The sequence below is a fragment of the Sporobolomyces koalae genome, assembly GCF_050403365.1.
Source record: "Sporobolomyces koalae JCM15063 DNA, S_koalae_JCM15063T_v1_ctg4, whole genome shotgun sequence".
Classification (NCBI taxonomy): Eukaryota; Fungi; Basidiomycota; class Microbotryomycetes; order Sporidiobolales; family Sporidiobolaceae; genus Sporobolomyces; species Sporobolomyces koalae.
This window is the reverse complement of record NW_027481767.1, coordinates 1-128,726: the sequence shown is the minus strand read 5'-3', so window position 1 is coordinate 128,726 and position 128,726 is coordinate 1. Positions and strand designations below refer to the sequence as shown.

Below are 128,726 nucleotides of genomic sequence, written 5' to 3'. Positions count from 1 at the left end.
CGGATCCATTCGACCTGGTCTCGCGAGAGTCCGTGCACCGTCTTGATCCGTTTCTCAGCCCCGTCTTGCCTGCTCTTGACGACCACTTCAATCTCGGCGTCGAGGTCGCCTCGCAAGAGTGCGTCGAGTCCCGAAGTCGACACCGAGTCTCCAGCGTTCACGAGCGAGTAGTCGTGGTCGTTTGCAAACGTGAGCGGGAGCACTCCTTGCTTGGTCAGGTTCGTGCGGTGAATACGCGCAAACGAACGTCTGCAGTTGGGTGACAGCTCGTCAGACTCGAGAGGCAGAAGCAAGCTAGTCTGAGGGAGAACTCACGCGAGGATGACTTTGCAGTTGAGGAATCGAGGTTGGAGCGAGGCGTGCTCACGCGCCGAACCTTCTCCGTAGTTGTGCTGTTCAACCCCCAGTTTTCAGCGCTCTGTACCAGTTCAAGAGTCTCGAAAAGCAAAAACTCACGTCGGTAACAATCATCCAGGGTTGACCACGGGCTTTGTACGCTTTCGCGACTTCCGGGATCGTACCTTCGTCTCCCGTCTTGAAATCGATCGCAGAGTTGACTCGTTCCGTTTCGTCGTTGGTGGCACCGATCAGAGTGTTCTCGCTGCGACAACACTAAGTCAGGATCTTGATCGGCCGAGACTCGGTATGAGAGTTCGACATCCGACTCACGCAAGGTTCGACAAGTGTCCCTTGTACTTTAACCATTTACCCGCCGCCGAAATCTCGTCAGTCGTGCATTTGCCTCGGATGCGCAACAAGCAGGTCAAGTCTTCAAACTCGAGCTTCGAGTTTGGGTCTTCGAACGCTGCGGGGGAGAAGTGAGGGTCGAATGGAGCCAACAGTTCGAGTCGAGTCGAAGTGGGCGAGATCGCAAGTTCGGTCGCGGGTTCCGGGTTCGGCAACGCTCGAGGCAGGTACGTCGTGTTGCCCGGAGTGAACCCTTGTTCAGGCAGTTTGTCTCCCTGGGGCGGATCAAACTTGAACGGGTTGCCCTCGGAGTCCAACAGCGAGTCTTTGGTCGGGTCGAACGAGAGTTTGCCCGAGAACGCCATCGCGGTGACAATGTCGGGACTCGCGAGAAAGTTCATCGTCAAGCGGTTGCCATCGTTGCGAGCCTTGAAGTTTCGGTTGAACGAAGTGAGGATAGCTGGCATGACAGCCGACTTCATGAATCAGGAGAGGCTCGAAACACCTTTTGAGGGATTACTCGACTCACCGTTCTCTTCTCCCTTCTTCTCGGATCGGTCCCATTGTCCGATGCATGGACCGCAGGCATTTGCCAACACGGTTCCGCCAACCGCCTCCAAATCTCCTTTGAGGCCGTCACGCTCGATCGTCGCATTGATCAGCTCGGATCTACAAAAAGACATGTACCGACCGGGATAGTCAAGTCAGGACAAGTCCTGCGCAAAACAAAGACAAGGTGTGGCTGCTTACCCAGGAGTGACCATGAAACTGCTCTTGACCTTCAACCCTTTCGACTTGGCCTGCCTCGCGATCGATGCGACTCGGCTCATGTCTTCGTAACTCGAATTCGTGCAACTACCGATCAATGCGGCGCTCAACTCGTCCTTCCATCCCTTCTCGTGGACCAACCCGGCAAACTTGGACAACGGGGTCGACAAGTCGGGAGTGAACGGACCGTTCAACTTGGGTTCGAGCGTCGAGAGATCGATCGTGATGTGTTGGTCGTACTCGGCGCCGGCATCGGCCGAGAGGAACCCTTGAGCGGCAGCTTTGTCGGCCTCTCGAGCGACCGGAGCTCGGTTCGTCGCTTCAAGGTACGCCTGCATGTTCTTCGTGTACGGGAACGTGGTCGTCGTCGCACCCATCTCGGCACCCATGTTGGCGATCGTTGCGAGTCCCGTAGCACCCATGCGTTCGACTCCTTCTCCGTAGTACTCCAAAATGGAACCTGTACCTCCTCGGACAGACAATCGACCGACGACTTCGAGTACGACGTCTTTCGCCGAACACCATCCCGACAGTTGACCTTTGAGTTCTACTCCGATCAACTTGGGAGCCTTAAGCTCCCACGGAGTGGCGGTCATGGCATCGACCGCGTCTGCTCCTCCGACTCCGATCGCGATCGCTCCGAGACCACCAGCGTTCGGAGTGTGCGAGTCACAACCGAGCATGAGTAATCCAGGAGCCGAGTAGTCTGTTTCATGTTACCCGTCTGTCAGTAGGAAGCGCTAGCAGGATCCGCGAGGTAGACTAGAAGGGAGAATAGCAACTCACTCTCGAGAACAATCTGGTGAATGATACCCGAACCAGGTCCCCAGAATTCAATGCCGTACTTCTTGGCGGCACTCTGCAAAAAGTCAAACACTTCTTGGTTCGAGACGATCGATCTCTGTGGAAAGGAGAACAGGAACGAAGCGATAGATTAGAACCAGAGGGAGGGGGAGACAATGTTTCACGACTCGCCTTCAAGTCGGCCTCGGCACCTTCGTACGCACTAATCAAATGGTCGCAGTGGATCGAAGTCGGAACTGCGGTCGAAGGTCGTCCGCAAGTCGAGAACTGCAAGATGGCCATCTGGGCCGAAGCATCTATGCAGCGGTGTTCTCAAAAGTGTCAGCCTTCCCGGATTACGGGTATAGGTTTCCAGGACGCACCTTGGAGAGCGACTCGGTCAGGTCGAAGCTTCAAGTGCTTCTCGCCACGAACGGGATCGCCTCCACCGAGTCCTTCCTCGACGTTGACCAAGTGACTGTAAACGATCTTCTCGGCGAGCGACAGAGGGCGTCTCAGGATCTTCTTGACGAGTTCGAGTTGCGACAAGAGGTGAGAGTACGGAGGCGTGATCGACTCGTAGTGCTTCGCGGGCGGAGCTGGGAAGTGTCCATCGAGCGGGGTCGCGAGGGAGCGAGACAGCCGCGGGGCTCGAGGCAGCGATCGACGCAAAGGGGACAACATGACTCGTCGAACAAGGAGCGCGGTGAGAGCAGAGCAAGGAACGATTTCGGGTTCGCGATATAAATCTTTCGCGCCGCCGGCAATTGGTTCTTCGGCACCGATAGCGCCCTCTCCCGAAGACCTGCTGGTGATACACGCAACTCGCAAGATGTACAGCTCTCACCGAGAACCGGCAGCTACTCCTCTCGGAAAGAAATCGGCGCAACATGGGAGAAATGAGTCAACTCTTTGCAAGTGATTGACCTTCTCAACTTTTTGTTCAGACTTCGACAGTCTTGCCCCCAGCTCGCAGCCTCGCTTCAAACTTGGCAAACGCGTCTTCTGCCACGGCTTCTTCCGGACCGAGAACCTGCGATGCGAGCGAGGGATGATCAGTCTGAGGTTCTAGAGTGTTCGAATGGCGAGAGGCAAATCGCTCACTTGTTCAACCTCTTTCACCTCTGGAGGGCAGCAAAGCAAGAGTCTACCATCGTCAGTGGTTGAACAAGGGTGGAACGACGACAGAGGCACAGCGCAGAGAAGAGGGTCGTACCAGGAATGTAGTGCATGAGCATACGTTCGATTCCGCTCTTGAGCGTCACGGACGAACTCTCGCAGCCCCTGCAACTTCCCTTGAGACTCAGCTGCACGACCCCCGTTTCCTCGTTGAACCCTCGGTACTCGATATCTCCACCGTCTTCCATGATCGCCGGCCGAACTCGCGTCTCGAGCAACTCTTTGATCATCGCGACGACTTCACTGTCACTGTCGAGGATACGAGTGTCCTCGTTGCCCGATTCTTGTCCTTCGTTGAACAGAGGTCGTCCCGCCGAGAAGTGTTCCATGATGATCGAGTAAATCTCGGGTTTGAGTTCGATCCAACTCGACCCTTCCGTCTTGTTGACCGAGATGAAATCGGGACCAAAGAAGACGGATCTCACGTCGGGGAGGTGAAACAATCGATCCGCGAGTGGCGAACTCGCAGCGGCTCCGGCATCGAGGAATTCGTGAGTGCCAGTCGGCGACACGGCTTGCCCCGGAATGAACTTGAGTGAATCGGCGTTGGGAGTCGTTTCGGTCTGAATGAACATAGTCCGCCTCTGTGAGCGGAGGACGGGAGCTACTCGGGCGGATAGCAAGATGAGGTCAGCATTCGAGGACAACACACGAGTCGGACAACCAGCGAGAGCCTCACCCATCATTTGAGAAAATGCATGCTGTCGTAGTCGGGTCGTCCTCGTAGGCAGAGCGCTCGGGAAGGGGACAGAGCGAGAAGCAGATGAAGAAATGGCGCGGGTGGCACTAGGTGTGCGAGCAGCGCTCTTGACCTGTCGCAGCAGGGCACGAGTCACTGTTGTTGCGTTCATGTTGCTATAGTCGAATCCGAGTTGGGAGAAGGTGACCTAATCGGAGTTGGCGAGGGTTTCCTTCAACTTGCTCGTTCCGGCACCCGCTCGCGCTTCTCACCCGCTCGAATCTTGCTTTCGAGGTCTACAGGGCAACATGGGATCTCGGATCAGTATCAAACGCCTCTCGAAGGTGAGCATACCCGCCAGCCTCTCTCGCTCGCACATGAGCCATATTGCATGCGTTCATTGCGGCTCAACCTAGCATCCTCGCCTATGGTGCAGGAACTCAACGACCTACGCACGAATGGACCACCTGCCGGTATGTTTCGACTGAGCCAGTTCCTCGCTTACTTTGCTCCCTCGCGGTCGTGGCCCCGACACCGCCCCCACCTCGTGTGCGCGGCCAGCACTGAACCCGGAAACCTTCACTGATCGCCCGTTTGCGCCGTACAGGTTGTCGGATTATTCAAGCTGACGACTTGGATACCTGGGTGTTTGGGCTCCGGGTCTTGGGCGACGAATCAGAAACCGTATATTCTGGAGGTGCGCCCGCTTCTTACCTCGATTTCTGACCTCCTTTCGGACTTTTGCTGATTCGGCACATGGTGACTTCGCCAGAGGAGTTTGCACTTGTGCGTTTTCGCTCCTAAAGGTCATGTTCAAAAGATGATCACAGAATTGAATGCATTCGTCTCCTTAGAGATTCCGTTTCTCTGCCCAGTACCCGATAGAGGTCGGCCATGTTTGCCCAGCTCGCAGTTTGGAACCATGCTGACCCGGGGGAACGCTATCTGCGCGATCACTACCAGTCTCCCGAAGTAACTTTCGTCGTAGCCGATCCATTCAAATCTCCGATTCACCCTCACTGTTACACGAACGGACACATCTGCGCATCGGTGCTCGGAACGGGTAAGCCTTCGCTGTATCCCGACCTTGATTTGTAGTGACGAGACACTCTGACTGATTCCGACGTCTCGAACAGGTTGGTCTCCAGTATTGAATGTCAATAGTCTGCTGCTGACGATGCAGAGCATGCTCGCGAGTTGCAAGAAGAAGGAACTCCCTCCAGACAATGATCGGTCAGCCTCCTCCGTCTTTTCCCCCTCACCGCTTCTTGTGCAGACCATGACTGACTTGCTCAAGGCATACAGATACGCAAGTCCTTGGCTTTTCTCGTGTGCGACGACTACCGTAGAATATTAATGTCTTTCCGCGCGATGTGAACAGATCCGGAACGCGCCCAAGAGCCCGAAAGATACACGGTGGTAAGACAGAGAAGACGTCCTTGGCCTGTACTCGAGCTGACTCCCGCTATTTGTGCTACCCGTCGCCAGGGCATACCATGACGGTTAGTCTCATTTTCAACCCGAGTAATAGAGCGGAACATTTCCGGAGCTACATGGGGGACTAACATTTCACGCAGATACGGTATGAGTGCAAGATTAAACCGTTTCCTCCACGTTTCCCGTTGTAGTTGCTCTACGAGGAGCCTCATCTCTGTGATTGCCCCCGTTGGGCTGAACCCCTGATACCGCTTGTTTATAGTCTTTTTGTAATTCTGACCTCGATATCACCAGCGATTGCTCGCATGTAGAATTCCCAGTACGCTCCCAAACGTCTCGCGATACAAGCAGTAGAAATCGCTCGCGTCGGACGGGGAAACAGCCTGACAAGAGGCGAAATCCGACGAAATAGTTTTGAAGTGGTCACGGGTCCGTGCATCGCAAAGGTCGGTACCGCGTGTGAGAGACCGCATAATCGAGAAAGCGACACCTCGACGTTTCCGATGACAGCCGAATAACCCAAACAGGACGCACCGGCACCAGCTCGAATGAGAAGGCATGCGAACCCGAAGTCCCCGCTCCCGATCTACACCGAATTTGCGGTTTTGAACCTCTTTCCTGGGCACGAGCTTGCGGTCTCGGCTACCTGTCATGCGCCTATATACGAGCTGTCATGTCGGCTTCGTAGCTCTTGAATGCTACTGCAATTTCATGCTCACTCTCGAAGGAGTGGCGTCCCGTCAAGCGCGAAAGACTTGGTCCTCGCTGCCTTGGTGCTTCTACCTCCTCTCTCGCGCTTGTATTGGTGTACATATAAACTGGATTCACCCAAGAACGTCATCCCAAGCCAGAGCTCAAAGAAAACATCCGACTCTGTCCGATGCGGGCCTAATAGCACCTGCCTATTGCTCTTGTAGCGGACGCAGAATTTGCGCGAGGGAGGAATCGCCCGAAAGCACCCATAGTCCAGGCTTTTGTCCGTTCTCGGCATGGCGTAGGCCTTACAGAAACGCACGCGCGTGCAAATCATTTTGAAGGTGCACGGTCGCCTCTGTCTCCGCAATTTTCGGAGCCTATCGCCCCACTTTCGATTCGCTGCTTTCCTCTTTCCCCTTCCCTACTCAATTTTCTTCTCGTGCACATCCACACTCTCTCTCACTACACATCACATACCTTGTGAGCTCCCGGTCTCTGATCCTTCGAGCTTCACGCAATCAGCTGACTTGTATTTGGTGTTATTTCGGCGCCATAGGAATTTCCAGAACTAGCTCCGCGCCTCCCTCGACTTTCCCACACCACCACCTCGAACCCCCATCATGTCTGAACTTCACGAGTACCGTCAAGTTCCGACTCACCCGATCGCCAAGCGTACGGATGGCTCTTCGACCGAACACCACACGCCTCATGCCAACACGGAAGAGTACCAGAAGCTGTACAAGGAGTCGATCGAGAACCCGGGCGAGTTCTGGGACCGCGTGAGTTTCTCAGCCTCTCCTACTGTCTCCATTGCGCCAAGCGATTGCGCGTTCCGTGGTTTGGAGAGGGTCATGGATCGAAAAGGTGGGGACGCGAAAAGTACAGGATCCGCAATTGCCAGCTCGTGGGAGCTCCTTGCGCGTTGCGAATGCCTCACAGGTGGTCTTGAGGACATTACGAACCCTGGCAAGCGCGCGAGCGGTGTTCGGAAGCATGTTGAACGTCGAGAACGCGGTCGTTGGGGGATTTCGCGGGAACGACAATTGTTTCCTACGCGCCGACAACACATCAAAACTTGCAGCCTGTTGTGGCAGGGCATTCCAAGTCAAGCTGAGCTCTCGGACGGGAGCTTTGCGCGACACCTGAAGCGATGGGACGACGCGACAGCATGCGCGATGAAAGGCTTGAAGTTCGAGCGGTATTGACGATCGCGATCCCCTTTGTTTTCGACAGATGGCCAAGGAGAACATTTACTGGTGAGCTGAACAGCACTCCTGTCAAGCGATTCACGTCTGATCTGACTGGAATCCGTCGTTAGGCACCGACCTTACTCGACCGTTCAAGCCGGATCCTTTGCTGCTGGTGATGTTCAATGGTTCCCTGAAGGAGGATTGAACGTCTCGTACAACTGCGTCGACCGATGGGCTTACAAGCACCCCAACAAGGTAAGCAAGCGGTCGCGACGCAATTCGGCAGCCCCACCTCGCTTACTGACCGGTCTGTTCTCGCTAGACTGCCATTATTTGGGAAGCCGATGAGCCTGGAGAGCACGTCGAGCTCACCTACGCACAGCTCCTGCAAGAAGTTTGCAAGACTGCCAACATCCTCAAGTCCTACGGCGTTAAGAAGGGAGACGTGAGCCCTCTTGTTCTCAAGCGCAATTCCAGTAGTTCGATTCTGATCTTTCATTCTACAGACTGTTGCGATCTACCTCCCCATGGTGCCCGAAGCCGCTATCGCTTTCCTCGCCTGTGCCCGTCTCGGAGCTGTCCACTCGGTCGTGTTCGCCGGTTTCTCTGCCGAGTCGCTCCGGGATCGTATCGTCGACGCCAAGTCGAAGGTTGTCATCACCACCGATGAGGGCAAGCGAGGAGGAAAGACGATTGCTACCAAGTCGATTGTCGATGCCGCTCTTGAAGAGTGTCCCCTTGTCGAGAACGTGCTCGTTTTGAAGCGTACTGGCGGAAATGTCAAGTGGAACGACAAGCGCGACCACTGGTGGCACGAGGCCAAGGAGAACGTCCAGCCTTACTGCCCTCCTGAGATCGTCTCGTCGGAAGACCCGCTCTTCATCCTCTACACCTCGGGATCGACCGGAAAGGTACGTACAGAGTGGCTCACCATCACGGCACGAAGTGGCATGCTTATTCTGGCTTGTCATTGCAGCCCAAGGGTGTCGTCCACACTACTGCTGGTTACCTTCTTGGCGCCATTCTCACCCTCCGCTACGTCTTTGATGTCCACCACGACGATCGCTACGCCTGCATGGCTGATGTTGGATGGATCACTGGCCACACCTACATCGTGTATGGTCCTCTCGCTAGTGAGCCGATTTTCCCCGCGCAATTTCTTGGTCAGGTCGGCAAACTGACGGTCTTCTTCGTGTAGACGGTGTTACTACCACCATTTTCGAGTCGACCCCCGTCTACCCTACTCCTTCCCGATTCTGGGAAACTGTCGCCAAGCACAAGCTCACTCAGGTAAGATCTGCTCTCAATCCAGATTCAGCACGGAGCCAAATGCTGACTTATGTTTCGTCTCAGTTCTACACTGCCCCCACCGCTATCCGACTTCTGCGCCGCCTCGGTCACGAGCACACTCAAGGTCACGATCTCTCGACTCTCCGCACCATCGGATCTGTCGGCGAGCCGATCAACCCCGAGGCCTGGGAATGGTACTGGGAGCACGTCGGCAAGAAGGAATGTGCCGTGGTTGACACGTACTGGCAAACCGAGACGGGTTCGATCATCATCACGTACGTAGCTCTCGCGCTTGGCCCAGAGGTTATGCTGACTCCTTCTCTCCATTATCACAGTCCTCTTCCCGGAGCGACCAAGACGAAGCCCGGAGCTGCTACCCTTCCTTTCTTCGGTATCGACCTCGTACTCCTTGACCCGACGAGCGGCAAGGAGATCGAAGGTAACGAAGTCGAGGGTGTTCTCGCGATCCGCAAGCCCTGGCCCTCGATCGCTCGTACCGTTTACGGCGACCACAAGCGCTTCCTCGACACTTACATGAACGTCTACCCTGGCTACTACTTCACCGGCGACGGAGCTGGACGGGATCACGATGGCTACTGCAAGTCACATTCGACTCTCATCAAAATTTCTGAAGACCTGAAATACTGACGTTGGTCTCGTCGAGTACAGACTGGATCCGAGGACGTGTCGACGATGTCATCAACGTCTCTGGTCACCGTCTCTCGACTGCCGAAATCGAGTCGGCTCTCATCATGCACAACGGTGTTGCCGAAACTGCTGTTGCCGGTGTAAGCTTTGTCGCTCCAGTTCGAGACTCTGCAGCGTGTATACTGAACCCCTGTTTGCTGCATCTAGATTGCCGATGAGCTGACCGGACAATCCGTCATCGCCTACGTTACCATGAAGCCCGATTTCTCGTTGGACGGTACTGACGAGGCCGCGCTCATCAAGGAGCTCATCCTCCAAGTGCGCAAGACGATCGGACCTTTCGCGGCTCCTAAGCGGGTGAGTCATTGCGACATGCTTCCTTGGTTGTCAACTCCGAGCCATTGAGGGGTCTCGCAAGATCTGTGCGCTGATTTTGATCTCGCTTCGGTTCTTTGTCCGCTAGGTGGTCATCACTTCCGATCTCCCCAAGACCCGAAGTGGCAAGATCCTTCGTCGTCTTCTCCGGAAAATTGCCAGTGGAGAGGGTGATCAGCTCGGAGACCTGTCGACCTGCGCTGACCCGTCGGTTATCGAGGAGATTGTAAGTTTTCCCCAATCCCCAATCGAGAAAGCGAACGAGTTGATCGATGCTGACTCTTTTGATGTGTTCCTCCGTTCTGTAGAAGAAGCAATTTGTCAAGGCTTAAGTCGCATTCATTCGCATCATCCACTCTAGTTTTTCGTCTTGGCTTCTTGCTCTCTCTCCCATCGTCGTTCTTTTCCTCGCAGGTACCGCTCCTTGTCAAGCGGGCCTACCCTCTCTCGGTTTCTGGTCTCTCTTCTCCTTGATTCGTCCAAATCCAAGTCCTTGTGTAGTCATCTCGGTTGTAAAATCTCGCTCACTGGTTCTTCGGTCATGTTTCCCCCTTGCTCGACTTGGTCCAAATGCGATAGAGAGAGAAGCTCGTAATGTCGATAGACGGCAAGATTACAAACAAAAAAAGGGCTAGAGCATACAAGGGTCTAAGATGTGCGAGCAAATGTAGTCGGGACCGATACCCTCCGGACCAAGAGAGAGAGAGAAATGACACGCTAGATGGTTGTACAGACAAGGCAATACCCTCGAAGACCAACTCGTGTCCGATTCTCCATGAGAGAAAACTTGTTTCAAAACCTCGAGCGTTGTCGAGATGCGTAGGTGCGCAAGTTGGCATAGACTTTGCCGGGAGGAGAACCCAAGATCAATGCCGAAATGGCATCCCTCGCAACTTTGATGTTGGAGAAAGTGCCGAGAATATGAATTTTGCTAGAATCAGGAAATAGTCCCGAGGTCAGGGAAATCTCTTTTTTTTTAATCTTCGGGAGGTGATTGGATACGGAAATGAAGGTGCTGCTTACGAGTCGGCGAGGACGATTCGAGTTCGGGAAGCGTTCTCGATCACGAATCGAGTCTTGCCTTCGTGACCTGCGATACGACCGATCGCTCGCGACAGATGGTCTCCATGCAGTGTCTTGACATCCTTGACCTCGAAACTCTCCTGTCGAGCGAGATTCGCGAACCTTGGTGAGAAGCGGTTCTCGGCGTTTGCAAGGTAAAAGAGATGGCAGAGAGAACAAACGGACAATGTAGAGTTCTTCGAGTCGCAGCATGGCGATCGCATCGTCGACTGCAAATCCAAGGGCGTACGCCGACAGGAAATCGACTGCACGGGTGAGAGCGGACGGTCCCGGCGTGTGCTTCGAAGTCTGTTTCGTTCGAGCGACACAAACCGTCAGTTGAAACATCTTTGCCGAATGTTGAAAAAGCTTTCCTTCATCTCGATCTGTCGCTTGCCGGCGTTCATCCTGACTTGCAACCCGCACTCTTCAACCAATGGCGTGTAGATCTTGATCCAGTCACGCTTCAACGGGGTCATGCGATGCGGCGGGATTCCAACTTTTCTCCGTTGAGTCAACCCTGCGCCCGATTGGTGCGAGACGGGAGCGAAAGAGAGCGAGTTCGGGTCGGAGGAGGCGGTGTTGGCCGCTTCGAGTTGCGAGATCGGAGTGCGCGTAACAGGGGTTGGCAACGAGGATGGATCGATCATGACTGCATCATCCTCGTCGTCGTCGTCGTTTCCGTCGTGGGTCGAATCGGCATCCATGGCAACCTCTTGCGCAACCTGGACTTTTTTCCTCTCGACTCCCGCGTCGAGTGCGACTCGCTCGCTGAACTCGGACATGACATCGTCTCCATCGATCTGTTCCTGGTTCGGTTGGGTCGACAACAGGTGTGAAGGTTGCTGCTTGCCTTTGCCTTTTCCTTTCGAAGATTTCTTTGATGAAGTCGGTGCGGCCGGAGTGGCTGCACCTGCCTTGAGGGCTGCCTTGCGGGCTTTCGCAGAGGTGGCGGACGCAGGGAGGAAGCCGTCAGACATGGTTGTGGTTGCTAGGAGTCGAGATGAAGATTGTGGAAAAAGGTCACAAATTGGAATTCATTGTCAAATTGTAAGGGTCATTATGTCTTGATCATGCGGAATACATTTGCTCGGACATGCTGCCGGCGGGGCGTCATCCTCTCGGACCCTATCCCCGTTCACGTACCGTCAAGCTTCAGCCAAGATCTCGATCCAGGGTCAAGCTACTTGATCGCATCCGCGCACGTCGAATCCGAGCATCTGCAGCCCGTCGAGCGCACCCCACTTGGGCGTTGATCAAACCAAACCCGCGTTCGAATCGCAACCTCTCACCATGGCGTCTCGTAGAAAGGTCCTGCTCAAGGTCTGTCCCTCAGACGCTGGTCGCTCTCGCTGTATCGCTTGCTGATGTGGATCGCGAGGGCAGGTCATCATTCTTGGCGACTCTGGGTCGGTGCCCCGTTCCGCCTGTCCCTCTCATGCCGCCGCACTCGGATCCCTCGCTGACTGTCGTGTCGATGAGCGTCTACAGTGTCGGCAAGACTTCGCTCATGAACCAGTATGTCAACAAACGCTTCTCGAACCAGTACAAGGCCACCATCGGAGCCGACTTCCTCACGAAAGAAGTCGTCGTCGATGATCGGCTGGTCACCATGCAGGTGAACTGCTTCCCCCTTTTTTCCAGCATTCGCGCATTCCGACAGAGGCTCACTCAAAATTCCTTGATCGCGTCAGCTGTGGGACACGGCCGGTCAGGAGCGCTTCCAGTCGCTCGGAGTCGCTTTCTACCGCGGCGCAGACGTGTGCGTGCTCGTCTACGATGTCAACTCGTCCAAATCGTTCGAAACTCTAGACAGCTGGCGAGACGAGTTCCTCATTCAGGTCAGCACAGCCTTCCTCGAGTATAGATCGTACAACTCACCAGTCTCCGTGCGCAGGCTTCCCCTCGAGACCCGGAAAACTTCCCGTTCGTCGTGATCGGCAACAAGATCGACGTCGAGGACTCGAAACGGATGGTGTCGCAGAAACGCGCCATGACCTGGTGTCAATCCAAGGGCAACATCCCGTACTTTGAGACTTCGGCCAAAGAGGCGACGAACGTCGAGCAAGGGTTCCAAGCAGCGTGTGCGAACGCTCTGCAACAAGAGGCAGAGGCTGACCTGTATGCTCGATCTCTCTCTCTCTCTCTTCTTCGCGGTGGGGCAGCATCGTTTCTGACTGTGCTTGAACTCGTCGACTCTTTAGATTGTCCGACTATCCTGATCCGATTCGAATCAACGCACACGAATCCGAATCATCCTACGGATGCTCGTGCTAGAACTTTATTTCGTTCCCCTTTCGAGTTCTCGCAAATCGGTCCCGCCGTTTGGACGTGACCGAATTTTCATTCTTCTGCCTTCCATGACCTGCCTTTTTTGAATTTGCCCACCATTTGTTTTCTTCTCGACTTGATTTTTTCCGCCATGTTCTACCAGTGCCTTGTGTTTCGCCTAATCTTTTTAAGTGTTCCCTTTGCTTCCCTTTTCAATCGTACCACCCGCCTCCATGTAAACAGCGTTGTTTTCCTTTCCTCGTGACTCCAATGGTCTGCGAGCAGAGACCTGTAGGAAACCTGACAAAAAGACAACCCGATCGCGCTGGGTTCCGTCAAGTTTGAATCTTTATTTACAGGTATCGCTCAAACATCTTACAACAGGCCAAATAGAAAATGTCCCCATCTATCTTACGAGAAAATATTTAACCCCGTTAATCGGATCCACCACCTTTGGTCTCCTCGACCTGACCCGGCTCGAGAGACGTTGCACCGTCCCGAGGTGCGAGGTTTGCGGCTGCTTCCGTTTCCGCGAGGCGTTGAGCCACCGTCTTGAACCCGGGAAGGGCAAACATGTCAAAGATGCGTTCAGCCGGCGTCGCGAACCCATAAGATGCTCTCTCGCCGTACTTGAAGGTTGATCCTGGTCGACACGTAGATCATTCAGTGTCCATAAAGCAAGGATAGGTTGATTTGACCTTTCAAGCAAGGTAAAAGAGAATGGGATCGAGAACAGTGATGAGAGCTTACCACGAATGACGCCAATGACACTGCCCGTCTCTTTCTCGACGACAGGTCCACCCGAACTGCCATGTGTCGGAATCGCGCTCATCCAGAACGTGCTCAGGTCGTCGTACGACCCCGTCTCGGCAGTTCTGCCGATCGAATCTTTGTACTCGACGATGCTGCCCTCGGCCCAAGCCTGTTCGGGCAACTTGCGCAACTTGCGCGAGAGTCGAGTGAGAGGGTTCAGGTACGAGTGGGTCGAGACGATCGTTGAGGTTGGCGATGGGTACGGGTTGACTGGGAGCGAACGCAAAGGTGGACAAGGAGAAGACGGCGAAGATTCCGCTGGTTTCGGCGAGAGGCGTAGGAGGAGTAGATCCGAGCTCGGTAATGCCGATAGGAGAGAGTCGACAGTAAAGACATGGCCTGTCGACGTGAGCACGAGCGTTGCCGAAGGAGGCGGAGTGACCCCTGTCGCCTTTTTGATCTTTTCGAGGTGTCCAGCAGCCTGTTGCGAGTCGATATGAGCGGCATGCACTCTGCTTGGTACGTACGAACATAGGCAACTTACGCTATACACCGTGTGACTGCAGGTCAGCAGCATCTGCCCCTCGCCCGGTTTCGTTTGACCAATGGCGAAACCACTCGAGATGCTTGTCTTGGGCTCGGCACCACCGACGACGTGTGCGACCACGACGATGCCGTCCTGCTCTGTGGCTGTGCTGCAACCTTTGCCATCGGTTCGGATACGGCGCGGTGGCCTCGGCGCGGAATCGTAGGGAAGGGTGGCGTCATCGAGAACAGTGCCGGCCTTGTCTTGGATATCCTGGACTAACTGCGGGATATTGAGGCCGCCGCGAGAGGTGGAATCGAGCTGCGAGAAGAGCCTCAGGAAGAAGTGTTCGAGTTGAATGTCGTCATTCGGACGTGCGGGAGTCTCTGGGGCCGATGGAGCCGGTGCGATCTCAAACAACGGCTCGTTTGTGACGGTGCGGGAGAGAGGGAGAGGGATCGGCTGGCGGCGATTCGGCTCGTCGACGGGTTGAGGTGGAGCCGGAGCCAAGGTCCGCGCGAGCTCTGGACTGACGGACGTGAGGGGAGTCGTGTTGGATCCTGGCACGAGACGAGCGAGCCGCGATCTAGTAGGCGTGAATAATCTTCGAGGGAGCATTGGATTGTAGAGCGAGGATGGGAATCGGGAAAGAGAGAGAGGAGGGGTTTCGGCGGATAGCGCGATCGCGTCGGGTTCGTTTTTCGGTGCAGTGAGGAAATGTATGCAGGTTCATACAGCTGCGTGATCTTAACTGATTGGGGATGGGCGTTGCCGAAGATAACCGCGAATGCCGAGTGAGCTAGCCTTGCTCGCAACCGTCCTCGCTGGCAGAAGTCGGATCACTTCCCAGCGCCTCTTTCACCTTGGAAAGCCCCAATAGAGTTTCTTCATCGCTCGCGAGATTACTATTCAATGAGCCTGGCCAATTTTAAGCCACGCCACTCCTCAACGTGTATTCAGATTGTGCTCTAAGCATATTATTTGTCGTTCTTTCCGTGAAGAACCTCAGCCAGCTGCAAGAACAATGCAGGATTACGCTGCAGATTGTCGGCCCCACCAATTCGTATGTTCCAAGATCCGATCCCGGAGAAAGACGCTCGCAATGCGCTAGTACCGCGTTGGAACTTGCTCGTGTTTCAAGGCGCAACCATGTAGGCCAGCTAGGGCGCAAGATCAGGGCAAGATCAGAGGATAGCATAGCTTGACATACCTGAACGAGCGAGAACCAGACCACTTGAGCCTTTTGAATGTTGCAAGACCTCGTCGGGCATGACAATGTCATCAACAGATCCGGATACGTGCCCGTCGCGTTCCAAGTGACACCCAGAAACGTGCTCGTTTCCAGCACAACACGACTCTACTGCAACGTCTCAGCTCCCTGCGCTCGAGTCGGTCCTAAAGCAGCTCACTACCTTGCGACAGCGGAGTGCTCCGCTTGTAGGAGGTTCAATGCGGTCTTTGATGCCGCCCTGCGCGAATTCGGAATGTCTCTGATATGCCTGCAACTGACATGACAAGTTTGCAGATGTTGCCCATAAACTGATGCAGCGACTTCTCCGGTAACGTGAGGCGATCGGATTCAGCCTGCACCGTCGCTGATATGATCGTCATTTGCAGGATATATCTGTATCAAGATCGTATGATGCCCATCTCGACGCGTGTGTTGAATCGGTCAGGCATAGAAGGGTGAGAGATGAAGCGAGCGCTGCGAACCTGATCTGGAGGTCCCTCCTCTCTCGCAACGTCATATCGCGTCCTTGTAGCTGTGCAACAATATGTCGGACTCTGCTGGATGGTCATTGACGGAATCTGGTGAGTCATCTGTAGCGTCTTCGTTATCCCGGATCCCACAGCGACCGCTGAATGACGTCTCGTTCAACATTCACCTCGTCATGTGGAACCACAGATCCAGGAATATTCACGGGATTGCTACACGACCTCGGCGTGAGGGGGCTCGAAGTCGAGGAGCTTTGGGGACTTGATGCAGACTTGTTGGCTCAACTCGCACCCGTTCATGCTCTCATCTTCTTGTTCAAATGGATCGGAGGAGGCAACGACAAGATGGACGGAGCATTCGACGAACCAGAAGGCCAACATTACTTTGCGTAAGTCGAAACCGCTCGCTGGCCCTTCGAGATTCCCTCAAACTGTGTGTTGAACGCGCGCCAACGAGCAGGCATCAGGTGATCAACAATGCTTGTGCGAGTATCGCCCTACTAAACGCGACCCTCAATATTCAGGATAATAACGTCGAGTTGGGCGAGGAATTGACAAACTTGCAAGCTTTCTCGGAAGGTAGGGCTCTGTTTCGCTTCTTTACTCGCCCACATTTGCTGACTGAATCTGGATCTTGGCGTCTTGTGATCAGGACTGGACCCTCAGACGCGAGGCGAAATTATCACCAACTCTCAGAAGATTCGTGAAGGTATCTTGATCTGACTGTTTAAATTGGTTGACAAAACGTTGGGCTGAAATGACTGACGTTCTCTCCGATTCGCAGTTCACAACTCTTTCGCGAGGAGTGACCCGTTCCATCTCGAGGATAACCAGCCGCAAGCAGAATCGGAAGACGCCTACCACTTTATCACTTTCCTGCCCATTAAAGGCCAGCTGTAGGTATCGCTGTCTCGATGTCTCTGTGAACACCGTCCACAAGGTACTGAAACGTTTTTTGAACGGCAGTTTCGAACTTGACGGACTCAAGCAACGGCCAGTATCGCACGGCAAGATCCCCGAAGGCTCAAACTGGACAGATCTCGCTCGAGAGTGAGTCGATCCTGTCGGATCTAGTCCGTTTGTCGCTGCGCGCGTACTGACTGAGCTTCCTATTATCTCCAGAGTGCTGGAGAGAAGGATTGCATCCCATCCCCCAGGGGAGGTCATGTTCAACCTGCTCGCAATCACCTCTCGGCTAGCATCTCTGCGCTCGACCATCTCTCGCCTCGAAACGAAACCTGCAGAGGAGAGGACAGCACCAGAGAACTTTGAGCTGAACGATGCCAAGGTGCAGGTGATGGAGATTGACGCACGTATGAAAGACTGGGAGGTAGAGAACACGCTTAGACGTCACAACTACATCGGCCTCGTGAGTTCCTATCACGCTCAAGATCCAGGTGTATCAATGTACATCGCCTGACACGTTCAAATTGCAGGTGCACGCGATGCTGGCAGAATTCGCAAAAACGGGGCAACTGCAGGCTAGGGTCACAGATGCCAAGGCGACGATGAAGAGGAAGATCGAAGAGCGGAGAGCTAAAGGGATCGCGATGGACGAAGACTGAGGAAAGCTTATCGAGTTGCTCGCTATTCAAGCTCGATCCCTGATATACAGAGTACCTGAGCTCGATCTGAATCCGAACATGCAACATTGTGCATTGGTCGCGCGCAGTGTGGCGCAGCGTGCTTCGTTGGGCTCGACTATGAGATTGACTCGAGCGCGTCTAAGCCAATCGCGAGCGTGCGAGATGATGAGCACGAACCTCCCCTGAGTGAACCTTCGCTGGCGAGACGTTGTGGACGTCATTTTCTCCCTCATCAATTACTTCGCACTCGCATCACTTCTTCGAGCACAGTGTTCACTGTGATTCTCGTCGACAACCTTGCGACATCCTCATTGCCGTACTGTGCCCCCCAGACTGCTTGCAGGCGACATCGACATCCCTGATTTCCCCGCAAGATCAACACCTTGCGCAATGGCGCCGCCTCACGACCTCCTGCATGATGCTCTCAACCGTGCAACCTCGAGATCTCGAACGGCAGGATCACCTCCGGCGCTCGAACATCTCAAACTCGAGGACGAATTGATCGATGTCGCGACTCCCGCACCTTCGTCCCCGGCGAGCTCTGTCGCGAGTACACCAGCTGGTTCTCGATCATCGAGTCCGAGTCGCAACAAGCGAGGAGGAGCAGGCAAACCTCGACGAGACAAGACGAAAGAGCGTCAAAAAGCTGAAGCGAACAAGAACCCGCTCGATCCGATCAACCGGTTCCCGGGAGAAGTCAACGGGAGGATCTTTGGAGAGTTGCAGACGACCGATTTGTTGGCCTGTGGACTCGTCTGCAAGCGGTGGCGAAGGAGTCAGACCCTGAGTGAGTCCGGTCTCGCGGCCCCCCCACACTTTGCCGATACCCTTCTTTTGACTCACCCTTGCCCTCGCTCGAGCGCCCAGACTACACCTGGTACTTGCTCCTACAGTCTCTCACGTGGACTTCTCCCGAAGAGCGCAAGGCAACTTATGCCGAATCGAACGGCCTGCCAAAGTGGCGCGCGAGCGACGCGAAAGAAGACTGGGCCGAACATTTCGCCAACATCATGCGACGGGACGACCTCGAGTCGAAGGAAGCAGATGTCGACGAAGATGGCTTGACGATGAAGGAAGAGCGCGAGCTGAAGTGGGCTCAGGAGAACGAAGAGAACGAATTCGCAGGTATGGACAAGGTCGCGATGAGGGCATACTACAAGGTATGTCGCTTCAGTCATGCTACAAGCCAGAGTGTGTGGCTTACCGATTTTCTCCAATTTGTAGTCGCTTGGAAACAAGAAAGTCAAGGGCAAGAGCTTCAAGGGTTCGATACGAACCCACGAAGGAGATGGGCTGGGAGACATAGCGCACGACGACATCTAGGCTCTGCGGGAACAGCAACTGCCTGTAACCTTACTGCAAATATAATTTTGTATAGCATTCGAAATCCCTTGCATCTTCTCGTACTCGAAACAGACTGGTACAGCTGCAAGATCCTGGTATTTACATCAGCGTGAAAAGAGCCCCAGCTACAACACAAGCGCCCGCTACAATCCCTCGACGTCAACCTGTCCATTCCAGGTGGTGCTAGCAGCGTCGTAGTACTGTTGGATGTCGTAGCATGAATCAGCATTCTTGGAGAAAAATCGTCCAAGCTGAATGAGAGGACGTACAGGCTTCTCGCCGACAACGACAGCTCGGTCTCCTTCGCGAGGACCCGTGAAGTCCCACGTTGCGAGGTGATTCACGGCCGAGTTAGACCACAGAGCGAGATCGTGAGGAGACCACTTGTACTTGATGTGAGCATCTGTTGTCGATACCTAGTCAGTAAGTCCATAGCCATACCCAGCACGTCGCAGAAGAAAGGAACCTGGCCTCACCGTGAGACTCGGCTTGAAGCTTGAAGAGGTAGTCAAGCATACTCCTCGATTCGTCTTCAGAAAGCTCGTTGATCCTGGTCGTGAATGTCGGGTTGGCGTAGATCGCCTTCTGGCCCGTGACCTGGTTCGTGCGAACGATAGGGTGATCTGCTCGGAACTCGTCTCCACTGTTGAGCGGGTGACCGCGCGGCTCGGTGCGGAGCTTGAATCCGTTCTCGCGAGCTTGGTGACGGAATCGGTAAGCGTCGTTGTGGCCAGTGAGACCGTCGAGGAGCTGTTGATAGCGAGGGGAGAGAGCAGAGTACGTGTGGTAGTTGGACTGCCAGAGAGTACTGTTAATCGCCAGGGAGTAAGTCAGCCGCTGCGGGCACGCGCTCAAAACAAACTGCTCGATTCTGTACTTACTCTCCGCCACTCTTGGGCAGAGTGTGCTGTCAATTCACGCGAGAGGTCAACATTGCGTTTGAAGTGAGGATGAGAGACGCCAAAGCTCACCATCTTGAGGATCGTGAAGAGCGAAGGGTACGGCTCGAAGGAGACGTCCGAGTGCCATCCTTTCGAGGTGAATCCACGATCGGCGAACGAGATTTGACGGCCATCCTTGTCAGGGTTGGACGAGATCTTGCCCAGGGGAAGACCGGTTTCAGAAAGCTCTTGCGTAGGGTGACTGTCGAGGTGAATGTGCCGCTCAGCTACGAATGCTTACACTTTCGGGTCCGAGGCAAGACTTACATGTGGAGCGAAGCGTCCTCGGGTTTGCCGGCGAGCTCTCCCAATCTCAAAGCGAGGTGGCCCAAGTCTTCGGGAACAAGATCGTTCTGGTCCTTGAAGAAGACGACACCTCGCCACGAGACTGCGCATCGACACGTGAGAGAGACAATTAGATCGATCGTCCTCAAGCACAACCCGACGTTGTTCTGGAGAGCATGCTTACCGAGAATCGCCAAATCCCTGAGCACCTTGTCGCCCTCGTCTTTCGGCAGAGCGAGGATCTCCCTGAGTCGGACAGAGGTGTCGAACTCTTCGCCGAGCGCCGTCGTGAGCGGGGCATGAGGGTAAGCCTTGAGCGCTCCCGAGGGCTTGAGGGGTGCGACAGTGAAGCCTGAAGAAGCGGTCGCGGCGCCGTTGGTCTGCTTGAGGTTCGCGACCGCAGAGGTCGAGTCGGAAAAGGTCGAAGTGGCAATTGACGGCATGCTGAAGCGTGTGGGGAAAGATACGTTGGGAGAAAGAGGGAGAGAAGAAGTCCCGCCTGAGCGCATTTGAAGCGATGCTCTGGCATCCTTGGACAGCACAGAATGACAAACCTCACGCTGAAATAGCGTGATCACCGCATGCCGAGCCGATGTGCCGCCGTAGCGACTCTACCCGCGTGAAGCGCAGGCGGAGGCAAATGGCGCGATTTCGTTGCGTGAGCACTGAGAAGGCCGGATCCGCTGTTCCGCCAAATCCGCAGCACTCTCTCGCTTCGCGGCGTGTGCACCAGTGCACTACCAAGCTTGGGTTGCCAACAACTGTAAAATCGGGATCTCGCTTACTCTCGAAACATTGGAAAGCCAACGGGAACTCGAGATGATATACTTCAGGTAATTTGGAATGGCAATTGCAGGAAGGACTGATTCGTGCTGACACGTTGATGAGAAAGAATCTCCCGGGGTTAGAGTGAGTCCAATGTAGTGGATGATCGATACATCGGCTTAAAGTCCCCGGTGCAAGTCTGGTTAGACCACCGTAGAAGGCTGTATGGCGAGAGCCACGGATAGGGAAGGTGAATGTGAAGCTTGAAAGCGGGAAGGGGAGGGAGGAAGGTAGGGAGGGGCAGGAAGGGGTAGGGGGATAAGCGACAGTCAGACGCAGAAGCGGTCCGAGCGAGTCATACCCGAGCACCTGAGCATTGTGAGTCCAGAAGAGAAACGAGACAGGAGGGAAGGGACGGGAAGATGGGGGAGAAGAGAGAGGAAAAGGGAAAGGAAGGAGGAAGGGGATCGAACTCGCACCAGAAGCTTCGAGCATCACCTTTGCTGCCTGTCCACGAGACCTCAATGCGTGAAAAAAACCGCAACCTTTTATTCTTTCATTCTTCGCTCATGAACGCCTGCCTGCACCACTGTCCGTCCATCCAAAAATCCTCCAATTCTGAAACCGCTGATTCTCTCCGTTTCCGGTTTTCTCCTGATCTTGCTTTGACTTCGAGATAGTCGAACCGGGAATGTACAGCCGAGAGAGGTCGGGGGAATGTGAGAGATCGATGAAACTGGAGGTCGAACTGAGCCGAATAGGCGGGAAGAACACGAGGCGAGACTGAAAAGAAGGGGAGGAAACCGATCTTGCCGCAAGAAAGAGACAAACACTTCTGGTTGGAAGCGTTTATCGGTTCTACAAAGATGCAACACGATCGCTCAGCGCGTTCGAACATGAAAGTGGAGTTGAGAGGACCTACCTTGGTGAAACCGATGGCGTCGGAACGCTCACGGAAGCATTGACGGCAGATGTTGATACCTGTGTAGATACGGACGATCAGGGCTACGTTCTTGGCTGCGAGGCGAGAGAGCAAGGGAACGGGCAACGTACCGTACTTGCGGATCAAACCAGCTTGGTGCTGGCAGATACGGCTACACGCGAGCGGGAGCAAAGCATCGTGGATCAGTCAGCTGGCCCGTTCCAACAGTTCACGACACCTGGTAACGCGCGCGCTGTCCCGCGCCGCCGAAAACAGCAAAAATCACTCGATCCTCCCCTGCGCCTCACGCGTCTATCCGCCGTGCCCGCATCGGCCTGACCGACTAGCAACGGGAACTGTTGTGTCTGACTTACCAGCCGCGGGAGCCCTTTCCGTACTTGCGGGGGTGGGAGAACCAGATAGCCTCGTGAGTCATGACTGATACGGTAGGTTTAAAGGGGCGGAGAAAGTCGAAGGGAAGATATGGCTGTCGAATACAATGGGCAAGCGGGCGAAAGCGGCAATGCGAGAGGTGAGTAGGCGTATAGTCGGAGCGAGAGGCGAGTTTTGGGACGCGGCAGAGTGGGCGAGCGACGAATTCGGGCGCAGAGTTGACGGGATCGACACGGTCAGCTGGATACGAGCAGCATGCTAGCGGGCGCAAGCTACTCACACACTTCGCAAACGACTAGGGCTGAGACTCGAAGGGAAAAAAGGGCAGGCCGCGTTGTCGCCTATTTTTTTCGCGGGCGCAAACGAATATTTCCCACCACTGCTCGCTCTGCATCTCCTCTCCCTCTCGACCTGACATTTGAGAACATGACAGAAATAGCTCAGTGGATTCGCCTTCCTCGCCTCGCACAGTCTAGGTCGCGATATGAGATTGCGCCGTCGCCTGCCTGTATCGCCTATGTTGCGCGAATCATTCTGCTGCGTGCATCTTGTGGGCACAGATTGCAAACACGGACCAGATCTACAAAACAGGAAACTGCTGAAAGAGAGACACGCGACACTGCAATTGAGAAATCGCTCTTTCTTTGGTTCTATACTGATGGCAAGCAGTACTAGGGCAACATGACCCGGGTGATCGGAATGAATCGAGAATGCTCCGATGAACGGGCAAGAGTCTGTTATGTGCGTCAGTCAAGCAGCTATGATAGCACCCTTTTGAAAAGCTCGAGCTGGTACCCACTCGAAGGAGCCTCATGACCTCGCTCCACTCGCCCGCTCCCTTAACGCATCTTGTCCGACGCTAATATCGTGGTGATCGTCTTTGGTCGTGGTCTTGATCCAGCGGGTCCACTTGAGCTCTTCCGTCGAAATGCGAACCGCTAAATTCTTGTCAAACAGGTTCATGACCAGCAGGCTCGCCTCGGCGCTGAGCCGAGCGACTTGATGCATGGTCTGACTGTATCTGACAATGGTGGCATCGGTAAAGTCGAAAGATGAATTGTGCGAAGACCTGGCGATTTCGCGAAGGCGAATGACAAGCGCAAGGTCGAAAAGGCGCACAAGGCCTTGCTTGGCCTGCACTTCTGCACGCGCCCGAACCTCCGCGTTGCCTCTCCTTTGTGGGCGTGTATGCCAAGGTCTTCAATAGCATGAAAAGGCAAGGTAAAAGTTTCGAGCGATTCGACTTATCCGATGAGGTCGTAGCAAATGTCGATCAAGAGCAGAGGTACCCCGAAGGTCGGTAGCAAGAAAGCCGACGCACGACTGAACATTGTTCCGCTATGCGTGTTGATCGTTTTGGACTCATCTGCAGCGTTTCCTTGAGCGCAGGAGCATGTGAAGTTGAGCAGACTGGCGGCAGTGTTCGAGACGCTGATCGGATCTCTGCTGACGATGAGCGCACGACGAGCAGTGATGCTCGTCGTCCAGAGCAGATCGTGTCGTGAACGCAACGTTGTCATGCGAACCAAGGGCAGGACGCTCAAAGCTCAATGCGAGAAGTAGGGAGAGAAGCACAACGTCGCGGTGAGGCTAGATTGATTGGCTCAGGTGACTTCGCTGCGCTCGGCATGGCGAGACGCCAGAGGTGATGACGATCTTACTGCTGTCCGTTGAAGCGAAGTCACGAGAGAGCCTTCGTCTTGAAACGAATCCCGCGGACAAGCCAAGCGTTTGGGCTCGAGCAACCGGCATTGACGTCTTTCGGCACTGCTTTCATGATGACGGTCGCGGACAGCGCATTTGTCGGACGTGCGGCAACGCGACACTGCAGTGCTTGATGTGGGAGCCTCGAACCGTGTGAGCAGCATGCGACGGGGTTGCGCGACGAGCACTCCTTACAAAGCAGCACGCCAGTGGGACGAAAAGCGATCAATACTTGAGGCTGGTGGTCTTAAAGCGGTGCAGCGAATTGCTCGGAAGAAGTTGTTGTCGGCGTTGGCGACCCCCGCGCGTCGCGAGCGACGGAGCGACAACTGCGATCTCGACTCTCCCCACATCTGCTGCCAGGGATCGCAACCTCAGCAGTCGATATGAGCACTCCATCGGCTCAGCTGGATTTCCCTCGTGAGTGTCTACAGTGCGACCAGGGTTCCCAGCGCTGCCTGACCACGATCACGACAGTGTTGAAACTCGTCTCGGGTGCGCGGTCCACGTTTGGTCTACGACACCAGGATTATGCCCGATACAAGTGAGCGCTTCCTTCGACCTATTCGCCAGTACCAGTGCCGCAATTGCTGAGCCGATTCTGGTCGTGCGCCTAGATCTCACTGCGCCGCCAAAGTGCAGCATCTACGCAAGTCGACGGGCATGACGCAGACTGCTGGTCGCTCCAAGAAGTATCAGAAGAGAGACCTCACGCCGGAGAAGGTCTCTTCGGACAAGTGCGCTCGACAAGTTCTATCTGCCCCGGCGTGCAATGTCCTAAGTTTCCCTTGGTTCTCACAGGCACTTGCAGATCCTACTCTTCGACTCGGAGCGGTGCTGGGCCCAGGCGCAGCTCCTCAAAGCTGAACTTGGTGGTCCAGCTGCCTCGGCCGACGTCAGGCATCACTTTGCTAAACGGCTCTCGAAAGCCTCTTCGCACGCTCAGCATCTCGTCGAGCTCGTCGAACACCCATCGCTCTCGGCTCGACTTTCCGCGTTTCAATTGGGCCAAGTCCATGCTTACCACCACGTCCACGCTGGCGCCCTCGCATTCGAGCGCGGCAAACATCGCCACGGTCTTGAAACGCTTAGCATCGCCTACGAGATCCTCGACAAACTCGCTGCGACGGCGCCGACTGCAACTGACGAGGCGCTCGTCAGCGAGATGATGGACGACGTCGAGCCAATGCTGCGATTCTGCGCGTACAAACTCGGCAAGGACACTTCGCAAGGCATCGAAGTCATCGCGAAAGACGTGGCAAAAGACTTGGTCCCCTCTGCCATCAACGGCTGGAACGATCTACAGGCGCGTCTCGAACAGGAAGGAGCTCCTGAACAGCGCGAAGTGATCGAAGTGAGGTGGAGGGGCGAGATCGTGCCGGTTCGCAATGTCGAACTCGTTGATGTGGCCGGCAACGTACAAAAAGTATTGGCCAGTCTTGAGCGCGACGGGTCGTCTTCGCGAAAGGGTGGACAAGGTTCCGTAGGCAAGAGAAAGGCAAACGGCGACAGGGAGGTTTTCGGCGCCAAGCGGATGGGCACCTATGACAAGGCCCTCCTCGTGTTGAGCGAGGCGGAGCAGGTGGCGACCCAGCTCGTCGAGGATAACCGGGTACGTCTAGAATTGCACCTCTGTGCTCTCCTTGAAACTGATCTTCCTGTCGACCCGCAGATCGCCTTGTCGAAAGGACACTCAGCCCGGCTCGAAGCATCGGCTCGACCTCTCGCCTTGTTCCAATCTTACGTCCAGTACAATCTCCTCGCCGTTCGGGCCAAGCGCGACCTCCTCGTAATCGCGTCAGCCGTCGCCAAATTGGAAGCTCGCGAAGCTAAAGCCCTCAAAACGGAGGAGTCCTACATCGCTCGCACCGAGACGCGGGACTCTCGCGTCAGGCAAGAGAAGATACAGAGACTGCGCACAAAAGCCTTTCCGGGCAACGTCAAGGTATACGATACAGTACTGCTCAGCCTCGAAGGGATGCGCGATATCGAGGACGTGGCGCAAGATGACGAGTTGGCGACATTGGTCGAGGCTCGTATTGACTTTGTACAGGCTCAACGGTTCGCTTCTTCACCCGATTCGTCTCGTGACAACGACATCAGTTCTAACGTGCCAACTACTCTTTCTGTAGCTGTTCGTACGTGGCAAGAGCGTATGCTCTGGCGCGACAATTCCCTTCCGCACTCGCCCTCAATTCCCGCGCCAAGCTCTACTCGCGCCAGTCCCGGTCGACCGCGTCCTCACTCTCCCCAGATCTCGACTTCGCCCCTGAGGAAGAGGGACAAGGCGATCAGGATCATGTCTTCGATAGCCTACCTCTAGACGAATCGTCTTTCGATGCGCTCGATCGTCAACTCGAGGCAGAGCACGATCAGATCGGACGGGACTGGTTCGATGCGACTGGGGGCAAGGTCGAAGCAGGACAACAAGACGCAATCCCGCTTGCCGAACTCTCCCTGTCTGACAAGAAATCGTCCCAGACCAGTCAACAACCCAAGTTCTACGATATCGCATATAGCTACGTTGTCGCGTTCGACATGGACGCGATCGCGCAGAAAGCCGGACTGCGATCGGAACATGTCGAGCAGACGGACGCGACAGACGTTGTGGCATCCGTGTCCGACGCTGCCATCGAGGAGACGGAGCCGCAGGAACAACAGTCGACTCCGAGTAAGCGTGGATGGGGTTTCGGTTTGTTTGGCAGGCGGTAGCCGTGCTTTGTTGATGATCCTGAAAATTGAATGGCGCTGTCCGCCTTTGAGACGTGGCAACGAGCTGCCAGGGATCCTTGCGAACGATACAGTAGACCGTGTCATACGTTGTCAATGTGCTGAAAAGCGCAGGTTGGGCACATAGGAGCATTACATTTCGATAAAGGCTACAAGACAAAGCTTTGAAGTTTGGCACAAATGGGTGACAGATCAAGACAAACACGGTCGTAGAGCACATGGAGTGATTTGGGACAATCAGGCAAGCTTGCCCCAGACGTAAGCGCCTAGCACGAGAGCAATCATGACGAGAACCTGTTGTTGAGTAAAGTAGAGATCTTGCGTGATGATCAAGCACGCGTTTGAGGGCACCGAGCCTGGAGATGCTTTCACGGCCGAAGTGTTCGATGGCTCCATCTCGCGAGTCTGCCGGCAAAGATATCAGCAAAATGCAGACCTTGACAAGCGCAGGATATTGAGCTTACCACTTTTGATGCTCCAGAATCGCTGGCGGTGCCAGTTGGCGGCGTGTCCTTTGACTTGGTAGCTGCGAGACCAGCGGCAGCAGCTCCAGCAGCCACGCCTCCACCGATTGCACCAATTGCGGCGGCCTCACGCTTCTGGTCGGAGCTGACTGGGTCGTCTGTAGGCTTGCGCTGAACGGGCTTCTTCCTCATCGCTCCGGGTTCTCCCTTGACGGTCTTGTCCAGGAACTCGCCTCCGACGTAGACGTCCTCCGAGCCATCTCCATCTGCCCGCGAAAGGATCAGGCGTGCTCCCTGGTCTCCGGTCTGCTTGATCTTCTCGGTCCAACAAATCTCGACCATCGTGCCATCAACCGTTTCGACCTTGGCGATATCTCCGGCATCTGCTGGCTCGAGTACGAGGTTGATGCCTCGAGGGTACATCTTTTCGCTCCAGCTCAACCAGCACTTTTGCTTGCCGTCTTTCATAGTGCCTTTGCCTTCGCCACCGATGACGAAAGTCACCTTGCCCTTGGCGAAGTCGTCCCCAGGTGCGGTGTCTCGGATGAGCTCAGCAGGGCCGTTACCCCATCGGAGGAAATGAGGAGCGAATCCGTTCGCATCGATGAAGCGAGCGACGTTGAGTGGAGCGCGGGCAAGTTCCGTGCTCAGGATCTTTTGCGTGGCGAATCCGAGCTTTTGCCCACCGACATCTCGTTGAGCGATATGGGTGATTCGCACGCCGCGAGAGGAAGGCGTGAGCAAGAAGCCAGTGAAGTCGGTCTTGGCAGACGACGAGCCCTTCGGACCTCGCTCAGAGTTGCGCGTCGAGCGAGAGACAAGTAAAATCGGGCCGTTCGAGTCAGCTGGGTCATCGCGATCGATACCTTGCGCGACTGTGTAGTGGAAAGGCCTGGCGAGAGAAGAATCAGCATGAAGAACGAGGAACCGTAGGGACCCTGCGCTCACTTGATGGACGGGAAAATTCCTTTCTGAGATTCGACGTATAGACCTTGGTCATAACCGTTGTGAAGCTCGACACGATCGATGCCGGCGAGACGCGGATCCCCTGCAGCCAAAACGAAAGGTTGGAACTCTGTCAGCTGCGACGTCTCGGGACCAAGATAGACGGGACAGCGCACATAGGATTCTCGCCATCGAGCTTGTGATAGTGGCCAAGGCTTGTTCAGTTGTAACACCGCCTCCTACGTCGGCTTCTCCTTTGACAATAGGTACCTCGCCTTCGCCGCGCATCTTCATGACTATCTTCGTTCCGGTAGGGTCATTGGCGACGGTCCACCCTTGTCCTCCGGCAGAGTCGAGAGTGGCGCGGAAGAGCTTGATCGCTGTCTGAATCTCCTCAAAGGAGGCAGCATCCCGCACGAGCTCGACATGCGAGGGGAGCCCGACAGCTCCTGATCCGCTCGAGACGGTTGTCGCAGCGGTCGAGGCACCACTGCGGGTCGAACGCTTTGAAGACACCGAATCGCGGCGTCGGAGGGAGCTGCCGGACGACGTCGCCGACGGCACAAGGACAGATGGCGTCGGTTCAGGGTCGACGGGCATCATGGGAGGTGCCCCGTGAGAGTGAAGATAGCTTGCGATACGGGAGATGCAGGTCGGGCGCCGGGCGAGGTACTTGGTCGCGGCAAACGAGGGCATGAACGTCTTGACGTTGACATGCAGACTGTCGTCGAGCGCGTCTGTGAGCCTCGGGCCCGCGCTTTCGCTTCAAGGTGGGTCTACTCACTAATAGGAGATCCTGGTGCCACCCGAAGTAGGCTCGAGAACCCAACCGTTCAAGGCGATACTGGCGCGAACTCGACCAGCGACTCGGGGGACCTTAGGTGTGACGACGGACGTGGTGGCAAAGCAGATGACGCCAGTTGGCGATCCCTGCACTTTCTCAACAAGGGAGAGATCGCGTGTGGACGATCCGGCAATGCCTTTCATGCACCTGCAAAACGGTCAAAGACGTTCAGCTACCGAAAGTGGAGACGAGACGACGAAATGGCCACACACATGTAAGTGAGCGACGAATCTTCCGAGAGGTTCTCGACGAGTGAGCCTTCTTTGTACCTGCAGTGGTGGACCGCACGGGTCAGCTTTCCGGTGTTTGCGGACCAGAGGAATCACAAGAAGCGTAAAGTACCATTCGTCCCAAAGCTTCCTCGTGCCGACGACACCAAAGACGGCCGATGGAGCAAAGCCGTCCACGTCGAGGACACTCTTGAAGACAGGGGCATAAAATCCTTTGTTGCCCTTGCCTGCGCTGACGTACGACTTGTCCTTGCTGACGTATACCTGAGTGCCACTCTTCTTGTGCGTGAGCGCTTTCTTCCAGGAGCTGTCAGGCGCCGAATGCAAATCTTGGAGTTTTGACATGGCGCGGGCTGCCGAGGTCAAGTACGACTCGACACTGAAGGCCGATGAATCGCTCATAGCGGAAGGCCGGCGTCCAAGGTCATCAAACCCGTCGGAATCGTTCGCCTGGCGCGCGGTCATTCGGAAATAAGAATACAGCTCATGCGCTCGGGGGTTTGCGCTGAACTTACCGGGGACGAGACGGACGCGTCATCGTCGTAGTCGTCGTTGCCGAATTGCGAGTCGTAGTCGTATTCGGACTTGGTAGACTTGCTAGACTTGATCGAGAGGGCGCGAGAAGCGCGACGAAGCTTGGACGCCATGGTCGGAAGGATGATCACACAGCGAGAGGCTTTAGGTGTGGTCCAGCAAGATAAGCAAAGAGTATCAGGGTCTGCGGCCTATACAGGCAGATGGCAATGACAGAGGGAAGACGCCGGGAAAGTGGGGGTACAAGGTGAGGAGCTTCGAGTGGGTCAACGAGGCTGCAAGACCAGAAGCGCTGGAGCGTCAGCGTTTGCTGTCCCCAGCTTTTAAGCGTGCTAGCGACTGACCGTGGAGAATGGACGAAGTGTGAGAGAAAGAGGAGACAGTCGTAATGACCAATTCGGAATTGGAGGGGCACGGCGAGATTCGAATTTTGTCGCCGGTCTGACATCTCTTCGCACAATTCCGGCCCCACATCGGCGCGACTTGCATCGCGATAGAACTCGCAGAGCCGTGCTTTGAATCGAACGCAGGGGCTGAGAGCTGTGCGCTGTCGATGATGGACTGCAACATGGTAGCCGAGTCGCGACAGGCAACAACCGATATCGAATGTCCTCTGTACCCTGCCACACTTGCGCCCGACGCGTACTACCAAGGCAAGCCAGTCATCAACACTATGAGCGTCTGGTCCGCGGTGCCTCGGCTGATGTATCAGCTTGAAGCAGGGTTGACGGAGCGGATCAAAGAGAACCTGCTGCCCGTGTTCGCGCCGCTGTTATCCCTGCCGACAACTCGATCAGTCCTCGAGATCGCATCTGGAGAAGGGTCTCACTCGCTCGTGTACTCGCGAGCGTTCCCCGATGTAACATTTCAGCCGACAGAATGCGACAAGTTCAACATTAAGCGCATCGACCGCACTTGTCAGGAAGTCGCGCACGCACGGCGAAGCGCGCAACGAGGCGGAGTGCGACAAGCGCTGGAGCTTGATGTAGCGCGCGAGGACAGTTGGCAGCGTTTCGTTGAGACGCTTGCAGCCGAGCCGGGAGAACAGCAATTCGACCTGATCATAGGTCACAACTTTCTCCATATGATCCCTTTGTGAGCGACGGTCTGAATGTCTCTCGGCTTGCCTCGCGCTAACTGACGAGCGAGATAACAAACAGTCCACAGGGGGCAGAGCGCATTTTCAGAAATCTCCTGAAGCTCGCACTGATCGAACCCAAGCACGGCCAGGCAGCTTTTTACGGCCCGTTCAAGCACGATAGAGGATTCTTCTCTCAAGCTGACGAGGAGGTACGCTAGTCGGATGCGCCCTGTCTTCTGTCGTTTGAATCGGCGCACCGAGCTGAACCTTCATGTGGTTCGTCTCCCTACCGCTCGGCAGTTTGATAGGGAGATCAGCTCGCGGCCATCATCTCACGTCCTTGGTCTGCGGAGTATCCAAGCAATTGCGCGTATAGCCGCCGATGCAGGTTGGGAGCTCGCGCGGGAGATCCCGATGCCAAGGGGTAACTGGGTTTTGCTCTTCAAGGTCAAAAGTGTGTAGCTACCGCCAGCGCTCGATCTCCCACAGCATCAGAGTACCGCACCAAATATTCCCCGTCCTGTCCAAACGGGCATGGATGACAAGTTTAGGAGTTTCTCCTGATTTTTCCACTGTATTTGTCTGTCGATGTATCCGCTGGTATGCGGCGCGCAAATCACGCATGAGTTCTGCTCGAACGTAAAGCGGGCAGTGCTGCACGAGAGATGCAAGGACTGACGGTGGAGTCAAGCCTTTGCAATTATGCGCCGCGCGCCGCGAAACTCCGCCTGGTGCGGAGTTGGCCCGAATGATGTACCCTGCACCTACCTGCACAACTCACCACTCGCCTCTTCACTTGCTCAGTCCTTCTGCAGCTTCTGACGCCACAGTACGAGGCCCCTCTAGGACTACGTCGACGGGTCAGGCTTGACGACGATAACTATATCTCAACGCAACCTTGCTCTCCCAAGCTCCGTAACTCAGGAAGATGGACTTTGCGCCTATCAAAAGGGTGCTTTCGATACAGTCACACGTGGTCACCGGCTATGTCGGTGAGCTGGAGCATTACATCGCGCTGATCAGAGCTGCGGGCTGATTCACCCTGTCGAACGCCGGTAGGTAACAAGGCAGCTACGTTTCCTCTGCAGCTCTTGGGCTGGGAAGTCGATGCGGCGATGACCGTAGCATTTTCGAATCATACGTACGCACTCATCTTTCACTTGGTGACCGTTTTGGCTTGCTAATCCTCCTCACCATGTAACCCTCTCTACTCAACTCTATCCCGATATTCACGACGCAAACCGATCACCGTGACTCATTGCTGCTCCCGCTCAATTTACCTAATCTTGCTTCCCGCTTTGAGCGGCAATCATCAGCGGTAAGTCCGCTATCGCTTTCCATGATAATATTAGGGACTCAGCGAGCTGATACGTCAACCATCATAGGCTATGGGCGATGGGGCGGATCCAAATTCGATGCGGCTCATCTGGAAGATATTTTCTCCGCGCTCGACGTAAGTTTTGAAGGTCCGTTCTTGCTTTGAAACGACAAGCGCTGACCCGCTTCGTATTGTCAGGCGAATGGTCTGCTGCGACAATCGCATCTCCTGACTGGCTATGTACCCGGAGCCGACGCTCTCAAGGTGGTGACTCGAACGGTCGATCGGCTAAGAGCTGTCAACCCCCGGCTCATCTACGTACTCGATCCGGTTATGGGCGACGACGGTCGCATCTACGTATCGGAATCGGTCATCCCTCTGTACAAATCGCTGCTACCAAAGGCGACGTGCGCCACGCCAAACTATTTCGAGGCCGAACTTTTGACAGACGTCCGCATACTCGACGCGCGATCACTCAAGCTTGCCCTGCGTACCTTCCACGAACGGTATCAGATTCCAAACATCATCATCTCGGCTGTTTCCCTCCCGGTCCACGAGCTCGTCAAGCTCGGCTTCACCAACCTGCCCGAGCTCCCTGCGTCTTCCTCGACGGGACGAATGCTCGTCTGCACCGGGTCAACTATCACCTCCCGTCCCGGTGTGCCAATTGCCACCACTTCTTTTGGCATTGCGTTCCCGGAGCTTGCGGAGCACTACGAGGGCGTCGGAGATACTTTCTCGTCGCTGGTCCTCGGACGTTTCCCTTCACTGGACCCCACTTCACCTGAAGCTTATTCGGATCACCCCATCTCTCCACTCGCGCACACCGTCGAGCTCGCCATCGCGTCCCTGCAAGGCGTCTTGGCAAAGACGAGGGCTCACGCGCTACACCTCGCGAAAGGGAGGAGCGACTGGATCGTGCCGCACGAAGGCGAGAGTGCCGAGGAGAGGGTGAGGAGGCTCCGGATGGTTGAGTTGCGGCTGGTGCAGAGCCAGAAAGAACTGCTCGAGCCGCAGGTCGAGCATCGGGCGGTCAAGTTTGACTAGAGTCTGTAGACTGAAGTGGTCGTACCAAAGAGGCATGACAAAAACGACATAGATTGTTGTACACTCAACTCCCGCAGGGAAGCCTGTCCGACGTCCGTCAATATGGCAGAAAACCGAGCGGTTCAGCCATCATCTGGCTCAACGGCTTGATTAGCTACTTCATAAAACTCTTGTCAAACATCACTATCACTTGTGATCGTCGCCTGTAAGTTCGTGAGGCATATTGTTCGCGGACGGCCAACCTACGCGACCGGATAAAAATGATAGTCACGTGATCTGGCGGGAACGAGACGTTTTTTGCCGGCGTCGCCGAATAATTCCTGGGGCAGCGTTCGGATACAGCGTCTTCATACAGTCAGACGATTCCTGTTGCGAAGAGGGGCGGTCAACCGGTCAAACGCGGGAGATAAACTTTTTTTGATCCATGTCGGATCAATCCTAGATCTCGGAATCCCTTCAGCGCTTTCTCACGACCAACTGGCACGACAGCATCACGCATGGATTCTACTACGACTGCTCCGAACCAGATTGGATCGCTCGTGTTCTGCTCTCGATGCGGCAATCTGCTCGACCTGCCCGGCGATGAAGATCACCTGGCTTGCGATGCCTGCGGGCAAGTAGAAGACGCCACGGGTACGCAGGCTTCTGAAGTGATTTGCCAGCGGATAGCTTGCTGAATCACCAGGTGGAAGGGATGCAGCATACGAGGGCAAGGTGATCACCACCAAGTCTAACCCAGCCGCCTTTCCTTCATCTCTTCGACAGCTGAAGACGAGTCTGGTAAAGAATCGGGGTGATGTCGAGAAAAAGAAAGTATACGTGAGTGCTGGCTATTCCATTGGGAACTTGCGCTGTCTAGACTCAGACGAACTGAATGATTCTGCTGCGCCCGCTTCCGTCCTGTTCCCTACATCTCTTCTATCTCGACAGGTCGACGAGACTTGCGAGAAATGTGGTGCCAAACAAATGAGTGTCAAGACCATGCAGCTGCGGTCAGCCGGTACGTCTCGACATCGTTTGATTGAACGGAAAGGGTGCTTCGCGCTGACCGTCTTTCTACTGAATGTCCGATATGGACCCTGAACAGACGAGGGAGGTACGTTCGATGCTCTCCTGTTTCATCGTACTCAGCAAGTATTGACTGACGACATAATGCATGTGTCCCAAAAACAGCGACCGTTTTCTACTCATGCGACAAGTGTGGCTTCCAAACCCGACTCAACAACTAGACAGACAGTACCTATCTATCAGTTTACTTCCGATACATGTTGTAATCACTACTCGCAGGGCTCTCCCGCCAACACGCAACCGAGAAGATAGAGAGAAACAACACGCTTTTACATCTATGACATAGACCTCAAGGAAACGGACTCGTCGCGATGCAGCCATGTTGTAGCCGGAGAAGGCGGCTTGGGGGTATGAGAATCACGATAGACTATCTGAGCATGTCCGCTTCTTCATTCGCTGCCCACAATGTTCTCCAGCCCGCGTTGCCCTCGTTTGATTCCTTCGAGTACGCACTCGACGACACAGACATACTGCCTGTAGTTCGCAACCATGCTCATGCGCTGTTCCCTCAAGCAATTGACGCCGGCAAAAATCGGGTCGGCTTGAAGCAACGGCGGTGTAGGATCTTCAGATAGCGGCACCGCCAGAACACCGTCGGATGATGGTTTCTCGCCATTGGGCGATGCGGTCGATGATCGTGTCGAATTTTCGCGACTAGTAGCTTGCTGAGATGTCGGCGCTGGCGATCCTTGAGTTGAGTCGAGAGAGGAGAGCGAGAAATGCGCCGACAGAGAAGATGTCTCTGGATCGCTTGAGCGGCTGACCATCGAGGGTCTTGTTGACATTGGCGCAGTCGATAGTGGTGGCGACACGTCGACGTCCATGGGTGCGGGATCGGAGTTCCTCTGCCCGTTTCGCATCGCCTTCCGCAGTGTGTCGAGCAGTGAACTGACCATGATGTAAACGCCGGTGCGTCCGACTCCTGCTGAACAATGTGCAAGGATCGGCGGTTCTGTTCCGCCGTGCTCCTCGATCTTCCAGCAAATCTCGGCCATGTACTCAGCCTGTGCCCTGTCGACTTCGTCGATGAGCGAGACAAGCTCAGCTGGATCGGCCGGAATATCGAAGTCAGGCCAAGCGCGGTACTGGATGTGGCGGATCTTGCGAGGGGGCGAATCCATTTGGCCAGAGTCGAAACCACGACCTCCTAGCCGTTGGACAGTCAACAAGCGCCGCACAGTCTGGTCCGTTGAAGTCGCCGTTCTGGAATCGCTCTCTTGCTTTCGTTGCATGGCGATGTTGGCGTCGGCCGGGGCGAAGAATCCGCTCGAGCTCGCACCCCCGCCAAAGAGCATTCCTCCACCTGAACTCTCCTCCTTTCTCCATTGTGCTTCTTCATCTTTATGTGCCTCGTCTCCCTCGACCTCCACGCGCCAGTCCTTCTGTCCTCCTTCTGGGGTAATCCAGTATCTTCCGCACTTGTCCCGTCCTCCCTCGTTCAGGTTTGTCAGCATAATGATCACTCCCACCTTCTCCTGTTCGCAGAGTTGCCAGAAGTCGGAGTACGTCGTAGGCAAAGGACCTTGCGATGCAATGAATCGTTTGCTTGAGGGAGGGAGGTAGAGATGAGAGGCATTGATATAATCAGTCGCGTTTGGCGAATGGTCAACCAATTTGACCCGGCGATGCTCGTACTGGTTATCGGCGTGTCAGCGAAGACTCGTGGTGAAGATGGAAGAACACGACGTACCGGGAAGATATTCTTGAACCTGTTCAGTGCGCCCAGTTCAACCCCAGCACTGATCCCAAACTTCTTCCACATCCTCGTCTCCGGGCTCTCTGATCCTGCCTTGAGACCGTCTGCAGGGCGCGCAGTGTCGTCAATGGAAGTGTGTCGAGCGTGCCATCTGAACGTTCCTTCAAGCCGCTCGCGCTCGGCAACTTCGAGCTCGTAATACTGGCGAGCAAGTTTGTCCGCACGCGAGGAAGGCGACAGCTGCAGAAGCTCTTGAAGAAAGGGAGGAAGCGATGCGAATAGGTGATCGGGGACATCGGGTAGTTGGACCGGAGCCAGATTGGCAAGGGAACGGTCGAGCGAGAGGGCCTGTTTGCCAAAATCCGCGAGGTCCATGAGCAGAGTGCCTTGACTTCAGCTGAGAGAGGAGAGGAACTCACTTCGCTGTTTTGTCTGATATTATCGAAGAAGGGATTCGTGCTCATCTTCATGACAGCCTGTGCGCTTCGACCACTCTCGTATGCTTCTGCCGCCAGACTCGAGTTGCTTTCGTCCTCGAGCGCATGCTCTGATTTGGGATAGACCGATCCGGATTCAGTCGGGGCCTCTCGAGGATCGTAGCTACTTTTGCGCCGTTTGCCCAAGTTGGGACGCCTCGACGAAGAACTGCCGTCGGAAGAAGGCGATGTCACGCCGGCGTTGTTTGGTGGAGCGGAAAGACCGGAATGCACGAATGCCGAAGTAGACGCCTGCTGGAACGCGGCGATAGGGAGATCCCGGACTTGCAGCACCGGACGACCATGCTTCTTTGACATCGGAGGTTGATTCAGGTTGAACACGGGTTCGGACGACTCGGCTGCCGATGCAATGCTGGGCGAGGAAGTCGTTGAACCGCGAGGTGAGCCTGATCCGGAATGGAACAGTTTTGCATGTTCCGCTTGAGATAGGCCCTTGGCCTGGGTCTTGATCGCGTACCAGCCTCCTTTGACCCAACCGAGCTTGCCTTTGAAGCCTGCGCGTTCGAACTTGGCCAACAAGGATACCACGCCAGACGAAGCCTCGCTCAACGAGGTTGATTCGGCATCGATCGCTACGATGGTCTCGCAATCGGGCCATGCGGCGAATACGTCTTGCTCGTGCTCGGGCAACCCATCCTGGACACGGTCAACGCCAAACCCTGGTCGCCGAAGAAGTGTTGAAGGGACGCAGACGTTAATCGAGTAGGCCAATCTTTGAGCGAGGTAAGCTGTGTGCGTGCGGAGATCAAGGACGAGAAGGGACCCGGCCGCAGAAGTCGAGGCAAAAGAAGTCTGGGAATAGGAGAAGAGCGTCGTCGGCAACATTGCGGTATACCGGCTCGCTGCAGCCATTCCTGCGGATGCGACGGTCGAGCTGGAGGCGGAAGCGGAGTTTTGCGAGCGGATCGACGGTCGGGGGGCTAAGCGACGGGCTGCCGGGGTAGGCAACGAGAATTGAAAGCTCGTCGAAGCTGAAGGAATGCTATTATTCGGGGCTGAGTTGGCGAGATCGAAGGGGTTCCGCTCGTCTTTGTCGGTCGCAGGGGGTATGAATGGAGAATGGGCAGGAGCGTGGAGAGGAGTCGGCGGGATATCGTGCGCAGCGGCGAATCCACCGAGTCGGTTGAATTTGGCACTAAAGGCATTTGAACTCGGACTCAGTGCGGATAAAGGCGATGCCGCAATTGTCCAGGATCTTGTGGGATCGGGATTGTCACTGGTCTCGCGGTGTGCAGCGTTCGATGCTTGGGGAAGATGAAACAACTTGGACGCATCACCGAAGAAGCCAGCGCTGTTGTGATCGCCTCCATGCGAACTGTCGAACTTGGTACCGCCCGACCGTGGTGGAGTCGTGTCGATGCCGGAACCATGGGGGTCAGCTGGCTGAGAGCCAAAGTAGGAAGCCTGTTCGACGCCGGGGCTCAAGATCGGACGAGGCGAGGGCTGTGAGCGCGCGAGAGCTCCCTCGGAAGCTAAGATGGGTGGGCTGAGCATGATTGCGAGCTCCAGTGGCGATCCTGAGTTGCGAGGGGCGATGTGGGTCGTCCTGAAGTGGTCGTCGAGCGAGATCCGACGCAGATGGTTCGTGTGGGCGATCGCGTGTGTGTCGACGAGTCTGCAGTTGTCGAGATTGCTCTGCGTTCTCAACAGAGCATCTCCTGCGTGTGTGTCGGAAGGAGCAAATGAGCGAGCAGTGGCGCGAGGGGGCAACTGCCTGCAACCCGAGGCGTCATCGGGTGCCTCATTCGCAATTTCCGCTCGTCTACTGTTCTCTTTCGGCTCGTTCACAAGCTGGAGAGGCGCCTACAGCACATAACTCTTTTGCAATAGTGAGACATTCCATACACTAGAAAATGGCAGCAGATCTCAGACCGGTCATCAGGCATAGAGCGATTGGTATAAGTACTCTTTGAGCCGGCGAGGGCGGGCGTATGCAAACGCCAGCAAGGGTTCGCGAAACCATTCCCCTTGAGAGCGACTCATGATCGAACGACCTGGCGCAAGGTCGCAATGCGCTCAGTACAGGCGCCGAAGCTCCTCGCTCCATTCTTCGGGACTCTTTCCCTTCTGCTTTGGCGGTCTCTTGAACCGCACGCATACGCCCGCCTCCGCGTTGCGAAATACGATCTGCTCGAGCTTGTCGTAGCGCGACTCGATGCCGAGTCGACTGATGAAATCACGTGCCGCAGGCTGGAACACCTTTTCGGAGAAGTCGCTTTCGAATGACGAGTTGGACGATTCCCGGCCGCAGCGATGGAAATTGCCGAGCGTCAGCCGGCGCAGGTTCGGGAACAGGTGCAAGAGCGATTGCAACTCTTCGGCGGTCAGCTGTTCCAGTCCAGCTATGTGATCAGTCTGTGCATGCGGTCAAGCTGAGCTGGAACGAGTCGCTAGACTTACCCGTTCGCTGAGCTCTGGCAGCTCGTTCTCGTTCGTATCTTTGAACCCCCCGTGGCCTTCTTCTCGCCGCGATGCGGTTTCCGGAGCATCGGAATCTTCCTCGTCTGAAAATCCGCCAATAGCCTGCTCTGCTAGTTCGCCTTCGAGCTCCGGGACTGCGAGGATGATCGAAACGTCTTCGACGGAAATGACCGGCGAGATGTCGTCCCAATTCAGCGGAAGGCGATCATCATTCCTCATAGACGGTACGTCCAGAAAGGCCATGGTCCGAAAGTTCGGAGCCTGGAGGAGAGAAAGAACTGAAGGCAAGATCGTACACCACTCAGTCTTGTAACTTGTCAGGGGATTGAAGCCTTGCAGTGTGAGCGTTTCGAGTGGGTGCTTGGTGATGTTCTTGTACCACGATGCCTTTCTGATCGTCTCGGGGAGCTTGTCGGGCAAATCAGTTCTGCCCCAGCCCGAGTATGCCGCAAAATGCAGCCGCTTAGCACGATGCATGAGCGTGTCGACGAAGCCCTCCAGCAGATCGTCCTCTTCATCAATGTCAGGATGCACAAGAAACTACATGCGCGAAGTTTCAGTTGACGCTCTCGGGTCGCGGAGGACGGGAAGTGCTCACCTTGACATCGTTGATCGTTGAAGGTCCTCGGAACGCCCGGTAATCTCCCCAATCGCCAATCGAGATGTTTGTCAGTTTGAGGTGCTGAGTAAAGGAAAAGTGCCTGTCTTCAGCTTGCTCCCAGAACGGAATCTAATGTGCATGACAGGTGCAAGAACAGTAAGCGAGAGAGCGATATATCGTCTTAACGGAGTTTAGCGGACTTCGAGCGCTTTCAGATTCGGGAGCAATTTGAGCGCATCCGTGAATGATTTGCGCAATGTACACAGGCCTTCATAATCGTGGAGCTCGTCGTCGGGGCTGCAGTATCTCGAGACTCTGAACATGAGCCGCTGTACGAACCAGGATCCGACAGGAGCGACTCACATGCGTTGCGGCAGGAAAGCGAGAATCAGATATCTCAGGTTCCTCAAGGTCGGTAGGAAGAAGGGCGAGGCGTCGTTATAGCAGTGAGATACCTGGGAACGTAGGGCGATCAGAGAGGGCAACTCAGCCTACGCCATTCGGATGAATATGGTACACACTTCCCAGTAAACCTCTTGCACGGTATCTTGCACCGATCGCTCAGCTTTGAAAAGCTGTATTGTATTTGTCCGACGGCCGCGATCTTGGAAGGTGAGAGTGCGCGTGACGTAGGGGCGGAACAAGATCGCGAATCTTCTGCAAGTTGCTGCCAGAGCTCGCAACTCTTGCCGGCCGATTCGAGTGTAGCGGGATGGGAGGGTATAGTGGCCCATCTCGAATGGAATTGGCGGGTTAAAATGCTCAGCGATCAACAAGAGGATCTGCAAGGGAAGAATAGCCAGAGTATCCGTTAACAAACGAAACTCCGACTACCTCGCGCATCCTGACGAGGGATCTGCCTAACCTCATCCGGTAGATTCAGGATCATCGGACTGTGATCATCGACAATCTGACAGAGTCAGCTCATTCGCGAGCTGGGCCCAACGCATGTGGTCATTCCGAAGTTCTGATCACTGACCGTCCCGATGTTCGGCCTTGCAGACGACGTCCAAGGTGCCTCCAGCTGGCCACGATTCAAACCCGATCAGGAAAGCGCTGCAGCGTAGGAGAAGCACGGAGAAGACTGACATCGTGACTGCGGTTTCGTCCATCGCGTCGTGTGAGCCATTTGAGCCCATGGATTGTTGATCGTGCTCGTGCACAATCCGAGACAGTATCGATTGGAGCAGCAGGTGAGATGCGGGCGAGGCCGGGCAAAGGCGAGTTGGCTGTTGAGGTCGCCCTTCGGCGGGCCCCTCGAGAATCTCGGCCGCGTCGAGGGTATTGAATAATAATATTGATTGAGGGGAATCGCCGACGCATCAACACGCGACATTTTTCGCACGATGTGTTGCAAGCAGTGCAGGCACTTCTGGTCCATTACAGTGTACTCATGACTTGGCTGCAAGCGATCCGGATACGCAGAGGTGATCATCTTGATTCATCCGGAAATCCAGCCGCAATATCGGAACCCCCATACCCAAACGCAGGTCGTCTGGGTCAAGCAGCAGCACAAGCTCGTCTTGCGCATTATCGTCTTCGTGTCCAGGCAAGACGAAGCCCGAACGCGAGACAAGCGAGATTTACTCCTTCTTTTTTCTACCAACCGCTGCCTTGGGCTTTGCCTTTGCCTTGCTGGCAGCTGTCGCAGTCTTCTTTGCCGGCTTCGTCTTGCTCTTGATGAGCTTGTCCTTTGACATTGAGGTGGCTGAATCATCCGAATCGATTTCGTCCTCGGCTTCTTCCTCGGCAAGATCGTCCTCATCGATCTATAGCCACGAATGCGAACATTCTCAGCATCATCTCGCGTACGTAACGAAGATGACCTACAAATGCATCCTCATTGTCGGGAACTTCTCCGCCCGAGCCGAGTTTCTTTGCTTTCGCCTTGCCACCGTCAGATTTGTAAAAGGGAATCGGGTGGTCTGATGCGTTATACCTGAGCACCAAGAGTGATCAATCATTCAATCCTTCGCTCGCGCGGCGCGAAACGTGGTCCGTTTCGAGAATTGACTTACTTGCGTGTGAAAGCGGACTTGGTGGCTGTTGGAATCGCTTTGAGAACTTCGTCTTGCGTGAATCCCTCGCCGATACCCAGCTCGATTATAGCGTCCCAGTCTTCCTTCGAAAGATAGTAGGTGTCCATGAGCTCGATAACCTCGGGTATCGCCTCCTACACGGGGAGAACATCAATATCTGCGGTCGGTCACAAACAGCTTCAGCCGTTTGGGCGGGACGCAAGACTGCTTACAGCTCCTCGATCTTGCAGCGGGGTGACAAGACGAGGAAAGAGCGTCGGAAGATAGCTCTGCCTGATTTCTCTTCGATCGCCAGACACCTTCAACCTCATACGGATTTGGATCTCCCCCAGGAGACGTCCAAGCTTGCCCTGCGTGGAATTCTTGCCGAACCAGCTGTGCACAGAGGCGAACATTCGCCGGATCAGGCGCTGCAACACGATCGATAAGACAGGTGCATCGCTCACGCAGGGAAATTCAGTTGCGCGCCAGAGCCGTAGCAGTACGAGGCTGGTCTGACACACGACATCATGCCATGCAGCGGCATCAAAGACCACTGTTGCTGAGTTCTGTGTTGTTCGAATACGGCTGTGTGAGCGCGAAATGCATCGGCTTGAATGTGAGGGACGGCAATGCTGACCCATGTATCATGGAGTCGACAAGATCGCCGTCGGAGATTGCCTCGGCTGCTTTCGTGACGAGGTCGAGGTTCGTCAAGGCGAGATCGGGGCCAGCTGCGGCGCTAGCGCGAGAGAATCGACCTTTGAGGTAATTCTCCTGCACGAAAAGAGGCATCATGGCATGGTCGTGGAAGTAGACGTCAAGTTTGTCATTGAGTGTCATGCCCGAGACAGCCGAGCCGGCTTGCGGTCCAAAGATTTTCGAGTAGAGAGTCCAGGGCGTTTGGATTGTGTTCTTCTCGTTCATTTTCGACCTGCATAATGGCATTTAGCTGCGTTCAATAGGGAACTGAAGGCAAAATCCCGCACAAGTGCTTGCTCTGATCATAATCGAGCGCTTTCGCGCCGAGTTTATATGTCGCAAGCATGTTGACAATCTGTCGAATATCCGACTGAGATCCCTGCACGAGCTGGTCGACCACTTTTCCGTCGATCTTCAGTCCCTCCCTAAGGTGAGTCGAGCGTTAGAGTTGTCAGTGCGGCCATTCTGCGCGCCGAATAAAAGCGGGCGAGCTCACTTGAAAGCGATTGACATGATCCTCGATCGGATCTCGTTGGCGCTTGGCCTGCAAACGGTTCGCCAATAGCGTACGAGAGTCAGTGAATGTCCAGTCGAAACAGATAGAAATATTTCACCTCTTGAAGCTCATCTGAAAGCACGTGTTCATCAGCGGCTTCATTTTGGCGCTCGACTTGTCGTTGCAAATGGCGATGATGGGCACTTTGGTTTTCTTGATCACGGCGTTCAGGGCGCCCACTCCCCCTCGATCTCCGGCTGACATCCCATCGACCTCGTCCATAATGATGATTGACTTGTGATTGATCCCCAAACCGGCCGAATCGGGCTGCGAAGGTTTGGGTTCGGTCAGCCATATTAGTCTGGACGAGTGAATACAATATGATGTAAGCTCACGGAGCTTGTGCTGGTGGGCTTCAAGAATCCGGAGAGTGTCGTGTCCGTAATTTTGCTGGCAAATGCGGACTAGGCAAGAAGGCACTGTCAGCAATCGACCTCCTACTTGGTCACCTGAAACGGCCTCACTTCGAGTAGCTTCTTGCTCCTCGTATCACTCGCATTCAGCTCAAGAACGTCATATCCTTGCATATTGGCGACCAAATGCGCAGCGGTCGTCTTGCCAATTCCCGGCGGCCCAGATATCAGGACGCATCTGAACGTCCCCATGGCATCGGGACCCGGTTTCTTGAATCCACAAGCGACAGATTTCGGCCTAGTGGGAGCGATTCAGCGTCTGACGCACTGTTTGGAGGGCTCAGCACGTACCAGAGCTCCAACCATTTTCCAAGCTTCTCAACCATACCTTTGTTTCCGCAGATCTCGGTCAGCTTACGTGGGGCGTATTTGGTGGTCCACAGCTGTGTCAAATGCTCTCTATATGGGCCCGTAGCGTTAGCGAGCTTGGAGGCTCTAGAGCCTATATGTGCTTACGGTGCGTCTTTCGTGAGAGCCATGTCTTTCGACATTGCCTTAATCTTCTCTTCCTCCTTCTGCTTTGCCTCTTTCACCTTTGGGTCGTCGTCTTTGCTCTTGTTCGTCCCGATCATCCGGAGGAAATCGTCCTCGGTCAGTGTCTTGATCTTGTGCTTTGCGATGACTTCGAGTTTCTTGGGACCGGCGTCGGATCCCAGAACGACGTAGGAGGTTCTTGAAGAAGGGGCGGTCGTGACGCGACTGAATGGTACGAATTTGTAAGTAATGCTTCAGAGCCCGCTAGAAAGCCAGCGCTGACCCTCCATAGCGCTTTGCCAAGTCGATCGCATCCTCACGCGAAAGGCTTTCGAGCTCTCCGGTAAAGACAAATGTGAGTCCGGCTAAGCAGTTCTCTTCTCCTACCGGGATGTCCTTGCTGCCCGGGTTGGCAGGTCCGGCGCGAGGCTTGAATTGCCATTTCGGTTTTTCGTCGCCGCCCATTTCTTTCTTGACATCGTCCTTCTTGGCCTTCTTTGCCGGCGGCAGTTTCGCTTTCTCTGAATCTGTTGTCTTCTTGGCTGTCTTGGGTTTATTTCCCTCGTCTGCTGACGAACCGCTGTCATTCGCTCCCTTCTTGGCTTTCGCTGCTGCCGTTGAGGCTGACTTCTTCGCTGCAGCCGTCGCTTTGGCCTTGGGCTTTACATCCTCCTCTTCTGACGATGAAGACATCTCGACGGCCGCTCGCTTCTTCACGACTGGTTTCGGTTTCGATTTGGATTTCGATAGGGAGGCCGCTGGCTTCTTTTCCGAGAGAACCTCGATCTCCGAATCTGAATCGCTATCGGGGATCTTGGGTGCCATGATAGATGATGAAACGCGGTGGGACTGTCGAGAATATCGGGCCCGTACCGGTCGGGTATGGCGAGAACAAAAGCCGCTCACTTCAAGCGTTGTCGTTGCCCGGAACCTTCTGCGCTACTGTGCGAGGTGGTGTTGGATGCTCGCGTTCAGAAGTTACACGACAGCGATCGTCGAGGAGAGATGGTTCGTCCAGATGTTGACCGCACTGGCAATTCGTGGTATCGATCGCGCGTGCCAGGAGTTCCGGATGCGTTCGGGTAGAGACTACCGATGCGATCTATAGCGGATCAAGTGCGCAGGTGCGACTCAGGAGTCGGTGCCGACAGCGCGTGTTCGTAAATGACGATTAGGTCTGATTTGTAGATCGCGCAGCGGCAAACGCGTCGCTAAATATTCGAATTTCGTATCCCGGCACAATTATATGTACTGTACTGTAGATAGCAGAGGCTATGTAATGTACATGTTACGCAGCTCAACGAATACTCCTCTCTCGCCGACTTCACATGATACCGGTGAAATCGATCCGACCACGGTGGTCCTTTTTAAGTACGCTGGACTAATCGGACCTTCGAGACGGTATGTAAAGGTAGACTGATGTTGCATGCGTAGTATGCTTTTCATAACTTCGCTGGACTTTCCAGTAACCAATTACAGCCACCTGAGGGCCTCCTCCCTAAAGAGAGTATTGCGTGCGGTATGTAAGAGACTGCACGAGAAAGGGATGCGCAACCTGCGGCGCGGGAGACCTGTCCTTCGTCGCGCCTGCGGATCGAGCGCTACCGGTTCGGATTCGTCACTGACACCTCGAGACTTGGGTCAGGGCTGCAAACTTGCGAGCTCTTATTCAAACTTTGTCTTCTGAGGGTTCTGTATAGACGTTTCTGCGAAATTGGGAAGGAAGGATCAGTCCAGCTCCGAGATCGGATGACTTCCGCAGGCTCACGGTTTCGCGTCCCATACGTCTTCGCTACTCCGACCGAGTCGTCTTTGTGCCCACCACTCCGCTCTCCGGCGGATCCATACCTCCTCCTTCTTGTCCTCGCTGAGACCTTTGATCGACATGCAAAACTTGAAATCTTCAAACTTCGGAGAGCAGTCCCTGGGAGTTCCATGGCGATAGACCGATTTGACTTGGCTTGCTAGGGCTGTCACGCAGTAGAGTATAGAGGGCAAAAGACGCTTGTGAGCGCTAGCAGGCTGGAAACCAACCACGGCGAGGGCGTACGCACAATAACACAGCAGAAAGTTGTCGAACAGGGTCAGGCACGATGGCATACCTCCTTCCATAGCCACGGACCGCTGCTGTATCGGCAGCTCCTGTTGCACCAGCGAATCGAATGTCCGTCGAGGAGGTCCAGGTTCCGGCTGCTCTACGTGATGATCCGCCTCCGAGGCTGTCGCCGGCAATGGTTGCTTTTGGCCGAATCCGAACATTGTTAACTCTGTCGAGCTGCAAAAGAGGTGAAACTGGAACGGGCGAGGTACTGCGGCCAGTTGATGTGCAGATCTCTGATCCTGATCATGATTCAGGTTGATTCAGGAGTGGTTTCGTGATCAGTACTCTGCTACAGCCTACACCGTTGCTCGCTCATTCCAATCCTCGTATGCACGCTCGAAGTGGCTCTGGATATCGCTGGTCTCGCTTCATTCCCGCTCAGTCCTCTAGAATGCTGCATTCCACAATATGGCTCTCGAACCTTCCGAGTCTCATTCTGCAGCTCGCTCGTTGCTCCTCGTCCGTTCGCTGCTTCCTGGACGCTTTATGGCGTCCGAGTACGTCAGCAACAGCGCTTCCGACCATGTGGTGTGCTCAACCCTCCTGCCAGAACAGTCGCCCCCACCTAGCGCCGAACCCGACTCCCCTGCGGTCATTCGCTTACACGCCAAATGGGCCCTTGCCCGCCTGACTCGGACAATGTCTCCTGTGCGATCGCGTCCGTTGCGAACGCCGTCGCACCAGCACCAACCGGGAGACTGCCCGCCAATCGATCGCCAGGCGAGGGTCTGTTACGCTGTCTTGACTGGCACGAGTCATGACGGTCCCGTCTCGCAGGCAAAGGTCAAATCCAAAGAGGTCAAGAGACTGAAATCGGAGCTCGCAAAGCCGGCAAGTTGATACTCCGCATGTCTCGCATTCACCGAAACTGGGCGGTCGCCTGATGAAGCCACAGCGATCCACCCACAGGCCAGAGCGAGGGTCATTGTTGCCGACCTCAAGCGCATGGAAGTCGGGGCTGAGCATCAGTCCGCCTCTTCGAAGCCGCGCGGATTCGCCCTCTCTCCGCTTGTTGCCGATAACGCATCGGCCTCATCCGCGACTACCCCGACAATCGAGAAAGCAGCGATCGGCGCAGACGAGCCATCGACGATGGCTATGTCCCTTCCAACGAGCGAAGGAGGCATAGTCGGTCTCGCAACAGCCACAACGGGTGTCTTCGAGGTCATGGCCGACGTCAGCGGTGCTCTCGTTCATAGCGGCCGCTCACGCGAAGGGTTGCAAGCTCCGCTGGATTCCATCGCCATCTTTCTCTGTGAGCATGCGAGTGTCCCCATCTGCTTTTTGTGCTCACCGCACTCTGCTGACCTGCTCGCACGGCCAAGATTGGTGGGGATACGAAATCTCCCTGCCACAATCGGCGCTCGTGCGTCTCGCTTCCGCTCATTCTGTCCAACAGACCTTCTTCGGGTTCTTGCAGGCCTTCGTTGTGGCCGGGGGTAAGTGAGCTCGTTCTTCACGCACATCTTGTACGAGGCTCATGGCGAGCGACTCTTAGGTGCGCCCGAACTTGCCCCATTTGTGAGCAACTTCCTAAGGAGATCATAGCTGGTCCCGCTCAGGAGACCTCGAGATCTCGATGCAGATTCGATACATCTCGAACTTCCTCGATATGGAGTTTGCGGCGATCCAGTCGCAGAACAAGGGAGGTCACGGTGTCGTGCTGGCTGCAACTTGGCTACTACCCGTCGTGAGCTGTTTCCGCTGCAACACCGCGATCTGCAGACGCTGACGCAAGCTCGGCATCCTTGGCTTGCAAGGCGCTCGTGCCTCGACCCTGGGATTTCCCTGTTCCGGCTCGATCCACTCCCGCGAGCCAGCCATTGCTCAAGCAAGCATCACCAGGGCCCTTGGCCAACTGTTTGCAAACTGCTTGACTTGCGGGTCCTGTCGCTCTCTGAATTTTCTGCAACAAGCTCGCGAGACACCGAATGGTGCCGGCCCATTCAAAGTAGCGCTCTCCTCTTGTTGGTCTCTTCTGGTTCCGCGATCGCAGTGCTAGATTGCAGTACTGTGCTATTCGAAAGGCTACCGAAACAGCAGGTATATTGACCGATCCCGGCGAACATAACGTTGCTCCATCCTCCAAGCCGCACGCTACAATCCTCTCAGATATGACATCTGCTTGTGTGAGGCTGGAGCGCGCAGAGGCGCTTGCGTTTGCGGACATCGAGGGTCCAGAAGCGAACGACTGATTGAGGCGGTGAAACGATCCATGGCGACAGGAGCGCTGTGGGTACCTCCCAAGCGCGTTCCCATTGCGAGCCTTCGCTAGAATTGACCGCGACTGTATGTCTGGAGATCGCAGACGCGCGCAAGTGAGCCGCGCGCAAGTCGCGAAATAAACTTCATCGCCCTGGAGGGCCTGTTTGACTTTCGCATCATTCAGCCGTGTCCAGCGCGACTCAAGACAGCCCGGTACCGCCAGGGGATCTCTACAGCCTAATCTTCGATTTGCTGCCTCTACCCGCCACCTCTCGTCGGACCGACAGTTCCTCGTCTTACATCTCGGGTCAATCATGAACTATTTGACGCCATTCGTCGTTCCTGGATACGAACCGCCGGCACCAGACCCAGAGACGGGTGACTTGCGGCCCAAGAGCGCAGATGAGCGGAGAGAGATCGTCAGCCAGATGAAGCAGATCCGGATGGTTCAGGACGGAATGGAAAGTCCGGTGACCAAGGCTGCCATCTCGGGTGCCATGGGTGAGTATCGTTTACCTTAGAGACACTGGCTGCATCGTGCCCGTCTGACGTCCGCACGCCGTATGTATAGGATTCGCGATCGGTGCATTCTTCTCGCTCATGGGTTCCTCCTTCACGATCGAGGACCCATTCCAACGGCAACAATACACCGGTATGAATACGCGACAGAAGGCGAAAGTCATCTTTACCGACATGGGCAAGGGGATGTGGCGACAAGGGAAAGGATTTGGTATGGTTGGAGCCCTGTACGCTGGTACAGAGTGCTGTGTCGAAGGCGTACGTCTTGTTATGGTTTTCGTCGCTCGTCGCTCAAATAAGGATGCTGATCATATCCTCCAATGCTACCTGCGCTTGCAGTTCCGAGCAAAGAACGATATTTGGAACTCGATTTGGGCAGGGTTCATTTCGGGCGGAGTTCTGGCACGCAACAATGGAACGAAGTCTATGGTGCTCGGTGGGCTGGGTTTCGCAGCGTTCTCGGCAGCCATCGACAGTTACCTGAGGCGGGAAACTCCGGACGAAGACGCATGATTACAGTTTTTGGGTGATCTATCGGGGACTCTACGGGCTAGAACCGGCGCGAGGTTGCTGGAAGTGTAGGTCGTCAGCCTTGCCATGTTGTAAATAACAATCGCACTTCCCCTCAAGATCTTAGGCAGGCAACAGCTCGTATCGCGGTGTTCCAAATAGGATGTTTCTATTGCGTTTGTATGATGTACTTAGTTCACTGGGCTCATAACCTGTTGCTTCTGTTCTCAGGCAAGATAGAAGTGAACGCCAGAGATAGATTAGCAATGGTAAAGAAGCTAGAGACTAGTCAAGAGTCGTACCTGTTCTCAGGCGAGACAGGCGAGATAGAAGTCAACGCCGGAGAACAAGGACGACTCTTGACTAGTCTCTAGCTTCTTTACCATTGCTAATCTATCTCTGGCGTTCACTTCTATCTCGCCTGAGAGAAGAAGCAACAAGTGCGTCTGCATAGTGTACATTGCGTTTGCGTAGCTTACGGGATTCCTCGATATGAGATCGTAGGTGCCTTTGACCCGACTCCGCCCTGCCCGAGCGAACATGAAACGTCCGAGATCTTCGCTCTTCGCCCTTGCTTTTAAGACCTGCGCGTCGATGCCTGCCCTCAAGCTTTTCGTCAGAGTAGGCTGGAGGGAAGGAATGGCAGGTATCGTTAGGAGCGGCCTGCTTCGGGGTCGCCCTTGGCATTCGGCTTCACCAATACGCAATTCGGCCCTATAAGAGCTGAGAGCACCCCCTCAAATTGTTCTCCTCTGATCGCAGAACAGAGAGTGGACAGGGGAGCACGCGAGAGAGCAGGGTCGGGGGTGGAGACGCGAGCGAGGATACGCTCGCAGGTAGGACGGCTGATGGAGTAGGGAACAATCGAGGTCGCCACTCTTGGGTACGTACTGGGGAAGGTAGCTCACATCGAGTCTACAGCGTTTCAATTGTGCATGCGACACACTCTGCACTGAATGAGAGCAGAGCTGCCTGCTCTCCTTCTGGAGGCGAGACTGCGGGGCGATAGTGCGACCTCTACGAGCGATGTTTCGAGTTGCGCGCAGCAGTTTGCGACGGGTTGACTTCCAGACTGGGTGTTCCTGATGACGATAGACGTAGTAGGCAGCGATCATGAGCGATGTATACGAATCGTTACCCCGGACGCGAGTCTCTCCTCTTCCCACTGCCCCGGCTCAGCTTGAAACAACCTATATCACCATGTTGATGTTTTCGCTACTCAAGACGCTCCAGGGTGGGGAGCCCCTCGTCGTGGAGCTGAAGAATGACATGCGGATTCAGGGGAGTCTCATCTCGGTCGATCAGTACGTGGTGCCCTGTCTGTCGTGTCGCATACGACGCTGAGTCGGGTGGTGCATCGCAGGTTCCTCAACATCAAACTGGACAACATCAGCGTGCTGGATGAGGACAGGTATCCACACATGGTCCGGCCCTTGTCACCTTTCTGACCTTGTTCCAATAGTCCGCTGACTGTAGGCTTACAGGCTGCGGTTAGGAACTGCTTCATCCGAGGCAGTGTCATCCGCTATGTGCAACTACCCAGAAACGCGGTCGACACACAATTGCTCGAGGATGCAACAAGGCGAGGTGAGTTTGCTTGCCCTATGTGCTGGTTGTCCATTGGTGCAAAGGCTGCGGTGACTGATAGTGTCTGGTGTACTCAGAGAGCTCGAAAGCCAAGTAATGGACAGCAGGGAACTGGGACAATTAAGTGACAGACAGCAACCTCTCACTCTGCCTTGCCCTTTCTCTCCTTCTGCCTGTACTATTACGCAAATACACACGATACCCATTCTTTGGAAACACCAGGTGAAGCTTGCTGCTGGTTGTGTTGGAGAGTATCCCTTCAGACTCTGGGTTGCCTGTCAGTCAAATGAGCCGCAACATCCTTGGCTGTCCGTCCCCTTGGTGGACCCACACAAGACCACCCAGCTCTGCGGCGTACTTTGTACCTCCTCTGAAGTGCAATCCATGGCTGGCCAAACATGTCGGCTTTGCAACCTTTTCCTTGTTCAGAGACTGTACTCTGTTGTCAGCTCCAGCTCACTGCACTGGGAAACAAGCCAAGGTAGTATCCGTGATATCAAGCACGGCACTTTGTTGACCCTGTTGACAGCAACAAGCTCTTAGGTCTCAAGAACAGAAAATTTTGAGTTGAAAAAAAACTTTGACACTCATTGCACCTTGAACACTCCCTACTCCACAGTGCAGGAGCCAAACTATCACAGCGCCTGACAACCTGAGGGACTGTGCCTCAGGCAAGCGAGGTAAATGAGCACAGGATATTTGAAATATTTGACAGATACTTGTGACTTTCTTGCCCAGGATTGCTTGTGTTCATGCATCTAGTGATGTACGCAAGCCAACCCTCGCTCCTGGCTCCTATGGTCAACAGCTAACAGGGGAAGAGCCCTACTGAGCAGTCTCTCCCTTATAGGCAAACACAATTCAGTCAGCTTGACCAAGCTTCAGGCCTTGCAGGCATCGGAGAAGGGGCTTATAGCATGCTGACAAAGCTGATGTCTATGCCATGCTGGATCCTGTACTTTGGGTGTCCATGTCCATGCAGTGTATGAGGTGCAACAATTCTTGAGTTTTCTCAAAAGCATAGCTTGTTTGGTTGTGACACTCGAGTTTTTTTTCCTTTTGCTGTCAACGAGCTCGATCACGTGCCGCGCTGGGCATCCGAAACGCCCCCTTGGCTCAATTCCTTGAGTTTTGAGCTGGAGTTGACACCAGAGTACATCACTTGACAAAAAAATTGTTTCAAAGCTGACATGTTTGACAAGCCATAGACTGCATGACAGAGAAGATACAGCGTATGCTGCAGAGCTAGGTGGGTTTGCGTGAAGTCACAAGGAGGACAGCAAAAGAATGTGAATAAACCTGACTCTTGTCTCTGACATCTCTCTCCTACTTTCTGATGGAAAGCCTTACCTAGCCTTCTGGGTTATGGAAAAGGGACAGATAGTTGTGAAAGGGTAGGTTGGGCTGAACAAACAAACAGAGAGTAGAGAGGAGAAGATGTCAAAAACCTAACACACATTTATGTAAGGAACCAGTTCCTCACAACAACTAGAACTGTACTCTGAGCATGCAAGATGGGAAGAGATGGACATTCTGAGACATTGTTCTTAAAAATCTGAGCTTGCGCTCTGGCTTGTTTCTCTTCGCGCATTTGCTGATTGAGACTGCAAGCCAGCCCAACCCTTTTGGCCTTCCAGTCTTCAGCAACTTGCGGGTGAAGTTAACCCAAGCGTTTCCCTTTCACATGTTCTATGATGCAGACAACTACGCCAAAAGCATAGCATGAATTAGTTGACAGGGTTGATCTACTTGAAAGACATATCAAAAGGGCACAGGTGCTGTAAGGTGAGAGAAGCCTCACATTTGACTTCTGTTTCTACTCTTCTGAACCTAATCTGCATCAGAATCTTCTACTTATGATCAGTCATTTTGGCTTGTATAGTACTGAGCAATCCAGCTTCCAGCTTGGATTTTGTGCCTTGTTTGGCCACTTGGTGTACTCAGTGAAAGCTCAGGAGCTGAGCCCATTACACTCGCCTCCTTTCGCCCAATCACTTGCCTGCTTTTTCACCTGTCCTGACACTTGCTTATCTTGTCTTTTCAGCCTCTCTCTGTCAAGACTATCTCAGTTCAGCCCTTTTAACGCTTTCTGCACTACACATAGCATGAGGTTCTTGCTGAAAAGTTTCTTGTTTTGTGTGCAGGGGATTGGTAAGGAGCCTTTAATTGTGACAACATCTGTTTGTAACACATCTGTTTGTGACAGAATGTGTGTGCGAGGATCATACTCCAGGAAGCTGAGGGAGTTCAGGACAGGTTAGTATCTGCGGCTCATCTCAGAGAAGGACTAGATAAAGGGTGCTTGCACCACTCATGAACAAAGGTTTTGACCCATTGTCCCGAAAGGAACCAGTTGGAAAGACAACTTTCAAAAAAGAGAAAGGTGCATATGTGACATTGTGATCATGGAAGAGGCTCAATAGCGATGGTATAAAACAGCGCGACTGCTGGGCATGCAAGGCCGACTTGTAGGAAGTCTGAATCCTTGCACTGGCCTACTTCTCTCTATGCGTTTACTGAAGGGCTACAAGCCAGGTCTACCCTCTCTTTCAGCCCTTGTAGACACATCTGCTGAAGCGACGCAAGCCAGACTACTCTCTTGGCGTTCCTACTCAGTGTCCTTGCAAAATTGAGAGCCATACAGAAGCAGCCTTCTGTATGCTTGTTTCCCTGACATCACCTATATCCTGTGCAGTTCACATGTCAAGAGGTTCAGTCTGAGACAGAGTGTCAATTGGTCACATAGGTCACATAGATGACAGGAGTCATGCAAGGATTGCACTGCTCATGCCCAAAGCACTGGGAGAGCCATACATTACGAAACAGAGTCTATTTTGCACGCCTATTTGATCACAGCTTAAAAGCGAACAACATCCGCCTCATGTTTCTCGGCTCCCGTCATGCTGTACAAAACCCTTTCGGTCCTGCAGAGGGGTTACACAGATGACTTTCTGTCCATCTTTCACTGAAGCGTGCCAAGGACTGCAGTCGTTGCCTACTTGGTGAATCTGTGACATTGCAGTCACTTCTGCTCACAAGGCGGCTCTTTACCTTCACGTCGTCACTCGAAAGCATGCATCGTGACTGCAACTCTTCCAATGATCCTGAGTTCGTCCGCTTTCTCATCTGTCCAGTTGCCTTTATCATCGCTGCGGTCCCCTCTTTACTATTCACCTTCGCTCGATCTTGTCTGGCTTGGCAAGTTCGCATGATACCACCAAGCTGAGTATACTCGTGCAAGGCAGGTACTGGATGTATGTCTCTCTGCGATCCAGTCTTGGCAGAGTGCACATGCTAAGATACTGGAAGACTCTTCCTAGTTGTACGAAGTGCTCTTGATACCAACATTTCTTTTCCAGCCAGGCCTTTCTCCCTGTCGCTGATGTTCACATGTACGGAGATCTTGTCAGAGGCTTCACGGCAGCACCTGCGGATCTGTTCTTTCGACAGGGCAGCTCGATGGACTGTGGTAGCCTTGTCCTTGAACCGTCATAAGATTCTCTTGCCGATTCTGATTTGGGGGTTTGCTTGCTCGTGAAGATCGAGACATATACCACTCCTTTCCTTATTTGATTACTATTCTGTCGGCAATAGGGGCAGCGGACATGCTCAGTATCACCAAGCTGACGCCTAGATGCTCATTGGGGCAAATGAATCGCTTCACCACCCTTTCTGATGAGAGTGCAACATGTGAGCTCGACAGATAGCCGATCGCAGCTTGTCCTCAAAAGCATCAGTAGGTAGTTGAAGGTGATTGGACACTCACTGCAGAATCAAGCTGGCTCCGTACAACGTAGAACTGGTCTCAACATCGTTGTGATAGAGGTAAGATTAGCATTTCAATCACGAAATGATGATGCTGCACATCGATGCGATCTTCACTGTGGGCCTGCGGACCTACTGTGTCGTGACGACAAGTCATCGGCAAGTCATCAGCAGCATATGATGGCAGATGCTGAAGCCAGTCCTGCCTATATAATACGAAGCAAGACACCGCGAACCGTTTTCTGTGTCTGTCGTCGCACGAAACGGCCCAATACACAACAGATTCTGCTCGGATCCCTTTGCCTGAAGCGTTACTGACCTCAAGCAACCATGGACAACAGCAAGACTACAATATCAAGATGCCCCTGCATGTCGCCAGCATGGAACCTCGTCTTCTTTTACAGACAATGCTCTCTCCATGAAGTACGAATGTACAGAGCGTCGATACGTGCTTCCAGCAAGCCTGCAGCTAGAGACGATTCCCGTACCAGCTGCGCTTTTGCGCGAAGTAGTGTCTTCTGTGACATAGGCTGTTGCGGTCAGCAACCACTAGTGCTATATCTGTAATGACGCCGGCACGTTAGCATGCTTTTAAACTCGTGGAGCGCTTCCTTGAAGACTCGTACTCGGAAGATGACGTCAAATTCTTGGTTCGCACAATTGGGGGTCAGACTACCTGGCTTGCACAAAATGCGAATCTGCATGATCTGAAGCGCTTTTCTGTCGCAGGCTCTCGCAATTTCTCAGTCTTTCCTCGATATTGACCCGTAAAAAAGGCAAAGCCCGGCGGAAATCTTGTGTGTAAGCGTCGGAACGTTGTAATGATGTTGCACACGAATGATTGCGTTCTTATCCGCGTGAAACTGGAACAGAGTTCTTGTTCGATAAGCTCTGGCACGTACGCTCCGCGGCGCTGATGCTAGCGCCACGCGTCTCGGGCGAAAGAACATAGGTCAATCTCTCGGCCAAGCAGGTCCGCATAATACACTGAAGCTCTTCGCTGTTCTCGCAACTTCTATGAGCATCGTGGTATGTGTTTAGCTCATACAAGACACAAGACTGATCTGCCCAAAATGACCCACAGCGCTTTGTATGTATTGTGGACATGGGAGGCGCTTCTTCAAGGCACTTCCTCTGAGAGTACCGTTCGCGTGAGGCGGACAAGCTACAAATGTATAGCCGCCCATGTGCAGGAACGCGCTACGCCAGGAGCTTTTTCGCTCACTTGCTCCTATGTTGTCACCTCAATCATCTCATTCCCGTCATGTCATTGAGACGCCGGGGAAATCCGTCAGATACTCGCTTGCTGATAGTGGATGGCTTGTCAGTTCATGCGTTGTGGCTCAGAGCATGACTGTCTGAACCTTGTCTTTCGCTGTGAAACCGACAAGCAGCTCGACGCTGCTGCTCATCAAACCGCACGCGCCGCGAGGGAAAAATCTCGCAAGATGGATCTCGGCACCACGGACTCAATATTGGCTATGAGACGGGACCTGAAACGCTGGGCTTCATCAGATCACTGCGAGCTGCGTATTCGACATGTGAGCAAGATACAGCAGGAAGGCTCGGTCCTAGCTGAGGTCAGAGGCAAAATAGTGATTATATCACGCCACAGTGAAGTTGGACATGACGCATAATCCTGTGGCTAGATCTCGTGCGCGAGCGTAGGATGGTTCGAGTCTATCAATCGAGGAGAGACACCAGTATCATCATTTCGTACTCATGCCAGTCGCCCCATCTTGCACTCACTTTTGTCCGTCCAACTCGTACGATCTTTCCCGATCTTACTCAAGCTGACCGGCCTTCTCTACGAGTGCGACTGGTCTGTGACAATATCCTGTTTTGCTCAGTGACCGTCAGTTTGCGCCTCTGCTGAGCGAGAGAGACGATCACAGTGAAAGTACGAATAGCTTTGCGTATTTGGTGCTTGAAGGATCGTTGTCCACAAACACAACAGCGGCAGGCAAATACCTCAGTAAGAAAAGCTGGCGAGAGCATAATCACGGCTCTACCGGCTCAGATTGCGCCGCATCTGATGGGACGTCTCACATGCGTGCGTAGGGCTTTGAGAGACATTGCAGTAGGCAGGATTTGCAAGGGAGCCTGCTACGGGTCCCTCGGCATCTGTGTCAAAGCTGCTCATTTGTGAAGTGCTTGTCAGAGTTCCGCCATATAGTGGTTGTATATCATATCGTTGCTGGCATGTTGGGTCAGTTACAGTGCGTGAGCCAGACAGTCAGCAATCTCTGCATGATGGCTCAGCAGCCTACTCAGGGCATAGTTCTTCCCTGAACTAAAGTTAGATCACTCACTGGAATGCATGAATCAGAAAAATTGTCTACTTGCGCCTTGGTCTCTCAGGGCTTTCGGGTTGACTTTCCTGACTGACCCTTGACTCGTTCCGTGTCTTGTCAAGGCCACTCCAATGACTTGTCCACGCTTGTCATGTTCTCTGCCTCTTGTACTACGATCTAGAGGCACTACCTGGGCATGCTCAAGGAACATATGATAGTGCGAAGAGTTGTTAGGTATCGAGCTGCTGCAGGCAGATGTCAATGCTCATCTACAGCGTCGGTTCAAGTGTCGAAGCTCATGTACGTGGTAAGACAGTAAGGTCCTGCTGAGGAATTGTCGAGGATCCGCACCCGGGCATATGTCCTTGTACATCCATTTGCAGTGCTGTCAACGTTCCCTACCGTTTGAGCTCTCTCTCTTGCAGCATAACAACACTACTCTCCTGCTTGTTAAATGTATTCTGACCTTGTTCCTTATGGTCAGAGATCAGGTCTCTTGTCATGAATGGCTCAATCACTGCAGAAAGCGTTTTGCATGTGGACTGAGCACCGCAGCCTTCCCCTTCATGCCCTTTTGATCTCTGTGTCTTGCACTGGGGCTCACAAGCTGCACGATCCTTTCGTCTTCTGTACACATACGTCTACGCAAAAACCTAGGCCTCTCCTCCGGTTTCTGTCTGAGCAAATTTGCGAGAAAGCGTATCTCATCTAGCTTGGCGAGCCTTTTCACTTAAAAGCCATGCTGCATGGAAAGAGCAGAGGGTGAGGCCTAATAGCGGTACAAATTGGGAAGACCAGCAAAATAGAGGCAGCAAGCAAGGTAGGCAGAACTGATACAGTAAGGGCAGAATCCAGACAGGGCAGAAGGAATTCAAGAGAGTGAGCAAAAATGGGTAGGACAGGTCGAGCTCAGTGAGTTTTATTAGCGTGAATGTTTGTGCATTTGGACCTCGTGTCCATATGGCTGTAATGCTCTGCCAGCTTTCCAGTACCTGTGCCCTTTGTATATGTCTTTTTCTGAAGAATAACTTTGTCAATCAATTTGTTCTCTGCCTTTTGGCCCAGGAGTCCATAGGATGGGAGGTGTGGCATTGCACTGGTATCTTTGCTTCTATCCCTCTGACCTGTAGGAGACGCCTTGACCGTAAAGATTTAGCCTGCTACACTTGTCCTTGTACACGCAGTCAGCAGGCTGCTGGTGATTTGCGCCGTCAGGTGCTCGTCTGTAAGGATTCAGACTTGCTACAGTTGTCCTTGCATGCCCACTACGCTGGGCTGTTGCGAATCCATTGCCAGTGCGCATCTTATCCAATCACAATATCACATATGTACCACTTTCCTGTTTGATAGCTGTCTATCAAACTGGTTCCTTTTGGTCCAGTGGGTCAGGGCTTTGTTCATAAGTGGTGCAAGCCTTGCATCGTCCCATGATCACAACACCACATATGTGTACCATTGTGAGGAAAGGTGATTTCCTTACCACACCTATCCCCTTGATATGTGTATTTCTGATGAACCAATCTCATGTTCTGTAATTTTGTCAGTTGCTGGTAAGACAAAGGGAGCCACATTACCGTCTCCTGTTTGAAGTTGGCATTCAAATTGCTTCCTCTTGGTCCAAGGGACAGTGTGTTTGGCCATGAGTAGTGCAAGCCCTGCAGGTAAGCAGCGCTGCTCATGATATAATGTGGCACCTTTCATTGTACCAGCAATTGGCAAAAGTCCAGGACAAAACAATCAACAAGATATCAGAAAGACACATCGAAAGAGTCTCAGGTGTAGTAAGCAGAACACCTTTCCTTGCAATACGTTCTGTACTCTCATGCAGTTGTATGTACAATGAAAAAATGCGGCGTTGAAGTTATTCCTGTGTAAGGAAAGGTGTTTTCCTTACCACACTTGTCCCCTTTATATGTGTTTTTCTGATGAATCAATCTCGTTGATTGATTTGTTTGGTACTTTTAATCGGTTGCTGGTACAATGAAGGGTGCCACATTACACCCTGCAAAAATGATTCCTGTAAGGAAAGGTGATTTCCTTGCCAGAGCTGTGCCCTTTCTATGTGTCTTTCCATGATGAATCAATCTTGTTGATTCCTTTACTGTTAGTTGGATGCTTGTACAATGAAGGGTGCAAAGCTATGATTTCCCATTTTCAAAACCTGAATCTTTGTCTTCAATCTCAGCCACTTATGTTACCTGCTTAGTCTTGTCCTTGCTGTTTCCCCTGGCTTTGTCCTTGACTTTGTCCCTCTCTTGTTGTCAAAGAATTCCTCTGTCCCCCCAATGCTTGCTTGTCCCCTAATGTATGCTTTGTAGTTCTGGCTAATCCTCCTCATCCATAGGCCCACAGTACTGTGACGGCACCTGGTCTGTCATGCTCTGCCTGGCAAATGTATACCCTGCATACAGAGCTTGTAGCTGCCTAAATATCTACATGGGCTGCTTTGACATTTCACTTGGACAACTGAGACAATCACTTGTAATGATATCCTTAAATACCGGTTGCCAACGCTCAGAACAATGGAACAAACTGGAGGAGGAGGCTCAAAGAACTTCCTGGTGAACAAGACACATCAAAAATATTCCCTGTGACATTGACAAACCAATGCTTGTACATATCTGATGGGGGCATGTACTGTGCCAAGGATTGGTAGAGCAGTACTTGGCAATATTGAGAGGTGTTGGCTGGCAGAAAAAGGACCTTCAGGCTGTCATAAACCTAATACACGTTTGGTCTCTCACCTGTGACCAGTCATTTCGGCTTACATAGTACTGAGCAATCCAGCTTCCAGCTTAGATTCTGTGCCTTTTTGGCCAGTTGGTGTACTTGGTCAAGCTCAGGAGCTAAGTCATTATACAGGCTGACTATGCCTCAGAAGGAGAATCCAGCCTGGCAAGGCCCCTGCATTCTGTAAGACCAACCCCAAGCCCATAACAACAACAGTACAGTTCAGTTCCTCCAACAAACTGCTGCAATCTGTGACAGGGACACACAACATGTAGATTAAGGGGTTTTCTGTCTACCTAGACTGGCCTTTCAAGCTGCAACTTGTGAATACAGCAAGGCTGAGAGTGATGCAATTGCCATATTTCTGGGCTTCTTGGGCCAACCGAGCTGGCGCAAGCTGATCTAGCGATGCCTTGAGCAGACAATTTTGCTTATACACATTCTGGTAAGACAACATACATTTCACAACCTGTGCATGTTATATATATTATATATTGTTGTCGCTTTTATAAGACCTGATAGCTCAGTGGCAGAGCGGGCGACTCCAGTGAATTCTGCGGATACACAGGAACATCGTCAGGCCGGGCGTTCAATCCGCTCTCGGGTCTTTTTTTTTTAATGCACTGTCCCGAGCCAGATGGCACAACAGCTCAGGTCCGACAATCCTTTCACCACATACAACGGTCACAAGCGGAGACAGTGTCTGACATATGCGTCGAAAAGCCCACGCGAACTGGCCGCAGCTTGGTCTGACAGAGTGGCCTGACTTTGCCCACATGATCCAGGTCATTACACAGTCAGTCTGTCTATGTGCAGGCATCTGTTACAGATCGAAATGCTTACTGCTATTGAACAAATCGTCAGCTGCTTGTCCAGCAGCTACTATCATAAGTACAGTCTGACTTGAGCCTGGGACAAAAACATACATAGACAAAGGTGATCAGCAATCTCACTCGCCTGTGCATTCCCCCCAGACGACAAAAAGGTTCGACCAGAGCAGGATTTGAACCTGCGCTCTGAAACAGAAACAGATGAGAAGCGCAAAGATTCTAGTCTGTCGCCTTAACCGCTCGGCCATCTGGTCACTGATGACAGGCTGGCTATTTTTCAAATATAGAATATAGCTCTTTTGGGCGGATGATGTATCGATAGCGTCAAATGTATCAACACATCATCCGAGCAACTATTCTCCATATCAAGCGGCATGACTCAAGTGACTAGCTTTCCAACTCTCATACGATTGATGGAAGGCGAGCAGGGGTCCTCACGAGACCAGGTACGAGCCAGTCCCTTTGTTCGAAACAGCCTTTTGTCCGAGACCAATGTGATCAGGGGTCAAATTTCGCTTGTCTCTTCTTCCTCTCACGCGCTCCTCTGATCAACCCAGTCCCTCGCCATGCTACTCGAATCTGGTGAGCACTTACAGATATCGGTCGACTGCCCGTACTGATCACGCGCCGGTGCGTCAACAGTCTTGACAGCACCCTGGATCGAGACTCCCTCAGATGGCATCGCCTCGGAGACTCTGACTACGCAGCTGGAAGCGGAACATGTCATATCGGCGGTGCTCACTGATCATATCGCTTCTGGCTCGACACCGCCTCTGCAAACCGCAACCCACACCGCCTTTCTCACACGCCTTCTCAAGTCTCCTCTGCCGATGCATTTCACTGGACTCGACGCGTCTCGACCGTGGCTCATCTACTGGATTTGCCACTCGCTCGCCCTCTTCGATGGCGAATTAGACACTGCAGCGAAATCGAGAATCGTTGATACCCTCAAGAAGTTTCAAAACCCGAAAGGAGGTTTCGGAGGAGGACCTGGGCAGTTGAGCCATCTCGCGCCTACCTTCGCATCTGTAGCTGCACTCTGCTATGTTGGCGAGGCCGGGTGGAGTGCAATCGATCGGCAGGTCCCACGTCCGTCGCTTTTCTTCCTGGCCACCGAGCTAACACGACGCATTCTACCGTTCAGAAACGGCCTTTACCACTTCTTACTCTCCATGAAGCAAGCAGACGGCTCGTTTGTCATGCATGAAGGTGGCGAAGTCGATGTCCGGTTAGTCTCCAGGGTCCCGAGTATCGAGCATTTCTCTCCATCACTCATTGTTATGCGCGCCGCACCTACAGCGGATGCTACTGTGCCCTATCAGTTGCGGCTCTCCTAAACTTACTCACGCCCGAGCTCGTGGAAGGGACTGCGGATTTTCTAGCCTCGTGCCAGACTTACGAGGGAGGTCTGGCATCCGCCGCCCATGCGTTTCCAGGTCGGTCAGGAACGAGTGCCCCCCTTGGTGAAGCGCACGGAGGTTACGCCTTTTGCGCGGCGGCATCCTGGAGCATGCTGCGCCCTTTCTCCGATCCGACTTCTCCGTGCTTCTCGCCTCGCACCTCAACCCCTCGCGATCTCGACGTTCAAGCGCTCCTACGTTGGGCCGCCTCAGTCCAAGCCATGCCGATCGAAGGTGGTGGATTCCGTGGGCGAACGAACAAACTCGTTGATGGATGTTACAGCTGGTGGTGCGGAGGTCTATTTTCGATTCTGACAAGCCTGCTTGCGGATGATGGAGGACCGCTACCTTCCAAAGAGCTGTATGATCGTCGTGAGTTTCGCAGTCTTCTCCACATCTACGTCGACCCAAGCGCTTACAACTATCGTGGGTTTCGTTCACAGGCGCTCTCGAACAATACGTGATTCTTGCGGCTCAAGCTCCAGGGGGAGGTCTCCGAGATAAGCCGGGCAAACCCGCCGATGCTTATCACACCTGTTACAATCTGTCCGGACTCGCAGCAGCTCAACATCATCCGCAAGATCCGCTCGTGAACCGTCAGCAGCTTGCCCGCTCATTCACCTCTCCATTTCGACGACCGATGATCGAGGAGGAAGCAGGAGGCTCGCCCGCGATGATCCTCAGTACCGACGAATCTGAAGCGGCCGCGGAAGCAAGAATGCGCGAGGTCTGGAGTCGAGAGCTGTCGTGGACATGCACGGACACGGACAGGGAGGTTTATGGCGATGCAGAATCAAACTCATTGGTGCGAGAATTTCTTACAGATCCGCTCAGAGGAGAAGCTGACATGCAAAGGCACTGATACAGCAACCAACCCATCCTATCTTCAATATCTCAACGGATAGAGTCCGCTTGATGATGGCGCACTTTTATTTACAGTCCTGAGGGCGTTCTATTCTATGCAATACCTCTCCGCTCAATGCTTGTACAGACAGCTAGTCATGCGGAGCAATTTCAGGCAGACGTCTCGTGCGCAGAGTCTACAGCCACCCGTCCTGTTTCCTTTGTCGCAGCTCCTGTTCGAATCCCTCGATTTCGTCGTCGATCTTGACGAGCTGCGCATCCTCGTCGATGCGCTCAGAGAGATGGGGTACTCGATCGGCGTCGTGTTGATGCCTTTTAGCCTCGGCGGATGTGCGGATCAGCGAGTTCGAGCGCGATGAATGGCTCAGCGGAAGCCCCAGCTCGTCCGCCAGTGTATCCAGAGACAGCTCCGAGCTTGTCGATCGTCGCAGCCCCTCTTCATCTTCGTCGTCACCTAATGAATGCAGGGGCGCTTCTTGTGGTTGCATGCGAGACTGCAGAGGAAGCTGGGAAGCAAAGAAACGCGACGAGTACGCGAATTGAGCTTGGTGCCGAACACAGGCCCCAAAGCGGGACAACCTACGCTTTGTGTATATTCGCCGCGCTCGTGCGGCAACATTGGCGCCTCCTCATCTTCCTGGGTTTGTGAAAGCTTGCGAGCGCCTTCGAGCGATCTCGTGTCAACCGCAGTGCTGCCATGAGCATTTGTGAATTGTCGGTATTTGAGATAGTTGTAAAGAGCGATACCTAGCGCATAGGCCAGTTCCGCAGGCTCAGAAACAGTGAAAGACAGATGAGTATATCGTAGACTTACCGAAGATGGTCACAACGAGACCGCTGACGTTGATCGGCGTCAGGACATCGTGGAATACGATCGTGGATAGGAAGATGACGGCAACCTCCTTGAAGATACCGGCAACGGAACTGGTGAACATTAAGCACGTGAAGGTCAGAACGAGGCGTGAGATGGGAGTCAGCTAGCGAGTATTACAGGGTTACGACAGAAGTCCGCTGAATCAGCCTGAGGGAGGGAAAGAACACGAGATTCAGTGTGTTGTCCTTAGGGCGACACGTTCGGTTACTCACCCGAACTCGGTGACGTTCATCATGAAGGCGATCAGCCCCGGGAACAAGACAGCCAGAAATGTGTGTACTGTTATCCCGAAAGACCCGAAGAATGTTTCGTTTGCGAAGACCGTGAACCACCCATCGAAGACCATGCTGCAGAGAGCGAGCGTGATACCCATGACTGGCGCTAGCCAGAAGAGCGTGGCGATCGGATTTCCCATGCCCATTCCTTCTTTGTCGAGCAGGATCTGCGTTAGCGACCACCTCAGGCCTCCCAATGCCGATGCCGTGAATACCTCCACCATACCGACGAAATGGAATTGCGTCTCTGTCGAGACCATCAAGATGACACCGGACGTGATGATGAGGATGATGCCTGCGAGTCGCCATGATGGCTTCTCGAGTTTGAAGAGGAATGCAAAAAGGAGGACGAAAGCGAGTCCAGAGGACTTGCACATGGCTGTTCAAGGGCACCTGCAGTTAGGAGTCGATACAGTCGGACTCGGAAGAGGCAGAGCGTACTGTAGAAGGAGAGAGTGATGGTGCGAAGGCTTAGATTCGAGAGGCCGATGTCGAGGCCAGTTGCCATGCCACATGGCGCAACTTTCGTTCTGCGACAGAGTCCCGTCGGCTTCAGTGTTTCGCCTGAGCAGCATCCATGATGCAGGAACATTGTCACTGACGCATAATCGCTGGCGGCTGGACGAGTAGATGGCCGTAGCCGAGGGAAGATTGATAGCACGAGTGCAGCCAAGAGCCACTGCACGAGCATGTGAATTGAGGTCACAAATAGGGGGTAGGGAAAGTTGAAGTGGTCCTCCGCGAACATCCACTTGTCTGTGTTGGAGCCGATCTCAATGCAATTCTGGGTCGCCGAGAATCACGATGTGCTCACTGTAGACCGATATCAGAGTCGAGAAGCAGTACCTGCAGCATGCACATAGTTGACTTCAGTCCCGGGCCAGGATCCCGCCTTGATGCCGAGTGACTCACCAGGCACAAATGTACAGCACGTTCACAAATGCAGCTCGCCACCACAGTCTCCGTAGTCTTCGCTTGTCCGTCGCGTCTGAGCGGCCACTCCGGATATCTGGAGCAGGCCATCGGTGCTCTGTCGAGCGTCTCCGCGGCCGTCCCGAATCGGGATCGCTGTCGGACATCCTTGCAGTCGCGTACTGCTCAGGGTGTTGCGCGACTTCCCTCCCTTTGCCCTTGCCGTCGGTCGCGCCGGTCGAGTCGGAGATCGTCTCGGATTCGATCACCGCGTACGCGCCGCCCCCTCGACTGGCGAGGGAGTCTTCCAAGACGAGGTGCGCTGCGCGCGGAGCGTCGACCATGCGTGTCGGATTGGCGAAAGAGAGACGTGTTTCGTGATATTGATGTTGATCTGATCACGTTGCAAGAGCTGTGCGCGGACTATTCAATCTCGCTCTCTTCCCCTTCCCATTCCTTTTTGCCCCTCACGCGCGTCGGCCTAGTCCCTACTAGCTCGGGCACCACAGAATTGGCCTCGTTTCTTTCTCTCTAGCATGCTCATTAATGTCACTCCGGGGGCCCCTCTGTCATCTCATGCCCCCACTTCGCTCGAGTGCCCACATCCGTCCGGCTGACAAGCACGTCCCGTACTATCCCCTTAGGTCGTATGCCCTCGGGTTTCGAGCCAGTCGATCTGGCATATGAAATGGAACGGCTCGGGTCTCCCTCTGAGAACCGGCGATTGCTTGACAAGCTCCTGACCGCTAATCCCTGTCGACAGGGACCGTTGCTCCTCCTCGAGCAGCTACTAACGTGTTTGTGGATGGTCAGACGTCTCCGTGAACGCCAGAATCGCCGTATAACGCTGGCAGCCATCAGCGCACGGACTGAAGATTATTGCGGTTGTGCCAAAGTGCGAGGTCTGACTGAATTGCTCGCCTGCATGCGCGTAAGCTTGGGTCGCCGCGACACTGGGAAGCTGACCGCCGAGTTGTCTGCCACGCCGTACATTGCGTCGAAATGTGGCTTCTTTTCCACTCGGTTCTCGGCGGCCATTGCCTTCTGCACGTGGTTCTCGTTTGCACTCAACGTAGGATATCCCTAGAGGCAAGGCCGTCCAGGCCGACCGGATCTAGACCCGATGACAAGCGCGTGCTCGTATGCACATCCATTGCGGGCAGCCTCGTTACAACATTCCGTAATCAGCCATAATATGGCGGTTGCTGCATGTAGCCCTGGTAGCCAGTGTAGCCTGTCTGCTGCGCTCCAAGCATGCCAGCGCCATGACCGGCGTATCCACCGTAGCCAGTCGCCTGCGGATGGAGTCCAGCACTCGCGAACGAGTAGGACTGCTGCTGCTGTCCAGGCGCTGCTCCGTACTGCGACATGATGGTCGACTTCTGGTGTTGCTGCGCCGCTTCTCGGTAGAAAGAGCCTCCGAGTTGCTCTGGAGCTATCGGTTGCGGGTATTCTGTCCCGCACAGAAAACGAGGATTTCGCGCCGTGAGGACTGCGTTCTGGGAGTGAGGTGAACCCGGGGCATGCTGACCTGGCATAGCAGACAGACCGGCGTTGAGCGCTTCCCGAACTCGGGCTTTGCTAGCAGGGTCAGTCGAGTGCTTCCAACCGCTCTTGACCTCGTTCATCTGCATCTTGGCTGCATGGATAGAATCTGTAGCATATCACAGAGCGCAACTCGGCTTCGTCAGGTCAAGCTTGGCCTTGATTCGATTGAGCAAACGATCCGTGCACGCACCGACATGGCTCTCGGCCTCTCGCCGAAGTTGCTCGACGGAGGTGGGGTCTGCGCCCTGATTCGCCGCTGCCTTGATTCCAGCGACTCGCTGTTCCCACGCTTCGCGCAAGGCATCTACTCGAGAAAACAGCTGTTTCCACGAGTACTCGTCCCAATTCATCAAGCCGTGTTTGTTCTCCTGGACGTATTGGCGGGGGTGACTTTGCGATTGAGGGACCTGCAGCAAGCTCTGTGCAAAAGAACGAATGTCTCGATCAGCGTTCGAGCTCGCAGCGGGTTGACAGACGGAACTCGCCGATGACGCTGTCGAGCCTCGAGACGGCGTGAGGGCTCCGAGCGAGGCATATGGATCCAGGTCGGTGGTGTTCGGGTAGGCTTGCTGCTGCTGCTGCTGCTGCTGTTGCCCGTAGGCATACTGGTGCTGGCCGTACTGTTGTGGCCCCCCTCCGCCCCCACCGAAGTGAGGCTGACCGAATTGTTGCGCAGCTGGCTGACCATAGCCGGTCTGTTGAGCATACATTGGGTGTTGCGAGTACGGCTGCTGCTGCTGGTACCCTGTCATCTGCGCGTACATGGGCTGCTGTTGCTGCGGCTGGTAGCCCGTCATCTGCGGCTGGATCGGGGCCGAGTAATACTCGGGAGCGCCATCGACCGCAGGGAACCGCTGAGCGGTCTGCTCAACTACGGATTGAGGTTGTTTGCCGAATGGGTTGTTCATGGTGGGTTGAGCGTGGTCGTGCTGAACTCCCTTGCGCGGGGAGACGGATCTTCGAGCGGCGCGCGGGAGTCTCGCCCTCGCTTCGCGCTTCGGCTCGCTCTCTTCGCTGCGCCATCCTCAACTGTCCTTTTTCGCGCCGTGCCGCGCCATGCCTCGCTACGCCGACAGCGAAGAGGAAGAAGACTACGTGAGTGACGCGTCTTTGCGCTCTCGTCGCTCTCAGACGCGCTGAGCAGGGAAAAACATTCGCGTCTGTCGCATACAGGCTCTCGACTCGGGCTCGGACGACTACGCTGCTAGCCCCAAGGCGAAGAAGGTGAGCTCAAAAGGCTTCAAGCGACGCGTCTGCGTTCATTCGTGGGCTGCACGAGCTGACGAGCGACTCGTGGTTGGCATGTTGATTGAGCAGACCGCCGCAAAACCCAAAGCGGCACCCAAGCCAAAGGCAGCTCCCAAGGCCAAGGCACCAGCGAAAGCGTCCGCTGCGAGCAAGAAGAAGGCTGCCCCCGCACCTCTGCAAGAGAGAGACGAGAATGTCAGCTCAGCTGACGAGGTGCGCATCCTGGTTTCCACTCGTGCTGAACCATAACTCTTGCTGACGCCCTCGGAAACAGCTCGACGACGAAGTAGCTGAATTGCCGGTCAAGAAATCTGCCGCAAAAGGGAAAGACAAGTCGGCGAGCGAAACCTATGTCAAGGTGAGTGTGCTTCATTTTCTTGCACTGTCCCAATCAGCTGACCCTCCTCGGAGTCGCTAGCTCTCGCAACTTGAACATGTGCTCAAACGTCCAGACACGTACATCGGCTCGGTCGAACCCGTCACGCAGCCGATGTGGGTTTATGACGAAGAAGTCAAATCGCTCGTCTACCGGTACGGGATTCTAGCATACATATCTGCATCGCCTCTGTGAGGCTCACGATCGCTTGCGGCGATTACAGGAACACGACGTTTGTACCCGGTCTGTACAAAATTGTCGACGAGATTCTAGTCAACGCGGCGGACAACAAGGTCCGAATTTTCTTCCCAGCATCACATCTCCTCCCTGCGCTGATCCGCGTCCGAGCTTGTGATGACAGGTTCGCGACTCCTCCATGTCCGAGCTCAAGGTCAAGATTGATATCGAAAAGAAAACCATCTCTGTGCGAAACGACGGTCGGGGAATTCCCGTTGAAATGCACGAAACCGAGGGCATCTGGATCCCCGAACTCATCTTCGGTCAACTGCTCACTTCCTCGAACTATGATGACGACGAGGAGAAAGTTACTGGAGGACGAAACGGATACGGTGCGAAACTCGCCAACATCTACTCGACCGAGTTCATTGTCGAGACAGCCGATTCGCGAACCGGAAAGAAGTACAAGCAAGTCTTCAACGACAACATGTCGAAAAAGGGCAAGCCGAAAATCACGGACAACAAGAAGGGCGAAGACTGGACTGAGATCACCTTCACGCCTGACCTCAAGCGGTTCAACATGGAAGAATTCGACAGGGACACGGTGTCGCTCCTGCAGAAACGTGTCTACGATATGGCAGGTATTACCAAGGGCGTCAAGGTTTTCCTCAACGGCAAGAAGCTCGCCGTGCGGAACTTCAAGGCTTTCGTTGAAATGTTCGCGAATGGCATCAACGAAGTCGCCTCGACCGGAGGCAAAGGCAAGAGCAAGAAAGATGCGGACGAGGATCTAGTCGGAGCGCCAGAAGGAGGGGCGGCCGCCAAGCCAACCGTCATCTACGAGCAATTCGGAGATCGATGGGAGGTTGCCTTCGCCGTTTCAGACGGCCAGTTTCAGCAAGTTTCGTACTGCAATGCGATCGCGACAACCAAAGGAGGATCACACGTGACTTACATCGCGGATCAGATCGTCAATGGCTTGGTCGACCTCGTCAAGAAGAAGAACAAGGCTGTCGCAGTCAAACCTTTCCAGATCAAAAGCCATCTCCATGTCTTTGTCAACTGTCTCGTCAACAATCCCACTTTCGACTCGCAGACTAAAGAGAACATGACCCTCGGCATCAAGAAGTTTGGAAGCAAGTGCGAGCTGTCCGAGGACTTCCTCAAGAAAGGTGAGTTGCGGCTGAACGGCTGCGTGCCCATCCGCCCCGCAGAATCCGCTGATGACCACAAATTTGATCGAGCAGTCTCCAAATCTGGTGTTGTTGACAATGTGCTCAATTGGGCCAAGTTCAAGCAAGATCAGATGCTGAAGAAGACTGACGGCCACAAGCGCTCGCGGTGGGTTCACGCGCACGCTTCCCGCATTTGTGCCAAGTTGATGGAGTGATGGTATCCATAACGCAGCATCACCGGCCTCGTCAAGCTTGAAGATGCGAACAACGCAGGCACGAGGAACGGAAGCAAATGTACGCTGATTCTGACCGAGGGAGACTCTGCCAAAGCTCTAGCTGTATCGGGTCTCTCGGTCGTGGGTCGCGACAACTATGGCGTGTTCCCCTTGCGTGGAAAACTGCTCAACGTTCGAGAAGCGACTGGCAAAGCGTTGCTTGACAATGCCGAGATCCAGGCGATCAAGCAGATCATGGGCCTACAACAGGGAAAGGTCTACCAGAACACCGACTCGCTTCGTTACGGTAGTCTCATGATCATGGCCGATCAGGTTCGCAATTTCGTTCTTCGTCTTTCGTCAGAGGAATATCGGGCGTGCTGAGACCATAATGCTCTGGCCAAAAGGATCACGATGGTTCGCATATCAAGGGTTTGATCATCAACTTCCTCGACTACTGGTTCCCGTCGCTGCTGAAGCTGCCCAATTTTCTCGTCGAGTTTATCACCCCCATCGTCAAAGTGAGCTGCTCTTAATCTACTAGCCTGCGACAAGTCGCTGACTCCGAAGCGCACGATACAGGTCACCAAGAACAAGCGGGAGATCTCGTTCTTCACGATCCCAGAGTACGAACAATGGAAAGAGGAAACCTCGGACGGTCGTGGCTGGAAGATCAAGTACTACAAGGTAATCGTTTTGGACATCCTTCATTGCAGGTGTCATTAGCTTACCTGAGTCTGAGCTCGATAGGGATTGGGAACTTCGGACGCGCGCGACGCCAAGAAGTACTTCGGCGACATGGCTCGCCATCGCCTACCCTTCAAGACCTCGACCCAGGCTGATCGAGAACTTATCGACATGGCTTTCAACAAGAAGAAAGCCGACGACCGTAAAGAATGGCTACGAGGTTTCGTGGTGCGCTTCTCGCGTATGTGTTGGGTCGACACGGTACCTTGACTGACCCTCGATACCTTCTCGTGGCAAACCAGCCGGGAACTTTCATGGATCACAACGTCGACCAGGTTCCTATCGCTGACTTTATCAACAAGGAGCTCATTCTGTTCTCCATGGCCGACAACATCCGTTCGATCCCTTCGGTCGTTGACGGATTCAAACCCGGTCAACGCAAAGTCCTGTTCGCGTGCTTTAAGCGCAAACTCAAAGTCGAGATCAAGGTCAGAATCTCATGCCATTCCAAAGCATCGAAATGTATCGCTGACTCTCTGATCGAGCGGTCATCTGAATCCGACAGGTCGGTCAGTTGTCCGGATACGTTTCAGAGCATTCCGCCTACCACCACGGCGATGCTTCTCTGCAAGGAACTATCATCGGTCTCGCTCAAGATTTCGTCGGAAGCAACAACTTGAACACCCTCGACCCTAATGGCCAATTCGGAACTCGACTTCAGGTACGAGATCCGCACGACTCGACAGGAATGGGAGTCACTGATGTGGAGTCTCTGACCTGAACAGGGTGGTAAAGACGCTGCTTCAGCTCGTTACATCTTTACCAACGTGGCCAGCATCACTCGGTCGATCTTCCACCCGGCAGACGACGAGATTCTCGATTATCTCAACGACGATGGACAGAGTATCGAGCCCGTCTGGTCAGTCCGCTTCCTCTTGTCGGTAGACATATGGATCGAGGGGCTGACTCGTTAGCCGTTAACGTTCCTCAGGTACATCCCAATCCTCCCTATGGTTCTCGTCAACGGTTCGGACGGTATTGGCACGGGATGGAGCTCTTTCGTGCCCAACTTCAATCCAAGCGACATTGTCGCAAATTTGCAGAGGAAAATCAAGGGCGAAGAGATGGTTCCTATGCATCCCTGGTATCGGGGTTTCCGAGTAGGTCGAATCTCCTGCTGACCTGACGAATCACAGGTCGCAGCTGACTGATCCGGTCGCGTGACAGGGAGCAATTGAGAAGGGGGACAAAGATGGCTACAAGTGCTCCGGCATCATCGCGCGCATTGACGACTCGACCGTCGAGATCACTGAGCTCCCAATCCGCACGTGGACCCAGACATACAAGGAGATGCTGGAATCCTGGGTTGCCGGTTCCGAAAAGCAGCCGATCTGGGTGAAGGTGCGTCCTTCTACTCTCGATTGCCGTTCTTACCCTGCTTGCCTGACATGGCCCGCTCTGTCTCGATTTCTGCGTCTCGCAGGACTACAAGGAGTACCACACCGACACCACTGTGCATTTCATCGTGACTTTGACCGATAAGGGCAAAGAAGCGATTGAGAAGGAAGGCCTCGAGAAAATCTTCAAGATTACAAGCAAGGTCAACATCAGCAACATGGTCTGTTTCGATCCGGCGGGCAAGATCAAGAAGTACAATAGCCCCGAGGACATTGTCAGCGACTTCTATGATGTCCGCCTCGAGTACTACCACAAGCGCAAGGTTCGTTCGTCTCATGACAAACTGCCGCTCGCGAATCTCCGTGTCCTGACGACTAAATCGTATATAGCGACACCTCGTGGCTGAGCTTGAGCTCGTTCATGATCGTCTCTCCAACCAAGCCCGTTTCATTCAGAGCATCATCAAGAAGGAGCTCATCTTGTCGAACCGCAAACGCGCCGACATCGTTGCTGAGTTGCGCAAGAAGGACTTCCGGCCATTCCCGAAAGTTGCCAAAGCGCTGGTTGCTGCCGCGGTAGATGAGAACGGCCAGGAGGAGGAAGATCCCGATGCCGAAGCTGGATCGGACTCGGATTACGATTATTTGCTCTCCATGTCTCTGTCAAGCTTGACCGCTGAGAAGGTTCGTCCTGAATAGTCTCTAGATGTAACGTTATCCTGACAATGTGCTTATGGATTCGCGTCTACAGGTTGCCAAACTTCTCGCCGAACGCGACCTCCGCCACGACGAGCTTGAAGCTCTTCTCAAGCTGAGCGTGCAAGATCTTTGGCTTGCAGATCTCGACGACTTCAGCTCAAAGTGGCAAGCGCTACTGGAAAAGGACGCTTCCGATCAAGCCAAGTCTCTCCGTGCAGCGAAATCGAAGAGCAAGGGTAAAGGCACCGCCAAGAAAGTACGTCTAGCTTATCTACACGCCCTCAGGGCATGCCCTCCAAGTCGCTTGTCACTCACTCTTTTGGCATACCTCAGCGCAATGCCCACTCGGACGATGACGAAGAATTCGTCGTATCGAAGCCGCAAGCGAAGAAGGCGGCTCCGAAGAAGGCCAAGTCTGCCGTCCCTCTTCCCGCGAGTGACGACGTCATGGATCTCGATTCTCCAAAGGTAGCTAGTCTTCAGTTAGCGCTCGCCAGACGGACTTGGTCTGATCTTAGGTCATTCCGACAGGTTGCGACTACAAAGACCTCTTCAGCCGAACTGGCTCGATCAAAACCGAAGCCAACGAAGAAACGCGAAGTGATCGATCTCGACCTCACCGAAGCGGAAGAAGAGAAATCATCCCCTCCTGCCAAGAAGTCGAAAGGGCCGACGAGAAAGGCGAGCAAGGTGAGCATATCTATTGACTTCTCTAGCGCTCTTGGTAGTCTGACGAATTGGCATGCGAACTTAGGCTCTGCAGGATGATGAAGACGATTCCGATTTCTACAGCGTCCCCGTTGCCAAGCCGGCTGCACGTTCCCCCAAAGTAGCGGCTAAGAAGGCTACTGTAAACTCAATCGCCTACGTCAATCTATACAGAGCAGAGCACTGACATGTTATTGCGATTACTCACTGCAGAAGAAAGCGAGCTCGACCGTCGTGTCGGAAGATGATGCCGACATAGCCATTGGTCCTTCCAAGGCCCAGAAGAAGGCGCTTGTCAAGTCGAAGAAAGCGGTTCGTCCTGCAACTGGTTCTGCTTGCAGCTGCTCCTGGCGATGCTGATATTGCGCTCTCATAGGCGGCACCGGTTTCTGACGATATCGGCGAATCGAGCGAGCCGGTCAAGGCACCTCGCGCCCGCGCTCCTCGTCGTGCCGCGGCTGCGGCCAAAACCTACGTTGCTCCGATCGAACTCGACAGCGAAGAAGGCGAAGAGAGTTTTCAGATCGCGGATGAAGATGACGAGGACGACGCAGCAAGTTTCCTCAACAGCGACTCCGACTAGGCTACCTCCCCTTTTTGCTCTCTGATACCTTTTCGTTTTTCACTCTCCATGCACCCTTTGTTCCCCGGTTAGCCCGCCGCTCTTCCATATACCGTATCTGTTCTTCCTGCGATCGATCTACCTGCTTCCCCTTCTCGTATGGTTTCCGCAAGCGAAGAGATCGTACCTCGCGGCTTTGATCAAATGCACGTGACGCAGTGTCGCTCGTCAGTCATAATGACCGCTCGAGCCGCAGCTGCGCTCAATTAGAGCAGCCAGGCATATTGCGCCCGCGGAGAATAGCTGGCGGTCTCAGCGGCCGATCAGAATGATCAGGATCGAGCTGTTCGCAGACTCAGCTCAGGTTTCACACCTCACGTTGGAGGACCATCGATGATATTCCATCTCGGCAGTCATTTTACACGCGAGAGATGCGCGGCCGGCTCAGCATGGATCCGACACTTGCGCACATTGCACAGACTTTTGATTCCACAGTACATCAGGTTACGACAGTCTGAATGGTCTCCCATATAAAGAATAGAGCGATGTGCCAGTCCAGTGTAAGCTGTTGCCATCGCGTATAGATCCGGAAATAGCTGGGCGACGAGGGAAGCGGAAGTTCAACACCGAGCTAAATCCTGGTAATTTGAATGCAAATAGCGACAAGTCTCCCTGCACAGCTCTCCTGAAACCTCACTGTGATGCTGAGTAGAGAGACCAGCAATGGTGTACGCATGTCGGGGCTGTCGAACATGCAAAGCGATTCCGGAACCGCCCGGCATACAGTCGCGAGGAGCACCTGAGCCTACGATGCCCTAACCTCGAAGTGCCTGCCGCACGCGTTCTTGGTTCGTCGGCCTATGTTACTACACGGCGGAAGCGGGAGCCAAAAGTCCCATCTTATGCCTTGATTCCAAGCGATGCGCGGTGACCATAGAAAGCGGGAGCTGGGAGAGCCTTGGTCATTGCATCGACAACCATTCGAGGGAGGGGGGGTGTTGCAGCAGATTGAGTTCTTTCCCTCTTGACCTTTCCTCATTCTCATAGTCTTCCCCTTTTGTTCCTTCCTTTCTTAACCGCTAGACTATGCAGCCTGTGGGTTGAGAAAGGAAGGAACAAAAGGGGACGACTTTGAGGATGAGGAAAGGTCAAGAGGGAGAGAACTCAATCTGCTGCCACAAACCCCCCCTCGCTCGAAGCCGACCATATTGAAGCCAGAGCCAGTCTTGTCCCGAGCATCCTGAGGTCACGGTGGTAGCACAGTAGAAGCGTACCGGCATGCCTCAACACGCTCGCGAGGACGCGCAGATCCGAGGTACACGATGTCCATCCCCACCATGTTGCCCGGGGGCTTGACTCGGCGCTCTCCTGGTTCTAGGCTCGACCTGCTCCCTTTCTGCCAAAGCGAAACTACCAACCCTTTGAGCCTACTCCGCGCGTTGCAGACGCGACGAGAGACGAGCCGCGCGGAACATGGTCGATCCGGTGGTGTCGCAGCAATCGATGACAGAGGCCAAAGACAATGTGTCGGGTTGACAGGTGGTGCACACAGTCGCGAGCTTGATCACGGCGATACCGGGTCACGAGAGGAAAGCGTAGACGGCTTGCGGAAAGGCACAAGTTGGGGGGCGGGCAGCGACAGGAGCGCCGTTGGACGGCTTCGGCACGTGTGTAGGCGCCGCGAGATGTGTGTAGCAGCTCGCTCTCGGTGACAGGGTCGCTTGCCGGGGGTTCGACGGTGCAGGGCGGTGAGTGGTGGGAGCGGGAGAGCCCAGTGGTGAGCTCAAATCCGAGGGACGAGATCTCCCAGCGAAATTCTCCCACGCTTTTTCCTTTTCCTCCGTACCTTCTCTTCCCTCGCAGGTCAAGACTAGTGCCGCCCCTTTGATAGCAAGCCATGGGTATTTCTAGGGACTCGCGCCACAAGCGCTCCGCTACCGTGAGTCCTCGTCTGCTCGACTGCTTGATCTCGACCCGAACCCGCCCAGCCGTTCTCGCCTCGCCCCTCGCTCTGATCCCGCCGCCTCGCCGCCCTGCTCGTTCTGCAGGTCCTCTGCAGTGACTCGCAGGGCGCAGGCAGGATCGCGCGCACGCCGTCACGCGCTGCCGCCCTTTTTTCGACTTCGTCTGCTTCGACTGCGTTACTGACCATTCCGCTTGTTTTCCACAGGGTGCTCAACGCGCTCACTACCGCAAGAAGCGCCAGTTCGAGGCTGGTCGCCAAGCGGCTGTACGCGACCCTCGCTGATCGCACACGAGGCCCGCAGAGCAGAGTTGACCCGCATCGTCGAACCGCAGATGACCAAACTCGGTGCCAAGCGCATCCACACCGTTCGCACCCGTGGAGGCAACCAGAAGCACCGTGCTCTTCGTCTCGAGTCGGGCAACTACGCCTGGGGATCGGAGCACACCACCCGCAAGACCCGCATCATCGGTGTCGTCTACAACGCTTCCAACAACGAGCTTGTCAGGACCAACACCCTTGTCAAGGCTTGCATCGTCCAGATTGACGCTGCTCCTTTCCGTCAATGGTACGAGGCCCACTACGGTCAACCCGTCGTCAAGAAGGGTCGCGTGCGTTCCCGTCCTGTCCTGCGGCCCATCCGTCCCGTACCTCGCTGACTCTCTCCGCGCCATTGTATCTTGCTCTCTCTCTCTCGCTGGTCCTCTCGTGATTCGACCCGACTCGTCTCGACCACCGCCGACTCGACTCGCATCTGTCTCTTGTCCCTTGTTCCGATACCGCCTCGTCCCGCTGCGTATCGACCCTCAGACCAAGGAAGCCCTCGCCGCTCTCGCCGACGACGCTGACAAGAAGTCCGCCCACGTCAAGCGCACCATCGCTGAGCGCCAAAAGGAGGCCAAGATCGACCCTCTCCTCGAGTCCCAGTTCTCGGCCGGTCGTCTCTACGCCGCCATCTCGTCCCGACCTGGACAGTCTGGTCGCGCCGACGGCTACATCCTTGAGGGCAAGGAGCTCGAGTTCTACGTCAGGAAGCTCCGCGCTGGAAAGGCCAAGCACGCCCAGTAGAGGAAGTTTTTTTGACTACTGTGTGTAATGTTGGGTTCCAAAAGTCTCTCCCATTGGAGCTGGATCGATGCGCATTCTTGGCCGACTTGGGGACAAGACGGACTTCTGTGCGGTTCAGGTCTAGAGAGTTCAAAATCACAGGAGATGTACCTTTTGGGCATGCTTCATGAAACGCAACGTACAGTGGGTTCAAAGACTCCAGTATAGGGCATGGTTCGCAAATTCGAAACAGTCTATGATAGATTTCCCGCGTGTGTTTGGACTCTGAGTAGATGAAGAGGGGCATTTCACTGCTGATGATCTCTCTCGCTAAATTGTACTCTCCCTAGGCGGTGCGACTGCACACCGGGACATGCTCTACAAGATCATCTCAATTGCGATTCCAGATACTTGGCAAACACCTCGGCCACCCGCTCTCGACTCAGTTCGAGTCCGCCACCCGCGCCTTTGTTGACAGTGACAAACTGTCGTTTGAGACGTTGTAGCTGCGGCATGCTGACCTTTTTGTTGACATCGATCGTTATCCGCAGCTCGGGAGAGCCATGAACAGACGGGACGAGTAGTTTACTCGGGCCGGAGAGAGGGGACAGCGCTTGAGCAGCGAGCAGAGCGGCCACTACACTCGACGTCGTTGATTCGAGGACTGTCAGGTACGACGTAGACGAGGTATGTACCTGTTTCATGTACCGAAGACGGGTTAGCTTGTTCGGTGTCAATGCTGGAATCTGAGTTCGGGCAGAGCGCGCACCACCTGAGTTGCAAGGTTTGGCGGTTTCAGCTCGCTGCTGGTCAACGCTTGCCAGATGGCCTCTGCCTGCTGGCTGACAAAAGAGTTTTTCGGATCCCGCTCATCTAGAGGCGGGTCATCGCTAGCGACCGTTATCAGCGGCGAATCCCACCGCGCCGAGCTCGAGGGTTCCTCGAAGCGTGACATCAAATTGTCCAATCTACCGATGTAAAGAGTATGCGTTAGATGAGCAATGTCGCTGCGATGGAGACAGGCGCAACGGAAACCAACGCACGTTGGCCCTGCATAGCGCGCTTCTTCTGGTCGCGCCGCGTTGCGATCACGGCATTGTGCAGGCGGCGTTGCGACAAACACCTGCGAGTTGCCGCCGGATGAGCATTGCACGAGATTGGCAGTGCAGGAGAGAAGGATGCGCACCGTGCAATTCCGAACCTGGATTTCGCGGGCCTGGCAGTACATCTGGTACCGACTTCCTTTGATGTAGTTCATGGCGTCGACGATGACGATACAGTCAGGTCCAAGGTGTCGCTGCACCGCAGAGAAGAGCGACGCTCGGGCGGGCTTCTCGGCTCTGCCATCTGTCTTGCAAGAGGCAATCAACCGCGATCCTGAATTCGAGCGTCACAGACAGTAGCGACTAACCGTCATAGACCGCCTTGGACAGCGAGAGAGACTCGTCGTTGATGACCATGACCTTGGTCTTGGAGAGGTGAGCAGGACAGTCCGGTTGCAGCAATCGGCATGCGAGGTAGCTCTCAAGTTGGCGAGCCCGCGTGGTCTTGCCAGCAGCCGGATAGCCCGAGAACGTCACAAGCGCCATATAGGAGAATTTGGAGAGGGAGATGAAGGTCAGGCGCGAGTTGAACGTTGATCGGCAATAAGTTGGAATCCTCAAGCTCCCGTACGCCATCGCACCGACAATTCCGACACCAATGTACGGCCTGCGGACACTCAAGGCGGCACGGATAGGATCTGCTTCGGCCAAGCCGGTAGTCTGTACGTCTGTTCTCGCCTGACCGCGGTCTGCTCGCAACTTATTTTCATCTCTGCATCTCCTGCCGCCGCGGGTTTCGCCTGTGCAGCGCTCGCACGAGCAAGTCGAGCAACCGTCAGCGCTTCTACGCGCTCGTACACGACCCCATCGGCGAGGCGCGAGAACGATTCCAGACAATCTTCATCACCTTCGACTACATCGCAGTCCGGCTCCCGTTTCGCCTCGTACCGGTCTCAAGAGTCCTCGCAGCACCTTTACGCATCGTCGCCCGAGACTCAAAAGGCATACCTCGAAAACCTCCTCTCTGCTGTCTCTCCGCTTCCAAATGCCCAGTTGATCGACACGCTTCTCGCTGAACGCTGCTTGACGCACAAGAGCGGCGTGGAGAAATCGTATTCCAGACAGAGAGGCGGAAGCGCGAACGAGGCGCTAGCCGCACCCGAAGGCGGCAAGAATGGGCACAACGAGAAGATGAGTTTCGTCGGTGAGTCTCGCTCTTCTTTTCGCCGGCAGTCAACTTGTGCGCGACGGGCAGGGTCGCAAGCTTCCAACCCTTTGCTCGGAGCAACGACTCGGATCGTGTCGACCCGCTCGAGAGGCACGACACTGACTCGGTATTTGCGGTTCCTGCAGGACGTCGGATCCTCCGACTGTACCTCACGCTGCACCTCAACACGAAGCTTTCTGAATCACGACCGGCTTTGCTCGCGCATGCGGTCTCGCCCCGAGCAATCGATGCCTTGCTCAACACGAAACAGCTAGGCGCGACTGTCGGTGCCGCCTGGAAACTCGAAGATGCAATGAGGTGGCGAGAAGTCAGAGGGCCGACAGGAGAAATGACCGGGCTGTGGAAAGTGCGAGGGATGGGCGTCGAGGCCGTTATGGGCGCTGTTTTCACTTCCCAGGTACGTAGCTTTCCCTTTGCTGCCGGACAGCGAGGAACAACCGCTGAAAACGCTCAACTCCGTGCAATCAGGGCATCGAGACGGCCTCGAAGCTGTTCCACCAGCTTGTGCTTCCGAACCTCACCTTCCCTCAAACCCTTCGCACCGCGCTTGACGAATCTTCCGCTGGCGCTTCTTCAACGACTGAGGGCCTGGTGCAGGATCAACCAAGCGGCACCGAAGCGACCCTGTAGAAGTTGTTTCGGTCCGAGTAGTTATGCAATATACCACTAGGCATTCGCAAAAATTCCCGATTGGCTAGCTTCGAAAGGTAGCTGGAAGCGGTCCTTGAGCGCGGTTGGAAGAGATGTATGGCAGTCTGCATCAGGATGGCAATGCGCAATGTCGAGCACAGATCGCGTAAGGTCGGCGGAAGTTGGCGGAGCGGAGCGGGAATAGCGGGATTAGCTGGACTACCGATGCTGCGGTCCGGCAGATTGGCCAGATGCTCTCTCTTCCTCTTCCATCGCTGCTGCAGTTGCACTCGATAAGCTCATCAACGCTATGACAACCCTATCCGACCCTGTCCGTCTACCCTTAGAGTCTTTCGACCAACATTTCGGTTCACTCATCGGTGCGTGTCCTTCTGCCTTGTCGTGTCCCGACCGGTGTATTCTTTGCAAGACTGACCTACCTTGATGTCCTCAGAGCTCTCTAGTGAAGCGCTTGGCGGATCTATCGAAGCCGTCTCGGATGAGTTCTTTGCTGCGGCCGCGTGTCTCCTGAGAGTCCCGGTGCGTCGTTCACCCCTGTTTAAACCACTGGAAATGGTATTCTCATGGTAAATATCAATCACTTCGTATCGATGTAGCCGTCTGTCAGTATGAAGGGTCAATTCGGGCCGAATGGGGCCCTGTTTGACGGATGGGAAAGCCGGCGGCACAATCCCAGCTACGACTGGTAAGCTCTCCTCTGCACCGTTTAGAACTCGAGTTCCAAGTCGACGAGTCTGACAAACATATTCTGCCAGGGTTATCGTCAAATTAGGCGCAAAGGGAAGCATTGTAGGCGTAGACATCGATACTGGCCATTTCTCCGGCAACGAGTGAGTCTCTCTATACAGAGTTCGGGCATGGCGTCGATGTCCTGATCGTGCTTGGTACCGTCAGATCGCCAGCGAGCGGAGTCTGGGGCGCACTAGTCCCCGAGGGAGAGACCATTTCGCAAGATTCACCTCTTGTAAGCATTAACTGGGAGTGTGTGCTTGAGCCGGCCCGCCTCTAAGTTTATTCCGCTTGGACAGTGGTCACCTCTCCTACCGATCACCCCTCTCGGACCGGCTCAGCGCCATCTCTTCAATCTCCCCTCGGGGCCTTCGCCGGCAGTTACGCATCTCAAGCTCACAATGCACCCCGACGGAGGCATCGGTCGTTTCCGCGCTTATGGCCATGTACTGCCGTCAGCAACTCCGGCTCCATCTACTGTCACGTCCGCGGGTCTTGTCGATCTCGGACATGTGCTCAACGGAGGCACAGTCACAGGCGAGAGTGACCAGCACTTTGGGCGTGGGGGCAACTTGATTCTCCCAGGGCGAGGCAAAGATATGGGAGATGGGTGGGAAACTAGGAGGAGCCGAGGTAGGCTCGGTACCGGCAAGGGTGATTGGGTGGTCCTCAAACTGTAAGCAAGCTTCCTCTGCTGGCATTCAACCTCACTCTGCATCTGCGGAACAAGCTGGAAACTGGGTACTGATTGTACATCTGACAACAGAGGCGAGCCCGGCTACCTTGAATGGGTCGACATCGATACTTTGCATTTCGTAGGCAACTTTCCGGAATCTGCTGCGCTCAAAGGTATCATAAGCAAAGAGGTTTGTCTTTTCTCCTGTTCTGCTACCAGATGTTGCTATTGATGCCGTGCTGGACTGCATTGTCAGGAATGTCCGTCATATGACGACGCTGGCTGGACCGAGATCCTGAGTAATACGAAACTTGGACCGCACCGCCAGCACTTCTATCAGCTCGGGGAAAGAGAGAAAGCTTGGACTCATGTCCGCTTAGACATCTTCCCAGGTCAGTTCTAGCTGATTCGGCGATCTTTGAACCCTCGTACTGACATTTCGATCTCAGACGGAGGTGTCAAGCGTTTGAGACTTTACGGAAGGCCCGCTTCTCAGCATGCTCAAGGCTACTCGGCGGCCCACTCCATCGCGTCTCCCTCTCCGGTAGCTCTTGCCGCAGCGGCGATCGCTGCACCCAACAATCAGTCAGCGGCAAGCTCAGCGACTTCGGCAGTGACCGTGCCGAAACTCCCGGCCGTTCCGCTCACCCCTTCCTCGTTCGCCGTTTACGGCTCAGTGTTACAATCCTACCCTGACGCACGGTGTGCACCCAAGTCGATCCCCATCAAGACTGTCAACTTTGGCACCGCACAGAAGTACAACTTCCTGTCGCCAACAGCGGCACCGCGACCTGTGCCAGCAGAACACGCTGCTCAAGGTGTCGAGCAACAGCTCAATATGTGTGTCTTCCGCTGCGAGCCGCAGGATGCGATCGGAGGCGAAGACGGCAAGTGGCAAGTCAGGGTGCTCGAGCGGCACGAGTTCAGCAGTCAGACTTTTGTTCCGATGGGTACAGCGAGCGGGAGCTACCTGGTTTTGGTTGCGCTTCCGGGACCAGGCGCGTTTTTTTCCCATAGCTCTCTATCATCAGAACCAGCCAGCTGAACTACGAGGGGTTTGTACTGTCCAGCCGGTCTGCCGGACCTCACCACGCTTCGCGCCTTCCTCGCGTCTTCCTCTCAGGGTATCACCTATCATGCGAATGTCTGGCACCATCCGCTGATTGCACTAGGTGGAAAGCCGATCGACTTCAGTTGCTTCGTGTGGGAAACGGGTGTCGCCAAGCTCGATTGCGAAATTTGGGGAGGGCCTGAGGATGCTCCAGTTGCTGTTGTAGAGCTTGTCTAAGCTTGTCCTAACCTGCATTTGAGTCACTTTGTGAGAGATCACGACCCGCGTGGGAATTGGGAAGCGCTCCACAACGTCTGACTCCTCTCTCGATCACCGATCACCGCAGCTCGCTTCAGCCGCGCAGACTTTACCAACCTCCTCGCCCTCCCGTCGCAGCAACCACTGGCCGTACAGTGTCTACACAAGCCGCTGCAGTAATGGCTACCCTGACGCCGACTTCGGGTCTCAAGCGAGGCGAGAGCATCAAGCGTACGCCTTCAGATCTCTCGCGCGATCTCGCCAGTCAAGACTTGCCGCCTCCTAGCGCCATCACGAACACGCAGAGGAGGAAAGAGTTGGAGGAGAAGAGGAGTCAACTTGATAAGGAGTTGGCCCAACTTGACAGCGAGGAACCCGAGGGTGAGTGCTACAGCGTGTGCAGCCCGACTGTATCTCGAAAGCGAACCTCACAAGGCGCGAACGAGGTCTCAGAGATCGTCGCTGTCACGCTCGATTCGTCATGCTCGCGACACCGATTCACTGATACATACATCGTGATCCACCTTCACTAGCCCTCACAATGACTCACCGCCGCCGCCAATCGGAGAAGGCACAAGAAGCCATGGCCGCTGCCCTTGCCGGCCTGGAGCTGGGTGATCCCGAGCGACTCGTCCGCGCCAACGCGAAGGCCGATGGCGCAGCTACTCCCATTCCTCCGTGCGTGACAAAGTCTTTTCCGATATTTTGCAATCTAGCCGCTAAACGAGGCTTGACGACATAGGTCTCAAACTGAGGGAAACGTTTCCGTGCCTTCGACTCCGGCTGTCGAGATTGACGAGCCCGTAGCAGTCTCGACCGCATCTGGATCTATCGAACCTCCTTCCGCCGACGCGGCTGGCGAGACGAAAGGTGCTGAACAAGTCGTCACTCCCTGGGACGTCCAAGGTGCTGTAGTGGAGGGAGTTCAGGTTCGTCAATAATCCGGCTCGTTCTCCTATCGACTAGGGCGCAGTAAAGGTCACGCCTGCGAGGGTTCCAATTGGCACGCACTCGCTCTGATCATACCCCTATCGATGTTCTCCCGTTGTACTTCTCTTTCCAATCGAGCCTGGCCTTTCTCTGGTGCCGCTCCAGGTCGTGACCTTTCTGTGCCTTCAGTTTTATCGTTCCCAGTTTTCGCGTTTTCGCAATACCAGAATTGACTTTTCTTCTCTATTTCGGCCCTACCTCGGCGCTCATTCCATGGACTCACAGATGGCGATCAATTACGACCACCTGATCGACCAATTCGGCACGAAGCGCATCGACGAGCCACTTTTAGAACGATTCGAGAGGCTGACAGGCAGAAAACCTCATATGCTCTTGCGGCGAGGAACTTTCTTCTCCCACCGGTAAGCGAGCGGGTGTCACCGTATCTCGGCCACCTTCTCACACAATGTTCGCGTACTCATCCGCCAGCTTTTCTTGGAATCTGTCAGGGAGCTCAACTTGATTCTTGACCGATACGAACAGAAGAAACCCTTCTACCTCTACACGGGACGAGGCCCATCCTCAGGCTCGATGCATTTGGGACACCAAATCCCGTTCATGTTCACTCAGTGGCTGCAGGATGTCTTTGACTGCGCTCTGGTCATCCAGCTCACCGGTGAGTCGAGTACCGGCAAGCATAGTCTCCTTTACCTGACCGCCAGCCGCGCTTGGACCAGACGACGAAAAATTCCTTTTCAAGCCTTCTCTCAAGCTTGAAGATTGCAACCATTTCGCGTACGAGAATGCCAAGGACATCATCGCCTGTGGCTTCAAGCCAGAGAAGACTTTCATCTTCTCCGATCTCGACTTTGTTGGGTACGCGTACTTTACCACGTAACCATTAGCGGGTTGTCGACTGACGCATTCGTCCATTGCGGCAGTGGCGCATTCTACCGCAATGTTGTCAAGATCTCCAAGCTGATCACTGCCCGTCAATCTCAACAAACGTTCGGTTTCAAACTCGAGTACGTGCATACAATCTCGTACTGCGCTTGGATTTGCGAATCCTGACATGACCTCGACCGGACTGAACAGCGATAATGTCGGCAAATGGCACTTTGTTGCGGTGCAAGCAACTCCCTCCTTCTCTTCTTCGTTCCCCCAAATCTTCGGCACCAAGACCGATATTCCTTGCCTGATCCCCTGCGCGATCGATCAAGATCCCTACTTCCGTCTCACCCGGGAATGCGCTCAACGACTCAAGTTCAAGAAGCCTGCGCTTATCCATGCCAAATTCATTCCTTCGCTTCTTGGCGCTCAGTCCAAGATGAGTGCGTCGGCTCAAGAGAGTTCGATCTACATGTCGGATACCCAGAAGATGATCAAGGACAAGATCAACAAATACGCTTTCAGTGGAGGACAGACGACTGTCGAGGAGCACCGCGCGAAAGGAGGCAACCCGGACGTCGACGTCAGCTACCAGTACTTGACCTTCTTCCTGGACGATGATCAGGAGCTCGAGACCATCGCTCAAGTACGCAGACTCTACGCTTCATACGATTGTAACCAGGCTCTGACTAGTTGTGTACGGCCTTAGGACTATCGATCAGGTAAGCTACTCACAGGAGAACTCAAGCAGAAGGCGATCGCTATGTTGCAAGAGTTCGTCGGGGCTTTCCAAGACGTAAGGCCAAAGGATACCTCTTCGATGACGCTGTACCGAACTAAACACGATTTGCGGCTCTGTACAGCGCCGATCGAAAGTCACGGAAGAAACCGTCAAGATCTTCACGGACGCCAACAAGCAGATCGACCCCAGTCTGCGTTACGGACCTGGGTGCACGGGAGAGGCTCCCGCAAAGAAAGCCAAGGGTTCGACCGAGTCCAAGTAGAGCGTTGTGTTGCCCGTTGTGAAAGCATTACATGTATAGCTTCGTGGATCGCAAGGGAATAGTGCTCTCGCTTGGCCCAAAGTTAAAGATTCATCCAGTTCGATCCCGACATGACCCCGAGATCTCCGATATTTGTCCAGTCCGCAGAATTCAAGTCGGGAACTGCATTGGTCAGCCCAAAGTCGTCGTTAAACGCATTCGCGTTGAGGTTTGGTTGAGTCGCATCTGCAACAGCGACAATAGGTTCGTGTTTGTTGGAGACATTTGCGAAAAATCTGGGGACAACTTACAGAATTCACCGATAAAGTTCGATGATGCCAAAAGAGACGCCATTGCCTGTGCAGGATCTTCATCGCCTCCTTCTCGCGACACACCAGCGTTAAGCGTTGTATCGATCGAGGTAGAGGGAATGACGAGGTGATCCAGACGAGCCTCGCCCGCGCCGTTCGAAGCTGCATTCGAGTCGGATTTTGAGTTCCATGTCCACGAGTTGTAGTGAGGTTGATTCGTCTGCTCAAACGCAGGAGCGCCAGTCGACGTCGCGAGTGACGATGTAGTGTCGCCAATACCAGGGTAGAGAGAATCCGAGTCTGGTCGCGGCGCGAAGCTCTGGACCACTGGTAATGCTGGATCTTTCCGAGTGAAGGCAGAGGGCACCGGGATCGCCTGAGGTGTTGAAGCAGTTTGCTGCAAAGTAGGCGAGAACGGTTGACCGGATCCAACTTTGAGGATGGTCTGGAGCAGCACAGCATGCTTCTGCGAAGGGTGATCGATCGAAGGTGAAATGGCATAGAGGAATTTGCTGCCGAGTTCGAGGAGGAGAGGCAGTTTGTCTCCCGAAGTCAGCGGTTGTGGCACGCCGAGATTGGCCCCAGACTCGTACTCCGCTTGACGCGTGACGATGTTGCAGGAGATCAAGCCCTTCACGCGATGCAGGAAGCCTCGTCAGATATGGGCCGGCGAACTCAATGTCGATGAACTCACGGCTGAAGACATGCGGACTAGGAAAAGGAGGGAGTATGCGAAGGCCTGCGAGAGGAAGACGACACAAAGTCTTAGTCGCGTGGATCAGAGCGGAAAACGGTAAGAATTGGGATCTTACAATACAGGTAATTGTGTCGAGGGCAGTCTTGTAATCTTCCGCAACAGACAGACTCAGCCTGAGGGACTCCCTTTGACTACCGTTGACACGCGGCCAATCTTCGCCTCGGAGCGGTTTGAACATGTCGCGAGCGTCGAGCGAGACGGCATAGATCGCGCTCTGAGCGGCATCTGCTGCGACTTGAAGCTGTATCCAGTCTCTGTACCGAATAAAGGCTCAAGATAAGCGCTGCACGTCAAAACGCTCGGAAAGGAAAGCCTCAGCGCACTCTTGTGTCAGATTCGGTCTTCCCTCTTTGCCTTCCTCTAGCTCTTTCTGTCTTTCGATTGCCCAACGAGAGAACGTTCCTCCGTTGACCGATAGCGAAACGAAGCAAGCCAAGCATCTCTCGACGGTGTAAGCGAGTGGATCACCCTTCTGCTGAGCTTCATCCAGCAGAGGTTTCCAATGAGCTCGCCACTGCTCCAGCTCTTTGTTGATCGTCGGGAGCCGCTCCAAGCGATAGCGGACAGGCCGCGTTGCAGCCGCTGCGGAAGGCGGCACCGCGATGATGCTGTAAAGCTCGAGGATTGCGATCCTTCTGACATCGGTTGGATGACCCTGCAGACCGGCAAACTTGCGTCCGACTCGGAGCGCGGATGACGGATCTTTGGGCAAGCGATGTCAGAGTCAGATGGCAGCCTGCTATGCGAGCATATGCGACAAGAACTCACCTGCCCAGCCGGCGCGCCCGCTCTGCAACGACCCTAGATTGTCTACGGCTATGAGGAGGACCCACAACCTATAGTCTGCCAAGACCTGCTCGTAAGGAGGAATGCCGGCTTTGGCGGCTCCTTCAGGATTGTCGAAGTGCATGGACAGCATCGCAGGCGATTGCTGAAGATTGAGGAACGATGCCGTGCGCTGTAGGAGGCAGTGAATCATGAGACTCGAGAGGGCGTTGATTTTCGAGACATGTGCTATTCTAGAGTTTGTTTTGAGGCCGCGTTGCTGGAAGAGCGTCGTTTGTACAGGTTTGTAGTAAAGAAGGAGGAGCAGTCCCCGCACGAGGTCGCTGTTGAAAAGGGAGGGATCGGGAGCAAAAATGGTCCCGGCGACCAACTCGTGAATGATAGTCGTGAGACCGGTGTACACATCGACAGCGCGGGGGGACGTGGATGTGTTGTAGTAGTCGGTGACGAGGAGGATAGCGTGGAAGAGGAAAGGGCTCTTCGCCCTGACTCTGAGTGGACTTCGATCCTCAGCGTCTGGAAGCCAGGGCTGGATCCGCTGACGGTAAAAGGCGAATGCGAGCTCAATGTCTTCGACCGACATCAATCCGCGTGAGAACACATCGGGGCGATTCGATCTTGGAGTTCTCTTCGCTTGGTACACGAGCTGTTCCTCTTCAGTCATGCGGTCTGTCCTCGCAGGGTCCTCGATGCCGCCGCTTTCCGTGCCTGGTGCCGAGCCACGCTCCTCACTGTCTCGTTCCTCGTCCATTGCGTTGTCACCCCGGTTGAGCCTTTCAACCTCGTCCAGGGTCGCGACGAGTACTTGCAATGGGTTCGAGTCGTGGGGCATGTCCATCTGTTCGAGAGCATGCGCAGCGGCATCAGAGTGTGTCGAAGCCGGCGCGAGCGGGCGCTGGTTTTCGCTTCTAGGGCTGGCGGCTGGGAGAAGGAGCGACGGTGCAGTAGACGGCAGGCTAGGGAGGGGAGGTGTAGCACGCAGGCCGTGTCTCCTGTCGTTTTCCAGGCCCGTCTCAATAGCGACGAGTCGCTCTCGAATCTCGCGCAGGCTGGTCGAAGGGTCTTCCAAATGATCAGCGTCCACCGTGCAAATTCTGCGAGCGTCTGAACTCACAGAGTCGCCGTGTCGGTAGCTGGACTTTCATGCACCAGCGGTCCTGGGTCACTCGAGGCAGCTCTCCTTGTGACTGCGCCCGTCTCGCCGTTGCTTGTTCCGCTGGGATTGGGGTCGGAATGCAGCCCAGTAGCGACTCGGACTGCACTTTTGGGCACCTTGCCGTCTGGGTACTCGCAGAGAACGCCATACAGCTCGCATCTTCGACAGCTGCAGGAGGACGAGGACGAGGGACTTGCGTTCTGCGAGCAGTTCGACCCGCTTTCGTAGGAGGCGGTAGGAACTCACGGATGTCGGGTCGCGCCGTCACACTTCTGCTTGTTCGAGCTGCACGCCATGCAAGCGATTCGCCGACGGCCGACCTTGGCCTTTTCCTTGCCCGATGCGGGTTCCATGGCTGTGCACGTCCGCGGCTGTTTCCCGTGAGACCGGCCTTGTCTATTCGAGGACCTTGAGCAGGGCGCTGGTGATGAGCGATGACTATCGGTCGCAACCCGAGAGCGGACTGCGGTGAGTCTCATCATCCAACTTGCCGGAAAGTCGGTGCTTCTTGCTTGCCGAAACTCGCGACTCTTCTCCTTCGCGACTGCCTATTCTCGTTACCGCTGACGTCAAACCTTACGCTCGCAATCATGTCGCATCCTCATGTGAACGCCGTCATCTTCGACATGGTCAGCAGAGTGCCCCCATCTCGGACCGCGATCAGTCATTGACTTTGCCTTGTGTTCAGGACGGCTTGATGATTGATTCCGAGAGGATGTATACGAGGGTTACGAACGAGCTGCTCGCACCCTACAACAAGGAGATGACGTGGGAGGTTCGAAACTGCTCCCTCGACGTGCTGCCATACAGCGTGAATCGCTGACCATGCACCCAACCGTTCAGATAAAGAGTCAGATTATGGGCCGACCCGCCCACGACTCCGCTCGAGTATTGATCGAGTTGACTCAGATCCCTCTCACCGTCGAGGAACTCTTGAGCCAGTCAGCAAAGGGTCTCGAACAGGCCTTCACCGAGGTCCAGCCGTTGCCCGGAGTCCTCAAGCTTGTCCAACATCTCGACAAGCACAACGTGCCGATGGCGGTGCGCTTTTCGCATTAATCTGCCACATCAAGCACAGAAACGCTGATATCGAAAACCTGCTCGCCTCATGCCAGATCGCAACGGGGTCAATGAAGAAGAACTTCTTGATCAAATCGGCCCATCTGCCGCAGCTCTTCAAACCGTTTGGAGACCGGATCCTGTGCGGTGACGATCCCAGACTCGGAGGAAAAGGCAAACCCGACCCGACCATCTTCATCGAGGGTGCCAAGATGATCGGAATCACGTGAGCTCCATCTCCGTGCTCTTTGCAATCGGCCGTGGACACTAGACGCAGAGCTTTGCCTCGCAGAACGGACGACGAGCGCAAAAAGGTTCTGGTCTTCGAGGATGGAGCGCCTGGTGTCATGGCGGCAAGGGCAGCAGGAATGGAAGGTCAGTCATTCCGGCACGTCTTGACTGCTCAAAGTGCACCGGGCTGAGCGAGATATATGCCTGGTTTCAGTTGTGTGGATCCCGGATCCAGAACTCGTCGCGACCATGGGATCTGACCACGGCCTCAAACCGAGTCATCAACACGCTTCGATGGAGGAGTTTGACCCTGCTCAATGGGGTTTGCCCGCGTACGACAACTAGAACTATCTATCAATCGCATCCCGCTGTTGCAAAACAAACACGTTGAAAGTCGCGCGGAGTGCCTCGCGTGTCTTGAGCCACAGAGCACTACAGTATCGCACGCGTGTAAAGTTGACCGCGCGTCGGATTTGCGGAAGGTAAGAGAACTCTTGGAGCCTGTGCGCGACATGACGCGTCCAGATGACGCACGAGCCTTCCGATCGAACCGTGCCCGGTCTAGCGGACGCGCCTCTCTTCTTGAGATCTGCTGCTACAATCCTGCTCTACAGCTGTCAATTCGGTTCACGCGCGGCTTGACAATGCCTGTTAGTCAGCATCAGCCGCAACCGACCGAGGAATCGATTCTCTCGCACGATGGTTTAGCAGAACTCATCGCGACTCCGATTGACCGATGGCCGGGATCCAGCGGATCCAAAAGTGCGGCTGATCATGTAGATCAAGGTGAGCACCAGGACGGCCACCGGACGGTCAGAACGATCGCGCGTCCAGCCCTCGCCCTCCGACAGTTCGACCAGATCGCCGCTGTTCCGCCGACAGGATGGTCACCACGTGCAACCTCATTCCAGTACACAACATCTCAATCTGCGTCACCAGCGTCGTACTCTCCTTCATGGAAACCATTACACGAGGACATTCAACCCGGTCATCCTTCGTACCGGCTCGAAACCTTGACATCGTCAGACTCTTTCAGCCCATTCATCGAAGATACAATCTCTCAACTGAGCTCTCCTTATGCGAAGCTTTCGAGACCCAGGACGCACGATAGCTATCCACTGCAGCGACTGGAGTCTATCGAAGAGCCGGAATTTGGGCAAGGCTCGTTCGAAGGGACAGGAGGAACTTATCACCACGGCATCGGCTATGACCTGAATCATGGACGCGGTTCAAAGGACAAGATCGCGGGAGCCAAGCTCGCAGCACGCGTGCGCAGGTTGGAGAAATACCATGGCGCTGCTTCTCCTCCAGAAACGGGGCGAGGCGAGGCTTGGGCTGACAGCAAAGATCGATGGAAACGAGTCAAGGCTGCAGAAAAACGCGAGGAAGAAATGGAAAGGCAGCGCAGCGGGGTTGACCAGAAAGGTCGTCTCCTCGTTTCCGGCCGCAAGAAACGAGCTACCGTGAGGTGGCTGCAAGGGTTAGGGGCAATTGCAGTAGGAATAGGAAGTCTCGGAGCTACCCTGGCAAGTCAGTCTACTGAACCCAATGTTTGCGCATAGGCTGATTCCGTCGCCGATCCCAGCTGACACACCCGAACGGGAGAGCGCCGCCACAGAGGACTCTTACGATCTATGCGCTCTCTCTTGCACCTTTTATCTCATTCGCCGTGACAATTCACCGCTTCGTGATTCAACCCTGCCTACATCTCCAACGGTCGAAGCGTCCCCTTTCGCAGGAAGAATCTGCTTCAATGGCAGCCCTCCATCCTCTATCGATGCACTCTTCAGGCCCTCAACCGAACTCATCGTCTTGCTTCGGATGTTGTAAGACGAGGACTCGCGCACCTCGTCATTATCAAGAAAATCAATATCAACCGACTTCCGTCAACGTCATCGTCGATCCGGCTCTTTTTGCCGCTCAGTATCGCGAGCAGCACCAAGGTTATCGAGGCTCGATTGCGGAACGAGAAAGGCGTCGGAGAAAACAACAGAAAAGGCGCAAGCGGAAAAAGGCGAGAGCTAGTCGACTTGCAGCGGACGGCAACAGCGTTGAGACCGATTTGCTCTCTTCCTCGTCTACCCTGTCTTCGCTATCGTCGGATTCCGAAGTCGAGCAGTCGGTCTCTTCCTCGAATCCGCGATCGTTCTCATCGATTCTGTCGCACGTGAATCTCGAGCAAAGGTGGCTAGTCGCGCGCAAGCAGGTCAAATGGAACGCCTTTATCGACTTGGCCTTCGCAGTGCTGTGGGGAGCCATTGGATTCTACGCAATCGGATTCGGTGCCAAGTGTCCACCTGGAAGTTTCGCGGGTTACTGGTGAGACGCCCTTTCATCCGTCAAGACCAATATGCTTAGCTGAAACGAGATCGAGTCATCCAGTGATCTCTACAACACTGCGGTTGCGGCGGCCGTCCTTCTGTCATGCGCCTTTCTCGCAGCTTTCACTTTCGACTGTTTCGATCTCTCCCGAAGCAAAGTATCGCCTCGACATCGCCAGCAGCGAATGAGTTTGACGACATTGGCAGATCGGGACGGGGGCGGATCCGATTTGGTTTGAGCCTGCGAATCACCTTCCATCTATTTCCTCGGCTTCTATGTGGCTTTCGTGCGTCATTTGCCCATGGGTATCTGTTTTATCTTCGTATGCAAGAAAGACGAAATTATCGCAAGCGATTGCGGCGCGTGGTAAACGGAAGAGGGCTGTTCAGTAACTACCGGAAGGCAGGTACTCTAGACAGAAACAGCGAATTGTGTGAGCATTCCCAAAGCCTTGCAGCACCTGTGTCAAATTTCAAGCTATGGGTATCGTATCGGGCATGTAAACAGTTCAAGCGGATTATTCTTTTGTTGTCATCTATTGGGTAGGCACCATCTTGGCGATTTTGTCGGTGTCGGTGCGTGACTTGTTGGCGCCAAAGTGCATCCTGACATAGTCTCCGAGCGAGACGAGGCAGACGGTCTGTGAAATGCGTGCTGCTGTTCAGTGCTTTGAACCAGTGACTTTAGGTCACAAACTCACGCGGTATGTCGACAGGGCAATACGGGGCGTAACGCCTCTGAATAGGCCGTTGATTCCGTTCTCTATAGCTCGGATGAATATGGAAAAAGGCAGCAGTTTGCGAGAGAATTAGGAGAGACTAACCGGTATAGATGTGGCGTAGCGTGTCGAGCATATTGAGCTTTGCAGGCCTCGTCTCGCTACTCGCCTTGTTCAGCGACTGCATCTCGACCCGCACAACTGGGTAAAGTGGATTGTTCAGGCTTCTTAAAGGGAGCAGACCTGGAGAGTGGGAAGTCACCTTCGATCGGATGGTTCCAGCATCCGAGGATCCCGCCAAGAGCCGAGCTCAAGACTTTCTCGCCAACTCCGAGCTTGTCCTCAGCACGGTAGCCCTTCAAGTCTCGGATCACTTCTTCGCTCGCTCGAGCGATTCCAATGCGAGACCCCCAGTTGGTGACTTGCCTCAACGCGACGGCATTGACACCCTTGTTGATAGCCCGCAGACCACCTGCTTTGTAGGACTCGCGGAAGAACGTCCACCTAGAAGAGGCGTGGTGAGCTCCGGTATCAAGGAGGAAAAAGGTAAGTCACGACGAAGGGACCTGCAGATGAGGCGGTAGCGGTTCTCCTGGCAAAGAGGCAAGCAGCCCGGTCGGAACATGTCTCGCTCTGGTTATTTCGGCGGTCTTCATCGTAGTACAGATACCCCTGAGACAGGCAAATGTCGGGTCAGGTCGGAAGATTTGGAAAGGGTTCGAGCGTGCAGAAGGACTGACATGGCGAGATAGGCTTGCGCTGCTCCGCCTGCCATACCGCCCAGGAGTCCTCCCGTGCCCTTGCTGATGCCATGCATCGTCGCAAAGTCTTCGACGAACGCACTTGTGAAGAGCAATATCCCGCCTGCTGTGCTGCTCTCGATCCAGCCCTAGAATGTGAATTGTCAACAGAGCACAAATTGGTTGAAACCTCCCTTGGCCTAACCCATGGTACGAGTCCTTGATAGAAACCTTTGAATCCGCCTCTCTCGTAGGTTCTTTGGATTGCTGCGCGCAAGTTGTCGGTACGGTTCGCAGCCATATGAGTCTTGAGCACTGTGTGAACCGGGCGAGTTCAAATGAGCGAGTCAGTTTAGACGGACGGGTTCCCACCGCTGGAAGGTGCGATTCACCTTCGAGAGGTTGACCGAGGGTCGTGCTACAAATATCAATATCAGCTTCAGCGGGATCCTCGAAGACTAAAAGAGGGGGAGAGGAACGAGCCGGGAGCTTACACCTCGAACAGCGAAACAGCTGCTCCGATGGCCAAGTTGGACGGACTCAAGGTGGATCCGTTGACCATGGTGCGTCGGTCGAAGAGACGGCAAGATGCCTTGCGGGAGGAAGGGGAGAGACGCGAGAGAGGATGAGCGGAAGGCAGGGAACGGCGTGTGCTCTTCCGCGGCAGCCGGCAGACCGGACAGCACAGCGAGGCTGCTTCATAGAAGTCAGGAAACAGATTAAACAAGGCTCAGCTTTACACGAGCAAGAGGTGACTGCGAGGGGTAACGGTAGGCAAAAGGAGATATGAATGATCGCGGGTATGAACGAGGCGAGCGGCGAATAATAAAGAGTGTACAACGAAGGGGAAAGAACCGAGGATCGCTTGATCTGATGTACGAAGCGGATGCGACGGATACGAAGGTTGAAACAAATGCGGGTGCGTGAGAACAACGGATAGGAACGAATATACACACTCATCGTCGAGATTCATGGGCATCCAGCGAGAACGTATCAGGCTGACGCCTTTGCGATCCTTTTCCCACCCGTCTTGTCACTCTGTACGACCCAGACGTTCTCTCCGACTCCCGAAATGAGGGCGGCGCTCGCCGCTTCTCCAAGGCACTTCCTCACTTCCTGCGAGGCGCAAATCCCCAACGACCCATCTTGCTCTGCTTGCTTGAGCAAAGAGAGTGACTCGACCCGGTGCGAAGAAGCGTCGCGACGTGAACGTCCGAGGAGGAACACGAATCTCGAATCAGATCCTGATGAGGCGAGGGCGGAAGCACGCTTGATCATCGTCTTGAGCGGGAATGCTGTCGAAACTTGCACAATCTCGAAATGACCGAGGAAATCATCCGCCGGGAGTTGTCGCGCTTGTTCGAGAACGAGGTCGTCTTCGGTTTCAGAGGCGAGGGCGTGCTGAGTCGGATAGAGAGTCTCTCCGGGTCGGAGAGCTCCACTGGAACCTCCTCCTCCACCTGACGAGTGGTGCGTGCCTCCCGCGACAGTCAGTTGAAGAAGAGGACCTTTGACGTTGGAAGTATTGGTTTCATCGCTGCCAGTCTTGAGCATCGACGCCGAGTCCTGAAGGGACAGTCTGTCCTCCTCAGTTTCCTCCGGTGCTCGCTGAATGACGAGGACAGTAACCGAAATGGAAGGCGATCGTTTCGCAAGCTGAATTGCGAGGTCGAGGCAGGTGCGGTCGTCCGAACCGCCGAAGAACGGTAGAAGAATGTGGGTTGATCCATCGAACGAAGTCGGTGGAAGACTGGAAGGAGCAGAGCTCAGACCGCGGTCCAAGAACAGTCCAACATTGCAAGTCGCCGACGCAAACAGGTCCCGAAGGAAAGTCGCGTAGAGGGAAGAATCGGGTTGTGTCGCGGCAGACGGTTTCGAGGATGAGTTGTTGCCGAAAAGGTTCTCGAATGGATTAGGTACTGTCTCAAGACGCGGAATTAGACCATATCGGGAGCTTCAGCGAAAGAGATCGAGTCCTTACGGTACGAAGCCACGACGGAACCTTCCTCTCGAACGTCTTGCCCGAGTGTCCACGGCACGATAACAAAGTCTGACCTGTCTCTCTCTGCCCTCTCCCTGACAGTTTCAGCAAAGTTGTCCCACTGTGTCACGGCAAAGTCTCCCTGCTTCGACTCGAGTCCTCGTCCGGAAATGCTCGCGAACGTTCGGTACAGGTGGATGAGAGGGTCGAGCTTGAGGTGTTCGGCTGCAGCATCTGATGCCAGCAGGACTCCCGAAAGACGTTCGGTCAGTTCGACGAGTCGCAGCGGGTTGATCGAGATGGTCGAGGCCGCAGCCTGGGTCGACTCGAACAATTTCGTAAAGATGAAGAGCGATCCGAGACTTTCGAGTTTGTCGAGCACGACGGTGATCCGCTTGATGCGATCGTCGCGGTTCATGGGTTCCCGCTTGGTTTCAGGTTCTCCGATCTTGGTCGATCCGAGTGACTCGGTGCGTGGTGAGGCAGTCGAGTTTGCGACAGCTGGTCTTCTCAGATGAGCTGGGTACGCGAGCAGAGTACCTGGAGTTGCGGCGAACGTGAGAAGCAGAGCTTCGAGGACAAAGATTGAGAAAACTGTCGACCAGGTCGTCAGCATGTCGCATGTACATATGCAAGGGACAGGACAAAGCTGACCGGTCTCGTTGATGATACCGACGCTCAGCCCTTGATTCAAAATGATCAATTCGATCAATCCTTTCGAGCTCATGAGAAAGCCGACGGCGACTGATTCCCGTGTCGTGAAGCCCGTGAATCTCGAAGCGAAGAAGCAACCTAGGAACTTGCCGCTGAATGCGCAGGCAATCACGCAGACAACCCAGCCCTTTTTGGAAAGACCAGGGCAGCATTAGCACACATAACGTCGTTAATGCATTGAAAGAGGACTAACCCAGATAATGCCCGAGTTCAGCAGGGTGAGGTTTGTCCTCAAACCAGAGTATGCGAAGTAGAGGGGAATGAAGATACAGATGCCTAGCGCTAAGGGTCAGCGAGAATGTTTTCGTCCAGACTCGTCGGTCCGGTCCAACTCACAGAGATCCTCGATTTTCGCCGCGATGTGGTGTCCGAGAGAGTTGGGCACGATGAGACCGACCAGGAAACCGCCAAAGATTTCACTAATACCAATCGCAGCCATGAACCAGCCGCTGACGAAGACGCAGACCAACACGGCGAGGATGTAAGTTTGCGATGGGCCATCAGGGTTCGAGAAGGATCCCGTTCGACGCGCGAGCAGGTTCAGGACTGGTCGCACGACAAAGAACAGGAACAACATCCTAGCATCGCCGAGGGCAGGGTCAGCGAAGCGTCATTGAGCTCGAGCTAGGGTGGTCGTGCTCACCAGCCAACGGTTGCGAGGAGAATGTATAGCACGACAATCCCTGAACCTCCACCCCCCGAGCCGGCAGTGGCGAGCGCAACCGAAAGAGCGAGGAGCATCCAACCTGTTTGCCACAACAGCAAATTCAGCGCCTTTGCCCAGCGAGACGAGGTCGGGAGCGTATCGCACCGATGACATCGTTCGCAACACCTGATGCCAGCACGACGACTCCAACCGGGTCGTTCATGAGCTTGAGATCGACGAGGATCCTACCCAGCACGGGGAACGCTGTGATGCTCGAACTCGTTGCGATGAAGCAGCTGAACGTGGTGAGTTTGACACTCGGGTCAACAAACTGGTGGTACAATCCGATCGAGACGGCCCAGCCAAGGCCGAACGGGATGACCAGGCCTGCGAGCGAGACCGACATGGACGGTTTCAGGTTGCGTTTGAAGAGAGTAAAGTCGACCTCGAGTCCACTGGTAGGTAGCAGTTTAGAGTCAGGTCATCCGGTTCTATCGAAGGAGCGCAGCGAGAACGCACATGACGAAGAGGAACAAGACTAGTCCGATCGTCGCTAGCAGGTTCATGAAGGGCAGTCTGGCAGCAAACCCGTCAATCGTCTGAACAGTTGAGACCCGAGGCTAGATACTGAACTGACGAGTCGTTTGGAAAGATGTGCTGAGAGAAGTGGGGGATCTGGCCAAACGCGGTCGGACCCAGGAGGATGCCGGCGAGAATCTCGAAGCAGACTCGGGGTTGGGTGGTCCATGGGCAGATCTTGGTGAACCCCCACGAGAGGAAGCGCGAGAGGGCGATGATGATGACTAGCTGCACGATCAGCAGTTGGATGGCACTGTAGAGGATCCGGGCACAATGCACAGGCAGTCGGGACAAAGTGCAAGGAGGGTCAGTATCGACACGCGTCTCGGTGGTGGCTGAGGCTGCACGCTAGGGCTAGACTGACTGGCTCGAGTGAAACTCTATGGGGTTGACACCCCCTCCCAGGATCGAAGTGGAGACACTTGCCGAGTGGGACGCAGTCGAACCGAGTTGCGTCTCAAACACCGAGTTGGCTGTCGCAGTGGCCGTGAACGTGATCAGAGCTTCCGTTGTACTGGAAGCCATCGTTGACCTTGTCGTAGAATGGTGAGGGTGGACGAGAAACGCGGGAAGAATGCGACGCGACGTTCAACTTTCAGGGGTCACGAAGGGAACCGCGCGCAGGAAACCCGGCTGCCGAGAGTCTTGGATTCCGGCACCAGTCGTTCGGACCTCCAGTCTTGATTCGAATACAGGGTCGTGACAAGAGACTGCAAAAGAGCAGGGAACAAGACGAAACGAATTTCATTAGATTTGCACTAGGCCCAAAACTTACTACTAATGTCAATCATCTTACGCGACTTTCGCCTGAATTCCTCTCGACATTGCAGCTCGACTCCAGCTCACCTTAGCACCGTCCGACGACAGCACTACCCAACGCACACAGGTTGCGCCTGAAACCCACAGTTGTTTCCAGTTCGACTCGTTCAACTTTCTCATCTGCGAAACTCTCGTCGAGGAGCGCGATCATGTCGAAGAAGCAACAGAGGCAGCGCCCTGTCTTGTCCGACGAACCCGTATTGCAGCGACTACACGTCGGCGGGCTGGCCCCGAGCGTGACTCCTCGAGAGCTGGTCGCCAGGTTCTCTTCGTTTGGCGAGATCAAGGGCGACGTCGACGGGCTGGGTACCGGTCCCTCTGGTCAGTCCAGCTTCTGCTCTGCTTCAAAGCAGCCGGCCATGCTGAGAGCATTCTCGTGACCTCCAGGTCTTCCCAGAAACTACGCCTTTTTCAACCTCCTCACCTCGGAAGCCAAACTGCAGCGATGTGAGTACGATCTCCCTCACACGAGAACTCGGCGAGCGATTTCTGATGAACCTACGACAGGCATGTCTATGCTGAATGGCTCCATGTGGAAATCCCACAAGCTGCGGATCGGCCCTGCCAAACCCAATTGGGACAAGCGGTGAGGTTCATTCATTGTACCTCGCTGAGCTTGAGTACTACAAGCTGACACCTTTGATGGGATGTTTCAGTCGTGAGGAGGAGAGAAGGATTGCCAAGGACTTGGATGATCCCGAATCTGAGCTTTCGGCCACCCTCCGACAAGAAAAGCAGAAGAAGAAGAGAAAGCTGTCGTCCGATCCCAGTGTGGGCTACACTGCGAAACGGTTCGAAATCGTGACTCCGGAAAACATTGAGAATCACAAGGTGAGTGGCTGCTTTTTCGCACGTTCGGTAAAAACTCGATCGGCTGAACCATGTCTTTTGCACAGGGTTGGATCTTGGATTCAAAGCCTCATTCGGCTGTCCCCTTGTTTCCGCTTGTGGTCCGCCCATCACACCCTATCTATCTTCCTCCGAAAGCCGCTACGACCTCGTGGACTCGAGGCAAATCCCGCGCCGAAGGAGACGATGCGTCAAAGAAACGGAAAGAGTTCGACACGGGAAGGGAGAAGAAGCCTCTGATTCGGATCAAGCGCATGCGGATCGACCCCAGGCGGTTCGGGCGCAAGAAGGTGGTGTACAGTGAGAAGGAGGAATGCGACACGATCGCCGGCGTCGGGTACTGGGAATGCCTCGAGGACGAACATGGCGATGCAGCCGAGGTCACTTGGGTGTTCAGAGCAAGGAACGGACAAGTCAAGCACCAGGAAACCGTCAAGCTGAACCACCGCGATGTCGCCCACACCGATCAGTTCACGGCTTTGCTCGAACGACTGCAAGTACCCGAGTGTGCCAAGCCACGACCAGCCGCGGACCTCGGTGTCGCCAACGAGGAACAGTCGACTCTTTCCGCAGAACTCGCCAAGATCCCCCTCGCGGCTGAAACGAAAGTCGACGTCGAGACCTTGCCGCTCACTTCAATGCGAGCTCGATCCCTGTCGCCACCTCCCTACGTTCCTTCGGCACCTCGTCAGCTGCTCTACAACGAAGAAGACGCGTTTCAATTGCGGGTCAGCTCGCTCGACGATTCGACCCGTGAAGAGGAGGCGAGGAAAGAGCGAGAGCGTCTTGTCCAGTTGGCTCTTGGCGTTATTCCTGAAGAAGCTGCCCAGGTTGAGGGGGCTCCCGGATCCAAGACAGAAGTGAAAAAGCTGCCCATGGTTGAAGGGTTCGCGAATGATGACGAGGATGACGACGACGATATCTTTCAGCAACCCGCTATGCGCTTGAGGGGAGGCGGAGGAGCAGCAGACAGCTCAAGCGACAGCGACAGCGATTCGAGCGACGAAGAAATCGAAGAAGCGCAACCGACAGAAAAGGCCAAGACGACCTTGTCCAAGGGCACTTTGAAGGAGATGTTCAAGCCTCAGGAAGAAGAAGCAGGCAAGTCTGAGGTTTCCTTGAAGCGAAACGCACGTCAGGAGCTAATGAGTCAGCACCTTTGTGCGCACAGCGTCCTTCTCGTTGTTCTCGGGACTCGATCTCGAGCTCGACCAGGAAGACGAAGACGTGGAAGCTGAAGAGGCTATCCCGATCCCGTCTGCCCTCCCTGCTCCGCCTCCCAAGATCCTGCCGATCTACCGTCAACGTGCGGGCTTCCAACAACCGGAACAGGCGCGAGAAGGTCCCGGCTACTCGTTCTTTGGCTTGCTTCAACCCGAACAAGATCAATTGCCGGAAAACAAGAAACGAGAGAACGAGAAGAGGTTGAATGAGAGCGGAGTGCAAGATTGGTGGAAGAGCCAAACTGCGTACGTTTTTCTTCTCGAGCATCTCACACGCATTTCGCGTTCGTCCAGTTACCAGATTAAACTCATCTGCGATTTCTATCTACAGAGACGAGATTGACGAGGCGCACGCCAAGCTGCGAGAGAACCTTCGAGGTTTCTCTCGCAAGCGACACCGCGAAGCGGTCAAACGTACGAAAAAATCCGCCAAGACACAAGGTGGTGGAGCGCGTAGGACTGGGGGTGCAACAGGCTTGGGACCTTTCACGCTCGACAGTCTGGCCAATACGCAAGAATAGGACTTTGCCTTGTAGTCATTATTCCAATGTCAAAGACTCCTATACAACCCGCACTGAGTGCTAGAGGCAATTGCGAGAATTTTCAACTCGAAGATACCCGGGATGACATGGCAAATGTCGGTCTGTTCGACTGCGGTTAGGAATTGTCGCAGCTCAACCAAACATGTCTGTACGGTGATCCAAGGGTAGTTCGGCTCCCATCAATCCAGTCTCCCAACTCTTGGGCACCTTCCACTTGATCGCGCCTTGAGGCCTCTCCTCCTCAGGGTTGTCTCCGAGCTGCAAATTCTCGATCCTCGATTCCAATCCCTCGAGTTCTTTCTTGAGTACGGACGTGAGCGCGTCGGCGAGGAAGAATGCGGTTTCAGGTTCTGTCGTTTCGAACGTGTAGATCAAGAGTGCAGAAACCGCTGGCAAGTCGGTCGAGTCGGAAGATTGCAACGTGTCGAGCAACCTTCGAGTCATGCCTCCGTGAGGGACGAGTGGGAGTGCGTCAGATCCAGATGCGAGAGAGTAAGGAGTCGAAACCGAAGCAAGGTCGAGTAACGATGGAGACGAGGGATTCGGGAGAAGGAAATGTCGTAGAGGCGACGAGCTGCACCCAATCTTATCAGCGGGTGTCCGCGGTATATGGACCAGACTTTGACTCACGAATTGAGTCCTTCGTCATTACGCAGAGCAGCATCGACTCCCGCTACGAGCAAAACTTCCTTGAATTGACCTTGGGCGATGAATTGCCTCATCGATGCAAGGTAGTGTGGTCTTCGTGCACGGATGACGGGTGACCTCGGTAGGACCACCGTGAGCGAGCGGGAGGGCACTTGAAAGACTGGAATGCATGACAGGATTCAGCTTCCGAAGCGAGTGGGGCGATCCGTACCATCTCACCTTCGACACTGTACGAGATGCCATCTGGCGCAGTCTCTTTCCCAGGCAATGTGTCGAGACCCGATACGGCAGGAACGTGATCCCGGAGACCCAGGAATCCTACTCGAGTGAGCTGAAAGTTGGCGATGATCAAGTCGCAAGCGAGTTGAGCGATAGATGCGAGTGACGGTTGGGGCTAAGTTGCATTCCAACATAGTCCCGCATGAGTATGCATAGTGGTCAGCTTCGGGCTGCGACGATGGATGTTGAAGGACATGAGGGGAACTTACGAGTACAAGCGTCGAAGAGGTGAAGTCTACAGGTTCAGACAAGCCTGGTAACGGAGTAAAGTAGTTCATCGTCACGTCCTTGAATACGGAGCGAACGCAGAAAGATCCTGTTGACAAGCAGCGACAGGCCGGCACGAGTCCCTATTGTCAGAACATTGTAATCGGGAATTACGCGTCATCGCTTCTAAATCTACAAGATTCCGCGAGACTTTAGGGTTTCTCAATTTCTCATCTACTCTCCGCGAGGATCTCCTCTTGTCTGTGCCCGGCTCGATGTCCCATCTCGGCCAACCCCTCCTTGGAACTTTAAAACTCGAACTTCACAACATGTTACAAGTCATACAAGTCGTACACAGAGGTTTCCCTAGTCGAATGACCTAGATGGGCGAGGCTTTCGCGTCGCACTTGGTTGCACAGTCGATCGGGTACTTGGCATTGCATTCGGCACTGAAAAGGAGAGGGTAATCGTCAGCAAACAATCGCACGTTGGAATACCGACAGCCTGAAGCGAGACTCACGTGTTGATCTTGTGATGCTTCTGGACGCACTTGAGACCTTTGCGTTCCATGCCCTTGTTACCGATCTGCGACGTGCAATGCAATCGTGGGCAAGCACCGTCAGTCAACCTCGTCGGGGGGGATGTAGCTCAAAATGATACTCGCTACTCACATCGCCGACAATGTCACCATCATCCTTGATGCACCGCACGAGGAAGTCTGGGCATGGGTCATCGAGCTTGTCCTCGACCGCGAAGCGGACTTGATCGACTTGATCTTGAACGGCTTGCGGCATGACTGACGCCAGAACGGCGGGCACAATCGAGGCGGCGAGCAAAATGGTGGTGAACTTCATGGTGTGTGTGTTTGTGCGGAGGATGTGGGGAAGGAAAGGAAGAGAAGGAACGCTCGTAGTTCGAGCATCGCCCAGCCAATCAAGGCAGCTGATCGAATATTAGCGATGACGAAGTACAAGTTGCATTTGCAATGCCTTGGCCTGATCGGTGCGTCTTTCGGCTACGTAATCGCGAATTGCCCGCAACTGTTCGCGGTACTCGGTCGTAGAACCTTCAACAGTACACAAGACGGAGTGGCCCAGTACACTAGAGTGCGGAAAAGGAGTTCGGTTAACAATAAAATTGCGTGGCGATGATCCGAGGCTGTAGTCAGATCTGACGAGCCAACGCTACATGCGAGGCTGCGCGAGCATAGTGAACAGTCGGTGGAAACCAGAGAGCAGCGTGAAGCATAGAGAATGAGAGAAGTGCACTTCGGCGCAAAGAATATTGAATTGCCTCGACCTTGACGGCCATTGCGACTCCCGACCTTTCCGGACACCTCTCCAAACCACCTCCGGGTACCAATCTGCGACAACCAGCCGAGCAACTGGCTGGATCGCTGTGTGTGCCGTCGTCTCTTGTGCACCAGGATCGGTCTCCGAGTCAACCGCAGTCGACTACCATTGTCGCGCTCACAAGGTGAGCCAGACTGGTCTCTGAACAACTAGAGTGCCAGCTCAGGGAGTATCCGGGAGCGTAACAGAAGCCAGCAATACCGTTCGATCTGGTGAGCACTTCATCTCGCCTCCCGTTTCTCCCTCGATGTCGTGGCGCAGCGCCGCTGTGCTGGCGTTCCACATGTAGCTAATAGGAAACGCCTCGCTTTGCCGCCAGTAGCCCCTTCAAATTCCTCAAGGCGCCGCTTGATTCCGCCATTTTTCGCGAGCAGCTACAGCATACGAAACCTCGCTGTGATCTAGACGTTCTTACTGTCCAGATCAACGCTAGGACATCGTCAAGTTTAGACGCCCGGGATGGACATCTACACAACTTCGTTCTGTCTCCCTCGATCGGCAGCTCACTCCGCTGACCTCACCACTTCGGCCAACTCGACTCCTTCGACTTCGTTCGATTACGGCCCACGAGATGGCACCACCACCGTAGATGATGATGGACGCGCACCACATGCGCCCGGACAAGGACAGGCACAGAACCAGAGGAACCCTTCGAGCGGGAGTCATCAATCTACCCTCTCCGACGGTGCAGTCCCGCCTGCCGGTGCGCTAGGTTCCAGTGGGGAAAACACAGGATCGGCGGGAAGCAGCGCGAACGGCTCAGGCGAGTCGGCGAACGGCGTGCATCACAACGGCGGATCGTTGCACAAACGTGGCAGCGTCGACCTCAACGACGTCATGCAGCGCCTGTGTGTCGACACGATGGCAGCACATCAGTGCATCGTCTCGTTCTCTCCGGTCGACCCTCCCTCTGCGAGCCCGAATCTTTCGAGTGGCCCCGATGGAAACGCCTCGAATGATAAAACCGCCAGCAGCAAGCTGTACAATTTCCACCTGTCGGGTGGATACCAGCAAGTCATGAGTGCACGCGGAAGCATACTGCGCGAGAACCCCTTCAAGGTCAGTCGACGTTGTCTCCGTCTATGTTTGTGCTTAGCTGACGATCGCCTCTCGCTCGAGCAATTCCAGCGCAAGTCAGTCGTCAAGGTACCGCGCGCCGAAGTTCTCGATGGCAAAGAAAACGTCAAGGTTGAGATGCGCCGCAAGCTCGACGAGATCGCTTCGCTAACGAAAGCGCACCTAGCGATCGTCGGACAAGCAAATGGCACGATTGGGTTTGGTCTCGAAACCGAGCGCAACGTCGAAATCGTCATCACTGGACCTTACGAGAGCGTCGAACAGGCGCGAGTACGGCTGTTGGTACTGCTTGATGAGCTTGTACGTCTCGACTTGCCACGGTTTCACTCCGACCTCGAGACAAGCGCTCATCTATTTACAATTCCACAGAGTGGATTGCATTCCGAGGTGTGCGAAATCGACTACAAGCTGCACAACATCATCTCTGGCCGCAAACGATGCGTCGTCCAGACGATCCAGGAAGAGACGGCCACCAACATCTACTTCCCAACACCGCTCTCGGGTGTCATTGGCGGCAAGACGAGCTCGCTGCAAGCGAAGCAGAACCTCATTTTCATCACCGGCGAGTTCTTCGGGGTACAGAGAGCAAGGGACATGCTCTTTCAAGTCTCGCTGCACAAGGTATGCTGCTTTGGATACTTCATTTCGGAACGTGCAGATTGCTTACCTGGTCTCCTGCGCAGAGCAAGTGCATTATCTCGCGCGACACGGCGATTCTCCCTCGCAAGCTCGACTGGATGCTGTCGGACCGTCTCGAGGATCTCAAGCAAATCATGAATGACAACGGCACCTTTATCAATTTCCCTCCTCTCGGCAGTCAAGCGAGTTTGATTTCGGTTTACGGAGACCACCGTGTCAACATCGAACGCTCGATCAGGGCGATCATGGGTCTCGTGAGTCGACTTGAGAGGATCTGAGCCAGCCATTGCTATTGCTGACGCTTTCCGGAGGCAGGCTTGTCAACTCTACGTTGCATCGTTCTGGCTTCTGCCAATCTCGTTTGACGTCTTCATGCCTCCTTCGACGATCAACCCTGCACAAATCCCTCCCATCCTGCGCCACATCAGCGTCACGAGCGGCGCCGAAGCTGTGTTCAAGAGCAACTGTTTCGAGTTTCACGGTCTGGAGGCAGAGGTCCGGCAAGCAGTACAGCTCGTACTCGAGCTCGATTTCGTCAAATCGTTCCACCACGAGATCCGATTCCAAATCGAGCTCGCGAACGAGCACCGCGAATTCATCTCGGGCAAAAAGAATGGCAAGCTGAACAAAATCATGAAATCTGCCAACGTCAAGATCAAGTTCGAAACATTCAACGACTACAACTTCTTGATCGACGTTGCCGGAAGCGATCCGGGAGCCTTGCATGGCTTGACCATGCTTCAGGAGGAACTGCCCGCAGAGATCTCGTTCCACGTACCCGAGGCTTACCACAAGCGGATAATCGGAGTTGGCGGCAAAAACATTCAGCGCATCATGAAGAAATATGGAGTGTATGTCAAGTTCTCCAACGCCGAAGAATTTGCTGCGCTCGGAGGGTACAACGACAACGAGGACAACGTTATCGCGCGCACTCCGGCCAAGAATGCTATGAATCTCGAACACCTCAAGCAAAGCGTGATGGAACTGGTCAGCCCCAAGGACAAGGACTTCATCGTCGAAACCGTTTCGATTCCCCGCCGATACCACCGAACTCTCCTCGGCGAGAAGAGCATCTTCATTCACGATATTGAGGCCAAGACGAACTCGGCCGTCCGGTTCCCGAGCAAGGAAACTGCGAGCGATGTAGTGTCCATCTTTGGGCCAGAGAGCCAAGTCCACATCGCAGCGCAGATGCTGCTTGACCACGTACCCTTCGAAGCGTGAGTCATTCCCTTCTTGTCGATCTCAGTCGGCCTTGAAAACCAACGCTTCTCCTTGTCGCAGCGAATACCGCTTGCCTCATTCGACCGAGATGGCCGCTCTTACGCTCTCGCAAGATTTCGTCAATCTGACCGAAAAGATCAAGCGTGACCTCAATATCACGATTTTACCGTGGGTCGATCGCAGCGGTGCGGGCGAAGAGACTATCATCCGCTTCTGCCTCAATCGGAGCAACGTCGACTTCCTCGCCACGAGTCGGGACCTCGTCGAAGAGTACCTCGTGCAACGAAAAGTATGCCTTTCTCTCGCCATAAATCTGTCGCTCTATCGCTGATCCCGCCTGTCTTTCTGCAGATTGATTTATACCCTGGATCTCTGCGGCCTCGCTCAGAATCCTTCGCCGACGTGTTTGCGCCATTCAACAGCAAGCTGTTGTCGACATCAAACATCGCCGGCGGAGATGCTGATCATCGGCCCGAGCCTCGTCCGGGATCGGATCGCAAGCTTCGACTCGCAGCTTCGTCTCCCAATATCAAGGCGATCTTTGATGCCAACCCAGGAGGACCGGCTTCATCGCAATTGCAGGCATTCCGCCCAAACCAGGGCATTCCCGAGCAACCTCATCAGCACCAGCAGCATGACTATCCGGGATATTACCCTGCGCCCCCGCCTCCCGTACCTCAAATTCCTCACCAGTACCAGCAACAGCCACCGTACGTTCCCGCAGGAGCAGCTCCAGGCCAGATGGCCCACGGGCACGCTAGTCCCTTTGCCCCGCTGCCACCTCCACCGCCTCCGCATCAAGCAGAATATCATTGGGGCATGCCTCGAGTGCAGATGGTTCGTACTGTCAGAGATATATGTGGCGTCGCAATATGGGATGCTGACATGCATTCTCCTCTGAACAGGGTTATCCGAACGCGCAGGGATATGCAACAGGGTACAACGGCTACTCGGCTGCTGCCACGCCTACTCAGCGTCTTTCTCACGACGACCTGCGCTCGCCGCCTCGCCACGGCGGATCGGCATCGCTCCCTTTCCCCTCGACTGATGCCGCGACCCCGAGAGCATCAACGAATGCCGCTCAGGCTTCGGTCGAGGATCAACTCAAGGAGCTATCATCGACCGCGTCGTCGACACCTGGCCGTCAGCCGCGGGGACTCGGACCGCGAGCTCAATCTCTCGACCTCTCGCAACACAATTTCCGCGGCGGACATCACGGTCAATCTGCCTCGGTTGCATTCCCGAATTCGTCCCGACCTTATGGCCACGAGGATGTGGACGAAGTGAGCGGCGTTTTGTCCCAACTCGGCATCAACTAGGACTGCTCTCTCGGGCTCTCAACTGTCTCTCACGCCATATATCAATTCATTATTTACCCGCCCAAACACTGCCTTTGCATTATCGATAATCCCTACCAAATAGCTCATTCTCCTCTCCTTTGATTCACCCCTCTCGCGATCTATCTAACCAGGATCCGTACATTCCCAAAAAAACGTTTCTTCACACTACTCGCCTTCGTCCCAAGATAACCTTACTCCGCAACGCTCTGTCGCAACAAACCCCAACATCCCCCAGTTATCGATACCCCCTCTGATCCTCCCTCCTTCGGCCAAACCCGGCTCATGTTTCTTTGGCATCGGCTCGTTGTTGTCTGCTGCATCTGAGCGGCCAGCTCTCCCTCCACTCTCTTATAGCTTCGCACATCCTCTCTTGTGTCTTACCCCGCCGAAATCATGTGTCAACAACAGAATACTCTGAAACAAAACCGTTCTTCTCATTGGCACTCCGCTACTCGCGCCACTCGCTTCGCCCCATCAATGGCGTATCGTCTTATGCCCTATCTGGTTGGCCTGTACAACCCGATGCCATCCTGATCTGCCAGTATCTTGCGTTCGAGCATGAGATGCGGAAACAGAGGCTCTGTCAATGTCACAATGAAGGAAAACGTTCAAATTGCAGAGTACCAGCCGTCCTCCTTCAACTCAAAAGCGCATCTCGCAACAGGCGGTGCAACACTCGTGTGAGAAACCGTCAGATCGGAAGCTTCGTCGCAAGTATCCAGTTGATGCTTGATCTTCGATTGCTTGCGCAGGGTGCTTAGGAACGGCGGAGTTGAAGGGCCGTCGCTCTTGAAGTTTTCGAAAGAATCGTCAAAGCTCGAGTTGCCAGAGTCGACCAGAGTGTCATCATGGCTTGAAACCAGGCAGCAAGTCTCTTGAGCGGCTTCGACCTCCAACTGTCGCTGCGTGCGCGTCGGGTCACACGATCTCTGCTGTGTCGCCGGTATTCCATTTTCGATAGGTACCGCACATTTTCGCAAGTCGGCTTCAAGGTGTGTCACGTGTTGACGATAATCTTCGTTTGAGGGGGCGAATTGCAGTCTCTCCCGTTCGATAGTCTCGAGCTGATCTTCCCAATGAGCCTTCATTTCTTCCAATTCGCGCATGCGATCGCTGACTTCCTTGCGAAGCGTTGCATTTTCCCGGTTCGCTCGTGCGAGGTGTACCTGCTGAGCTGACTTGATCTGAAGAAGTGTATCGACGCGCTCCTCCTGTGCTCGCCCGCAGGATCAGTACTCTAGCCAGAATTCTTTCGGGAAGGGGGAACTTACGCGCTCGGTCAGCTTCTTCTCGATGGCTTCGGCTGCTCCTTTCGCATGTTCTGCTGACCTTCGCGCTTCTACTAGCTGCATTTCGAGCTGTATTTGTTGCCGCTCGGCCTCCTCACAGCGCGCTCGGAGTCGATGTATCGTTGCGCGAGCTTCTTCAGCTTGGTCTGCATTGTCCGTTGACTCGTTGCATAGCTTCTGAGCGAGACCCAACTCTTCGTGGGGCTTTGCGATCACCGGAATGCGATTCGCCTGATCTGATGATTCAGATGCCGCAGAGTCCGCATTACCGGACTGCGTAGTGCCCTCCGCGAGGCAAATGCTCTCGGACCTGCGAATTCTTAGAAACCTGAGCTCGAGTTCGGTATCGAGAATTGAAAACGTCAGCCTCACAGAGATCGGAGGTTTCTTGTGCTGATATTGGATGCTGACTCGGTGCATCTGGCACGCAGGTCTTCTAGCTTGCTGTACTGTGACTCGAGTCGAGAAGTCGCATCGAGAACAGATTGAGCCAGTGTGCTCTGGAATCTTTCGAGTACTGCTTCCAGCGAGTGCGCCTCGACGCTTCCAGCCTGACCTGCTGACAGTGAGAATAACTTGAACAAATCGTCTTGAGGATTTATCCTTTTGTGGGTTTTCATTCCGACGAGAGCGGTATCACGTTCGTCGTCACCGTCTTGGTGCATCAAGCGCATCTTTGAAAACTCCTCGAGTTTCTCGACGGCGCGATTGATTTCGATCCCCTTGATCTCTGCCCGGAGCAGGGCGAACTGTCTCTGCATGCTTTGTTCGAGAATGTATAGCGGCGAATGATCTCCTCTTCCAATTTCTTGATTTCTTGTCGAATACAATCTTCCCGAAGGAGCATCCAGCGATTTGTAGAGCAACTGACAGATATGAACACAGGAGGTGAGCGAGACTCGAGCGCAGAGAGGTTACAGAGGCATCCAACTGACGTGAGTTTGATCTGCAGCGCTTGACTCTCTTGCGATCGATCCAGCTGCTCTGGCTCGACGGCGCCAATTGGAAGTAAACAGCGAAGGTTGCGAAGAAGGACGAGCGAGAGAGCATTGAGGCGGAATCGCATCTTCTGGTGAAACGGCCGAGCATGCTCCGTAGCTTGTGCAGGAGGTATCACGCTGCGAACGTATTTCGGTTGCATTGGGCGGAATCGGAAGAGGTCGGCGGGTTCTCCGATCCGAGACAAACACAGGCGCGCTGAGCTTTTGCCGCTTGACCGAATCGCTTTCGTCTTTGGCATTCGTCGCAACCGGGATCGACGGTAGAGGGCCATGAGATACCTTTCGGAATCCGGGAGCTCTCGGTTCGGCTCCGTACATGAATCGAGGTGCATCGGAAGGAAGGGCAAAGTCGAATGAGCTTGAAGGAGGAAGAGACAGTTCATCGAGTCGCGCAGCCGTGTTGAGGTAGAAAGGGCGCAAAGGGATTGGGGAAAGGATCGATGATGATAATGGAAAGGGCTCGATGGGCACCTTAGGCTCTGGCGCGTGGACAATCGGCCCAGCTTCGACTGATAATGAAATGTCTGCCTCTGATCGGACCGGCGACAGGCCAGGTGAATGAGCAACGACGGATCCCGGTCTTCCGTTTGGCCCAAAGAGGGCGGAATCTGACTGATCTGCCGATTCGGGATCTGATCTACTGCTGGGAGTGGGTATCTTCGGGGACACGGAAGAGACAGGCGAATGAAGTTGAGGCGTATTTGGCGAACAAAGTGCTGCCTCGATTGCCTGGCCGGCTTCGTCACTACTTTGGTCGACATATCCTTCTACAGCCGATGATAGCGAATGCTGAGGTGGTACGGAGGAGGCTTCGACGAGATCATGCACATCTGCGATAGTGTCTGTTCCGGTCTCTCCCTGCGGATAAATCCCGTATTGATGTCGAAGTCCTGCCTCCGTTACTTGAGCGTGCGGCTCCAGACGCCCTCCGGATCGTAGCGCTTCCGTGTTGTCAAGATTTGCTGCGATTTGTTCCGCAGGTTCCTCCGGTTGCAGTTCTGCGACAGCCCCCATGTTTTGGACGATACGATGTGACAGCTTTGTGTGGTCTTCCTCCTTGTTCTCGGCATAGATGGTGAGCCGCTCGGGGTCTTCATGGCTCTCCTCAGTTGCTTTCTGAGCCTGTTCGTGCACCTTCGACCGGGTCGGCATGGTGAAACTTGGTGCGGACGCCGTGAGTCTATTCTTCCTGAGGACAGGATCCTGCGGTTCCGAGGTGAAAGGAGCGGCATTGGGGTTCAAAGTGACTTCGGTTTGACGAGAAGGGGTTGTGACATCGTTTGAAGGTAATCGACGAGAGAAGGCATCGATGACGTTTTGCAATCGGGCCGGGAGAGTTACAGACGAATTGAAGAGGGAAAAAGTGCGGGCGTGCGAGCGGCTTGTCTGGACGCTGGGAGAAGCGACAGTAGGCGGCTCGATAGCGATGACTGGTGTATCTGGTTTGCTTGAATGCACCGCATGAGCGTCTGCACTGTCAAACTTGTGGAATACGAACGTCAAGGTTAGTCAGTCTATGCTCAAAGGATCGGCATAAACATAGCAGCAACATACCTCGTTCGATGATCGCGCGGCAAGCTCTGCTTTTAGGGAGAGCCAGCTTCCCGTCCCAGGCAAGTAGACATCGAGCGTTGGTGGCAGTCCGTGTCCATTCCGCTCGAGGGGAAAACAAGGCTTGGCAAGGATCTCGTCTTCTTCAAGCGCCCAGCTGGTGCCATTGTCGGTGCACGAACAATCCCTCGTCGTTTGCTCGGACGGCCCGAGGGGCGTCCTCGAGATCAGGCTGAAAGGGCGCTCATCGCTAACGTCTGTTCGAAATGCCGCTTCTTTCGGTATTTTGACGATAATCTTTTTGCGCTTTTTGACTTCGTCAGGACGTGTGCCTACACCGACCGGGCCGTGACTTGGTTTGTTGCGACCATCGCGTTGATTGCGTTTCGAAGTGCCACTAGAACGCCGGCTTTCGCAGCTCGGAAAGCTCGCTGCAGTATGCTGTTGAACAAAAGGTGCTTGGAACAGAGCTGTTGGTGAAGACAAAAAGCCTGGATACAGCGGGCTCGCGCCTTGTGAGCGTGATGAAGGAGAATGAGCGTCAATGGGGCTTGTGGGGAAGTAAGCCGAGGTGGAAGCGCCGGAAGAAGGAGGAAAGAAGTGCGTGTTTGACGGAACTCGAAATGCTTGATGGCGCTCGTCGCTCATCAGCGCGCTGCAAGCATAATCTGAATGGTCGCCGGAGCCCCAACAATGAGGAGTGTAGCCCTGGAGCGGTATATGCGCGAAAGGGAAAGGGCTGCTCGATGCTGGTGACGAAAAGTGCGCTCCAGCAGGAGAACCGCCGCCGTCCAATTGGGGTACAAAATAGAGAGGGCTCAAGTGCTGGCAGTCAAGGGAGACGTGAACAACATTGGCAGCTATTGACTTTGATTGCAGGGCAACTCACCAGGCGAGGAGGACCGTTCGGATGCATCTCTTCATGAATCAGTGACCGTGTATCAGTTCCGTTGTGGGCGGAGCGAGCCTGTTCAGGAATTGCGAATCCCAGGCGAGCCACGGGAATGCGGAGCAAGACGTGCTGCTGGCGTCGGTCGGCAATTCCAAGCGGCTATCCCTGGGCGTACAGCTTGACGGCAGAAGCTGGCGAGGAGGTCGTAGAAGCACAGGCTGACTCAGACAGGTCGACAGGCTCGAGTGTTTGCGGGTACGGAGGTGCGTGCGCTCGAGGCGGAAAGTCGTTGACGATCCAAACAGCGAACGTTGCTTGCAGCATGTCGTCGTGCAGGAAGCTGCCTGGACCGGTCCAAACAAACAAGGCGATCAAGGAGTCGACCAATACGTCGAGGCGCGCACGCGACGCGATCGGAGCACGAGCGCCTGCGCCCAGCGAGCATGAAGTGGAATCACTTGGTCGACTTGACAATCCTGAGGCAGCGTGCATGCGTGAGCCTTCGAATTTATTGCAGCTTGACCGGCGCATTTGACAGAGACGCCATCAGGGGCACCTGATGAGAGCTGCGCGTGCTTCGGCTGCCACGGCTCAACTCGCTTCCACCCGCCTTCGAAATAGCAACCAGAAGCAACTTGGACCGTAGGGTCTCAACAAGTCAGGCGGGTGGAACGGCTCGAAACAGCGCTCGACAGAGGCCGCTTCAGGGCAAACCGGTGAAACGTGCGTAGCGCTGAGGACGGGGCCTGCGGAGGAACCCTCTACGTAGAGGGCTGAGTCTGCGGAGTGGAGCTTAGAGTGAGTGATATCACTATCTCGTTGACATCTCGCGGGCGTAAACGCTTCTTCGGCAAGGGGAAAGGCGCGAGGGAGCCGAGCGGGGAACGCGGTCAGGAAGAGTGGACATTTCCCGCTTCGAGACCGGCCTTACGGAGTGGCACATCTGAGCGTGGAGCTGATCGCTAGTATCGTAGACTTTCAGCGCCATATGCCATGTCGAGGTCTGCCGCCAACTCGCGCCGCAAGAGCCCTCAACCCTTCGCGCCTGCCTCATCCCATGGTGAGCCGTCGCATGCTGCAAAAGCAACACCACTGTATCACAAGATTTTGTATCCGGCAAACGGCGCACCCGCGAGCCCACCTCGGATCCTGCACTCGTCATCGCATGCTCGCCTCGACCCCCTGATTCTCGACTTGATCGCCCTGTCATTACGAGCATTCATCGCCCCGTGGTACAATGCAGCGATCTCGCGCGACCCTGACAAACATTTCTTGCAAGCCGTCACAACCGTCTTGATTCGTGTCATCCAGGCGCTCGAAGTGAGGCTCGCCTCGATCGACTGGACGCAACTCGTACTCGAGGACCTGCCGAGTCTCCTGGAAAATCACTATCGGGACTGGGACCTCGCATGTGAGAAAGCGCAGGACTTGTCGACTCACAATTTCTCCCGCGACGAGATGTTTCACCGATTACAACCTCACATCGCTATTTCCCTCAGCGAATCGACTGGATCTCCTCAAGTCGACCCAGTGTACCTGCGAGCTCTCGTCGATCACCTCCTCAAGATCTTGCTCCCACCGGAAGATCACCGGGCCGAAACGGAACGGGCGATCGTGAGGGAAGTCCTCGTCGGAGTCGTGTTCGGCAGCGTGTTTGGCAAAGTCGCGCAACCTTGGTTCTTGCATGGAGTGATCGCTCGAGTCCTCGAAGCGAGGGAGGTGATCCAATCGTTGGACTCTAAAGGACCATCGACGTCGAGCAATCTGCCCTTTCCTACGCTCTTCGACCAGGCAGTCTCGGCGCTTGGTAGAACGTCAGCACTCCTCAGCGCTGGTATTGCCTTCGCCACCAATCTCGTCGTTATCGGCCAATCGACGCCACACGCCGACCCTTCGCGAGCTCCGTTTCATTCTCACCTCTTCTCGCTCGCGCTCGCAGTCCTACCCCGATCAGCGACCGTGGCGCAACTCTCGCAATACCTTTCCTTGCCACTGGATTTCGCTTCCCATTCCATAGACTCGTTCCTTGCTCGATTCATCAGCACTTCCATCGCAACAGAACAGACAGCTCGCACAGTTCTCGAGGGGGCGACTCGTGGCATGTTTCCGAATGACGGGTGGCCCGCACCGAAGGATCCTGATCCGGATGAACAAGGTCGCAAGGAACTCGAAGAGCGTTGCGAGGCGGCTGTGGCGCACCTCATACCAGGTGCGGATATCCTGGTTCCCTCTCCTCGGAAGACGGACTGACCGGTGTCCGAAAACATGACAGATAAATTGGCATCTCTGTTCTACGCCCAAGCGACTCGCACTGATTCTGCCCAGCTTCGATTCGCCGCCCACCTGTTGCGCCCCTTTTCGTCACATGTCGCAAACGTGCACTTGTTCGTCCACGTCTTGGATCTTTTAGTCGGTCGACTTTTCCCTGAACTTGTAGACAATCCCGAAGAGTAGACTCCTCCATCTGTTTGCAGTTTCCCACAAAACTTGTTGTCGTAATCTCCCAGATATCTTAACAAAAAGAGTTTTCAAAATAGTTGTACATAAATCCACAAAGAAAAGGACAGTACCATAACGGGTAGACCTTCAATATACTATATTGACGTTACTGGCGTTGAAGCCATTTGATCGCCCTCTTGTCGTGCTTCAACAGAGGGATCAGTTTCTCCTTGCACGTCTCGTTGTGCTCCTTCAACCACCGCTTCTCTTCCTTTGACAATAGACTGAAATCAACCATGCTCGTTTGAATCGGGACCTACGATTCTCTCCCGCAAAGATAAGTATTGGGCTTTCCGAAAAGATTGCGACAGCAGTAGGAAGAATACGGACCGTCGTGAACCGTTCGAACCCGTACCATTTCTTGTCTCCAAACTGCCTCCTCGTTTGGACCTCTCGAACTCCCACGACGCTCTCGATCCGGATCCCGTAGCTGCCCGTCTCGTAGTACGCTGGTTCGTTCGAGGTGACGTGACCTTCAACGAACGGTGTGTCTTTTAAAGCGATCACAATGCAATCGGAGTGAGTACTGGTTTGAGCGCATTCATGAGAGAGAAAAAAAACCCGTCTTGGACTGACTGAAATAGGCGAGAGAAGTTCCAGACAGTCCAACCTGGACCTCGTGCACCGACAAGTACGATCCTACCCCATGTCCCGTTCCATGATTGCTATTTACAAACGAGAAATCGATCAGCCAAGCGTTGTAAGCCTCAAAAGGGGGGACGGGGCAATGGTTCGCTTTACTAGTTCATGCCTTCCGACCACAAAGGTTCTCTCGCCAACACTTCGATCGCAGCTCCGGTCGTTCCTGCTGGGAACACGACTCGATCGACTCGGGCGTGGCCTTGCAAGACCCTCGTGAACGCATGTCGGTGTTCTCGCGTTGGACGACCAAAGTGAACCGTACGGGTCGTGTCGATCGTACCGTCGAGGTACTGAGCTCCCGAATCGTTCAAGTAGGGACTGTCGTACGCGATCGGGAGAGATGCGGAAGCGGTAGGGGCGTAGTGAGGCAAGGCGGCGTTCTCACCCGTTGCCGAAATGTTGTCGTACGCAAGCTAGAGCAAGGCAATGTCAGGGATCCGAGCGGACATGAAGCAAGAGGAAGACGGGGATAGCAGCCTACGCCCGCAAAGTGTTCATTCTGTTTCCGGAACTCGGTCAATTTCTCAGCGGCTTGCCACTCGGTGATTCGGCTGCCCTTCTTGGTCTTGCGGTTGAGCGACATTTCTTGTTCCAACCACGCAGCCCATCGAGTCCACGCAACTCCGTCCCGCAGGTAGGCGTTGCGGAGTCCTTGAATCTCGACCGGATTCTTGATCGCTTGAGCTGTCTCGATCGGAGACTGTTTGACAAGAATGGTTCGATCCTGAGAAGTGACAAAGAACAGTTTAGGTTCAATCCGATTATCGGGAAGAAGTGTCAGCAAGGTGAAACTCACTTCGCCAAGAGCTCGGATGATCTCAAAGTTGACCTTGGGGTCGACGACGACTTTTCCCTCGACCTGTTTCAGGTCGTCAATTACGCTTTCGTATTTGGCAATCGTGCCTCCGAGCCTCTCCTCGATTTCGGTTCGCAGAGTCGGCGTGACCGCTTGATCTTGAACCCACAAGGTGACCCGCTCCTGTTCGATGAGCGCGTAACCGTAAAACATGGGGTTGAACTCGATGTCGTGGCCTCGCAGGTTCAACAACCACGCGAGTGGACTCAGGGTGGTGACGAGGTAGCTGACTCGTTCAGACTGACCGGCGTAGTTTGCATCGAGCCAAGTACGCAGGTTCGACAGTTTCGTCCTGGCGTCGAGACCGGTGAACTTGAGCGGGTGCAGTTCAATCTCGGCATGGGAGCGAGGAGGTCTCGAAGTCCAGATCTCGTCGACTAGATTGGCGGTGGGTGGAAACACGAGCGGGATCGACTTGGAAGCGAGACGATCAGAGAGACTCTTGCCAGTACCTACGCGAACAACGGAAGCCTCAGCAAGCTGGAGCTTTGTTATAAAGATCATTCACGATAGCAGCGACAGACCATAGTCGAGCACGGACGGATCAATTCCGACTCGAGTGTCTCGGGGTAGCTTTCGGATTGAAGGGGGATTCCGATGTCAGGTGTGTTTGCTCGAGCGCAGACATGACATTTTGGATCGCCTCACCTCGAGAAGCCACGCATCCCAATTCTTGACCGAATCCGACTCGCCGACTTTGTGCAAAGTCCAGTTCGAATCGATCTGGTTTTGCGCTTGGGTCCAGTAGCGACCTGTATATGGTCTCTAAGTTCAGCACGGTCGAGACAGTTTCCCAGGGTCAGAATGGTCACTTGCTGTCGGTGAACAGGTGAGCTTCAGTGAGCGTCACGATGGCGGTTCCTGCTGACCCGTTGAAACTGTTGCACGCGGTCCGCGGTCTGAGCGAGGAATGTCACGTGCGGGCAAACAGGGGAGTGGGGTTCCACCTACCCAGAGATCCAAGCCCGGCGTTTATCGCATTCGCCGACGTATCTGCAGTGGCGCGAGACAGGTCAGGGTCGAGAACCAAAGCAGACAAGTATGGGGGCGAGTGTGGAACCGACTCGGAGTTGTGCGCGTCAGCTGTCGGGATCACGCTGAGAGCGAGGACAAAGGTCAGCTGTCATTGTAGCGCAAGTATGGTGTGTGAACAGGACTTGCTATGCATCGAGTCGCTGTTCGCGCAACTTTGCGCGCAGGTGCTCGAGGTTGGCGGTTGAATCATGCGCCTCGACCGTCAGCCGCGTGGTGCCCTTCTCTGGGTCCTTTTCGTGTAGCAGCTCAGCGAAAGAGGTTGTCGAAGAGGGAGCCGATCCAGGCCAGCAAGAAGTGAAAAGCCCCATATTGTTTGTCGAGATGGAGGCGATACGGAAGCGAGAGAAGGACGAGAGCAAATGCATGCAGATCGACAGCCGCACCTCCCCCGACTCGATCACTTTCTCGCGAGTCTACCACCTCTGAAGCAGCACGTCATGGCCTCAGTCAAAAAGGGCAACTACAAACGACGCAAGCGATCTCCGGACCCCGAGCCTGTACCCGGCCCGTCCTCGTCTCGCTACGCTCCATCAGCTGCACCCGCGTCGATGACACCCTCGACAAAGAACGCACAAGATGCGGTCTCAGGAGCTGCTGCGACCCCGACTGCAGACCCGAACCGGATTCAGTTCGAGCAGCAAGAGGATTTCATCGGATTCGACTTTAGCGATCCAGAAGACTCGGCTCCTGCGTCGCGAGACCATCGGTCTGGACCGGGAGGCGCCAAGAGGAAGCACCAGAATCACGACGACGATGACCGGCAAGAGCAGGGCACGAGGCAACTCCGCAAGCGCGAGAAAGAGCGTAGCACACCGTGGTGCGAGGACCCGGGCGTGCGTTGGTCCAAGTACGACAACGCTACCGCCCAGTGAGTCAATCAATCTTGTTTCTGGACACGAGTACACGCTCACCCCTCATCGGCTACAGACTGAACGCGGAAGCGAAATCGTTCGTTTCGTACATCTCGCCAACCCCGATCGAGCACGAGTTGCGCATGTACACAATCGAGATCATCCGCAGAACAATCAAGAGCAAGTACGCAGACGCCGACGTGCAATGTTTCGGATCGGTCGGCACGGGCTTGTACCTCCCGGGAGGGTGCGTCTCGCCTCTCCTCCTTCTTCCCATTCGCCCTGAGACTTCCCTGACGCGCATCTTTCTTGCAGCGACATTGATCTGGTTGTTCTGTGTCCATCGATGCCCTCCCCTCCGCTCAAACCTTCTTCGTCGCTCCTACATCGCCTCGCCTCGCTCCTATTGACCTCGTCAATCGCTCAACCGTCGTCACTCGTCGTGATTGCGAAAGCTCGAGTTCCGATCGTCAAGTTCACCACTCGGTACGGAGGGTTCGCCGTCGACTTGAGCGTGAACCAGAAGAACGGTGTCGACGCGGCCGTGCGCGTGCGGGGCATGTTGGAAGACTTTGCGTTTCGGGAGGAAGGGTATGTCGAACCGGGAGCAACAGCAAATGGAATCTCGATCAAAGGGTCCTCTTCGAATGCGAACACCGATTCGACTACCAAGAAAGGGAAAGAGAAGGAACCTAGACCTGAACAAGACGAACAGGTCGCAACGGTCGATCATGGAGTCGCGAGAAGTCTGGTCTTGCTCGTGAAAGCGTTTCTCGCGCAACGAGGCATGAACGAAGTGTTCACGGGTGGACTCGGCAGTTACTCGATCATTTGTCTCGTCATTTCATTCCTCCAGGTCAGGATCGAAACAGTCTGCTTCACTCGAAAATGTCCACTAGCTGACATGAGGTGAGGATTCATCTCCAGCTGCATCCCAAGATTCAATCTGCACAGATACAACCGGCACGCAATGTCGGATTGTTGTTCCTCGAGTTCCTCGAGTACTACGGCAAACACTTCAACTTTGACGAGACGGGTATCACCCTCAAAGCGCGTGGTGGGTACTTCAACAAGCACGACAAAGGGTGGTTCCGCTCGAATCAACCGTACCTGCTCTCGATCGAAGATCCGAACGATCCTTCGAACGACGTGTCGGGTGGCAGTCACAACATTATTCGAGTTCGACAGACGCTCGCTGGAGGGTTCGACACACTCTCGGCAACCCTCTTGCAACGTCAGTCGCACCTGTCGGCGAAACGCAATCCGAGCCTGATCCCACTCTCGACCGAATCGCTACCCAACGCCGACTCGGACCCGCCGTCTTCCGGCACGAGGTCTTTACTCGGTTCGATCGTCGGCATGACGCGAGCGGGAGTCGATGCGAGGAGGACAAACCTGAGACTGTGGGACGATGGAGTCTTGCAGCGCATTCTCGAACGCATCTCGGGTTCGAGTGGTACCGAAGGAGAAGGCATGTCGGGCAAGGCGCTCAAGAAGCTTCGCAAGGAAGAGCGAGATCGGGAGAAGCGCGAACGCACGATCGCGAAACTCGAACGAAGGATGGAAGAGAAGGAGAAGAAGGCGCAGAGGAAGAAGGACAAGAAGCGGAAATTGGCGGCCGACGAACACGACGATGACGAGCAGGTCCGAGCCGAACCCGTCACGAGCAAGACGGATTCGAGTGCGGTCGAAGCGGCGAAAGCTGCGGCAGCGTCATTGAAAGGTTTGGCCGGACCTGACGAGGACAGCGAGTTCAGCGCTCGATCTCGATCTCGATCTGCGCCGGTAGACAACGAAGAGGAAGAGGAAGAATCGAGGTACTCGCTCGGCGTCCCTTCGGCTGCCTCGAAGAAGAACCGGGCAACTTCACCTCGACCTGTCGTGCAGTACACCTCTCAGGCTTCGTCCGATTCGAGCGATGACGACGATGCTGGACCCGACAGTTCCGCACAAGGCGACAACGACGATGACGACGTCGTGCTAGGTGGAGGAGGAGGAGACTTTGTGCGATTCGATTCGGCGCAACATTCGGAAGAGGACGACGATAGCGAGAACTCTTCGAGCGACGAGGTGATGCAGAGTCTCGTGCCTTCGAACATAACGTCACGGCTACAGATCAACGGAGCAGCAACGGCTGCCGCTTCGACGACCGCAGCGACGAAAGGCGGACGCAAGGAGGGGCCTCCGAGCAAGAAGAAGAAGACGAAAGACTCCAAATCGGCCGCGAGAATCGCTTTCTGGGGAGCCAAGGGTCCCAAAGAGTAGCACGTCGATTGCCTCATGTGTACAGCAACTTGCATTTTCTATTTCGACTTGATTCCCAGTGTCGCCCGAGACGCTCGCGCGCTCGAACTCCGCCCGACTTTGGCAAACCACATCATGCGCACAACGAAGAGCCCGATCGTGATGACGACGTTGCCAATCACGAGCTGGTTCCAATGCACAAAAGGTTTCGAGCTCCCTTCGAATCCGAGGTCGAACAATGTGAACCCGATGTGCTGAGACGAAAGGAGACATCAGCAGAAGGCGATACGAGCGTCGAGAAGTGAGAAGCTTACGGTAAGATCCGCGGCGGCGAGGCACGCGAGATAGGTTTCAACCAAGCGTTCGAGTTGATGCGGGTGGGCTTTCAGGACGGTTCGCATGCGAGGCAGGAGGAAGGAGCCCATGAGAGCAAACAGGAAGAAGCAACTGCCGAGCTGGCGTGTGGCCATGACGGCGGCTGGATGCAGTGGCACGAGAGCACGCGGCGCGAGCGACAGTGGGAACAGATCAGAGAAGTAGCTGGATGGCGTCAGGACGGCATACGCGGCGCCAATGTAGGTCAGGGCGGGTTCGAGGATCGAGAAGAACAGGAAGTAAGGTCGCGGGAGAGGATCGCTACAGAGCTCGGAACTCGAGTCAGTTTGGGTCAGTCGCTAAGAGACCTGCGCGTATTCGAGGCATGCACGGGACCGCGCAGATGTTGCGCACCTGATGTTCGACATGGTTTCACGAGGGAGTAATCGAACGCGTGTGGAGCTGCGGCGAATCAATTCCGAACCTTCCAAAATGAATTCGCAATAATCGGCGCGGCCGCTAACTAAGCCTACCCTTGACTCGCCAGTGCTCTCGAATCATCTACGCTACGAAGCCGCACGTCAATTCGCCAACAGTCTCGACAGAAGAGCTCCGACAGAACAAGCGTCTCGATCGGAACCAGCGTGCAACAGCCGCAGCCCCGGCTCGGCGTCTCGTTCGCGCCTTCCACGCCTTGAACGCTCTGCGAACGATTCTCTAGAGGACGCAGTATGGTGGCCTGGCGGAGTCTGCTTGGCTTGGGTGCGCTTGTGGCGTCGAGCTCGCGACAGGTTCGCGCATACATTCCCGCGCTCCCGACCAACGACACCTCGACTCTCGCGCGGTCAGACGATCTCTTGCACCTCGCGTACTACAACGGGCCTTTCTCCGTCTTCACGTCAGTCTTTCGCTTTCGAGAACGCGAGGACGGCGTCTGAACTGACCTCGATCCTCGGATCCCGGAACCTCCGTGCAGTGCCGATGTCGCACGCCAGTTGCTCGCAGAAGGCTTTGGCGATGACGGCAACTACACCAACACAACCACTATCATCCCGTGGACTCGATACTCAAAGGTAGTCACGGTCGCTTTCACTGAACGAACATCTGAACCCGAGCTGAATGAATCGTATTCCAGGGAGTGTTGCTGCACTTTGACGAAACGCTGAGAGCCCAACCCCCAGCCGCAGTACCTTGGCTCGCCATGATCAATTGTGACACGAACGGCACCTCGTACTCGGACGTCGATGACATCTTTACAATCTGTCGCGACTTGGGCGCACAGGCAGCCGTACTCTACTCGCTCACCGCGCAGGTAGGCCTTTCTTTCTTTCTTTAGCTTGAGAACATACCTCGGATCAATCGCTGACGAAACGAGCACACAGGGCTGCATGATCAACTCGGAGTACCTGAACGATTACGAGAAAGTGCTCGACGTCTACGCGACGACCTCTCTCCAGAACGCTCGCATCATCGAAAGCCAGTTTGGGTACGTACCAGCAGATCCGCTTGCGTACAAGCATTAGGTCTGACCGTAAAGACATTCGGCTTGTAGGAACGTCAACTCCTCCGCCTGGCAGTACAACTCGGAAGCACTGAATAGCTCTGCCACGCTCATCGAAGCGCTTCTGGCCAACAACGCACTCTCAGTCGTCGGCAATATTCCCGTCAACATTTCAAGCACCGAAGAAGCCGATGCATCTATGCCATCCGCGACTTCAACCTCGGATACACAGACCGACTCTTCGACCGATTCGAGTGTCATACCCACCGCTACGTCGTCTACGACTGGTATGAGGAGAGCGGTGAAACGACAAGCAGCTACTACGACAGCGCCCAACGCCGAGACCTCTCGAGCTGCCGCTGCAAGCACTTCAAATCGTCCCTCTCGCACTTCTACAACGAGGGCGGTGCCGAGCCCGACCGTGGCGATCAATTACCTCGGCGCGGTCGTCGCCGCACGCAACTTGACTGTTGGGGGTTTGAACAGTTCTGCCGCACCCACTTCGAACCAGAACAACAACAAGAACGACGGACCTAGCACGGGGCTCGCCATGATCATCCTCTACTCGATCACTGGAGTCGGTGAGCCTCTTTTTCTTTCTTCTTCCTCATATACTCTCGACTCTTCCGAGGCAGTGAATTGACAAATCGGCGTTCTGCTGCGTGGCTTTGACAGTCACCTTTCTGTTCTTTGTGGTCATCCTGTGTGGAGCGATCAGGGCGATCAGGCATCCCGAGCGCTACGGACCGCGCACCGGTTTCGGGTACGGCAACTACCGGAACGCTCCCGGTGGAGGATCGAGAGGCGAGAGAGGCGCGGGAGCAGGACCGCAGAACCGGGCACAAGGTCTCGCGAGAGCCGTCCTCGATACGTTCCCGATCGTCAGATTCGGAGGTGGTGGAGGAGCGTATGATGCGAGACCGGACGAAGAAGGTGCAGGTAGGGATGGCGACAGTCACAAGGAACTCAAGGACGGGCAGGACGAAGCGTTGGAGCTCACACAACTGGCGCCCGTGCTCTCGGCTACATCGCCGTCGACTGCGACGCCTTACACGCGTCGATCAGATGACGACGAGGAGGAGATTGCGTCGTCCACCTCTCGCGACGACCGTCATGTGCGACGCAGCATGTCTACCCATTCTTTCCACTCGGCAGTTTCCGTTCCATCCCAGTCTATCGGTGCTTCGAACGATCTCTCTATCGGCCACTTGGCGGTTGTCGGTGTGCCGCCTGCCCCTTCCGACGCGCACGTGCAGTCGAAGCCTACCACGTCCCTCGTGCCCGTGCCCGTGACGTCGCCGACGACGACGGGCCCAACTCCTGCGTCCGACGACACTCAGTCCTCGTGTCCGATTTGCGTGTGCGACTTCGAGACGGGTGATTCGATTCGAATCTTGCCGTGTGACGGTCGCCATCAGTTCCACGTCGAGTGTATCGACCCTTGGTTGCTCGGCGTGTCGAGGTTGTGTCCCTTGTGTCGACTCGACCTCGGTCAAGATCGGATCGAACCGAGCGGAGCACTGTCAACAACAACGACGAGGGAAGGACCAACAGCCACGCGAGGAGAAGAGGTCGACGCAGGGACGGAAGACAGGGAGGCGCGAGAACGTGAGAGGGAGAGACACGAGGAAGAGCGAGTCGTGAGGCACTTGAGGGGTTTGCTCAATCGCAACTCTCCCTCGGGTCCGACAGCAACAACGACGACGACAAGCGCGACAACTCCACCTGCGGCTTCCTCGATCGCTGATCGAATCCGACGCACGAGGAGCAACTCTCAACACCTCTTGACAACGATGGATTCGAGCGAGACCGCAAGAGGTTCCAACCACGGAGACACTCTCGCCGAAACGAACGGGTTGAGGAGTAGGTTTGCCAAGTACGTTGCTGGGAGAAGAAGGGCGAGGAATGGTTCGAATGCATCACATCCCACGATTTCATAGATTTGCTCTCCTTTCAGTCAAGACTCACGGACCCTTTTTTCCTGTCTCTCTCGCTTTCCCCTTGTTGTTGACTTGCTTTCACTCGGATGTCTTGGTTTTGTGTTTTTTGTTTGGAATACTCACAAGTCGATATTTCGGAAGCCGGCGGGTTCAGCAGTGAATATGAAGCACAAGTGTGGTTGCTGTAGATAGCGAGATTCGATGTGAGCGAATGCGCTGCGACAAGTCCGAGAAAATCGAGATGTTGACGAGATGAGAATGAGTGAGAAACGTTTGAACGGTTAGTCTGCGTGGTCCTCTTCAGTGGTGTGGTCGTGCCCGATTGTGTTGTTGTCCTATTGTGTCTGACCATACGTTAGAGTCTACTGTTTACCCCGCCCACTCGTGAGTCCCTCCCCTCTCTCTGCTTTCCCCCTGGAGACGAGGCGAGACGAGGTTTGGGTTGGAGCGAGTTGATCTTCGAGGCGCGGCTCTCACTTTTTTCCCAATTCGGTTCAACCTCGCAGTCGCCCCTCGACTCGGACGCGTGCTGACTCGCTGTTGGACTGCGCTAGATGGCACCTTCTTCCACGTCGGCGCCCTCCTCGGCCGGTTCGTCCGCCAACGGGGACGAATTCCCGCCAAAGCTCGCAGCTTCGCTCCCTCAGCTCCGCCAGCAACAGTCTGACGCGCCCGACTCGGCTTCGACCAAGTCAGAACAGAACGGACTGGGCGAGTCGCACGATCACGCCGTGAGTCCTACCTTGCCTCGCTTCGCTCCTTCGTTTGTGACGGGAATCTTTTCTGGCACTCGTCGGAGCGTGCACTCGCGTTCACCTAACGCTCGTTGGCTGACTCTCCTATCTTGTGGACCAATTGCTCTTCGGATCTAGTCGTCTTCGGATGCTGCCGCGGTGAGTGGAGACGAGGCCTGTCGTGTGTCGATTGGCTCAGATCGCTGACTAGTGTCTATTGCACCCTCCTTGCCCGCGATCCTCGCCTGTGCACCTGCTCATGCACTCGACTCGTCCGCCTGACAAACCCATGTCGCTCCGTCGCGCGCCGCACAGAAGCTCGAACAAAAACGCCTCGAACACGAGAGGCAGCGCGAGTTGCAGAAGAAGGCATTCGAGGAGCAGGTGAGCCCAGCATCTTGTTCCAAGCGCAAGATGGCGAGACCTGAGCGAGTGCTGATCATCGTTCTGCGCGCATTCGAACTTGTCGCCAAATTCCCGACGCTCTCACAGATGAAGCAACTCGAACTTCAACAACAAGCTGAAGAGCAAGCCCTCCTCGCCGCAACGGGCGGTTCCCCCGCCCCTTCTTCGAACGGAGGCGCATCGAAGCCGACTGGACCCGTTCGCTCGCGTTCAGGAAACGACCTCGCTGCGTTCGGTGCCGCCGCCGCTTCGTCGGCCAACGCGATCAGCGCCAAGAGCATGCCCGGATCGAGGCGTCACTCGGGAGAGTTGAAAGATGGCAAGGAGGACAAGGATGCTCAACCGGCAGGAGGACGCAGGGTCCAGGTCGCAGACAAGGAGGGCAAACCGATGCTCAACTCGTTTTTGTTTGACGATGAACTCGACGCCGACCTTCAGAGTACGCTCGCTACTCTTGGGCCCGATTCAGAACGAGCGATCGATCACTTTTGCTCACGTTCAGGATTGTACAGATTCGGCATGGGGCGGCAAGTACTTGCAGATGAACACCGACGACGACAAGTTCCCAGTGCTCATCCGTCGCGGCGACGGTTCTGGACCGGGAGTCCTTTCTGCTTCGTCCGCTGCTCTCGACCTCGCTCCTCTGTCCCAGACTCCGTCCCGTGGTGCCGACTGGCCCGCATCGTTCGCGACTGGCGGCCAACCGACAGTCTCGTCGGGTCCGGTCTCGACCCCTGCTACTCCCAACGCCGGAATCAATGGAGCGACGAGCCCGCGACCCATCGGCGGTGGAAAGGCGGGAGACCGTGCCGGCTCGGGCAAGCCCAACGGCATCGGATCGATCGACGCTCTCAATGATCAATTCTCCAACGTGAGTAGTGTTTACAACCGAGCGTATCTAGAAGGTATGCTAACTTGGCCGATCCTCTACCAGTTCAACCTCGATACCAAGGCGTTCTCGCCCTCGGCTTCTTCCGACGTTGTCAACCCTCTCGCTGCGCCCTTCCTCGGCGGCGGATCCGGTGGATACGTTCACGACCCCAACGCGTTTGTCTATGATGGTGCTGGAGCGAGTGGTGCGTTCGGATCGGGCAGCGACAGGAACTCGGGAGGAATGGGCGCGAACCGCTTCGCGGGACTTAGGCTCGAAGACCTCCAGGGCGACATGCTCCCGCTGTGCAAGGATCAATTCGGCTGCCGCTACCTGCAGAAGAAACTTGAGGACGGCAACCCGGAACACCGCGACATGATCTTCAACGAGATCTTCCCGCACTTTGCAGAGCTCATGACGGATCCTTTCGCCAATTACCTCGCTCAACGTCTCCTCGAGTACGCGACCGATGAACAACGCGACGCTCTGATCGAATCGATCGCTGGTGAACTCGTCTCGATCTCGCTCAACATGCACGGAACTCGTGCCGTTCAGAAAATGATCGACTTCCTCTCGACCCAACGCCAAGTCCAGAGCTTGATCCTCGCCCTCAACCTCCACGTCGTGACGCTCATCAAGGATCTCAACGGAAACCACGTCATTCAAAAGTGCCTCAACCACCTCCCTCCTGAAGACAACCAATTCATCTACAACGCTGTTGCGACGCACTGTATCGAGGTCGCGACTCACCGTCACGGATGTTGCGTCCTGCAACGCTGCATCGACCATGCGTCGGAGAGTCAACGTATTCAGCTTGTGACTGAGATCACCTACAACTCGCTCACTCTCGTCCAAGATGCTTTCGTACGTATATTCCCATCGTTTTTTTCTCGTTGTTGGCTCGCAAGCTTACCCTTGAGCTGCTTGCGGTACGTGACAGGGTAACTACGTGGTTCAGTACGTGCTTGACCTCAACGACAACCGCTTCATCGAAGCGATCGTCCGACAATTCCTTGGCAACGTCTCGGCCCTCTCGGCTCAAAAGTTCTCCTCAAACGTCGTCGAGAAGTGCATTCGTGTCGCTGATGCCACTGGTCGTCGAGCGATCATCGATGAGCTTCTCGTCAAGCAGAGGCTCGAGCGTCTTCTCCGAGACTCGTGAGTCCGAATACCCTGCACCCCTGGTATCGCATTCGCTGACGCGCCGTCTGACATGCAGGTTCGCGAACTACGTCGTGCAAACCGCTCTCGACTATGCTGAGCCCGCGCAGCGCGCTCAACTCATCGAGACGATCCGTCCCATCCTCCCGATGATCCGCAACACGCCGTACGGCAAGCGCATCCAGTCCAAGATCCAGCGCGAGACGAACGACCACATGCGACATGGAGGCTACCACGGTCACTACGGCGTCCCGGCCGGTGGACACTTCTACGGCATGCCTCCCAACATGCACCACGGACCTCCCCAGTACATGTCGCCCCACCCGAACATGCACCATGGTGGACCTCCCCCTCCTCACGGCATGGGTGGCGAGTACGGAGGACGAGGATCTCCCTACGTTGGCATGAACACGCTCGGCGGCTACCCTGCCGGCCCTCCCCCTCCCCATGGAGGACCTTCGCCTGCGTATGGTGCTCCCCCTCACCACCACCAGAACGGTTCGCAGAACGGTGCTGGCGGATTCACTCCTTTCCCCGGACAAGGAGGACCGATCGGCATCAACGGCGCCGGAGCCGAGTACTCTCAAGCTCCTCCTCCTCCCGGTACCGCTGCTGGTCACGGACACGGAATCGCCGCTTCGAGTGGCTACCCCGGCTTCATGTAGAAACACAGTCTGAAAACCCCAAAAACCCTGCCGACCACTCCTCCCGCGGCTCTCTCTCTCCCTCTGTTTACGACCAACTTGTGCCGTTTCCCGCTCTCCATATATATCCTTCTATCTCGCTACATGTTTCGAAACAAAACTACTACTACACATCCCTTGTCGTCACAACCAAAAAACCTTCTCCCTCCTGCCCACACCAACTCCAACTCGAACCTTTTGTTGCCTTTGTGCTCATTTTTTTCTTCTTTCCGTTGCTCTTGGTTTTGTGTTTTACCTTCTTTCCTCCTACAAGACCCCTAGCTTCCCTCTCTCTCTTTTTCTCTCTCTCTCGCTTTCTTCTCGCGTCCTAAACACCGTATGTTGTGAACACAACGAAGCATCGTTTACCCTTTTTTTCTCTCTCTCTTTCTGCCTCGGTGTCTTGTTTCGGCGTTTTCCCCTCGTTGTTGCTTCTGTGCAATCCTTAAGCCGTCTTCGCAACCTCTTGATTGCATGTATTCTGTCATGGCCAATCGCGGTCAAGCGTGTTTTGAGTGATTCTCGCTGTTGCGATACCAAGAACGACTGAGAACCGATTCGGATCACGTACATCAGGGTTGCAGACAGATTCATTCACAACAAGTTGGGCGCGAGAAGACAAACAAAATTCAAGGAAGGAACTGGGAGTACCGATCTATTGGAAAGGGGGTTTCTCCGGCAGGGTTTGATTCAGACACAGACTCCAACTGCACAGAACCCTAACACCATCCCGAACCCTCCCAAGATTGAAGCTAGTGTACCGATTGCGATTTCGGCGAGTGGGAACTTTTGTTTCGACCGTAATCTTTTCCGAGATTCGAAGAAAGGAACGTCAGCGGTTCAGAGTAGATAGGAAAGAGAATTAGGGATGGATTTTTGGGCATACGTTGAGAAGTAGAACGAAGCGATGAATGCGAGAGAGAGGAACACGATCGAAAGAGGTTGGAGGCTCGCTGGCGCGAGGAACGGAGTGAACGGACTCAGGGTCGAATGCTCGGCCTGTGAGCAGAATGGGCCCTATTGTCAGCACTCGCTGGGCAGTGTAGGAGGAGGGATCGTGGTAGAGACTTGCAGCTAGTTGATCATACGTAGTTGCGGAAGACATGGCCGCTGGGTTGTGCCGGACGCTCACAGGCTGGCTCGCAGAGTTTGTATAGAGAGCGTAGACTATGCGGAGCGTTGAAACGACACTGGAGATTCTCGAGGTGTAGCCCGGCCCGCCCACCCGCGATTTATCCCCGTGCTACCCTTTCTTGCTCGAAGCTTGCACCGACTTCGGGCAATCCTTGTTTTAAGGTCAGCGGCCCGAGCCT

General features: G+C 54.8%; 46 protein-coding genes across 46 annotated transcripts in view; 25 read left to right on the top strand and 21 right to left on the bottom strand.

The window, feature by feature from the left end:
- The window catches only part of JCM15063_000233 (uncharacterized protein), a gene marked incomplete at both ends in the record, with an annotated part of 2,983 nt that extends 61 nt beyond the window's left edge, over positions 1–2,922 (bottom strand). The window contains 9 exons of the mRNA XM_076676351.1: positions 1–249; positions 316–392; positions 457–601; positions 670–1,147; positions 1,217–1,356; positions 1,438–2,161; positions 2,242–2,356; positions 2,431–2,555; positions 2,622–2,922. The exon at positions 1–249 is cut by the window's left edge and continues 61 nt beyond it. Coding sequence (XP_076536332.1) covers positions 1–249; positions 316–392; positions 457–601; positions 670–1,147; positions 1,217–1,356; positions 1,438–2,161; positions 2,242–2,356; positions 2,431–2,555; positions 2,622–2,922 — 2,354 coding nt within the window. The remainder of the gene's footprint in view (positions 250–315; positions 393–456; positions 602–669; positions 1,148–1,216; positions 1,357–1,437; positions 2,162–2,241; positions 2,357–2,430; positions 2,556–2,621) is intronic.
- Positions 2,923–3,181: 259 nt separating this feature from the next.
- NFU1 (Nfu1p) lies at positions 3,182–3,992 on the bottom strand (the record flags this gene model as incomplete). The annotated part of the gene is made up of 3 exons (XM_076676350.1): positions 3,182–3,271; positions 3,343–3,362; positions 3,455–3,992. The coding sequence occupies 3 exons, from the start codon at positions 3,990–3,992 to the stop codon at positions 3,182–3,184; spliced, it is 648 nt and encodes a 215-aa protein (XP_076536331.1).
- Positions 3,993–4,523: 531 nt separating this feature from the next.
- On the top strand, positions 4,524–5,596 carry JCM15063_000231 (ubiquitin-conjugating enzyme E2; the record flags this gene model as incomplete). The annotated part of the gene is made up of 9 exons (XM_076676349.1): positions 4,524–4,569; positions 4,704–4,793; positions 4,869–4,882; positions 4,951–4,983; positions 5,060–5,159; positions 5,233–5,329; positions 5,402–5,409; positions 5,478–5,515; positions 5,585–5,596. The coding sequence occupies 9 exons, from the start codon at positions 4,524–4,526 to the stop codon at positions 5,594–5,596; spliced, it is 438 nt and encodes a 145-aa protein (XP_076536330.1).
- Positions 5,597–6,849: 1,253 nt separating this feature from the next.
- On the top strand, positions 6,850–10,064 carry ACS2 (acetate--CoA ligase ACS2; the record flags this gene model as incomplete). The annotated part of the gene is made up of 13 exons (XM_076676348.1): positions 6,850–7,008; positions 7,463–7,485; positions 7,548–7,674; positions 7,742–7,864; positions 7,926–8,330; positions 8,396–8,552; positions 8,618–8,709; positions 8,773–8,984; positions 9,045–9,307; positions 9,379–9,497; positions 9,565–9,714; positions 9,821–9,958; positions 10,041–10,064. The coding sequence occupies 13 exons, from the start codon at positions 6,850–6,852 to the stop codon at positions 10,062–10,064; spliced, it is 1,992 nt and encodes a 663-aa protein (XP_076536329.1).
- A 460-nt stretch (positions 10,065–10,524) lies between these two features.
- PNO1 (Pno1p) lies at positions 10,525–11,774 on the bottom strand (the record flags this gene model as incomplete). The annotated part of the gene is made up of 4 exons (XM_076676347.1): positions 10,525–10,663; positions 10,756–10,895; positions 10,981–11,060; positions 11,141–11,774. 4 exons carry the CDS (start codon positions 11,772–11,774, stop codon positions 10,525–10,527), a joined length of 993 nt encoding a protein of 330 aa, XP_076536328.1.
- A 313-nt stretch (positions 11,775–12,087) lies between these two features.
- On the top strand, positions 12,088–13,071 carry YPT7 (Rab family GTPase YPT7; the record flags this gene model as incomplete). The annotated part of the gene is made up of 6 exons (XM_076676346.1): positions 12,088–12,117; positions 12,181–12,203; positions 12,286–12,412; positions 12,489–12,635; positions 12,692–12,915; positions 12,999–13,071. 6 exons carry the CDS (start codon positions 12,088–12,090, stop codon positions 13,069–13,071), a joined length of 624 nt encoding a protein of 207 aa, XP_076536327.1.
- A 428-nt stretch (positions 13,072–13,499) lies between these two features.
- CNN1 (centromere-binding protein CNN1) lies at positions 13,500–14,962 on the bottom strand (the record flags this gene model as incomplete). Its single annotated transcript, XM_076676345.1, has 3 exons — positions 13,500–13,708; positions 13,816–14,299; positions 14,363–14,962. The coding sequence occupies 3 exons, from the start codon at positions 14,960–14,962 to the stop codon at positions 13,500–13,502; spliced, it is 1,293 nt and encodes a 430-aa protein (XP_076536326.1).
- Positions 14,963–16,119: 1,157 nt separating this feature from the next.
- Positions 16,120–17,625, top strand: JCM15063_000226 (uncharacterized protein; the record flags this gene model as incomplete). The annotated part of the gene is made up of 8 exons (XM_076676344.1): positions 16,120–16,156; positions 16,251–16,449; positions 16,521–16,639; positions 16,713–16,769; positions 16,845–16,956; positions 17,027–17,110; positions 17,183–17,429; positions 17,497–17,625. 8 exons carry the CDS (start codon positions 16,120–16,122, stop codon positions 17,623–17,625), a joined length of 984 nt encoding a protein of 327 aa, XP_076536325.1.
- Positions 17,626–18,036: 411 nt separating this feature from the next.
- On the top strand, positions 18,037–18,969 carry JCM15063_000225 (uncharacterized protein; the record flags this gene model as incomplete). Its single annotated transcript, XM_076676343.1, has 3 exons — positions 18,037–18,433; positions 18,514–18,806; positions 18,871–18,969. The coding sequence occupies 3 exons, from the start codon at positions 18,037–18,039 to the stop codon at positions 18,967–18,969; spliced, it is 789 nt and encodes a 262-aa protein (XP_076536324.1).
- Positions 18,970–19,133: 164 nt separating this feature from the next.
- JCM15063_000224 (TauD/TfdA dioxygenase family protein) lies at positions 19,134–20,659 on the bottom strand (the record flags this gene model as incomplete). The annotated part of the gene is made up of 7 exons (XM_076676342.1): positions 19,134–19,190; positions 19,260–19,393; positions 19,467–19,798; positions 19,872–19,897; positions 19,962–20,133; positions 20,199–20,319; positions 20,401–20,659. The coding sequence occupies 7 exons, from the start codon at positions 20,657–20,659 to the stop codon at positions 19,134–19,136; spliced, it is 1,101 nt and encodes a 366-aa protein (XP_076536323.1).
- Positions 20,660–24,386: 3,727 nt separating this feature from the next.
- On the top strand, positions 24,387–26,712 carry JCM15063_000223 (uncharacterized protein; the record flags this gene model as incomplete). The annotated part of the gene is made up of 6 exons (XM_076676341.1): positions 24,387–24,420; positions 24,478–24,544; positions 24,618–24,737; positions 24,802–25,612; positions 25,673–26,061; positions 26,133–26,712. 6 exons carry the CDS (start codon positions 24,387–24,389, stop codon positions 26,710–26,712), a joined length of 2,001 nt encoding a protein of 666 aa, XP_076536322.1.
- Positions 26,713–26,967: 255 nt separating this feature from the next.
- On the bottom strand, positions 26,968–29,860 carry JCM15063_000222 (START domain-containing protein; the record flags this gene model as incomplete). Its single annotated transcript, XM_076676340.1, has 8 exons — positions 26,968–27,135; positions 27,195–28,086; positions 28,143–28,242; positions 28,316–28,860; positions 28,924–29,130; positions 29,196–29,252; positions 29,326–29,663; positions 29,729–29,860. 8 exons carry the CDS (start codon positions 29,858–29,860, stop codon positions 26,968–26,970), a joined length of 2,439 nt encoding a protein of 812 aa, XP_076536321.1.
- Positions 29,861–30,315: 455 nt separating this feature from the next.
- Positions 30,316–31,290, top strand: JCM15063_000221 (uncharacterized protein; the record flags this gene model as incomplete). Its single annotated transcript, XM_076676339.1, has 3 exons — positions 30,316–30,842; positions 30,908–31,037; positions 31,129–31,290. The coding sequence occupies 3 exons, from the start codon at positions 30,316–30,318 to the stop codon at positions 31,288–31,290; spliced, it is 819 nt and encodes a 272-aa protein (XP_076536320.1).
- A 466-nt stretch (positions 31,291–31,756) lies between these two features.
- JCM15063_000220 (pyridoxal kinase) lies at positions 31,757–33,193 on the top strand (the record flags this gene model as incomplete). The annotated part of the gene is made up of 4 exons (XM_076676338.1): positions 31,757–31,820; positions 31,888–31,991; positions 32,189–32,281; positions 32,345–33,193. The coding sequence occupies 4 exons, from the start codon at positions 31,757–31,759 to the stop codon at positions 33,191–33,193; spliced, it is 1,110 nt and encodes a 369-aa protein (XP_076536319.1).
- A 497-nt stretch (positions 33,194–33,690) lies between these two features.
- JCM15063_000219 (uncharacterized protein) lies at positions 33,691–34,422 on the top strand (the record flags this gene model as incomplete). Its single annotated transcript, XM_076676337.1, has 5 exons — positions 33,691–33,826; positions 33,879–34,012; positions 34,124–34,193; positions 34,281–34,289; positions 34,367–34,422. The coding sequence occupies 5 exons, from the start codon at positions 33,691–33,693 to the stop codon at positions 34,420–34,422; spliced, it is 405 nt and encodes a 134-aa protein (XP_076536318.1).
- Positions 34,423–34,650: 228 nt separating this feature from the next.
- Positions 34,651–37,948, bottom strand: JCM15063_000218 (uncharacterized protein; the record flags this gene model as incomplete). The annotated part of the gene is made up of 3 exons (XM_076676336.1): positions 34,651–35,895; positions 35,952–36,305; positions 36,377–37,948. The coding sequence occupies 3 exons, from the start codon at positions 37,946–37,948 to the stop codon at positions 34,651–34,653; spliced, it is 3,171 nt and encodes a 1,056-aa protein (XP_076536317.1).
- Positions 37,949–38,470: 522 nt separating this feature from the next.
- Positions 38,471–44,464, bottom strand: RFC1 (replication factor C subunit 1; the record flags this gene model as incomplete). The annotated part of the gene is made up of 22 exons (XM_076676335.1): positions 38,471–38,782; positions 38,855–39,415; positions 39,474–39,605; positions 39,677–39,773; positions 39,840–39,931; positions 39,998–40,258; positions 40,342–40,386; positions 40,456–40,500; positions 41,084–41,245; positions 41,307–41,415; positions 41,495–41,649; positions 41,728–41,890; positions 41,962–42,063; positions 42,135–42,428; positions 42,484–42,621; positions 42,693–42,740; positions 42,811–43,019; positions 43,088–43,156; positions 43,217–43,403; positions 43,457–43,564; positions 43,622–43,864; positions 43,923–44,464. The coding sequence occupies 22 exons, from the start codon at positions 44,462–44,464 to the stop codon at positions 38,471–38,473; spliced, it is 4,074 nt and encodes a 1,357-aa protein (XP_076536316.1).
- Positions 44,465–45,308: 844 nt separating this feature from the next.
- JCM15063_000216 (EMI1 family protein) lies at positions 45,309–45,898 on the bottom strand (the record flags this gene model as incomplete). The annotated part of the gene is made up of 3 exons (XM_076676334.1): positions 45,309–45,345; positions 45,408–45,609; positions 45,694–45,898. The coding sequence occupies 3 exons, from the start codon at positions 45,896–45,898 to the stop codon at positions 45,309–45,311; spliced, it is 444 nt and encodes a 147-aa protein (XP_076536315.1).
- A 250-nt stretch (positions 45,899–46,148) lies between these two features.
- JCM15063_000215 (uncharacterized protein) lies at positions 46,149–47,617 on the top strand (the record flags this gene model as incomplete). Its single annotated transcript, XM_076676333.1, has 6 exons — positions 46,149–46,571; positions 46,650–46,995; positions 47,066–47,179; positions 47,239–47,261; positions 47,326–47,430; positions 47,501–47,617. 6 exons carry the CDS (start codon positions 46,149–46,151, stop codon positions 47,615–47,617), a joined length of 1,128 nt encoding a protein of 375 aa, XP_076536314.1.
- A 642-nt stretch (positions 47,618–48,259) lies between these two features.
- TIM22 (translocation channel protein TIM22) lies at positions 48,260–48,977 on the top strand (the record flags this gene model as incomplete). Its single annotated transcript, XM_076676332.1, has 3 exons — positions 48,260–48,446; positions 48,517–48,722; positions 48,804–48,977. The coding sequence occupies 3 exons, from the start codon at positions 48,260–48,262 to the stop codon at positions 48,975–48,977; spliced, it is 567 nt and encodes a 188-aa protein (XP_076536313.1).
- An 11,769-nt stretch (positions 48,978–60,746) lies between these two features.
- JCM15063_000213 (protein farnesyltransferase subunit beta) lies at positions 60,747–62,525 on the top strand (the record flags this gene model as incomplete). Its single annotated transcript, XM_076676331.1, has 6 exons — positions 60,747–60,762; positions 60,823–61,258; positions 61,325–61,408; positions 61,480–61,952; positions 62,024–62,385; positions 62,448–62,525. 6 exons carry the CDS (start codon positions 60,747–60,749, stop codon positions 62,523–62,525), a joined length of 1,449 nt encoding a protein of 482 aa, XP_076536312.1.
- A 95-nt stretch (positions 62,526–62,620) lies between these two features.
- On the bottom strand, positions 62,621–64,849 carry JCM15063_000212 (uncharacterized protein; the record flags this gene model as incomplete). The annotated part of the gene is made up of 9 exons (XM_076676330.1): positions 62,621–62,950; positions 63,028–63,191; positions 63,259–63,368; positions 63,436–63,465; positions 63,531–63,972; positions 64,035–64,123; positions 64,196–64,349; positions 64,408–64,439; positions 64,506–64,849. The coding sequence occupies 9 exons, from the start codon at positions 64,847–64,849 to the stop codon at positions 62,621–62,623; spliced, it is 1,695 nt and encodes a 564-aa protein (XP_076536311.1).
- Positions 64,850–65,689: 840 nt separating this feature from the next.
- JCM15063_000211 (uncharacterized protein) lies at positions 65,690–66,961 on the bottom strand (the record flags this gene model as incomplete). The annotated part of the gene is made up of 3 exons (XM_076676329.1): positions 65,690–65,958; positions 66,037–66,159; positions 66,244–66,961. 3 exons carry the CDS (start codon positions 66,959–66,961, stop codon positions 65,690–65,692), a joined length of 1,110 nt encoding a protein of 369 aa, XP_076536310.1.
- A 148-nt stretch (positions 66,962–67,109) lies between these two features.
- TOP2 (DNA topoisomerase 2) lies at positions 67,110–73,318 on the top strand (the record flags this gene model as incomplete). Its single annotated transcript, XM_076676328.1, has 25 exons — positions 67,110–67,148; positions 67,227–67,277; positions 67,371–67,514; positions 67,576–67,659; positions 67,720–67,832; positions 67,901–67,970; positions 68,039–69,026; positions 69,102–69,195; positions 69,262–69,577; positions 69,652–69,765; positions 69,827–69,931; positions 69,995–70,159; positions 70,234–70,419; positions 70,497–70,652; positions 70,717–70,850; positions 70,923–71,091; positions 71,159–71,332; positions 71,415–71,651; positions 71,719–72,012; positions 72,080–72,283; positions 72,361–72,495; positions 72,559–72,717; positions 72,782–72,877; positions 72,949–73,047; positions 73,112–73,318. The coding sequence occupies 25 exons, from the start codon at positions 67,110–67,112 to the stop codon at positions 73,316–73,318; spliced, it is 4,533 nt and encodes a 1,510-aa protein (XP_076536309.1).
- Positions 73,319–75,194: 1,876 nt separating this feature from the next.
- On the top strand, positions 75,195–76,328 carry JCM15063_000209 (40S ribosomal protein S8; the record flags this gene model as incomplete). The annotated part of the gene is made up of 4 exons (XM_076676327.1): positions 75,195–75,236; positions 75,468–75,527; positions 75,596–75,871; positions 76,071–76,328. The coding sequence occupies 4 exons, from the start codon at positions 75,195–75,197 to the stop codon at positions 76,326–76,328; spliced, it is 636 nt and encodes a 211-aa protein (XP_076536308.1).
- A 365-nt stretch (positions 76,329–76,693) lies between these two features.
- Positions 76,694–77,896, bottom strand: KTI12 (Kti12p; the record flags this gene model as incomplete). The annotated part of the gene is made up of 5 exons (XM_076676326.1): positions 76,694–77,002; positions 77,077–77,275; positions 77,351–77,430; positions 77,494–77,654; positions 77,719–77,896. The coding sequence occupies 5 exons, from the start codon at positions 77,894–77,896 to the stop codon at positions 76,694–76,696; spliced, it is 927 nt and encodes a 308-aa protein (XP_076536307.1).
- Positions 77,897–78,008: 112 nt separating this feature from the next.
- On the top strand, positions 78,009–79,208 carry JCM15063_000207 (uncharacterized protein; the record flags this gene model as incomplete). Its single annotated transcript, XM_076676325.1, has 4 exons — positions 78,009–78,072; positions 78,159–78,554; positions 78,704–78,975; positions 79,047–79,208. The coding sequence occupies 4 exons, from the start codon at positions 78,009–78,011 to the stop codon at positions 79,206–79,208; spliced, it is 894 nt and encodes a 297-aa protein (XP_076536306.1).
- A 310-nt stretch (positions 79,209–79,518) lies between these two features.
- DAL2 (allantoicase) lies at positions 79,519–81,922 on the top strand (the record flags this gene model as incomplete). Its single annotated transcript, XM_076676324.1, has 10 exons — positions 79,519–79,588; positions 79,663–79,748; positions 79,826–79,914; positions 79,985–80,059; positions 80,124–80,193; positions 80,258–80,634; positions 80,725–80,824; positions 80,891–81,026; positions 81,084–81,632; positions 81,705–81,922. The coding sequence occupies 10 exons, from the start codon at positions 79,519–79,521 to the stop codon at positions 81,920–81,922; spliced, it is 1,770 nt and encodes a 589-aa protein (XP_076536305.1).
- Positions 81,923–82,122: 200 nt separating this feature from the next.
- On the top strand, positions 82,123–84,765 carry WRS1 (tryptophan--tRNA ligase WRS1; the record flags this gene model as incomplete). The annotated part of the gene is made up of 10 exons (XM_076676323.1): positions 82,123–82,324; positions 82,477–82,621; positions 82,686–82,872; positions 83,159–83,295; positions 83,383–83,549; positions 83,611–83,749; positions 83,815–83,898; positions 83,969–84,407; positions 84,471–84,557; positions 84,625–84,765. The coding sequence occupies 10 exons, from the start codon at positions 82,123–82,125 to the stop codon at positions 84,763–84,765; spliced, it is 1,728 nt and encodes a 575-aa protein (XP_076536304.1).
- Positions 84,766–84,847: 82 nt separating this feature from the next.
- Positions 84,848–88,107, bottom strand: JCM15063_000204 (uncharacterized protein; the record flags this gene model as incomplete). The annotated part of the gene is made up of 8 exons (XM_076676322.1): positions 84,848–84,990; positions 85,056–85,686; positions 85,750–85,794; positions 85,868–86,066; positions 86,136–86,514; positions 86,581–87,647; positions 87,713–87,922; positions 88,001–88,107. The coding sequence occupies 8 exons, from the start codon at positions 88,105–88,107 to the stop codon at positions 84,848–84,850; spliced, it is 2,781 nt and encodes a 926-aa protein (XP_076536303.1).
- Positions 88,108–88,344: 237 nt separating this feature from the next.
- Positions 88,345–89,389, top strand: JCM15063_000203 (haloacid dehalogenase superfamily protein; the record flags this gene model as incomplete). The annotated part of the gene is made up of 6 exons (XM_076676321.1): positions 88,345–88,383; positions 88,443–88,529; positions 88,598–88,795; positions 88,870–89,039; positions 89,106–89,188; positions 89,259–89,389. The coding sequence occupies 6 exons, from the start codon at positions 88,345–88,347 to the stop codon at positions 89,387–89,389; spliced, it is 708 nt and encodes a 235-aa protein (XP_076536302.1).
- Positions 89,390–89,688: 299 nt separating this feature from the next.
- JCM15063_000202 (uncharacterized protein) lies at positions 89,689–91,604 on the top strand (the record flags this gene model as incomplete). The annotated part of the gene is made up of 3 exons (XM_076676320.1): positions 89,689–90,570; positions 90,630–91,363; positions 91,427–91,604. 3 exons carry the CDS (start codon positions 89,689–89,691, stop codon positions 91,602–91,604), a joined length of 1,794 nt encoding a protein of 597 aa, XP_076536301.1.
- A 297-nt stretch (positions 91,605–91,901) lies between these two features.
- JCM15063_000201 (uncharacterized protein) lies at positions 91,902–93,386 on the bottom strand (the record flags this gene model as incomplete). The annotated part of the gene is made up of 9 exons (XM_076676319.1): positions 91,902–92,006; positions 92,067–92,128; positions 92,190–92,285; positions 92,347–92,588; positions 92,640–92,756; positions 92,825–92,973; positions 93,030–93,139; positions 93,217–93,242; positions 93,319–93,386. 9 exons carry the CDS (start codon positions 93,384–93,386, stop codon positions 91,902–91,904), a joined length of 975 nt encoding a protein of 324 aa, XP_076536300.1.
- Positions 93,387–93,817: 431 nt separating this feature from the next.
- JCM15063_000200 (uncharacterized protein) lies at positions 93,818–97,269 on the bottom strand (the record flags this gene model as incomplete). The annotated part of the gene is made up of 10 exons (XM_076676318.1): positions 93,818–94,743; positions 94,806–95,399; positions 95,460–95,646; positions 95,713–95,801; positions 95,856–96,097; positions 96,163–96,265; positions 96,331–96,620; positions 96,685–96,741; positions 96,803–96,997; positions 97,109–97,269. The coding sequence occupies 10 exons, from the start codon at positions 97,267–97,269 to the stop codon at positions 93,818–93,820; spliced, it is 2,844 nt and encodes a 947-aa protein (XP_076536299.1).
- Positions 97,270–97,712: 443 nt separating this feature from the next.
- Positions 97,713–100,156, top strand: JCM15063_000199 (NOL8 family RNA-binding protein; the record flags this gene model as incomplete). Its single annotated transcript, XM_076676317.1, has 7 exons — positions 97,713–97,884; positions 97,951–98,010; positions 98,071–98,149; positions 98,220–98,394; positions 98,460–99,517; positions 99,567–99,881; positions 99,967–100,156. 7 exons carry the CDS (start codon positions 97,713–97,715, stop codon positions 100,154–100,156), a joined length of 2,049 nt encoding a protein of 682 aa, XP_076536298.1.
- Positions 100,157–100,309: 153 nt separating this feature from the next.
- JCM15063_000198 (uncharacterized protein) lies at positions 100,310–101,382 on the bottom strand (the record flags this gene model as incomplete). Its single annotated transcript, XM_076676316.1, has 4 exons — positions 100,310–100,751; positions 100,808–100,985; positions 101,045–101,219; positions 101,314–101,382. The coding sequence occupies 4 exons, from the start codon at positions 101,380–101,382 to the stop codon at positions 100,310–100,312; spliced, it is 864 nt and encodes a 287-aa protein (XP_076536297.1).
- A 308-nt stretch (positions 101,383–101,690) lies between these two features.
- On the bottom strand, positions 101,691–102,165 carry JCM15063_000197 (uncharacterized protein; the record flags this gene model as incomplete). The annotated part of the gene is made up of 3 exons (XM_076676315.1): positions 101,691–101,760; positions 101,832–101,896; positions 101,983–102,165. 3 exons carry the CDS (start codon positions 102,163–102,165, stop codon positions 101,691–101,693), a joined length of 318 nt encoding a protein of 105 aa, XP_076536296.1.
- Positions 102,166–103,122: 957 nt separating this feature from the next.
- JCM15063_000196 (uncharacterized protein) lies at positions 103,123–106,922 on the top strand (the record flags this gene model as incomplete). The annotated part of the gene is made up of 8 exons (XM_076676314.1): positions 103,123–103,722; positions 103,792–104,040; positions 104,110–104,361; positions 104,424–104,633; positions 104,695–105,599; positions 105,664–105,892; positions 105,955–106,440; positions 106,509–106,922. The coding sequence occupies 8 exons, from the start codon at positions 103,123–103,125 to the stop codon at positions 106,920–106,922; spliced, it is 3,345 nt and encodes a 1,114-aa protein (XP_076536295.1).
- Positions 106,923–109,146: 2,224 nt separating this feature from the next.
- Positions 109,147–110,385, bottom strand: JCM15063_000195 (uncharacterized protein; the record flags this gene model as incomplete). The annotated part of the gene is made up of 1 exon (XM_076676313.1): positions 109,147–110,385. One exon carries the CDS (start codon positions 110,383–110,385, stop codon positions 109,147–109,149), a length of 1,239 nt encoding a protein of 412 aa, XP_076536294.1.
- A 2,284-nt stretch (positions 110,386–112,669) lies between these two features.
- Positions 112,670–114,130, top strand: NVJ3 (Nvj3p; the record flags this gene model as incomplete). The annotated part of the gene is made up of 2 exons (XM_076676312.1): positions 112,670–113,885; positions 113,949–114,130. 2 exons carry the CDS (start codon positions 112,670–112,672, stop codon positions 114,128–114,130), a joined length of 1,398 nt encoding a protein of 465 aa, XP_076536293.1.
- A 151-nt stretch (positions 114,131–114,281) lies between these two features.
- Positions 114,282–117,016, bottom strand: JCM15063_000193 (uncharacterized protein; the record flags this gene model as incomplete). Its single annotated transcript, XM_076676311.1, has 12 exons — positions 114,282–114,431; positions 114,506–114,666; positions 114,752–114,840; positions 114,917–115,230; positions 115,299–115,541; positions 115,614–116,125; positions 116,198–116,246; positions 116,322–116,425; positions 116,490–116,551; positions 116,625–116,666; positions 116,738–116,770; positions 116,862–117,016. 12 exons carry the CDS (start codon positions 117,014–117,016, stop codon positions 114,282–114,284), a joined length of 1,914 nt encoding a protein of 637 aa, XP_076536292.1.
- A 129-nt stretch (positions 117,017–117,145) lies between these two features.
- Positions 117,146–119,824, top strand: JCM15063_000192 (uncharacterized protein; the record flags this gene model as incomplete). Its single annotated transcript, XM_076676310.1, has 4 exons — positions 117,146–117,576; positions 117,636–117,806; positions 117,875–118,415; positions 118,487–119,824. The coding sequence occupies 4 exons, from the start codon at positions 117,146–117,148 to the stop codon at positions 119,822–119,824; spliced, it is 2,481 nt and encodes an 826-aa protein (XP_076536291.1).
- A 38-nt stretch (positions 119,825–119,862) lies between these two features.
- On the bottom strand, positions 119,863–120,546 carry JCM15063_000191 (uncharacterized protein; the record flags this gene model as incomplete). Its single annotated transcript, XM_076676309.1, has 3 exons — positions 119,863–120,057; positions 120,118–120,439; positions 120,533–120,546. The coding sequence occupies 3 exons, from the start codon at positions 120,544–120,546 to the stop codon at positions 119,863–119,865; spliced, it is 531 nt and encodes a 176-aa protein (XP_076536290.1).
- Positions 120,547–120,849: 303 nt separating this feature from the next.
- On the top strand, positions 120,850–123,559 carry JCM15063_000190 (uncharacterized protein; the record flags this gene model as incomplete). The annotated part of the gene is made up of 6 exons (XM_076676308.1): positions 120,850–121,016; positions 121,095–121,191; positions 121,254–121,430; positions 121,501–121,604; positions 121,671–122,200; positions 122,295–123,559. 6 exons carry the CDS (start codon positions 120,850–120,852, stop codon positions 123,557–123,559), a joined length of 2,340 nt encoding a protein of 779 aa, XP_076536289.1.
- Positions 123,560–124,113: 554 nt separating this feature from the next.
- Positions 124,114–127,395, top strand: JCM15063_000189 (uncharacterized protein; the record flags this gene model as incomplete). Its single annotated transcript, XM_076676307.1, has 7 exons — positions 124,114–124,290; positions 124,609–124,677; positions 124,786–125,137; positions 125,211–125,569; positions 125,633–126,433; positions 126,510–126,727; positions 126,789–127,395. The coding sequence occupies 7 exons, from the start codon at positions 124,114–124,116 to the stop codon at positions 127,393–127,395; spliced, it is 2,583 nt and encodes an 860-aa protein (XP_076536288.1).
- Positions 127,396–128,103: 708 nt separating this feature from the next.
- Positions 128,104–128,412, bottom strand: JCM15063_000188 (OST5 family protein; the record flags this gene model as incomplete). Its single annotated transcript, XM_076676306.1, has 2 exons — positions 128,104–128,218; positions 128,300–128,412. Coding segments are annotated over 2 exons (228 nt in total), but the record flags the coding sequence as incomplete, so codon positions are not given.
- Positions 128,413–128,726: the final 314 nt, after the last annotated feature.